The sequence below is a fragment of the Anser cygnoides genome, chromosome 1 (genome assembly GCF_040182565.1).
Source record: "Anser cygnoides isolate HZ-2024a breed goose chromosome 1, Taihu_goose_T2T_genome, whole genome shotgun sequence".
Classification (NCBI taxonomy): domain Eukaryota; kingdom Metazoa; phylum Chordata; class Aves; order Anseriformes; family Anatidae; genus Anser; species Anser cygnoides.
Window position 1 is genome coordinate 112936947 of NC_089873.1, and position 124837 is coordinate 113061783.

Genomic DNA, 124837 nt, shown 5'->3' on the forward strand with positions numbered 1-124837 from the left:
AAATGTTTTCATGCCCGTTTCCAGTGTTGCTTCTAGGGTCTCTTGCCCTTTAGCCTCCCATACCTTAACAGGAGCTGCAAATTACGTTTGAAGGTGGCTTAGCAGGTCGTAAAGAGAATTTGTTTGAACTTCCCGCTGGTTTACTTTCCAGTCTTACAAAACAAATTCCAGGGAACAACCTGAACCTTCTCAAAGTAACTTCAAGATGTTTTCTCCCTTTGCAATGAAAGCCTTAAGCAATACTACGCACTTCAAACTCACCTGCACTGAACTATGTGGGTCTTAAGGGCTTGGGTGAGGTGTTCACAGACAGAGCGGTGAGGAGAGGACACAGAGAAGGGGAAAGTTTATTTTACAACATGCAAGAGTCGGGGCCGTTTCTTAACACTGCTGTTTGCCCACTGAAATCCCTCGTCCAGGCAGTTTATCCTGCCAGCTGGGCTTCCCCCAGAGACCTGCGAGCCGACATAAGGCCAGCAGCCCAGCAGGGGCTGGCATGCGGGCCGAGGTGCTCTGAGGGAGGGACGGTCGTGCTGCGGGGATCAGGGAGCGGTGGGGAGCACCTCGCGGCCACCTGGGGAAGAAAGCTGGGAGTGTGGACAGCGGGGGGCTGTTGGCACGAGAGTCAGTCCTGCACCCGCTGCCAAGCAGAAACGAGGGGATAAAACCGAGTTAAAAGCGAAGCGCACGGGGCGTGAAGGCGGAACGCCGCCCGTCAGCCAAGAGGGTGGCGCCGGGCCCGAGAACTGCCCGGAGAGGGGTGGGGAGAGCCGGGGGAGGGCGGGCGAGGTGCCGCCGGCCCTGAGTCAGCCCGGCCCGCGCGATGCGCGCTGAGGGCAGTGCCGGGCGCGGCGCCGCCGAGGAGCCTTTCCCCTTCCCTCCCTTCCCTTCCCCGCCGCCCTCGGGGGCTCTCCCGCGGCGGGGGGGCGGCTGCGTGGCCGGGCAGGGCTGCTCCGCCCTCCTCCTCCTCCTCCTCCTGCTCCCGGGGGCAGCCCCAGGTGGTGGCCGCGCCGGCTCCACCATGTGAGGCGGCGGGGCTGCCGCCGCGCCGCCCGCTGCCATGAGGGGAGGGGACGCGGGGCTGCGCCCACGCCGCCCACAGGTACGGCCCGGCCGGCTGCTGCGCCTGCTCTGCTGCGCCGCCCTCCTGTGCGGCGCCGGGGTGGCGGCGCTCGGAGACTTCGCAGGTAACGGGGCGGGACCCGCCGGCACCGCGGCGGGAGGGAGGGAGGGAGGGAGGGAGGGAGGGAGAGGTGGGAAGGTGGGGCGGGAGCGCCCAACGGTCGCCCACACCCGGCTAACGGTCGCCCACCCCCGGCTAACGGTCCCCTACCCCCCGCTAACGGTCGCCAACCCCCCGCTAACGGTCCCCTGAGGGGGGATAAAAGGGGTTAAGGGATCCCCGAGGGGTCGCGCGGGAGGGTTTTCGCTGCTCGCCGCCGTCGGTGTCCTGGCTGCGCGGTGAGGAGGGCGTGAGGGAGTCGGCGAGGACCCGGCTGGCAGTGCGTGGAAGTCCCTGGAAGGCTTCCCACTTTCATCTGCTGGAGGCTTGGAGCCGGGCCCCGAGTGCCCGGTGGTTGGTGCTGGTTGTTGTGCATCTCTGCGCTGTGGCACAGAGGTGGTGGTCCTCGCTCCAAAAGCATCTATGTCAGATAACAGCAGGGTGCCGTGTCAGTGCAAAGCGAATAACTGTGGAAACTGGAAGGCAGAAAGTCTCCCTGGTCCGGCAGGAGGGAGAAACAACCTCTGTTCTGTGCTCCTGTCACTTTCCTTGTGTTCCATGACATCTCGCTGCTGGGGCACAGTTATTTACAGGAGCGGTTCCTTTCCTTTCTGTACCCCACAGTAAGCACGGCGTATTCCTGGCAAGCTTAAGGAACTGCCTCCAGGGCAAAAAGCTATCCTCGCCCTTAATGAACAGAGCAGAACTTTCCGAAAGCCAGCCGAGTGCACCGGAACAAAGTTAGTATGGGATTAATAATCCAAATGTGCTATTACACATGTTAATGGAGTTCATGTTCCTGCAGTTCAAAAGGCCAGTGATGGTTCTGCAGAAACTAGAGATATTTTCTCAGCAGTACGAAAATACAGCCTGTGATTTTGTTACTGTGTCAAGCTACGTAAGTCTGAACATTCCTAAGAAAGCAATCACCAAATGTAAAAACCAGAATTACATGCTGAGATAAACTACATCCTCCTGTTAGATTCCTTTCACAAATAAAAGCCTTTTAGGTCTTTTAAATGCTTGCTTTATTTTATTTTTGCCTACCTGCTGGGTTTTAGATGTTAGTTTTGGAGTTGCATATAGTTCTCAAAACAAAAGTTCAGATTTTCCCTTCCAGATAGCCACTGAGTTAAAAAATATCCCTCTAGTTTATCTAGGAAAGTTCCTCTCACAAAAGTCCATTCACATTGAAAATGAAGTTATTCAGATAAGGTTATCCAAGATACATTTCAGAAGTACATCTGTATTCAGTATTTCATTGTGCGCTGAACTTTCCCAGTAAGTAGAATGACCAAAGATAATTCTCCAACTCACCCTAGACATCAGCATTAAAAATGTCATGCAGACAATTCGGTAAATAAAATGTAGAAAAGATTAGATTCCAAAATGCTTGCCAATCCAGACTGGGGATGCTTCCAGGCCTGAACAAACGCCGCTCACATTTGCTTTTTACTTTTAACAGAGATGTAATCCAGAATGACAGAAAACACAGAAACGGTGCTGGACAGTTTTTTTTTAAAAAAAAGGCATCCAGAACACACGAGGAAGTTTCTAGCGACTTCAAAAGCAGGGAAACGCGCAGCAGGTGCTGCAGGCCGGGAGCTGTCAGATGTAAGATGACACCCTGCAATGCCATCCCGAGGCTGCTTAATACCTGTTAAAGGATTGCAACAGGCTCTGCAACGGCAGCTTCGAGCCAAGCCTCTGAAGTTGCTGAATTTCCTTATTTGTTCCCCCCCCCCCCGCAGCAGGAACAGCGACTTGATTTTCATAAGCTCTGCTGAACGTGCGTGAAAACAAATCTGCCCCGTTTAAAGGGACAGCACCTCCTCGGGGATTGTCCCGAGGGGTTAAAGAGGGACCTGGTCTCCCTAGCTTTGCCATAGTCCCACATGTTCACAGTGCTGGGAGGGGGCAGGTCTAACCCCCTGCTTTACCCTTTCTGAAGGTAAAGCTCCCAGGTGGCAGCCTGCACGTTTCCATGTCAGGATCGTGTCGTGGCAAAAGCAACAGAGATCAGGACCGTGAATGTGTTCGGCACCTTTTGATCTCTTACGGGGAATTTAGGAGTGTGCAGAGAACTGGAGGGAAAGTCACTTAAACTTTTCCTTCTCTTCGCAGATTTCAGTCTTTTATACTCAGTTTATCAGGTGCATACTTTCTTGGGTCATTGCCTTTTCTGCTCTGTGTGTTTCCAGCATCAGATCTCTACCTCTACAGCCCAAACTCTGTTTCTTTCTCCTTCTCTTTCTCTTCCCCTCGCTCTTTCTCCTCATTCTCTCACTCTGGCAGCTTTCTGTAATCCTTCCCAGCCTGCTGTCAGATTGCAGCAACTGTACATGTAATCCTTGTTGTTCTCCTTATGTATGCATTAAATTACACTGGCAATTCTAACCTGCCCGGAGTCCATCTGTTAATCGCAAGACCTACCTGCTGCTGGTAACAACTCAAAGATGACCCCTCTTTGGATTTGTCTGATATTTTGGAAAGCAAGAGCAGGGAACAGTGTATGTGGATAGTGAAGGGTTATTATGAGGTTGTGTTTTTTTTTTTTTTTCCAGTATGTGACTTGTATTTATTTCCCCATTTAGTAAACTGGCGACATTTTTTATGGATCACTTCACAGAACAGAAGCAGTGAAACTTTTACAGTATTTGTCCCTCTCTTTTCATAAGAGACAGGCTGGGAGTGCTGGCTGGGAGTAGAATCTCTTCATTTGGCTGTTGCAGGTCAGTTGCTGTGATGGTCTTGTTATTGCACTCGCTCTCCTAGGGCATGGAGCTGGGGGTTCTTGTATGTTTCTCAGTCTAGCTTTTAACTATGGAAAGGTGTTGTGTTTTGTTTTGTTTTGTTTTCTTGGCAACATTTCTCCCCTGTGTGGTAATGTTTTATGAATTGGTATGTGAATTGGTATTTCCTAGGGAGAAAAATGTTCTGAAACAGGACTCCAGCAACAGAGTTCTCAATCTAACTGCGTGAGGAGGACTCTGTCAGTAAGCAAAGTTAGTTTCTCCTTGGTAACAGGAGGTATGTGAGGTAAACTAATGTTGATAGACACAGAACTTAAAGAGCCACGTAATCCATTCTTCGCTAGCAACTTGGTGGCAACAAAGGATGTATGGATATTGTATTAGTTGTTGAAAGTGGAGGTTTGCCCTCAGGTGAGCAGTCCTCTAAACGATTCGTTTTTTAAAGCACGTATGCCAAAGTTTGTAACTGGTAGCTAAAGGTTTGGAGGGGGAGGAAAGGTTGAGGGGGTGGAGAGAGGGAGAAATCCCAGTTCTTTCCTCAGACCTTCATGCATACTGGTTTGAGCTGCAGAATTTTCTGCCTCTCATGACTCCTCTTCAAAGGACATCTAAAATCATTTTTCACCAAAATATTTAGTCATGTCCACAGTTTCGTTCCTCATTGACAAATCTCTGTCGTCTCGTTGCTTTTCTCAGCGATCACTCGCACCTTTCACAGCTCAGATCAGGTCCCAGACCAGGAGATGGCAGACTGCTGTGAATTTTGCTGATTCTCCAGTCTCAGTGAGATAAAATCCCGAGTAGTCTGGGCTCCAGGAGTCCGACAGAAGAGAATAGGGGCAAATACCTCTGCCGGCTCCACAGAAAGCCCAACTGCCCCCTCCAAGCGCTGCTGTGGGAGGGTGGGTATGCAGAGGTGGTGGCAGTGGTTGAGGGGTGCAGGACTCATCGCTCCCTCGCCTCCATCCCTGCCCTCGCTGCCGGCTGCAAGAAGGCACTGGGCTCTGCCCTGGGCTCTCTGCCCCTCCTCTGCTCCTTCTCCTACCTGCTCCCTGTCCGTGGCCAAAGCAAACCGGCCTCTTATCCTTCCAGGAACAAATTCCTTCTCTCCAGCAACACTGAGGAGCAAGTACATGTGGAAAAAAAGGTGAACAGCTGTTTTACCTCCTTGCCTTCTCCTCTGCCTCTTCTCTCCATGCTACCTTGGGCTTAGGCCTTCTGCTTGAACTGCCCTCCTTCGCTCGGTTCGCCACTCAGTCTCCCCTTCTGTACCTCAGTCCCGGCCAGGTTTTCTGGGCAGCTTTCAAGAAACGTGTCTGTAACCGAAGATCAGAAATGAAGTAACCGTGTGATTGCACGGCTGGGCTGAAGAATGACTTTTGGGAGGTGAACAGAAAAAGTGGCCCGCTGTTTAGGTAGAACCTTTTAACCTCTGTGCACCGGTGTCAACTTTTCTTTCATTTTCCAGAAAGTTCAGACAGAACTAGGCATTACTTTAACTTCATAGACTTGATCTTCTGACCCAATAATAGAGAACAAATGGATCTAATGAAAAAGCAAACCAGTTCACCCAAGAAACATAATCTGGTCTTGTGGCCTTTCTGCATTAAAAGTTTCCATTAAGTTCCGTGGCATTTACCCATCCCAGATTCCCCCAGGCAAAAGGAAAGCAAACAAATGCTTCGAGCAAATGCTTTGTTTGTAATAACGTGGCAGGATCAATCAAGACCAACCACAATGATGCAGAGAGGTTTTTTTGTTGGTTTTGTGTTGGTCAGATAAAGTCCTGTACAAATTTTCTGGAGTCAGTTCTGTTGAATCATTGTGGCAACTGGAACTTGTCTTTCCACCAGGATATTTAATGAGGTGCTAAAAGGAGCGATGTCGATGATGCATCTTCTTGATACTGGCTTGTAAGTGCCAAACGCAAATTTTGGTTGCTTTTTTTTAAAGTGAGCATCTCATTTTAGAAACACGTTTCGTAATGTGGGAGTTAAATCTCTAAGTCTGGTTTAAGGTTTCTCAGCGTGGAGTGGATTTGGATCTGTGAAACAGGTCTGTGTCAGAAATGAGAGCCAAGGTTTTGTTCTAGGCTCATCTCTGCAGTTCTAGATGCTTTCCTGAGGAAGTGTAGCTTATGAAATCCGATTTTATATGTGGCCTAGTGTTTAGTTTTTGCTGAATCCGCTGGTTTTGATCATCCTTGTTGAAGCTTTGGCCCTGTTAAATTCCTACACATTATGTGAGTGTAAGCAGCTGGGCCCTGCTGGCTTCCCCAAGAAAGGATGCTGCTCCAAAAGCTCTCTGATAGTGAGTTAAAGCTTAGCTTGATGCTCTCCGCCTCCCTCACCGCTGCTCCCAACAGACTTTGGGAAATCCAGGTATGAGACACAAACCTATAGGAAACCTGACTTCCTGAGCTCCTCTGCGCAGAGATGGACATGTTGGAGTCTGTCTTTCAGATTCTTTCAGCTCTGGGGCAGGAACTGTCTTCATTCATCACTGTGCAGATTTCTGGTGCTTGACACATCATATGTTATTTTTATTCAGAATAAATAGCAGGGATTAGCTCCTCCTGACTTCCTATTCTATCCGCTACTGATACCCTTCTCAGCAGGACAGAGCTTCCAGGCAATCTTGGCTTTATTAGAGAAAGTGGTTACAGACCTATTCCAAACAAATGCTCTTATTTTGATGGAAGTGTCCCCAGACAGAGAAGTCACTGTCTGACCAGTCACCAGTTATCAGAAGTCTGCTGTCTTCCAACTATAATCTGCAACTAAAACTGAAATATTTTGGTATATAACCAAACACAGAGAAAATAGTGTCTTAAAGGGAGCCGAAGAGCAGAAGGAAGTGTGGTTGTGCCTTATTTGTTCAGCATTGGTGAGTCATTTCGTCTGAATTTCTATGCATTTTAAGAGTTTTGTTTCAAAGGTCTATTGTGTGGCTTCTGGCAACAAATTAAATACCAGTACTGTTTGGGTCTTAATTTAGAATTAATTTAAAAACATCACTCATAATATAAGACCTGACTGAAAGCCTATGGAGGTCACTGGAAGGATTCCCAAGAATTTCACTGGGCTTTGGATGAGGGTCGTAACCCACAAATATCTGTTTATTTTTCCTCATTGTATTTATTCTTGCATGGGAAGACAAGCATTCATTTTTCAGATTAATGGTACAGTTTTGGACTTTTCATTTTTTCAGGCTAAAACTGGGTTGGGGAAAAAGAAATGTCGTAAAGAAAATCACTGAGCTATGAGGATAGAGGGTTGTAGGGTTTTGGTTTTTTTTTTGTTTTCATTTCTGTTTTTTGATTTTTCTGGCTTGGATCTGATAAACTATAAGCTTTCCTAACACTGAAGATGCAAGCTGCCAGAGGATGGACTTAGTGATTCAATACACAAATTTCCTGGTCTCTAATTTATCCTATCCCTTGTAATCTGATTTTTCGAGTGTCAAATATAAATGGGAATGCATTAAATGGGAGTTTGATTCAGGGTTCAGTTTGCAAAACGAAACTTTTTTTTTTTTTTTTTGAGGGGCTGGCAATGAACAAACTCCCCCACCTCCCAAGTTTGCATGGAAATTCACGTTCATAAATTCAAGTTTTCAAAGGCATATTTTCCCCTAGTCCCTAGGGTACTTTTACTTTTAGTCTTTGGGAAGGTCATAACTTTTCTGTCTCGTGAGCATGGTGATTGACTCATTCTGTCTCCATGATGAAGTTGCCACCTGCTGAGCCTTTCTCTTGTTACTTCTTGTTAATGGCACTAGAAGAAGCTACTCAGTCTCCAATGAAAAGGAGCTTTTTTTGTTGGTGGAGTTGGTGAGTTTTGTTGTTGTTCCTCCCTCCCTCCTTCCTTCCTTCCTTCCTTCCTTCCTTCTTCAGAAAAGAACCTCACGGTCTCCCTTAGAAGTCTTTTATCTCTTGTCAGCATCACTGGATAGGAGGGAGAAAATCTTCCTTTTCTACTGTAATAGTTCCATATTAAGTCACAGGACAAGTATTTGTCCCTGTGGCTTCGTGGAATAGCTGGGAGAAGTATAGCTGACTATAGCATGCAGTTTAATACAGACCCAAATCTTCAGAGCCTGGTAACAGTTTCCCCTTTCCTCCCTACCTTGCTTGCTAAGGAACTCCTGGAACTCCTGGACACTTTTACCCAGGCCTGCCAAGTGTTTTATGCTGCCCTTCCTATTCATTTGGCGTACAGCCATAGGAGTGTGTATGAATGTAAGGAGAAAGGAGGGAAAGAAACTAGGAAAAAAAAAAAGAGCTAGTGTGGGGGGGAAGGAAATGAGTAGGAATCTCTGATTTCCTCAGAGAGCCATTTGGATATAAAGAAAGTAAGCATCACTCCTAGATGACAACACAAGGGAATATGAAATTGTCCATCTGAAGGAAACAGAGAACAGCTGTGGGAGGACATGAGAGAGAGAACAGTCAGCTGGCTTGTGAGTGCGAGAGTCATGGGTTTTCCCACTCTGCAAAAATTTCTTACACATAATTGCAAGTCCAAGCTGAGTGGCCTGGATACAAAGAGGTTATGGGGTGCCTGCAGAAGCAATGCCCATTTGGCATAACCAAAATGTTGCAGGAGGTCTGTGCTTCCTTCATGATACCTTGGGTTTGGTTTTGTAAAAAGAGCTCATAGCTTAGATTTTTATGTGTACTGTTACTCACTGAATAAACCCTGTTCACATACGTGAGTTTAAATGAGTTCTTAGGCAGAATTGCCTTCTTGTTACCTGAATCCCTTCTTTGGCCTAAGTGGAACCAAACCCTTGCTTAATTTGACCCTCAGATTTAGCAGACAGAGGGAGTTATGATCAATAAGATGGTTATGATCCATGAGTTCTGATTACGAGGAGAAAAACAAAATAATTTCCTTAGTAAAGCGCACACATGTTTTTAAAACAGTTCATGGAAAACATGACCGAGCTCTCCATCACTAATGCCTGCTTTGATTGCCATGCTATCCCAAAAGCATTTTCACTTTTAACTTAAGGATTTTCTTACTGAAATCTTAATCCCCCATCTGTCATTAAGGCCAGTGAAAACAAGTTGCCCCATTAGCAGCAGGCTGATTAGCTCTCTAGTATGTGCGCGCTGTCTCTTCAGCAGCCAGTTTACTTTTAGCATGAGTAAGGGATTGAATTGAAAGTGAGAGCTCTTACTTTGGCCTGTTAGCTCAGGCTTCAATTTTCATGAAACTTGTGGCAACTTTATTTCTGTGATTCCTCTACCTCCCTAGGTTTGAATCTGGCCACTGAGCTCAACAGTTGTTAAGGGAATGGCAGATGGACAGAGTAAGATCTCCTAAGTTTTATCTCCTGGGGAATGGTTAATTGAAAACTCCCAGGGTCTGATTCTAAGAAAAGTAAGATCTTTGGAAGCTCTGAAACCAAACTAGACATTTGGAAATGGAAAGCTTTTTAATGGTCACTAGCTTATCACAGAAATGAGATTACCACTAGTTTTTCCAAGTGAGCATCTGTCCCCCACATCAAAAAGGTTTCAATAACATCAAAAATAAAATTATGGAAGAATGATTTTTCTAGCCTGGCAGACCAGTTTCTCATGTCATCGCCCACAGTGCAAGCAAAAGGATGAAGATTTTGGGATAGCAGTCACTGGCAAGGAATGTGAGTGTTGAGAGGAGGAGTGGAAAAAAGCTCACTGAAAAAAACAAGTGAGGGAAATTGAGTCAAATAGTGACTCTGCAAGAGAGCATGTATTAGGCAAGTGGGGATTTTTATGTGTATCTCTTGAGTGAAGCTGTTACGCTCATTTCAGAACAGTAAGTAGAATAATCGATACTTCTGCCTGAGGATATTTCTAATTGATAAAAGACTGAAAGACCACACCTTTCTGGAGTGACTCTGAACAGTATGCTTACATGGCACCTGATGTACAAAAAAGAATAAAGTGATGTGGCAAGAAACACAGTGGTTTAATTTTAGAAATAGTGTCTTTCCTGCATAACATTTTGCATTCTGTCATGACTGCTAGCTCCCAAGTAGAGCTACCACGGAAAGAACTTGCAGACAGCCAAGGTAAGAGATGAAAGGGAATTACAAGAAGCAGATCCCTGCCCTGCTTCTGTGAACAGAGCCAGCCAGGCACTGTCAGATCCACGCGCAGAGCAGGGCTCTGAAAGCAGTGATTATGCAGTAACCCTGAAGAGCATTGTCCGTGGTGTAGTTAGTTGCCTCTAAAGACCAACAGAGAAAGTGGCAGAGGGGAGGGGGCATTAGGGGGTTAATTTTCCTTCCACACTTCCTTCACAAACCAATGGAGAACATACTTCTGGAGAAATACTGCGGCTGGATCATAAATACCAATAAATGTCAGATTGATGCTTCTGATGGGGTTTGTAGCAGAGTTTATCAGCAATTCTGTTATCGCTGCATGAAATCTCTTCCCTCAAACTCGTTAGTCTTGCTTGTGTATTTTTAATGCCTGTTGGCACAATTCTTCAGAAAGCGGCGGGAGATGATGTAGATGTGCTGAATGGATTAGCCTTCTGGGACTCCCACAGCAATGTGTGTGCTGTTTCAATCTATTTTGATCCAAAGTGGACTTAAATGTCTTTGAAACAAGCTAGCAAATCATTGTGCTAATTAAGCTAGATAGCACTGTGCACAGTAACCAATATTTCTTACTCCGTATGTAAAGGCCTGATTCTGAGAATCCTTGTAGGCTGTGTGATACCCAGCTTCAGCCTCCAAAAATATTACAAAGCAAAGCTGCTCTCTTGCCAGAAAGACATTACATCAGTCAACGCTGAGATTGCATTTAATATACGCTAAGCAATAAGACTCATAGCTCAAAATGTTGTTCTTGATGCTTCACGTGGTGAGATTCATGCCGGTACAAGGGGGCTGGGCAGAACGAACGCATTGATATAGCTGAATGCTGAAAAAGGGCCTTAAGGACTTGTGTTAATGACCCCCACCATAAGGGATGAATTCCATATAACGTAGTACCCCATGCTGTCTGGTGCCACTCACTGGAGACATAAAGCATCTCTTGGCTGGCCATTTGCAGGCTTTTTGGTAGTCATAGTTCCTTCAACTGAGATTTTTTAAGTTTCCATTTTTACAATGGTCTGAAGTGGGGGAAAAAAATCTTTCTGGATTTTCTTACCTTCAGGTTCATGATAATTACTACCATTACTGTTATTATCCAAAGCAAGAAGAGCAGGAGCAAATGTTGAATATAAAACTACAACATTTTAAGAGCTGAGTTTTACACAAAGAGGTGTCTATTTACAACGTTAACTCTCCCAGGCCAGTTAATTTTGTCTGTCAGTGTCATTACAGTTTATCAGTTCTCCTTTGCAACCAGAAGTCATCAATAAGGCTTAAAGCTTTGTTCAGCTGCTCGGTCTCAGTGTTTTGTGTGTTTTCCTGGGGCTATGTTTTTTAGTTGAAGTTCTTTGTCAACACAGTTGATGCTGTGACTAATTTGGCTAATTCTGCAAGAAAGGATTACGCTTGGATCTTGCATTGGTATTTTGAGTCTCAGTAAGAAGTTACAATGAATGAGGAGTCTGGGTTAGGCAGACGGTTGAGTGGGATGATACCTTTTGGCCTTCAAATCAATAGGACGTATGATTCAGGCTTAACTTCTGAGCCAGTCTGTAATGTCTTTGAGATGATTTTGTATGCAGAGCACCCCGTACAACGCTTATGAATGTGTCTTGGGTAAATGGGAAAGCTCCTAGCGAGGCTTTCACACAGAGGCATAGAGATGCTATTGGGACACTGCTGCATTGCCAAGTTATTCTAATTTAGCCAAATCTCACAACAGCTGACATTTTCTCAGAAGTATCATATTGTTTTAAAGAAGTCACATTTATTATGTTTTGAAAAACAAAAACAAAACAAAGAAAAGAGGAAATCTGTAGTCTTCCTTGCTGCAGAATGAAGTTTGACAAAGCGATTCCAATAGCTACCTCCCAGCCCCCATATTACCCAGTAAGCAAAGAGAAAGGACCCAACAGTATGTTTAAAACCTTAAGTCGTGTAAGGATTTGATAAGGTCTCTTTAAGATTCTGTATGCTCAGGGTAAGAAACCCCGTAACTCTCAAGTCTTCTGCCTTCCCAGTCCCAGTGCACGCCCAGCGGTGACCTGACTGCACTGGGGCGAGTCGTGGTTGTGCTTCAGCCCCCTCTGTGCCCAGCTGCCCACAAGAAGGGGAAAAATGTTTTCCTTAGAATCCACAACTAACAGATTTTGATTAATTAAATACAACATGGGAGATTCTGAACAAGAAATAGTGCCCCGAAGTGTCTGCAGCTCAGACAATGTGCTGGGCTGGTGCCTGAAAGTGACACAGACCTGCTGTCGGGTTTGGACGGTGACAGAACCCTGCTGTCTATTTTGGATGACCTGATTTGATTGCGCCAGCTGAGAGAAATGCAGGGAAGGAAGCGTGCTTCAGAGTGACAGACCCATTCAATGGTTACAATGCCCTCTCTCCTGATAATCACAGCTGTTACTAATTGTAGAGATAAGAACATATTTTTCTGCTAACCGTACATTGTCGCTCAGCTAACTTCGCTGCCTTGAGGGAAGCGAGTTTCTGTCCAGCATTTGGTAAACAATATAGGGATACTTGTGGTCTCAAGGAGATGAAGCTTTGTGCTGGGGTGACTTCGAGGCCACGCTGCCCAGCAGAGTGTGGGAAGGCGACTGGGAACTCCTTTCAGCCCAGGCAGCCGCCTCCGAGAGAGCATCGTTCACTCGCCTAGCCCAGTCCTCCAGGTGCGCTCAGGGCAGGCAGGGCCCCGGGATGTGGGAGAGGGCCGGCCGGCATCAGGAGAGGAAAAAGGCTGGGGGTGTTCAGGGAAGAAGCAAGAGGAAGCTGTGATTTGGGTCAGAGCCCCTGCCCAGCGTGGGCTGCCTGGTCTGCACTACTCTTCACAGAGGGCTAACTGCTCAACCTGTGCCTGTGTAGTCTGTGTGTATAGTAATAAAAAATGCAGGTTTACACGGTCTGCCATGTGAGACGAGGAGTTCAGATACTAGTACGTCACCGCTTCTCTTATCAGAGGTTAGCAGCCAATTTCCATTACTATTTTTATCTTTTATTGTGTGCAAATACGTAAGGATTTTAGTATCAGCTTTAAATGCATCACTTTAAATGCCACTTGGAAGGCCAGGGAGCACGATGTCTTACTTTCACCAGTCCATCTAACACTACTTTTACAAGTGAGCTATATTGCTTATCCAGAATCAGAGCAAGTTTTTCAGGATGGCTTTTTTTTTTTTTTTTTTTTTTTTTTTAAGAATTGAATAGTTGCAATTGTTGGAGAAAGGTGCTTAGATACTGCATTAGGAATTTGCAGGATCAAAGTAGCAGTTAAGATGCCAGGGAACCCATCCAAATCACAACATAGCTGATATTCTTTAGGGAATACTGGGCTGTTTTGTATACAGCGCTCTTGGTTCCACGTAACTTAAAACCCGAAGAATTGAAATGATTACAACTATCAGGGTAAATCTTTCAAGGTGTTGAGTGCCCACAACTCACGTTGGGCTGAACACTCTTTTACACTGTGGCCCTTTATGCCATGAAGGTAATGCAAAAAGCACTCAGTGGCAGCAAATGCCACTGGAAGCCCCCTTTCAGCATCAAACCTAAGCGAAGGAGCTTGGGTGCAGTCGGGCATTTGGCCCATTCTCCCGGCAATAAGCAGCACCTCTCAGGAGCAGGCTGGCAGAGGAGTGGCTCTGGCAGGAAAGCTCAGTGAGTTGTGAGCTCAGTTACACAAAAAATGTAGGGGGCGGATTCTGCTTTTTTCTTTTTTCTTTCCTTTTTTTTTTTTATTATTATTTTTTTTAACCTGTGAGAAGCTGCAGGGATATCTGCAGGGCTTGAGATCTGAACTGCAAGTACAGGGTATGAAATTCTCTCCATCCTGCAGGCAGTGCCAGCGCTCAGGTCGAATTCAGTGAGGTGAGGAACTCACCCACGTCCTTGCTGCACTGGCAGATGCATCCAGTGACTCCTGTCCTCTCCTGGGCTAGAGGTGAGGAACGTCAGACTCAGTAGTGGAGCAGGCTTCTCCTTTCCCCAAACTCCACAACTGGTAGTGAGCTGAATTTTCCTATCCAGCTGCTGCAGTTGGAAAAAATACCAGAGAACTAGATTATTTTATTTTCAAATCATTTACTTGGAATGCTTAGATTTCTATTCAAAGCATTTTTTTAATTGTTCTTCTTTTCTGAAGGATTAAAAAGGGCAACAAATGTGAAAATGAAACGGCATGAACAAACTCCTATTTTCTCTGAGAAAACTAATTTTTTAGGTACCAAATAAATTATATTCTGTTCTATGTCATTCTATTTATGATTCAGCCACAAAAAAGGGGGTATTTTTTTCCTACTTAATAGTAATAATATTATCACAACAGTGGAGTATGCCAGACTTCTGAGGAGATGATACTTGTTTTGCCTTTAAGTAGACCAATTACATGTTTGGAAAAGAGGCGAAGATAGGGAAAACATGATTCATGATCTTGAAAATTTAGAAGATCCTTATGTAATCATTGTCTCAGTTTTAAAACTTCTACAAATCTTTTTTTTTTAATAACAAATCAACAGAAGCTTTTAGTACTTTTTCATTACTTAAGAGTTTGGGTTTGGGTGATGGTTGGTTGGTTTGGGGTAGGCTTTTTTGTTTGTTTTTCCTCTTTTTGTTGAATCTGGGTGAACTTGGTGTTATTGAAGTTGGCTATTGATTTTAGACAATTATACAGAATTTAAAGCATGTATAAGAATAAAGAAACCATTCTACTATAGTTATTATCTGCATGTTAATGAAAGGTTTGGCTAATAGTGAAAGAGTTACATAAAAGATTTGCTCTGATTGTAGTGTGTTGGGTTTGGGTCTAATTTCCATGTGTTTATGGATGAAGGATGGGGAAGGATAATTCTTCATTTGTAGGCTGGTATTTTGTGTCCTGTCCCTCACCGCTCCTCTTCCCCTTCAGCCACAAACATTCTCTGCTTAAAGACAGTTTTCAATCAAGTGTGACTGAGTGGTAAAAATATCAAAGCTTCAAAGTATAGGTGAGGAAAGTCTTTGAATTAAATTTCCCCTAGTAGTTTCACATCACAGTGGCTAATTTGTAATGGTCAGAGGTAGCAGCCTGCATGTTTCCCTGGAAGCTTTCTGTGGGAGAACAGAGAAAAGGGCAGCAGGACGTGAATTTTATAAATATTTCTGGTGATAACAGAAATCTTGGCTTAAGAGGCAGTACACGATGAAATACAAATCAGAAACCCAGCTTTCATTAGCTGTTTCATTAGCTGCTGATGATACTACTTATTAGAAGATGCAAACGGATGGTACAGGTGGACAGCTGCATACAGGCTCTCCTTCTCCTGTTAATACTGACAGACTCACTAGTAAATACAAAATTCTGCGTATGGTACTGTCGTGTGTCTGTCCAGCAGCTCCACATCCAGCATTTATGGACCACCTTTCCTCTCAGTTCTGGCACCTGATTCAGTAGCCCATGCAGTGTCACTTCCATTGCCACTTGTGCACAACACAACTGCTGGGGAGCCCAGAAATGTGCAATGTCAGTTTAAGCCAAGATGTAAGGAGAACCTTAGCTTGCTCGAATGAAGAATCTAGGCCGCAAAACCAAGCCATAGTCCTTCCTCCTTCTGCAAACATGCCCTGAGATTGTTAGTAACCACGACCGCCAAGGGTCTGAGCCCATTTCTTGTCTGTGAAGTGGCATCTCTGACACCGTGCAGCTCTGGGTCACTGCCACCCGACCTGCTGTACTCCAGACCAGAGCATTACTGGCACTTAAAGGCTGAACCATTCACAGCCCCGTGTGCTGTGGCAGTGGGCCATACATTTAACCTTGACTACAATGCCCTTTCCAGAGACTGATCGTGGTTTTCTTATTATCTAATGAGTTTGTCATTTCCTGTGCTAGTTGTAACACAGCTGAATATTTTCTAGGTTACCTAACCAAACTTCTGCAAAATCATACCGCCTATGCCTGCGACGGGGAACATTTGAGTCTGCACTGTCCTCGGCATTCAACAATAAGCATTCAGTCAGCATTTTACGGGCAAGACTACCAAATGTGTGGCACACAGCAGCCTGAAGCCAGGATGACAGAACCTATAAACTGTGTGGCACCCACCTCCCTGCAGGTATCTTGTAAAGGTTCTTCATGCGCAGCACGCTTGTAGGCTTCCATGCGGTGGGCTACGTGTATGAAAACTGCAAGTGTTCACCATGTTGAATGAAATGGCATCGCGTTTGTGGCAGCGTGTCGTGAAAAGTGTTGCAAGGATTCATCTGGTCAGCAGCATATCACCATGGGATTGTGACAGCTGTGTAGATTTCCTTCTAAGCCTTGGTTTGAAAGCCCCATTCTCAATGTTCCCTAAAATAACCAATTCCCTTCTAGTCAAGGACTTGTCGTGACTCAGCAGGCCAGCCTTAATCCATCACACAGGCCCTCCTTATCCCCAGCAGAGGATACAAACATTTCACACATCGGGGTTACAACCCCACTGAATGAGATAGGCATGGAACAAGCCAAACTCCTACCACGAGGCTACCTTCACTTACTGAAAAGGCCCCATGACAGTTAAGCAGCAGGTCCTAAGCACTTCTACGGCTATCTACATTTCCATAAATACATGATTTGTATCAGGAATACCCTGTAGCTTGTTTCCTGAGCCCACTTAAGTATAAATGTAAAAAGTATAATATGACTTAGGTTTCATAAATTATTACTTTCTGCCATGGAGACTTTTTAAACAATGCTTAGAAGGCCTGGCTTCCACTGCTGTCAAAGGCTTGTTTCATCATAGTGAAAATTACAGTGTTAGGCCCAATACAGTAAGTCATTGGAAAATGGGTTGTCAGTGGAATCTAAATATGTTCTGTCAGTGAAGCTGTTGTAAATGCTTTACAGAAGCTTCAGTGAAGCTGGCAACATTAGTGCTTGTAGCTGACACATGGCTTTTTGTCAACAGGGAATGTCTGTTTCCCCGACTAGTGAGCTGAAGAGTTTTACAGAGTGGTTTGGCAGTAATATCCTCTCTCTAGAAACAATATTAGGCCACAATTTTTAAATGTGGCTTGCCCATGCTGTACTGCAACTTCTAAAGGCATTCCAGCCATGACCTATAGGCCATGTGAAAGTACAGCTCTCCACTAAAATCAGTAGACTAGATGCATCCTTGAGGTCATTTTACTGACTATAGTGAAAAGATACCAAGGATTATTTGGGGTTTGTGAGTCTTGAGCGCCTTTGTGAGGTCTCCTTGGGCAGTTTTTTTTCCCTTGAGTATAATAAACAACATGGAATAACAGTTGTATAAACCATCATCATCATTCAAGCACTGTCACTGATCAAAGACACGAAAGCATTTTGACAAGACCACAAACGTGAGCGATATAAATGCTCTGCATCTCAGGGAGTTCCGGCTCTGTCAAGGAGAAGAGACACATCCTGTAAACTGATTTCTTAGAAAAGAGCACCAGTGATCTCATCCTTCCTCCCCTTCCCTCTGGAAACACATCTGCAGTCTGCATCATCAGGCATGATGCTGCCCTGCAGCCAAGAGGAAGCATAACAGGCATTTTATACAGTGACCTCCTATTAAAAGGATCACTGCAAAGTTTGATCTGTCCTAAGATATTAATAGCCCCAGGCTGTCTCGTTACAAGTATCATTGTTTGCTTTCGTGGTTGCGTGTTTTTGCACAGCAACGTGATAGAAAATATGACTGCTCTTTGCATTAAGAGAAAACACAAACAGATGCACAGGAGATGATTCAGCTCAGGTGCAAACAGAAGGTGACTCAGTAGGGGACATCCATCTCCACTTACTGAAGTTGTAACTCTATTTCATGGGCCTGTTCTAGAGCATTCCCAATTAAGGATGAGTTATTTGCATGACTTGCAACTTTTTAAAAGAATTAAGCAACAAAATTGTCCACTGTGCTTTTCCTTCCCTTTTAAACTTTTTAGTGTGCACTTAATGCTCAAAAAGTGTTGGATGAAAGTCGTCTTCTACCCAGGGGAACAAAAAGACAAGAGTGTTATGGGATCACTGCAATGTGCTGCCAATGTGTATCATTTCTGCTTGGGAAGGATGGCTTCCAGGGATGACAGGAGAGATTCAGCCACTGCCAACTATCTGAGCCTGGAAACAAGAGTGCAGCTTGTGCTAATCGCAGTGGTAAATTTGTGATTAGGCCTCTTGATATGACTCAGACCCCTTCCAATGAGAAACAAGACAAAAAATTCCATAGATTTTATGGAAGTACCTAAAACTATCAGAGAGTAATATATTGCAGTTACACCTGCTAAGAGCTGTGTGACCTAGAGATGATGCCCTCCTTATTGCAATCCGCTGGGATTTTAAACATCAAGAATCATGGGTACAACAACCCAGGCTGTACAAAAACAGTATATAGAGAGCCTGCTCTGAACGAGGCTCTGAAGGTGGATAAGAATTTCTTAAATACACTGATGAATTTAAAGTGTTTTTCTAGATGCTTTGCTGTGTGACTGGGTTAAAGCTGGGCACAGAGTCATTTGGGGCAATGTCTTCATATTTTCTAACTATCACAATCATAGCTACAGCTCCAAAAGCACTGGTGAAGTGGGAACATTAATGCAGGCGTTAGGAGTACTCTGTCCTTTAGCTGGACTTGGAGAAGGTCCACATGACCCTGTGTGTGTTATGCTGGTGACCTTCCTATTGTCCTTCGGCTGCTACTCCCAGTAAAGCAGAACAGTAAGAACCATGGTATATTTCTGGGAAAAAAATAAATAAATGTGGTGTAGATATGGCCTTAAAACAGCATTAAAAAAAAAAAACACACACACAAAACACACACACATACAAAAAAACCCCACCAACTAACAGGTTTAGGATAGACAGGCATATCTGTCCTATCCTTCCAAATCAATTCTGAAATTGAATCAAGAGGCGAGTCAGGTAAATAGGCAATCGTGTGTGTAACTGAAAGCAAGAGAAATCCTCTGGTAGGTGCCCCTTAAGCAGGAGGTCCTACATATGGCTTAAAGCTAGGGGCATGCCTGAGTATCACTAAGCCACTCGTTTGACCTCTTTCAAATAAAGGTACTGCAGAGCATGCTCAGGTAAACTTAAGGAGATTGAGATGAAATGGTTAAAAAGGCATCTTTCTGAGTTACTGTGCTTTGGTTGGACATCACATTCCCATAAATGCTATCGGGAAGATGTGTCAAAATGCTGGAGGCTGAGCACATGCTCAGGGCTCTGCGCGGGGTCCCAGGCATTGCTGAGGCCATGGTGGCATGCAGCGAGGTCTGGCTGACTGGCAGGGGGCAGAGGAAAAAGTAACAAGCGACAGTGAATCGGTAACATCCTAAATAGCCACAGACATCGCTGCTATGAGTGTGTTACCAAAAACTTGGCCGTGGCTCAAAGGCCAGCGGAGAGGCGGCCTAAATCCAGTGATCCAGATGTTTTATGTGTTTATGGCCAGAAAGTTGTGAAGGGATGGTTTGTCTCCTGTATAGAACAAAGTACAGCTAAGTGTTGTCGTTGCTTTGTAGCTTCATATCTTGTTTTCAAGACTATCCTTTTTGCCCGTTGTTCTAGAAAGTACTGGATGAATGCCAAAACCTGAGATCCTGCCAACTCCTTGTCAATAGTCGGGTTTTCGGACCTGATCTATGTCCAGGGACCACTAAATTCCTCCTTGTCTCCTTTAAATGCAAACCTAGTAAGTAATCCACACCAGGAAAACATGTTTTTGTGTGTTTCATTGTTTGTTTCGCTTAGAATGCCACTGCACAAGGCTTTGCATAAATCCATGTTAAGTTTTAAGTCTCTTAGATTAATAACAAGTTGTTTTTTCTACTTTACTTTAGCCTTCCATTGTGCTTACAACTTCACTGTGCTTGCTGCCAATGTAATGACCAGTATAATTTGTCAGAATCAGATGTCAGACACCAGACTCGAAAGGAAAAATGTCTTGGAAATTATTTTTAAAGCCATGTCTTATTAGAAATACAGAGCTGAAAAGCAAAAACAGATGTTTAGGTTAAGGATCCAAATGATGAAGAAGATATCATAACAAGTAGTATTAAAAATGCTTAAGAAGTAGGACCAAGGCTTTCAAAGATCCTCGGTTTACTACCTACCATTTATAAACTAATGACTGGAGGATACACTTGCATGGTTAATTTTATAGCAGAATTACCTGTGTCCTAAACAGGTAATTGACATTTGTATGGAAAAGAGACAAATCCTGCCTCAAAGAGAATGACCTTTGCAAACATGATAAGAGCATCAGAAAAATTAAGACAGTCACAATGAGGTTTCATTTATTTTATTTTTTTTTCAATTGTTTTTTCTTATTGCTATTATGTATGAGAAAAAGCCCCAGCTGCCCAGGGACTCAGCTTTTCCTGGCAGTTCATCTCCAGTCTGGCTGAAATGGGTCCCAAAGAAAATACTTGAAAGAATCTTAGTGTTTACATTTTTAGTATATTACAATCACTACATTATTCATAGTAGATAGATTTGAATATTGTGGCTGTACCTGTTCTCATTAGAAACTTCCTTTTACTAATTGAAAGTGGACTGGGTTCCTCTTTGCTACTTTTAAAATATTTTTTCCACTGGAAGTGAGTTAAAATGAATGCATAATATTCTCTGTGACCCAAATATTACAAAAGCTAGTCAAAAGTGTATTTAACAGTGAGTGCTGCCTTCAGAATTGAGGAAGAGTCCAGGTCCAGTGTAAATTGCATGATTTATTTGACAGGAAATTTATCTTTGTAGGTAAGATACCAATATTGTTACACTTGGCTATGGGAAGCAACCTCACTCAGGAGATGACTTGAGTATAATTTTAAGCTTATGATACAATCTGCTTGCCTTCAGATGTGCACCTAAGTAATTGCCCAAATCCCTCAGTTTTTCATCTATTTAAAAATGTTGCATTTCCCTCTGTTGCTGAGGTCTCTGTTGTGTTCCTACCCTTGCTGTGTCCTGTGCCACTCGCAGGTTTGTTCTGTAGCCTCCCCAGCAAGCCCGAAGCACAGCTGAACAGAGGCAGAGCCCAGCTTTAGGCTGTCAACCCTTGGGTCAGAGCTCTTGTATTCTTGGCCTGATCCCCATGGGTGTACACTGTGGCAGGTGTTTCTGCAGAACTAACAACCTGCAGCAGGTTTAATATTCTTAAAAAATACTCTTTTTTGACTTAAATTTGTGAGTGATGAAGAGTTCAAATGGAATAAACAGGATTATTACCAAGAAAATTAACCCCTTTTCAAAAATCTGTTCTGTTCTAAACAAAACAATGTTTCCTTTGTTGAATAGATAGGAGTTTTTCCCTGCCTGGTTCCCCTAGCACTGACACCCACACTGCTCCAGCAACACCTCTCAGTAACAATAAGATTTCCCTTTGCTCCTGCTTAGCTCAGGAACCTCCTTTCCTGTTTTCACATTTCTGAAAGACAACAAAATGGAGCAGAACCAACCCTTCTCCCCGGCCTCATCGGCACGAAAAGATGGTTGGCCATGAGCGTACCCAGGCCAGGGAGACCCGAGTGGTGAAATGCCACAAGCAGAGCGGCTGCTCGGGCCAGCAGGGGACCTCTTTGGCCAGACGGCAGACTCCAACCAGATCCCAAGGTGGGATCAGCTGCGCTGCCCGAAAGGCCATCTCACTGGCTTCCTTACTGTGGGAGCATGTGGGGAGCGCCACCAGCCTGCCTGTGCCCCCTGAGAAAGGGAGGGGGTTGTTTTTTTCAGGCTCCTGGTCCACGCTGCTTTGTCAGCCAGGTTTTCAAAGCAGCCCTTGCCAGGTTGGGGAAACCCACCGACTATGGTGGAGCGATGAAAATGCAGCTGAGGCCTGGCTTGGCACACACAGCCCGTGCCCCATTCTTCAGTGTTTGCCCAGGGGCTGTGCTGTGGCACCAGGTGATGCCAGCCATCCCCATGACTGGTGAGCGGCCTGAGGCCCTCAGCACTCCGGCAGGCATTGGGATAGGCACAGAAAGTGACATTGTCCTTCAGGGGCATGAAAGGAAGGGATGAGGTTTCTCCTACTGAATAGTAGTGGAAAGCAGGCCAGGAAATCAGGCAGGAATGGGGGTGGCTGTTCCACCGGGAGAGGAGGTTGGCAAAAGTTAATATTTTCATTCATTTTTAAAAGGAGCTGGAGGCTTTAGATACTCATAAGGGAACAATTTAGTTGGAGGAAACACTCTGCTTTGCTATTGGCTTTGCCTCTGGTTGTAATCGTGCCACATATCACTGAGAGCACAACTTGCAGAAAAGCTGTTTTCTGTCATGCTGCTATTTGCTACGAACAGTCCAGCTGAGAAAGTTGCCTCATGCTACCGTATTGTTATTTGCTTCTATTTTAGCTGAATACAAAACCAAATCAGCCTGTGAAAACCAGGAACTGAAGCTCCACTGTCAGGAGTCCAAGTTCCTCATGATCTACTCTGCTACCTATGGCAGGCGGGCACGCGAAGAGAGCGTCTGCTCGACCGAGGCGGAGCGCGTCCCCCCGTTCGGTATGTTATTATGCTCTTAACAGACCCTCCAAGAGGCTGCACAGGGAAGTGGGGGCACAGGCGGGGAGAAAACTGCAGGCACAAGAGCATTGGCTTCTTGGAAGTGCCGATGACTGAAACATGAGAGATTATTTCTGGAACTCAAACAAATTGCGTAGCACAAGGGAGAAATGAGTAAGAAATGTAAGCAAAGTAATAACCCTTGATGTAGTTAATCAGTTCTTAATATGATTAACATCAAAAATTATTTCTGTTGGCTCTCTTGAACTTAAGTGACTGTATTAAATACCAGCTGCTGGCCTCTCATCTTCCTCCAGCTTCTGATAATGATCAGGCAACCCGAGTGGCCCAACGCCTTATCTCACAGCTACCTTCCACTTTGGTCTCTGCTTCCACTGTCTTTACTTTCCCTTAAATGCAGCCGGTCAGGATGAGGTCCATAGATCAGGGACCATTGCTTTAGATGCTGTTGTTTGACCAGACTCCAGGACTGTAGTAGTGTGCTAATAAATCAGATGTGCCTGGGACTTCTCTCTGGCACCAAGTCCAGCAGGCAGGAAATGTCCTGTGTATGTAGCACTGAGCTCTTATCCCCCCAAGCAGGGCGAATGCATGCAGGCTGCCTCCTGGGGCTGCTCTCTGCCCAGAATTGTGATGTGGAGCTGGTGAGAGGATGCTGTTGAACAGGCCAGAAAAGTGCAGGTCTCATACATACCACCGCAGAGCACTGCGTCACAGTTTCAGAAATGTTCCCTGCCACTGCTGATTTGCTAGTACAAGTGCATCCCAAAGAAGAGAATATTAATGTTGCTCTATTAGTAATTAATGTATAGCCAATATAGTAATGTTGATATAATTTTAATATCACTTTGGTCATGGTCTATGAACACTGTCAGACTCACACTGTGCCCTTTGAAAAATGTAAAAGAACCCAAAACATCACAAGTAGTTTATGGTCATCATCAGTAACCAGTCATCGACTTCAATGTGTAGTCTCAACTGGTGTATGACTAATGACTCAATTTTTATCATTAAGTATCTAAATTTATAGTAACACATGGTTGTGAGGGTGCTTGAATAATGAATATATGAATAATGCATTCAGTGGTTGACACCAAAAGCGTGAAGGTAAATTTGCACGCTGTGGAGAAGGCCAGCACAAGATCTGTGTGTTTTTCACATCCCTTCATACCACACAAGGAAGGGCTTACATGACTGACACCAGCCCTGTCTGTGCAAAACCTGAACTTTACTTACTTAGGAGAACATGCTACAAGTGAAATCTATAAGAAGCATTTCTGAACATCAAGAAGAGATCAATAATTAGTCTTAAAAGCCATTTGTCTGCAAGCCAATGTTTCAATTTAGTTTTATAGGTATTAAAAATGTATTGGCTGAAAATTGTATTCTGTTCTTTTACAAGAATTTATTTAAAATTGCCAAATCTGTTTCACACTGGCTATCCTGTCTGATCCTTCACTGGGGCTTTAGCTCTGGGTATCTGTTCTACAAAGGAAACATTTTAGCAGGCTTCTGAAAGACCCATACATCCTCCATGATGATGGCCTTAGTGTATGACTCAAAGCAGAGAAGAGAGAGCTCAGTTGATTGAGAAGGGCTGCTACCATATTTATTTCTTGCACTTCATTCACCTCTGGGAATTGTTCCCTTGTGTATGGTGTCAGTCCTTACAGTTCACAGATCATAATACTACAAATCCTTTCTATATAAAGTTTCCCCGTGTAAGTAGATCAAGAATTTGCAACAATGACAAATTCTGTGCTGTGGCTGCCTGCATATAAGCAACTCCCGTTGCTGTTCTTGTGCTATGCAAAGAAACCTGTAACTGTGATAACATTAAAGAGCGTAAAAGCTGAGACAAACACAAGGTAGATCTGTAGAAGGTAGATCCTTATGTGGGTTTCCCATTACTGTATGAAAGTAGCTGGCCTCTTCCTCCATGCTGCCAGTAACCCCTTGCAGTGAGCATAATTTTCAAAAGCACTTATGTGGCTTGGGGAGATACATTCAGTTATCACAAGGGACTGAGCAATTAGGAGCCAAATCCAATTGACTCCAGTTCTCTCCATCTGGAGCTTAAATCTTATTTATGTGGTATTTGAAGCATGATACAGATGTCAGTGGGTGCATAATAAGACTTTTTAAGTGCCTGGATACCCTTCTCTCAGAGAAAGCAATAATAATATGAGTGTCAGCATGATTTTAATTACTTGAGACAATTTAGAAAACTTCGTTCTACTGCTCTTCATTCCAGAGTCAGTGCCCATGTACGTGTATATGTTTGCACCAAAAGCTAAATCTGCTCCATCTCACATCCATGTTGTTTCTGCCCATGTTCATCTTGGCCTAAAGGCTGTGCACAATCCTTTCCATTTCTTCTGTTGCACCACAGGGAAGCTGTGAGGCTCTTTTTTTTTTTTTTTTTTTTTTAATACTATGCAGAATAGAAGTTGTTTGTAGGTTCTAATGACATGTATAGGAAGTCTATACTGAGTTCAGTTTTGCATCTACACGTACTGGATGTGGTCCTGCTAGGAGGACTGGATATCAAATTAATTAGATACTCACATGCAATATAGCTGATAAACAATTACTGACAAGCAGCAGCTTTGAACTGAGACAGATGTATTTTGAATTATCACTTTTCTTTGAACAATATATCAAACCAGCTGACAGATCTCCAGAGCTATGCTTCAAAGGCAACACAGGAAGATGTAAAATGTCTTTAGCATAAAGGCATTTCTCCATGTAGTAAATAGAGTATATAAATCCGTCGCTGTTATTGATGACATCTGTGTAGCCTCAGAGCAGCTGTGGGATTGTGAGCCTCAGCTCAGCATTCAGCATGACTGCCTCCCCCTGGGACACGTTTTGTGAGCCAGTTCAATAATCTAACTTAGGTGCCAGTGTTGGTACAGAGGAGGAAGACAAGCAATGGGGACACAGTGCCTCCCCTGCTAGGTAAAGCCCTGGCAGTAGAGTTTTCCTCTGGTCTGTTTGGGTTTTGCTTACCCTAGGCAGTGGAACAGCTTTAGCATGAGACTATGCCAACAGAAAAACCTACACAGGATGGGATGTGGGAGACAGACACAAGTCTCTGTTCTCATTCAGACAAAGAAAGCACTTGAAACACTGAGTACAAGAAACTAACGTGCGCTGCAGCCAATACAACAGCACCACTTCAGACCCAGGACTGATACCTAATTATATGTGTAACTTCCACCTTTTGTTTCCAAATGTCTTTTACTTTTGTTAAAAATGTCCAGAAACAAAAAGCTGCACTTAGAATGACTCATCTTGCTCCATGCAGGTTTGTGGAGGGGGAGATTTGTCAAAAAACGTGGTATTTCCATGTAAGATCAGTAAAAAACATTTTTCCTGTTTTATCTTCTTCACCGTCAAACTGGAGGAGGACTTTTTTACATATTTTACATGTTCTCCAACTTGTCATCAGGACCATTCATTCCTATGAGTGGACACGGTTGCCCCCTTCAAAGGACAGCACATAAAGTCTGGTCTCCAAGCATTTTAGTTTTTTTTGCCTTCAGGAAAAGTTTCTTCTGCAAAGTAAGCTCTTGCCAAAAGCGGGAGATTTCATTGAAGCATGGGCGTTTATTTCCATTATAAGCTCTCTGGGTCTTTGCAGGAAAATCAAGAACTTCAAGCAGCGTCCTGCTTCTGCAGCTGTTCAGTGACTGGCACTGTTAGGACTCCACAGGATTTAGAGAAAGTAACTTCCGCATTATGCTAAGATTATCAAAAAGCTCACAAGAAAATTTAAGATTTGTTTTGGTTACAGTTCTGCTTAGCAGGATCTATTGTGCCCAGCAGGTCTCCAGCAAAGTAGGAGCCTGTAGCAGTTGGTTCCTCTTCTGATATGCTCTCTCTTTTACATTTGTGCTAACATGTGTATGAGGAAAGAGACAATTTATTGGCCAAATGAAGCTAAAGAGTTGTGCCAAAACAGGTTGCCATAGAGAATATGAAGAAGGTTCAGGCCAACAAACACTTCCCAAATCATAAATTACTCTTGTTAATACACGAAAGTACTTGAAAGGAGGCTTGGTAGTAGGTAACCTCCAGCTGCAACTTGCAAGCTAGAACACCAAAACGTAATTCCCAGAAATTTTACCTGGATCTGCATTGGCTGGTCAGACATGTGCTTCCACAAGTGGTAGTGACCAGCAGAGCCCAGGACTGCCCATCTGCATTGCTGGAAGGTAGGGTCCTTTCCAGCACAACCCTCTCTTTAGCTCGTTTCCATTCTAGGGAGATTGAAGAGGTGCGTGTGACTGCGTGTGTGTGTGTGTGAATTCAGGCACTCCCATCACAGCTGTCACCATGGCACGACTTACCCTGGGGCTGGATTTTGTCTAATCCCCTCTTCCCGCTGAAATGATATTCAGGTAATAAGAAAGAGAGACTTCCAAAATCCTGTAGATGCCTTCCAGCCCAGCATGGTATCACAAATTCATTATATAACAATGTTTTGTGATATTGTGATTCCTTTTTTTATTTTTATTTTATTTTTTGTATCAATGTTTTAGACAATTCAGTGGGACTGCATCTGTTATTCACCAACAGTGATTGAAAAGCTTTTGGCTCCATCTCATACCAGGAGATGTATATTCCTCCCAGTGTGAGCCAGTCCCTCGTGTAAGTCTCTTGAGAGCAGCTGTAAGTGAAGTAAGGGTACAAACAACTGTAGTCAGATCTGGAAGCACTTACGCACTGATGGTGTGGGCGGGGTAGATGCAGAGGCATGATTCTGTAGCAATGCCAGGGCTCAGGGACATGGAGAAGGTTTACATCTTCCCTTGCAGCTTCTGCCACTGCTGCCTCGTCACTTTGGGTGTGGGAGACAACAGCTGGCTGAACCTTATGGGTGCAAAAGTGGGGACAAAATTGCTCGATTTTGCTTCCACCACAAAATGCCTTCTGTCTATGTGCAGACGTCAGATATGAGAAGATCCTTGTCCGTGTCAACCTTAGTAAACTGGGCAACTTAGTAAACTGTCAACCTTAAACTGGTCAACCTTAGTAAACTGGGCAACTGGGCAGTGTTTTGGCCCCCAGGGGAGCCATTCCTCCCCTTGACCCCAAAAATCTTGTCAAGACAAAGCTCCCCTAGAAAGAAACCCTGTTCAAAGCAGAGGCAGGAGAAGAAACAATTGTTGGAGTGAAGAAAAAAAGCAGTCACCATTTTTAGACTCCAGGTAACTTTCTGCTGAGGTGAATGGGGAAGGTCACATTTTGCTGAGCAGCTGTTTGGAGGCGTTTAAAGCATGCTCAGACACACATCACTTCATCCATTAATGTTTTCCTTACTAGCAGTTGAGGGGTTTTCTTGTGTATAGGTTTTTCTAGCATAGAATTTTGAGCTGTTGGGAAAAGTGTACTTGGCATTCAAGTTCAGAATAAGGTAAGGAGGTGAATTGCACATAACCAGACCTATGAGCTTTTGAGCAATAGGAGTTTGGTTCCTGCTGCCACCCGAGGAGTGTGGAGCTCCACTTGTGCCTTCTCCTCAGTATTTGTGCTGGCAGATAGATCCCTCGCTCCGAGCCTACGCGTGTGCGATGAGGAGAGGATGACTGTGGGGGGTTTGCACCAAATGCTCACAGACTGAATTCCAAACTCCAAGCCACTCATAAGGAAATCCAAGAGCCTCACAGCAGGCACAGGAGCTGGTGCTGTGAAGTACAGGAGAGAGGGGGTGCAGCTGTGCAGAAAGCCCTGGAGTGGTACTCACTGGTAAGGAATGGCCTGTTCTGACAATAAGCGGTATTTTTAGCATATCGTACCGCCTTGTTTACTGGCAGAACCTGGACCTGGAATATAAAGGTATCAGCAACACTTTTCATAAGTGTTTTTGCTAGAATCGGCAGTGCAAATGGCCCTTTTCTGATGCGCAGGCAGGACCCTGTACGCCATGCTCTTGCATAAATTACCATGTTATTATGGTAACTTTCTTTAGGAGTTCGCAGCCCTAGCTTGCTCCGGAACTCCATAGTTTCCCCTTGTCAGTTCTTATCCCCGGAGCTGATACTTGGGCTCCACAAAGCACAAGCCATGCTGATGTAGTAGTGTGAAATCTTTGCTTTCAATCGATTTTAAAAGCAAGCTCCTTATTCTTTTGTGGGTAGGCGTAGCCCAGAAAACATAAAGCCCTGTAGGCCAGCAGTTTGGGACGAAAGCAACAAGCAGCTGCGCTCTAGTATCGAAGTGAAAAACTGTGGTGGGGCTCCCCTTTTGGGTTCCCCAGTCCTTCAGCAGCACATTACTTTGTATGTAATGTGGATCTACGTTTGAGACACATCCCTCACCCACAGGCTCTTGTGCTCCGGGAATGGTGATGTGGGAGAAGACGGCCGTCAGGAGTGTTTGGAGCGGGTGTGCCAGGATGCCGCTGCCAGCGCTTGGCGCAAAACGCTCGGGCCAGCCCTGGCTATTCCATCACCTGCAGCTCTTGTGTGGCAGGGTGCAAAGAAAGGGAGGGAAAGCTCTTACGGTCTGAATTGAGAGAAGCTTTAAGGAACCAGAAGACAAATTGCTACTCATTAAAGCCTGCGTGATTTATGGCATGTCATTTGCATGCCAAAACTTTCCTAAACAAAGCTAATTAGGGAGCTGAAAGAGCCTTTCCTCTAGAAACAAGGCTTTCTGCTCCAACTGTTAAATAGCTGCAGTCAGATTTGATAGTGTACTACTGTGTAAAGACCCTCTTCTTGATGCCCGCATCTCCATGCCATCCATATAAGCATGCATTTCAAAGGATCCACCAACAGTGGTGGTGTGTAACGGGCAACTCCAGCGGCAAGGCATGAAGAATTGAGTGTTTTCCCAGCCATCCATTGCTGCTTTTTCTATCACTGCTGGTGGATGTCACCAGCCTTCTAGCATGCTGGGAAAGTGCTTTTCAAGAGGCAGTTTATTTTAAACATATGGTACCAATTTAGCAAGGCCCATAAATGTAAGCTTAGTTCAAACATTTCTTAGATGTTCAGGAAGAAGACACAAGACATGTTTATGTTCATCTCCTGATTTGTGATTTCTTCAGGACTGCTGAGTAGGGCTGCTCACTCATGTAATCAAAATTAAGCATGGAGTGAATCTCCTCCTCTCTCAGATACTGCAGTAAGGTGTTTGACCAGAAGGAGGATAAATTATCCCCAGCATGAGCTCCGCGTTGCTGCAGCTGCATTGTTATTAGACTCCCAAGCAATTTTGGTTGAAACCAGCTCGTACATCTCTTCAACACACACGGGCTTCTCTGAGTTCACTGTAGATACACTTCTGTAGTGTCTGCTTGCGGGAGATTGTGCAGATGAAGCTACAGCCACTGAAGAAGTGGCCTTCAGTACTGAGTACACAGAATTCCTCCGAGCTGAACTCATGGCTCAGTTGGCACTAAAGCTGCCCAGACACCTACCAGGGAGGTAGCAAGGGCACACACAAACCAGACAGAAAGAAACTGAACAATTTTTGACCGCATCACGGAAGGCCCAGATCTTCCTGGACTACAGACAGCTGTTAAATAATGTTACAATTGTAAATTGTTGTTGTTGTTATGGTTCTTTCCAGTTAATATTTGTGCTGTTCTATAGAAGCAAGCCAGCCTTGGTCTCCATTCACACACCTGTGACACCAGCCAAGCCTTGGAAAGTTCTCCAAAAGCTGGCCTGCCAAGAGCCTGTAGGCACATGACGGCTGGCTCCTCAGGTGGAGGAGCCAAATCCAACATGAATATAGGTGATAAGGAGCTATTAACTCCCAGAGCAACAAGAGCAAACATCTTCCAAAGGCAAAATGAAACATGTACTCACTGTATCACTGAATTTGTAGAAAACCATCAGCATAACGGCTGGCTGGGAGTAGCTCGAAGGGCAGGGAAGCTTGTAGAAAACATAATTCAGCTTGCCAGACTGCTGTTGTGCTCCCAATCCATTCCACAGTTGGACTTGGTGATCCTGAGGCTCTTTTCTAACCTGGATGATTCTATGATTTATGAATCATCTGATAGTTCCTCCTGATATTCTTTGGTTGTTTTTGTACTTGCCAAAATACGCTACTTAGCTGTCTAAAATGTCCACCTGAATATATCCTTAGTTAGCTGAGATCTCCAGAGAGACTAAAACAGCAGTTATTTAAGCAGAGATATCCAGTGTTTTAAATCAGACTTCCCCACCTGCCCAGCAGCCTCCCAGGATACACAGGCCTTAGGTTTTTAGGTCTCCAGAAAGAGAAAGCTGCTCTCCCCAAAATCTGTCTTGAAAGGTAACCCCTGGGCCCTTCACCAAACATACAAATCAGTCCAGCATCTCCCAGAGGCTCCACTCAAGGACGTGCCACTCAGTGCTGGTGTCAGGGGATTAACTCTAAAAATCACAAATGTACCCTATTTTCACCTGTTGGAGGTGAATCTTCTTTGCCAAGATCTCCAGTCTCAGATCTCTTCTTTCTTTTCAAACAAGAGTGATTTGGGAAAGCTTTGTGAACACCATTTTCTTCTTCCTCTGCAGAGGCACAAATGAGATTAAGCTGTTGGAAGGAGAAGGTGCCATCCTTGTCTGAGGTTTATTATAGGAAAGACAGCTTTAATGAGCAGAGAAAGAGATGTTTTCACATCTCTAGGATGTCCCTGCCTAGGAAGACTTAGACGGAGAAATACCTACCGTCCATAGAGGTTGACCAGATGGGTGAGGTAACGCTGACTGGAAGCGGACAGCTTCAGAAAATTATTACTTACCCCAGGCCTGTGATTTCTGCACACTTTCTGTTTTGAAACTGAAACTAACAGGTATTTTTGCTTGGTGTATTGGGGTCTAACACATGTGGATACTGAGAATTCAGTCACATTTATAGACATTCTTTTTCTTTAAAGCAAATTTTTAAAACTTTGCCCCGTCCACAGCTCTCCATCCGCAGGGAGAAGCGGGGCAGCCGGGGCCCTCTGCGCGCACGCAACGTGTCATTAGGCACGAGTACCGTGCGGCGGAGGTGCCTTTGAAGTTGATTTAGGCATGCAGACTTGGCTTGTGGTAGCAGCCTGACTGGAACAGCGTGGCGTTTGGTACGGCAGGAAGAAGTCAGGTGTCTGCCCAGTTAGATGTTGAGCCTAGCTTGACTTCTTGGCCGTGGCGGAATGGCTCCCAGCAGCACCAGGCTGAGCAGACCGTAAGCTACCTTTAGTACACTGAACTTCGCTGTAGCCCTAGCTGCTGTGGTGCACAAAAACTGATCTCACTTAGCTTGAATAGAAACTGGGCATCTGGTCAAAGCATCGTGATAACCCAGGGGGACGGAGAGAGAGACCTGCAAACGGTATTGCATCTGCCTTTATTTGCAAGCTCTTCTTAAGATGAACAAGGTGGAGGTGCTTGGTTCTTCCAGGCCATCATGAAGGAAACCCAGGTGACGTCCAACGCAGCACCTCATTTGTAGGTTGGCATGGATCTTACTGCAACCTTAGCATGCACCTGGAAGTCAGCACGAGGGAGTTAGCTTGCTGCAAGTTCACACTTTCTTTGCATGCTGAATTCATTGCATTCACAAATCCTGATACCTAATTCTGAAATCCTGTTTAGGCAAACATAGCTGTCTGAAACTGAGAGCAGATTTGTGTGTCTTGTTGTGCACGTGGCAGCTATTATTTCTGATAACACTGCTGTTGTATATTTATTCCATGTATTTTTCTTTCAGACTGTTTGTCTTACACAGCGTTAGAAGTTTTATCGAAAAGGTGTTACGGGAAACAGAGATGCAAAATTATTGTCACCAGCCAGGATTTTGGAAGTCCGTGCCTACCTGGAGTGACAAAATACCTTAACGTCAGCTATGCATGTGGTAAGAGCACAATCATTTTGAAGCCCTTATTCTGCTTGCAAAGCAAAACAATGCGAAACAATGCACACATATGGAGACACACACACAGAGAGGCTTCTGAAATCTACCCCTCCTTAACATGGGAATTTTGTGACATGGCTATACCCAAAATATGTGAACAATCCCATGGATAGAGCTGCACCCAATGTATACCTTGACATTAAGTTGTTTGTTGTTCTTTTTTTTTTTCCCTTGTAAAAATGCATTTTATAATAAAATATTAAGTATGTATTATTATATCTCAAGAAATACTATCAAAATAAGATTCTGTTCTGCAGAATTCACCTGCAACAGAGCTAGGAAAAATAATCTGCTCTTGCCTGCCATGGGTCCAGGTACAGCAGTGCTGCATAACTGTGGCACTGTGTACAGAGCCCAGTCCTGAAACCTGAGTCACATGAGCACACCTACAGCCTCCAGCCTTGCAGAGGGATTTCCTTTCTCATGGGCAAGGTCTCTCTAAAATAGAGGTTTGAGGTTATAGACCCCTTGCAGGACTGAAGCCTACTTCAGCTCAGACAAGAAGGAAGAGTTTTTCATTTTCTTTATTGTAGGCTGATATATTTGCATCATGTAGAAGCAGAGTTCCTATAGTTCTTTTTTTTAAAAGCAAAGGCCATGGGACAGCGAAGTGTAATACCAATGAAAGTGAGAAAAAAAGACTGCAGGACTTCAGTGCAGTGCCTTATGTAGGTGTTGCATACTTTTAGGAATGTCTTTCTTTAAATGAGGACTGGAACAGATTTCCTCAGACTCTGCCTTCTGCTGCCAGCTAGTCGTGAGTCGAATTGTGACCCTCGGTGGTGGCTGTCTCTCACATGCCCCTGCTCTAACCGAGGGAAGTGCAATATCTTTTTCACTGAGTTATTGCTCTGCTTCTGGGACGTGCTTTTTGGAACAGCAGCACGGGACTGATTGCCAGATCGCTGTGTACCTGAGGATCAGAGGAAAGGGAGCCCCAGCCATTTCCTTGCTGGCATGAGAGAACTTCTTTTGTGGTCTCCTAATGTAGCTGTGAGGTGAGGGTCGTCACAGTGACTCTCCTCTTTATGTTGTTGAGGAGAGCTGGAGACCTGCCTTTGTGCTAGCACGTAACATTGTTGTGCAGTTGTCTTCGTGCTGTAGTAACTTTATGAATGAGTTAATGGGATCCTCTTTAATTAAAGATAGTTGTAACAGATTGTTCTCTCTTAACGCATTCATATGCTGGAAGACAAGTGTATGTTTGTTTGCAGTGAGGTTATGCGCTCTGGTTTTTAGTGAAGTGGTTTTGCAATAACACATGGATAACAAATAGCGCTCGTGTGTGTTGCTGGCACATGTCGAAGACTTTTTCTTCTGCCAGATCCTACGGAGCTGTGCAGTCTGAAGCATTAGCCAATGGTTTGCAGGTCTAATTGTTTATAGATCATCTAGGCAACATGGGAAGAGGCTGGCTGTAGTCCAGAATGACATTTTACACTTTCCCCTCACTAGAAGATCCCTGCTAACCTGGTGCTTCCCAAGCTGAGATAAATGGGCGTTCCTCTGAAGCGACAGGGACACAGCTGAGCAGAGCACATTTTCTGAGGGCTGTACCACACTTGAAAGTATCGCCAGCAAGGTCAGGAATGTGAAAAAATCTCACTCCCTACCTCAGAGGTCAGCAGCCGTTCAGGGCTAGCGTGTCTGCCTGCATTTCTGTTTTCACAGTTAACTCCCACTGGTAAAAGGAGAGGCTGGTCTCTCACAGTCCCGGTGCCTCAGTGACCCCCCCGGCATCACCTCCTGTCTGCACGGGGTAGCATCTGACAACAGCTCCTGCCGAGGCTGGCATTTGGGAGCCTGCCCCAGGAAATGCAGCTGCTGACTCCGGCACCATGCCCGTGTGTCCTGGATGCTGCTCTCACCCCTCATGGGCTGCCCTCGGCAGCTTGCTGGGCCTGCCCTGCCTGCTGGCACAGCACCGAGAGTGGCTGCGGTTATCCTGATAAAGAATTCCTTCGGCTGGTGTCACATAGTCTGTGCAGCGACCTGGTGCAGGTCTTAAAGCCCTTGTGTGCAGTGTGTGTCTGAAAAGAAACCCCAGCTAAAATTGGTGGTGCGAGAGCTGTTGTTGCCCATGACGTTTTGAATTAAACGCCCCCCCCCCCCCCAACAAATATTCGGATGCCATATCGAACATCCATCCAAACCCAGTGGGAGAGGGTTCAGCCCTGCCACAAACGATGTGTTGGGAAGGAGGGGAGCAGGAGGAACATCAGCTCAGGTGGAGGAGGCCCGGGCACCGGGCACCGGGCCACGCAGCAGGAGCAGCGGGGCGTGCTGCGGACAGCACGGCCTCCCGGGAGGGATGTGTGAGGACAGGGGAGGGAGGCACTCGCCCAGCGTCGGCCACGTGGAGGCTAAGAGAAAGAGGCTACAGCGTGGGGATGCCACAAAGTGTAGGCAGGGGATGCCTACATCTCGTTTACTGCCTTCCAGTTACTTCCAGGTCAAACTCTGCTCCTAACAGCCAGGCCTGCGAACGCAGCGCGCAGGCTGAAAGAAAGCAAACCAACCTCATCCACTGACAAAAATACTCTGCTGCTGGAAAACAGTTACGAATTACGATGGTATACAAGCCAAAATAGAAATTAGCTCATTTGCCCCTATCTCTGTTGGCTTTCTGTTGCAAACAGGAGCAAAGAGTCCCAGAAAATTCCCTCACCGGGAAAGGAAACAGATATGACTTGGAGCCCACACACAGAAGAGTACTGCTCAGAAAGAAGTGCTATTTTTAGTTGTTTTTGCAAATGAAAACTATGCTAAGCCCCAAGCCTCGCTCTCCTCTGTTCCATTTAACTCTCTTTAACACTGTTTATTGGCAAATCTTTGTGTATAGGATAGAGGTGAGCGTCATACTTGAAATTTCTTTCTATTTTTTTTCTCCTTCACATAAGTCTGCAAATCAATCATTCTGCCTTCATACAATACAGGGAGCAGGTGCCAAGATCTGGGTACCTGAAGGGCCCATTCATCTCACACACAATACATGAACTCTCAACGTCTCCACGGTGTGCCTTCTTTTAGCAGTTTTACTTAAAAAAAGAATGTGAAAACTTCTCAAGGGAAAAAAAATAAATGCCATGAGAAGTGCCATACCCAGAGCACTTCCAGCCCATCCTGAGCACCTTCCTTCTCTGGGACCGCTTTGCAGAGGACTTCACACGAGACTTTAAACAGGCAGAGCCTGAGGTGCCGCCAACAGAAAACAAATTAATGTACAAAATAAACACTCCTTCCTGAGCAGGTGACCGAGCGCTGGCACAGGCTGCCCAGAGAGGTGGTGGAGTCTTCATCCTTAGGGGTCTTCAAAAGCCACCTGGGCATGGTCCTGGGCATCCTGCTGTAGGAGGCCCTGCTTGAGCAGGGGTTGGACCAGGTGACCTCCAGAGGTCCCTTCCACTCCCAGCCATGCTGTGATGCTGTAATGGGGATTCGTAATTAACTGGAGATCTGTTTTCCAAAACTGACAGTGCACTGTTTGCCTTTCTTCTTTCCAGTTCCTAAAGTTATCCTGACAGCTGTCAACCCCCTGGTCACTGACAACAAGTCTTCTGTGAAGCTGAACGACGGTGAGCATGGTAATTAAAAAACAGTAATTGTTTACTCCTCTCCTTTGTCTTTGACTGCAGTAGGACGTTTCAGCACAGCAGAGGCGGGTGTGAGGGAGGGGACAGGGGGAGCGCTGCTGGGACAGCATCTGCCCTCCTGGCTGGGACAGGATGGGGCCAGCACGGCCACGGCTCTGTTGTCACAGCGATACAGAAGGAACGCTCTGCTGTCCCCTGTATGTTTCTTACACGATTTCCAAGGAACTGTGAAACTTCGCTTAAGTCAGCCTGTGTGTCACGCCAAACAGGGGCTGAGACATGCTGAATTTTGACTGACAGGGACGTGGATACCCGGCAGGCCATAACCAGTGCACTCTTCTCTAACTTTGACTGAAAGATGGGAAGAGTAAAAGTGAAAGTGTAGTTGGTCCATGGTGAAGGGTCTTTTAAAAATTACAGCCACACCTGCTTCTCGTAAATGCAAATGAAATGAACCATGTGGCTAGTGCATATTCGCTGCCATCGCTAACTGCAGTGGGCTAGGAAGTCCACTGGATAGGTGTGAAGCTTAATGAAGTAAATTGTTTCAGAAAGCTTAATGGGAACAGGCAAGGGGTTTCACTTGGTAATAGTTTTTTGGTTTGTTTTTTTTTTATAATTTTGCCATTTTCTGTATACTCAATATTTTCAATACCTTAATTATTTGCTGTTTATATTTGATTTCAATATTTATTTTATTAAATAATCTACTATCATTTGGTCTAACGTTCTGCAAGGCACAGTGCTGTTCTGTCTATGTTTTAGTCAGACTCATTGGTTCAAAAGCCATAAGAAGAATATCACCTTAGCAGCTTTGTCATCTACGATGTGACTGAGTTTGCTTTACTTCCTCTTGTTGCAGGTATCGACATTGACCCAAAGGAATCAAGACTTCCAAAGAAAGATGGCACTATTGTTAGCAACTCCTTGGCTACATTTGCATACATTAGAGGTAGGAAAATGAGAGATTGGTTCATTAGATTGTGGCATTTTGGAAGGAGTAGGGAAGGGGAGGATCACCTCAGAAGGTCGCAGCTGGAAATCCCATATTTATAGTAACAGTATTATTACAATATACTCGCAGTCTTGTGGATGGGACAATCACAGCGCAATTGACATTTATAGAATATTTTCCATCTTGAAGGATCCAAACTCTTAGGGACTGCAGCCAAGATTTTTTTTTAATGAACATTTTCAATGGGGGCTGTTGGTTGTTCAGTATTTTTGAAAACCTGGTCCCCGATCTGGGAGCAGCACTGGAGACATCCATTTTTGGAAATGTTGGTTTACATACATATAAGGATCATTGAGGAGCAACAAATAAATAAATAAATCGGCCCAGCCATCGCCGTTATGAGCCATGACAGGTTTTGTGACTTTGCAACACTAAGGCAAATTGTGTTGAGGCCAACAGATCTGTGATCACCAGATCTCTAACACCACAGCAAAAGTCTCATGAATTTTGGAAGTGAGCAAGGGGCTGGCATTAAGAAGCAACTTTAAGGCTTCGGCTAAGGTTTCGGCTCTTCTAGAAAACAGCAGGAGCCATGCAGTGGTCGAGTTGCTGCCTCCCTTGTTGCTATACTGGGACGTGATCTCAGCATGTACCGGGAATCACAATGCTCCCTACCAGCCCGGGCTGGAGATGCTGCTGTGGCTCCTCAGAGCAGGGAGGTGCTCTTCCCATGCCCCCTGTTAGTGAGAGTAAGACCCATTTTGGCAGGATAGCTGGAAAAAAATGGTATGCTTCTGGTAGGTGGTTAAGAATGCTAATAAAGCAATGGGATAATGTTGTTATTTTATGTTTTTAAGAGTCTGGGATTTTTGCATAGTAATCTGAAGAAGCAGAGACAGCACCATTCAGTTCCCAAGTGCAGGGCATTTCGGGTGCAGGGCACAGCAAGCCCTCTCCCACCCCCTGCCCACAAATACCCCCTAACACTGTGGCCACGTAATGCAGGACTCTGGAAATGACAGCTGGCTTTTTTGTAGATAGACTTTGGCAGAGTTTGTGAAGTGTTTAAGCACTGGATTTCTAATTTCAGATCATCTAGAAAGAGCTGCTCTACTGTTTGTATCCAGCGTTTGTGTGGGATTAATCCTCACGCTATGCGCCTTGGTGAGCCGCCGGTCCTGCTCTAAAGACTTCAAGAAATTGCAAGGAAAGAGGGAGCACCTAGTGCCAGAAAGTGATGGAGCAGATGAGAACAGTGAGAACGAGGAGGAGGAAGACTCCTCCGAGTCAGAGGTTCAGGATGAACTGGCAGAACTTTACAGACCTCCTTACTCAGGTTATAATTCAGCAGAAGCAGCAGACCTGGCTGAACGGATCGAGCGCAGGGAACAGATCATGCAGGAAATTTGGATGAACAGTGGTTTGGATATGACACCACCTAGGAATATGAATACATTTTATATTAATGAACAATAAATGGCTTATTTTGGATGACGCCCTAGCCTTTTTTTTTTTTTTTTGAAAAAGAAATGTACCTTCTGTGAAGGAACATTTGTATCAGTACATATAATTATTTGTAAAGTAAGAAGAAATATATGCAATAAAAGGAGAGCTTCAAACCTTTGACTGTCTATAAATCATTCTGTGGAAAAACACTTTTATAAAGTCTCATAGTTTTGAATTATACTATAGATTGCTTTTCACTGTATATTTGGGCTCAATTGCCATATGCAGGTTATGAAATATTAAAAAAGGAGAACAATATTTGAGAAGCATAACATGGAGGAAAGCCTTCTGCTTTAGGACATAGCACTTGTACCCAGTTAGTGTGTTGCAGCCCATAAATTACATGAGAATGTGTTCTGTTGTTGAGAAATGTATTATTAACAGAGGGAGCAGGACGGAGCAAAATTAAACACAGGTGCTTGAAGCTTGAACCAGCAGATTCATTATAACATATTGGGGGGGGGAATAAGCATACCCCCCCCCCCAACATCTGTTCAAGCACCCTAATGATCTCCCACACCCAACACATTTTCTTCTCAAGTAAAATTTTGGTGAAACCAAAACAGTACCACGAAATGCTGCAACTGTAGTAGGTGCATGTGCTTGAATGACCATCCACTGATGTTTTTTTTCTCACCTCATTGGTCCCTACAGGGTCCGAGAAATAGTTTAGTTAGTAGCAGTCCTCTAGATGGTAATGCAACAGTGCCTGCCTCAGGCACACTTCAGCATACCCAGAGATTTCACAACGCCTCTCAGTCTACAGCTGCTTTTTGTAAAGCATAGAGCCACCAGGTGAGCCCAACCCTATCAGTAAAAGAACTGCTGAAGAACAGGCGTAAGGGGAGCATCAATCTGCATTCCAGGCCCTCAGGACCCTGCTGCTAAGGAGAAGTTCACCATCCAACCATCAGAAGAGACTTGCCTGAGGTCTAATCTCTTCTCACTTCTGCTGTTACCAGTGCTGGCAAATTGGTGAAGCACAGGCAGTGAGTGCTTCATTGGAAAAAAAAAAAAAAGGTTGGCATATATTAAGGCCATACTTTGTAAGTGGAACACTGTGTTAACAGTGCTAATATTAAAGCATGTTTTATAACCTTGATTTAAGATTATATTCACAGGATTTTTTTTTTTAAGATCACTTGCAAGTCATTCAGACTGATCAGGTTTGGTTTAGTGCAGCCAGACAGAAAATAAAATCAGAAATTTATCTAAGTTGAAAACATAACCTTCCTGCCTTTAAATAAAATGTCTCCAATATTTTAACTGCACTCCATAGGGAATTTCGTGAACAATAGGAGGAAAAATGTCACTTCCTATTGGTAATACTTCATGAGTTCATTGTGCTTTCCCGCTCAGACACTGTGCTTCTGGGTAGCGCGAGGTAGCATGAAACGCTCGGAAAGAAAGAAGTGACAGGGCTCGTCATTTCCTACTGATACCAAGTCACATCTAAGCATGGGAAAACTTAAAAAGGAGGAAGGGACCTACTCAGATGACTAAGGCACAGTTGCGTGCTCAACTGGAAAAATCTCAACACCGACTGGCATCCTATTAGCGGAAGGAAGAGGGACTGAAGAGAGACACGAAGAGCTGAGCTCATCTGCGGGGCTGGGACACTTCCCCTCGTGCTTATGGGGCTGCACGAAAGGCTGCGCTCCTGTGGGGGCTTGGCTCTCCCCCTCACAGATAGAGAGGTGTTGCCGTCCACGTCCCTGCACAATGGTCCTGAATAGGTTTGGGTCTGAAAAGAATTGGCTTTTGTCCTATGGGTGGAGGAACCGGGGTTTTACTTCTGGCCGGCCCCGTGAGTAGGTGTGAGACAGCTCCACCAGGAGGTGACGCCGTCCTCCAGACCCATGAGGCAGGTTGGTTGCCTGTTCAGGTTGGTTGGTAGGAAAATTTCTTCACTGGAGGAGCTGTGAGGCATTGGAGCAGGCTGCCCAGGGAAGTGGCTGAGTCACCATCCCTGGAGGTCTTCAAAAGACGTGTAGATGTGGTGCTTACGGACATGGTCTGGTGGTAGACTTGGCAGCGCTAGGTTACTGGCTGGTCCCCACTGTCCCATTCTCGTCACCCAGACACATCCTCCAAGTGATGGTGCTGCTCTGGGGGTCCCTGCAGCCCAGCTGAAAGCAGAGGCGACCCTTCCTGGTGATGAACAGTTCAGGTGGCAGCAGGTCGGTAGAAGCCAGTCTCTAGCTTAGAGCCTGGTCCCTTACTTGGGGCAAAGCTGCAAAACGCCTTGCTTTTCCAAGCTCCCAGTTCTCTGACCTCCTTTCACAACCCTGGAGGAAATAGGCTCATTATATTAAACTAAGATAAGTCACTTATTTTTTCTGCTACCTTTGTGCATTTGCCTGTTAATGACAGTGAGCCATGCAGGAGCATCCCCCACCATCCTGGATGTGCCCTGACCAGGGTGAAGCCGAGCCAAGTGTCCTCACTGGCCGTGTCACACCCTGTCCTTCCCTGCCCACTGCCCCAGCCTCTACCAGGCACCCTCTGGTATCTCCCCTGGCTTCCAGACCACCTCCACCAAAGGCTCCCTGCTCCTGCCACCCTCCCACCAGCCGCCTGCATCCCGTGTGTGTCATGTCCCACACCTCCCACCATGGCACCTCAGGAGCCCCAAAACCCGGAGAGCATTCTCCATGCAAGGCCACGACTCAGAGGCCTAGGTTAGCTGGCTCTTCTCAAAGTGGCCATGGGGCAGCAAGGCAGGGCTGGGGCTGCACCCCTGCTCCCCACTGTGGAAATAAATAAGGAAAAGAGCCAGGGAAGAGGCTGCTTCCCAGTGTAGAGCCCATCACAGCTGCTGGAGATGTGCGGGGAGGAGAAAAACGTGCTTAGCAATGTGTGCCTGCTTGGATGTATTCCTGTCGTACCGCATCTTCAAGCCTGGTGACAAAGTCCTGTCGTGGGAGAGCACCAGGAGCATCTCGGCAGGGCCAGGGAAGCGGCTTTTGCTCCAGTGCAGTAGGGTGAGATTCACTCAGGGTTCGTTCCCTTGACAAGATTGTTTATACTCTGAGCCTGGGTTGCTGTTTCATTCTTTCTGTGGAAAACTTTCCAAGTCTAATTGGGGAAAGCTATCAATTAGTGCTTCATCTCGTTCCCAAATGTTCGCTGCTCACAGCGGTATGGAAGTAAGAGTGAAAACAAACACGAACAAAACTCAGGAACGGGCACTAATTATTTCAATCTCTCTGAAATGACACCTTCTGCAGAAAAAAACATCCAGCATGGAAAACAGAGAACTAAAGGGCAACCTATTTACCTGACCTGACCACACAAATTTTATTTTATGGGAAAGCACGGGGTATGCCAACTAAAGACAAGCAGTGCATACAGTGATCCATGTTGTTTTCAGTGCTGGGTCTGTTTTACTGCAGTGGCATCAGTGGTAAGAAGCAATTGGATTTTGCCAGCTATTAGTGGGATGCACAAATGGGAAGGAAAAAAAAAAAAAAAAAAAGCAGAAATACCATAGCCAGCATCTATTTCATTTCCAGGCTAAGGGTAGAAATATAACTGAACGAGGTGCCACAGGTCTGCAACAACACCTTGGGGAGGGCATTTCACAGCTAGCAAAAAGATGACCTCTCAGCCACAAAATCCTTGTGAGTGCCCAGAAAAGCAGCCTAGGGATATTACAGGGGAGATTTTGCAGGCTGTGTGGCTGGCTCGGCATGAAAGTAGCTATTAGGCTTAGGCTACAGACATGGCCGTGGGAATGACGTGCATTCGAAAATGATATGAGCCAGCATCAGCACCGAATAACCCAGGCAAGGGATCTCACATCGCTTCTGAAATCATCCACGGTGGGGTTCCTCGGGGTCACGGAGGAAACCCGTCCATCCAGACCTCGCTGAAGTAAGCAGAAGTCCTGCCAGTGAGTGCTGGAGACGGCCCTGCAGAGAGCCACTGGGGCAACAGCGGTGTTCTCCTCAGGGAGCTGAACTCCAGCTGGGAGCAGAAGAGCAACGTGAAGGCCCTGCCAAGGTGCGAGGCACGGTCCTGTTGTACTGCTCGGGTCTGTGCTCACAACATCCCCCGTGGTGCACATCAGCCTGCGGTCTCTGCGGTGCTGGGGATGGGTTTGTGAGCACCCCGGAGCAATTCCTCAGCAGGATCAGCCACACTCCTGTAAGGGGGAGCCCTGCCCCAGCCTTATAAAACTCCCCATCCATTTCTGCACCCGGCATTTCCCCTTGTTAAGGAGGCAGCGCTCCTAAGGAAGGGGCCCTGAAGATGTGAGGGTGATACCCGCTTGCTCTGTTCCAGGGGGAGCGAGAGGTCTGGAAGGCCTCCGTCAGAGCTCAGGCCCTCAATATGCAGACAGGTCAATCAGCCATGAGAACCTCTGTTAGGCTCAGAGACAACAGAGCTGCCTGGTTTGGGTTTGTTTTTTAATTCCTGAAACATCTGGACACAGCAACACGGTCGGGTTTTGGAGCTGGGCCTTGTTCAGAGCCAGGCCCTTCTCCAGGTATGTGGTGGGACCAGCAGGCCTCAGGAGGTCCTCCCAGCCTACGTTATTTTGTGAGCCACTGACCAGCTCTAACCCCAACATTTGGAGTCGCGATGGCAGCAGTGTCAAGTCTTTTGGTTGTCCGGCTTGTCCGCTACTGTTCCTGTCCACCCTAAGCAAAAATTTAAAATGGAATAGCTAAAAATATCCCTCGTCAGGAAAGAGGCGAAATGTCCTTTTCTGAACGAGCCCGCAGGGTGCTGTTGAGGGAGAGGCAGGAAGAAGCAGAGCTCCAAAACTGTGACCAGCCTCTGCACTGTGGAAAATTATGGGTTGGATCCTAAATCTGCACACACTGTTGCTTTGGTATGAAAAAAAGAGGTGGCGGTATGAAGCAGCACACCATGTGCACAGCCGTGCCCACAGCCCCCTGAGTGGCGATGTGAGTCGCAGCTGTGTGCTGGTTCCTGGAAAAAATATCCCTACACAACAGTTTTTAACCACAGCATTATAAATATTTAATCTTGCTTGGCTGCATTACTCAGCCTTTATTAAGAGCTGCTCTCACAGCCATAATCTTTGGAATAAAATAATAATTGCCTTTTCTTTTTCTTTTTCTTCCTTAAGGAAGTGCCAAATTTCCTATTTTTGCTATAAACTTCCTCGTTCAGAAGGCAGCCCCGCCACGGCTGCTGCACAGGACGTACTCCCCGAGGCACAATGCGGGACGGGCGCCGTCCTTGACACCGCAGGCAGGTGGCTTTGGCACGGGGCCTGCTGGCCTCATGGCCCAACGGGGCTGTCCCCGTCACCCGGCATGCCCAGAGCATGGTGAGGGGGGGCGAGGACGGAGGACAGGTTGTACTGAGTAGGAGCTGTGGGGTGCAGGAGGGGGAATATGGAGGGAAAACAGATCACCATTAAAATGCACCATGTGTGTTAGGCGCACCCTGCTCTAAGGCTTTCCAGTGCAGCAGCCAAACCCCTGCTCCCTGGTGATTTTCGTCCATGACCCTCCTGCAGTAAAACGAAGCAAGGAAAACGTGCTTGCAGGAGTCCCAGCATCCTGCTGGAGGAGTGAAAAATGGATGACTGTGAGGACCTGCCCCATCTTCCGAGGCAGAGAGGGCTCTGCAGAGCAGCACCCACCCCACGCCCAGGGGCTGGCCATGCATGGGGAAGCCGTGGAAGAGCAATGCCCCTGCCCTGAGGCAGATAAATGCTTTCACAAACCTGCAAACCTAAGTGCAACTTTCACATCTCGTAATTCTCAAATTCCTAAGAGCAGATATTTAAATATCTATAGTCCTGTGCTTTGTTCTAGCACGCTTTCAGCTTTTTCCAGTAACTTTATTCTATTTCAGTCACAACGAATGAGTCAAGCAGCTCTGTGGATGCTAGCACGAGTTCTCAGAAGAGCATTGATCCTATGGACTTTCTTCTCAGCTGAAGGAAGCAGTGCCAACTACAACAGCGTTGTGCAAGAGCACTAACAAGGCAGAACAGTCATCAAAGGTATTTAGAATAAAATGTAGTTTCTTCCACGTTAATTATTTCCTGTGCCTAGTTTTTCCTCTCCTAGGAAGGAAATGACAATATTGTAAGCGACATGATCAAAGGTCCTGTTCAAATGTCACCCCTCAGAGATGAGATCCTCCATCTAATGGCAGCTGAAAAGGGTCTTTTTCACTGAAACAATGACTCGCAACAAGTCTTGGAAATATAACAAGAGTCCTCAGGCTCCTTTGATACGTGTGCCAGTCGCACAGAGAGCTCTGCTGGGAGGAAGGCGCTGGCAACGTCCTGTAGCTTTGCCATGGACAACCACTTACTTGCAGTTGTGGATGTGCACCGTGGTTTAACAAGTGAAATCCAGGGAATATAGATACTTAAGTATGTTTCTTTCATGTTGCCTCCTCTGCTATTGAACACTTTCCTGGTATCAAGGGCATTGAAATGCCCTTGGTGGCCAACAGCCAGCAGTGACTTCAGTTATTTACAGGACTGGGAGCGCGCAGAACAAACTCCTCAGAATAATACTAATCTAAGATGAAAGCTCTGTTTGCAAGAGGGATTCGGTTGGGTATTTTCAACCGATTATAACTGATCCAAAACATCTGGGAAGCTTCCTGCCAAGGACACTAATCTCAGCACAGTTATGACAAAGTAACTAAAAAAGGCTGTTTTCTAACGAGGAGGAGCAGGAAAGTAAAGAGTGCTGGGGTGCGTAGACACCGATAAATAATTGCCGCCAGGTACGGTCACGTCACAAGCCCAGATCCCAGGCGGCCACCGCAGCAATCTGTCTGTCTTACGGAAATCTGCCCTTCAGGTCGTCACTGCAGCACCCTGCAGCAGGGCCTTGGCACGGCACCGCTGGCTCTGCTCAGCCTGCTTATTAAGCAGAAAAGATTAGATTTTGGGGAAGTGTTGTCACAAGCAGCGCAAGAAACAAAGTGATCCTCAGAGGAATGAAGACTGGGAGCCTCCAGACAGTAACTCTACTGGATGCAACGTGTGCCAGGCCACTAACCAACTTGCTTAAAAAAGTTATAAAAAGGGCTACTTTTCCTATTCGCAAGAACTCGGAGTCATTAGCCTATAAATAGCCGTTTGTTTATTTTAAGCATATATAAAAAACTGCCCAAACAAAATAGTCACTTTCAAGGCAAAACCTGCTTTCCTTGGACAACGTTCACACAGCTCTGCGTGAAACCCACGAAGGAGAGCATTGCAGGAGAGAGGGGAGAAGAGGGAGAGGGTTTGTGTCTGTGCAAGCTCCCTTAGAAGTCACAGGGGTCCCACTGGCCACCAGGACCTCCTGCAACCAGTAGGAGTTATCAGGAGTTGGAGCTAGGTGCCCAGCAACTTTTGTAATAAATCAATCATTTTCATAATTTTATAATGACTTCACTGAGTGCTGCCAATCCTAGTTACGGATCAAGAACACTCATCATACCACTGTGGGTTGCAATGCCTATGATATTAATAAATGAAGCATTTTCAGGTTTTCTTCACTCGACCCTTTGATAACAGCAAAAGAGCACATTAGGAAGAAAGCCTTGAGCTGTGTGAGTAGTTACTAAAGAATTGCACAGGACTCCGGTTTTCATCCGAGGAAGCGGTAGAAACACGGATTCTTTTAAAACCTGCTTTATTTCCTTGCTACATGGAAATAAATTCCAAGTAGTTTTACAATACAAAGATAAAATATTGACATACTTTTTTGTTGAAAACATATTACTGTAAAACTGATACTCAAGAAAAAACACAGGACAGCATTCTTAAAATGATCAGTGATTGAAGAAAAAAAATCAATAGTTTATTAAATTACATTATTTCTGTTTTCTATATTCATTCTTCCAGCTACAAGTTCAACCAAGCACTTCCGTTTAGCTTGATCAATCTCTCTTCAACCACACTAATATAATAATGGACTTTATTTCCATAATAAAGAAAATTATGACCGCTTTGCAGTAATGGAAAAACAGTTAGCAACACACCTTCTCTTTGTTGTTCTACAATGACTCAAACAAGCAGAGAGACTGAAGCCAGCAGCACTGAGATTTGGAAGTCTGGAGAGCGACATGCAGGTATTTTTATTGGACAGACAGCGACCACAGAATTTATTTCCATCTTGTTGCCCTGGCAGGTTTGGCACGGCTGGAAGTTTCTAGTTAATATCTCAGACATTTGTGTTTTGCAGTGTATCTACGACTAAACCCTTGTGACAAGAGGATTAGGGCATGAATAAGACTTAAAAAAATATATATATAAAAAAATCTACCAGTGAAAAATGTCAAACGCAGGTATAAGTTCAGACAGCAAATAACCAGGTTGTTAGAGCTGCTGAGTCACCCTAGCACCACACTACCAAAACGTGGCACCTGCATAAAGATGTTTTCCATTAAAATTTAACGTAAATTACGTGCCAATGAGCAGCTGCCTGTTCTTGAGACTGGGGTAGTTTGTGAACATGATCTCGTTTGGCTGAGGTGGAGAGCGATGTGCAGGGGCAACTTGTTACCTGGAGTGTGCTGCGAGCTACACTACCAACTTGCTTCCTTCATTGGCTTGCCTTTCTGCACTGCAGAAGGGAAAAGGAGAACTGCTTTGGGGTGTGAATGCAGACGTCGTTCTAGTTGCTGGCTGTGAGTGACCACAGCGAAGTGTGAGTTCACCTCCCTTTAAAAGACCAAGTTGATCCTCCTGCAGAATTTTCACAGCCCTGCTCTGCACTGTGCAACTGACCGGGAGACATACCCACCTCTGTAGAAAACCATCTCCTCTGAGCACACAGAAGCCTACACACACAAAACTTGAACGATGTTTTCTTAGAGACTTCTTATTCACCTGGATAATTCTAGAGATTTAATTTTCCATTAGTAGCACAGAATCCCAACTCAAAATCCTCCCTTCAAACACAAACACAACATTCAAGTCTACTGTATTTCTTCTGTTAGTCCTGAACCCAGAACTGAAACACTCTCCAATAAATTTCATTTTTCATTTTAAAAAGTTGATGTTATAAACAAAATCCTTCTAAAGTCATAATCTTAAAGTTATTTCTATGGTAAAGATCTTACCCTATCAAGCTTGTTTTTATTGTATCCAATCCATTTGCAAGTGATGCTTATTTCTGTAAATAATTTCTGTCAGTCTCTGTCTGAAAGCATGACAACTAAGAGCTTGTTACACCGAGTGAGCTCAGTAGAGTGCCTTCCAATGCCAAAGAAAAATAAAAGATTAAAATCTTTCTAGAATGCTTCATTTTCAATGTTATTGGTGTTTATACAAAAAAAAATAACTTCCTTAAATAATTTTTAAGAGGTCAATTCCGTTAAAAATAAGTTTAAGATCAGCTATGTCAAAATGCAAACAGGCATATAGAGATCACTGAACTTTTACTGGATTAGCCTGGGAAATTTTATTTATTTTTATAAAAAATTAACTTATACAGACTGTACTAGCTAAAAGAAGTGAAGGAATTAAGAATTATAAAGACCACTCAAAACAATATCCAACATCCTAGTGCGCATTTATTAGATATATTCTCTCTGAAATAGGTTAATATTTCAATATTCAAATTACAAGTTTCTAATAGAACAATCAACAGGAACAGGATTGATTCCAATCTTCACAGAGACAAGTGCTGCTACCGTTGCATAGAAATGTAAACATTTATTGAAAACCTAAGGCTGAAAGAGGCATCTGCTATGGAAGAGACAACTTCAGCTTTTCTCAGAAGAATCTAACACACAACACCCCTCTCAGCAAACAAGCGTATCAACCAAACAGCAGAAAGAGGCAAAAAGGTGTTTGTAGAGCTTCATCTCGGCCCCCACTTGATGTCTTTTACGCCATGGAATTGTCTTTTCAAAGCATGGCTGTCTGCCCACTCAGCATTTAGAAATGAGTCGTCGTCGTCCTCTTCTAGTTTCTGTGAAGAGAACGGAGAGGTGAAGGCCGCAGCAGTGAATGCAACCCGCGCTCGGTGTCTACTGCAGCGTAGCTCACACAGAGCTAAAAGACACCGCTACCTTAAGCTCCTCCTGCTTTTTGTAGTAATACAGCATCATCTGTTTTTGCTCTTCATGACTAATCAGAGGTTCACGCCCTGGAGCTCCTTGTCCTTTCTGAAAGGGAAACCATAAATTTTGTTCACAATGGCATTTGTGATACAAAAAAGAACAGGAGAAACGGCTATGCAAAGATAGCAGAATCTTTCTTCAGACAGTAAGGTTTCTCATGTTCAACAAGGTCCTCAGGGCAGGAAAATAAACATTAAGGAATCACTGCTGCGTTCAGGTGAGACTTACTCTTTCATCTTGGCATCTTAATCACACTGTCAATTTTATGAACATCAATGGAAGCTGCAAACAAGATTACTGAGTCTGTTTTACTTAAACTTCTGCCCTAAAAAACATGAGAAATCTCTCAGCTTTCAGGCCATTCCAAATGTCTCAGGAGGGGCCCATCCACCTTTAGTTTCCGTGCTAACACAGACTCAAGATGGCTTACGACTTGGTAAAGCAGGGAAGGAAGATAGTTACAAAACACTACAAATAAAATAGATGTTACTTGTTACTACAAATATTTTTTTCCAGGCAACTGTCCTCATGGAAGAAGTGATGCACGCAGCAGAAAATAGCTGATGACAGCTATCGTCAACAATAGCAAACAGAAGAGTTTAAATGGAGATGGCGAATCCTTTCTGGAACAAAAAGGGTCTGGCATGGTTTAAATTAGCTCTCCAACCCAAGAATGCAGGCATCCGCTGTCAGATAAGAAAACCACCGTACTGCTTTGCATTCTCTGAAGAGGTCCAGCAACTAATTAAACAGTAAGACAACTTTCCCAGGAGCCTGTCCTTCAATGGCTGTTGAGTTGTCGCACCATTTTTCAGCCACCCTGACAGAAAAGAGAAAGCAGTTCTGGGCTTCGACATTACAAACATGTAAGTCACTTATCTTCGAAGAGTTCCATTACAGACACTCGCAGACAATAAGATCTGCTGTAGCCATTTTGCTTTTCAAGGCAGAGAAGCTCTGACTGCCAGGGAAGTGAAAAGCAGCACCAGAATAATTCTGACCTATGGATTAGTACCCTCTCCGAGGCATTTGACATTCACAAATGCATCCTCTGAATGTGGTGCTATACACACACGAACAGGCTAAGCGTGCTCTGACAGAGTTCTGGAAGTGCACTGAAAGCACAAACGTTCTTCCCGTAAGCATGGCCTTCTCACCTGAGGCGAACACAACCGCACAGTTAGTTGGTCACTTTGTCCAGAAAATAGTGACCAGCCCCAGTAACTCGGTACTTAATTCTCACACTGTAAGAACAGCGCAACAGATGCCAGTACACACTTAACCACGGGCTTTTACTAAAGCATCAGGTCTATAAACTGAGGAGCAGCAGGAGACCTTTGCCTCTTCTTTGCTCACTGCTCCAGAGCAGAGCTGTGCTCACAAGCCTCATGTGCTTCGCCACACCTGACTGGAAAGTCTGATTTCTCTTAAGTTCAGCCGCGAGCTTTAGGTGAGCTGCAGCTGACAGCACAGCTGGGTGGTGCAGGCACAACAGCTTGTCTTTCCTTCTCGCACTCAGCAAGTTGAAATCATTGCAGACTTCAGGAGAGCTCAAATTTGGGCTCTTTCACAACCTGTGTCCTCAAAAGAGACACAAGTCCACATTCCCAAGGCAACTGAGGCAGTTTGAAGACCTGCCATCAAGAAACTGAGGGCCCCCAGAGTCAGGAAGTTACCGAGTTGCAGAAACCTTCTTTCAAAGAAAGCCTTAGAAGGCGATGAGGGGTATCCACACCACATACAACTGTGCGTACTGAATGAATGGGTCTGTCCAGTGCTCCACACAGAGATGGAACTGAGAGCGAGTTGGTTTTTTGTGTGTGATTTTCAGCTTTTCAGATTACGTTTAATCTAGTTTTAAGTAGCTCTTTGGTGTATTCTTATAAAGCAGGTAATAGCAACTACAGTAATTCCTTTGCCTATCAGCTAAATACTAAGAAGTACAAAAGAAGGACAAAATAAACTAAAAGCTCAAAATAGATTGAGTACAGTTTTAAGACACTTAAACTGGACCTAATCTAATCCATTTTATATGCCTAATACCATTTATCTTCGACAAAGAATTAGACTGCCAAGGATAAACAACATGTAAAAAATCTTCCCGTGATACTTACCTTCTGTATCTTTACAATGATGGTTGTTTTCTCATTTTTGCCTACATAGTCAGAAAGCAACTTTGATTCTTTCAACTCTTTTCCTGCCCACCATAATTGCGCTTCAGATTCTTCTATAACTTCAAGTCCGGCCTGTGACAAATAAACAAACAAGGTGAAGAGTGTGGGGGAGAATTTACTGGGGTGCTGTTTTTATTTTTTTTTTGCCTTTTTTTGGTCAAAAACTAATTATTCTTTTTCCCCTGGAAAATCTTTTTGGAATTAAGTGCAATTCAGCTGATTTTACACTACGCATCTGTTTCACTGCTCTCTTCACATTAATGTGCAGCATCTTGGTTTATATTCCATTCAGTTTTGATCTAACAGCAACACTTTGGGCATTAAATTCTCAATACTGACCACAAGCTATTTAAATTGGGTCTCACACTTACCTGAACTCAGCTTTGTACGTAACAATTTTAAATATACTTCGTTCATTTTATTTCTAGGTAAGCTATCGGTGTGCTTTTTGTAAAGTGTCAGACAAAAATATTAAACAAAATATCTCATGTACATGAAAACAAGCAACCTTCACTGATAAAGTGGAAACCAGCACAAATTTAGCCCAGACACTACATATAATACAAAAACATTACTGCATACGTGAGTCCCCGCCAAGTCTTCTTTATCTTCCAGCTCCATCCTCACTGGATCGTGTGGAGGCAACCCCATTGGATATACAATCATCACAGCCCCTCGGAGCTGGTCCAGTGCATCTTTCACCATCTCCATATTAACACACACGTTGGCCTGAACTTGTTTCTGAAATACAGGCAGGGATCATTAATAAGTTACATTCTATAGATAGATGTAAAATATCTACTATACATATATATGGAGATTTTACATATACATATGTGTGTGTGCATGAAGAAAGACTTCGTTTTGTAGTCACTTTTAAGGTTCATCGCTGGGATATTTGAGCAAAGCTAACCGTCTGCACAAAAATAAGAGGAGTGCAAATTTTCTCATTTGAGTATTGATTTCCAAATACATCACTAGCACCCCCCCCACTCAGCTTCCTTACACTGGCAAAAAATAAGAGAGATCTCAAACATCCACTGAATTCTGCAGGAGGCATTTAGTAAGAAACGTCTGTGGATATAGGCATTCAGATAAGAATGCATATCACTGCAGAAACTCAATGTGAAGTCTAAGTACTTGTCATTCACAAACAAGATTAAAACAGTAGAATTAAAGTGTGGGCTAGAGAAAGGGTCTAAAACCTGAGGCTTGAGTGAAAAATAGAGCACATGAGCAAAGGAGTAAAGTTTGGCATGGTTCTGGCAGAGATCTGTAAGATCAGATACCTGAGATCATTCCAAACCCAACTGCAACAGACAGAGGGAAAAACAAACAAACAGAAAACAAAATAAGATGCATCTGGAAGAGAAGAACTGAATTTTTTGCTTAAGGATTTAAATGTTCCAGGTTTATTAAAAAAACAGAGTAAGAGAATGCTGCCACCTTGTGGATATTATTAAACTAGTTAACTGGCAAGTACAATTGGTTTCTCAGCCTCAGATTATTAACTTTTTCTCCTTTTTTGTTTTTTGAATATACAAGCATATTTATTTTCATCACTACGAAGTGACGAACCTGCCAAAACACTTCACAAACTATCTTTTAACTTAATTCACCAGTGAATGACAGTAATTCCTGAAGTAAGAAAGTATTCAGTGCAGTAATTTTGCAATTTCTTATTGTAAATGATGACAAGGTAGATAGTTGGAAGTTCCACCCAGGAAGAACTGCAGAGTGGAGATGAGATCTGCAGGTTCTTTTTTCCTCTCAAGACATAAAGCCAAATATTATTAGTTTCCTAGACATTTAAAAATAGAGTTGATCAGTTGTTGTCTACCCAGAGGAAATCTTTAAAGTAAAGCAAAGGCTTTAACTTAAACATCTCTCATTTCATATGGATTTTGTTATGACTTGAAACAGTTTGGCTGAAACCCTCCCTAAACTCAGGACAGGTTTGCTGCAACTCAGCACACTAGAGGCACCGTCAAGCAACACGGTAGCTCCTCTGCTTGCCTCCAACAGATCCACCAGGCCGTTGGGAACACTGAGCTGCTCACTCCAGGTGACTGATACGACACCATTATCAGCAGCGGGACTGTCAAGAAGGCCAATTTAAGTGCACAGGCAACGTTAAAAAATTACTAACTTTATCTATATGTGTAACTGGTTTAAAGCTGTTTTCAAGTTCCACACCTGGTAATTCCCAGATTATAGGGGTAGGGAAAAGAAAACGGCTTGCAAACATTCACAAAAAAAAAATCTGATAACAAATATGATTTAATTAGTGTTTCAAAGTCATATGAAAGTTCAGACACTATGCAGAATATCTCAATATTTGGTAAAGGGAAGGTGAATAACTGAGTCTCTAGTCCCACTGGGGCATACCCTCTCGCTTATCTTTACGCACACAAACTCATTGAGACCAAGCTTGCATCCAAGTACTTGTAAAACCAGGGCCTAATCTAAGAGATTAAAACATATTTTTCAATTAATTATATGTAGAGCCAAATGACTACGTTAATGAGAAAAAGGTATTTTATTCCAGAAACATCACAGAATGAAGTTAATTTTTCACCAGAAAACATGACAAGCATCCACCTAAAGAATGCATCAATAGCAAATTAAGAGCATGTGGATAAAATTAAATGCAATTTAATCATTTATGTGGTCTAGGCTGCCAGCATTCACTTGGTGTTTAATATCTGATTCCTTAACTTGTTGAACCAGCTTGCCAAAAGCCATTAGGAAAATCATTAACAGAAATGTCCGTTTCTGTCAGATTATTCACATCACCGCAGGATATTATTCAAAAATCGTTAGCCCTTGCACTGAAAAAGGCCCATTTTTAATTAAGCCATGCAACAACACAGCACCTATTAAGACAGTTCACCCTACTTCAGAAAACTTACCTTAGAGATTAATGCCTTGGCTTCCTCTATTGTCTTTTTTATTACTTGCTGCATTTTTTCATTTGGAGCTAGAAATAAGAGATACGTACTTAATAATTTATATTTACCATATAAAACCAAACTAAACAAGAGCAAAACAAGAAACACAACCAACCACCACCACCACCAGCAACAACCCAAAACAAGCAAATGACCTGCCCTAGTTATTCTCTACTGTAAGCAAATGAGACATTGTTAAAGCACAAAGCAAGATATATATATATATACACTACTAAATTGTAGTCTATTTACCACTTAGATAGTTCATCATCACACTTGTTAGTAACTTGAGAAACAAGCCAGCATTTCTCATGGAAGAGTCAAACTTACATTTCCATAAAGACATTTGGCTGGTACAGGAAACTTCACTTGAGACAAAAATACTGAGTAAAAAGCAACAGCCATAATCTCATACTCACCCCAACCTAAAGCATGACTCTTTCCCATGCTGTACTTATAACTGTTGTGGGCTCTACAAGCAGATATGCTTTAATTGGGAACAACAGCTGGGAGTTTTCTGACTTTTTTTTTCTAATTAAAACTTCATCCTAATAGTAAATGCAGTTTTGCAAATACAATATATGTTTCATACCATAATTATGTATTTTAACTGTTATAAAAACCCTCTCCTCAAAGCAAAACACAATTAAATCATACTCATTTCCAGCTGAGTATTTAAATGCATCATTTAGTTGTATCTAATTTGGCCCACATTTGCACACTGTTCAGTATTATAGCTTTGTTGATATTAAAAAGCTGTCTACCCGCTAACACATAAATGCCCAACTATGACTACAAGTAAGAGCGGTACTACCCTTATGCTAAATTTGCTTGTAAATTTTTAGTATAAGGCTTGACACTGCTCACAACCATGCCAAACTCTGAAGCAAAATGCCCCAAGGTGTGCAAGAGAGGCTTGACCACTTGTGAGAACACAGGCAGGAGGGAAAACATTTAGGTATATTGTAAGCTCTTAATGAAGCTCAGCACGAGCTTAAGCTTGATTGGACAATGTGTTGCATTAGAAGAATTATTTTCCCCAAAACAAAACATTTGGAATAAGCTGCTTGTGCATGCCACATTAAGGCTAAATTATTCCAAGAGTCCTCCGTAATTGAACTGCCTGTAATCAGCATCTAAAGGGCTGCCGGCCTGGCAGGGGCTGTTGTGGTGTCGGGGTAGCAATAACGCAGCCAGCTCGAAGATGGTCACAGCCAGCCCTCGTGCCCCTGGCCCTGAGGTGGCAGGGGAGCAGTGCTCGATGCTTGTACCAGGTGCGAAGGCAACAGCACAATTTGCAGAAAGAAAAAGAGGCTTACTGAACTCACTCATCTAAGTCGCAGTCAATACGAGAACTGAGAGATACTAGAAGAACAACCTAACCTATTAACTCAAAGCACCTTGGAGACTCTGGAGAAAAACAATACACAAGTATGCATTTACAAACAGGGAGAATAAATTGAAGCAAAATAGTTACTCTCCCTTCTGGCAACTGCTTGCTTATTTTTGGAGTTTACTTCCAAGCATTACAGTTGCAAAGTTAAATAGCACCTGTGCCAAAGAGATACAACACCATCTAGGCTTTTACATCAATGTTACACTAGGTCCTAATCCAGGATTTATGTAAGTAACTGATCGTTTAGCTGATTTATTGTGAAAAAAGGCTCTTAAATAGCTACTTACATAACAAATCTACAACTGCCTTTAATATAGTGTGTCTATACAACGATCATTGTAATTAGCAAAGAAACATTAGATGGCTAACAGGCTGCCTGATATCAAACGCGTACTAAGTATTGACTTAGTTTTCTTCCAGGACAGTGAGGTGAAAATTAAGCTCAGAATCATGGTTTTCATGTTCCTCATGATATCACAGATTATTTATGCTTACAGGAAAAAAGCAAACATCTGGGCTCTATTTACCATGTCCATTTCTTCGTCCAATTTCATCCTTCTTGAAGACACTCCCACCACTCGGTACGCACTTTTCTGCCCACTCATCCTTTAACTTCAGTTCTTCAATTTGCTCTTCCGTCAGTCCTTGCATATTAAGCGGCAAGTAAACACCATGCTCTGCCAGCTCCTCCATCTCTTTAAAGCGTTTAGAGCACAAGGTTAGAAATGTCTGTCACTGAGAATACAGCATTTAGAAACACCCTTTTGGATGATGTACATGCAGAAAACCTTACTGCTAGGCTTCAGTTTTTAAAGAACTAAGTATATGAAAATAATAATAAGTATATATCTATATAAATACAGTGTATATATATAAATACATGTTAAATAGAGATATATATTATAAATATGTATATACGCACAGTAATTACATTAAAATTCATGTTCTTCACATATACATGAAACAGTAACAAGTGAAACAAGGCTAGGTATGCAAACCTAGATGATACCAGATGATCTTGAAGGTCTTTTCCAACCTTAGTGATTCTGTGATTCTCTCCTTGCTGGCCATGAACTTTTTCTTACAGGTATTTCACGAGTCAGCGTTAGCTGACTGCATGTTCCTTTTTCCAAATACTTTTGGGAAAGCAACTTCTTTCAGAAGGGGAAAACGTTTTACTGTTACACAGCAGTACACCTCTTCACACTTGGGAAAATAAGCATCCTCTGTCTTTGGTTCTGGACCAGAACCATGGGGTCTGACTGTCTCCCGGTGCGAACCAAGAAACAAACCCAAGTCTCTGCAATCATTTCTGCCCGATCAAGAGACGCCGGATGGGAGCAGGCCAAGGTGTTTACCCGGCGGGGTAGCCACTGGTTACCGCCGCCTCCCAGCTGCAGCTCCCTCACCCTCCGCCCTGCCCTGAGGCCCCCGACCCGCAGCCGGCAGCCGCCGCTGCCCCTCACGGCGGCAGGAGGGCGGGATAGCGGCCGGTACCTGAGCACAGCCGCTGCACCTTCAGCCTCCCGTTGTAGATGCGGGCGACGAGGGGCGCCAGCTCGGCCAGGCGGGCGCCGCAGGCCGCCTCCAGCAGGAACTGGCTCTCGTCGCCGCGCTTAACGTGCAGCCGCACCATGGCGGCACCCGGCGGCCCCTCACGGCCGCGGCCCCTCACGGCCGGACCCGCGGCGGCCCCTCACGGAGACGGCCCCGGCGCCGCTCTGCGCATGGCCGCCGCCGGTGGCTGTGGCCGTTATGGCGGTCGGGGCGGGGGGAGACAAAATGGCGCCGCCCCCGAGGCGCCTCCTCAGCCGCGTTTCCCCTCAGCCTGGTCCCCGCCGCCCGCCCAAGGAGGGCGAGGGCGATCCCGGCTTCAGGGCAGGGGCTGCACCTGTAAGTGGCTATGTTACAAAGAGAGAGAAGGGAAAGTTGGTACGGGCAGGTATGTTTATTTCGTTAATGCAACACCGCCTTCCACAGGGTATATACGGCATGGTGTACGCCACTGAGTTTCAATACTGCGGTTCTGTAAAGTATACAGCCATAAATATCGTGTGTCACAAGCAAGAAAACTGTTACATTTAACAGAGCAATTTACCACAGGGAACACAGGAGTCATGAGAAGGTGTTGAGCATCTCTATGCTGAATCCTTAGTTGTCTCACATCTTCTGCTAGTAATTCGTTTCGTTAATACACGTTACGGTGGTTAGCTATATTTACACACACGCTCTAGTTTTGGAGCAGTTCTTGTGATCTCTGCAGTATGTTGCTGTCAGTCTCCGTAATCCTGTATAGTGCAGAGGTGCTGTATACCAGGTACGTTTTAGTTTTTAATCACTGTAATTGAATATTCAACAAAGAACATATTTATCACGTAACTCCCACTAGGAAAAAGTTTCCCCCCAAAGTTGTTTTGCTAATGTAAGAATATACCAAAACACCGATCACACAGATGTTTATAGCAACAGTGTAAAACAAGGTAATCCACATACTGAAGCACAAAGATTAGAGTACCACGGCTGTTTAAAATGTGCAAGTACTGTTTAATGAGCCGAACAGAAAAAAGCACAATATAAAACTCACGATAGTCACTTCTCTACCCAGCTGCAGCTCATGGCCAACCAGTGTGAAAGGAAGAGTGGATTATTTTATAAATAATGTTTTGATAGCGTTTGAGAATTTTGAAAAAGTACTGTCGTTCTGAATTTTACTACTATAACGCCAGTATGTTGAGTTTCAGTCAGTGGTTCTGCAGAACCAGTACAGTTTGTTTGCAAGTAAGCCAATGAGCATAGGCAGGCAGTTGCAGTCCCCCAAGAGATGACAACATCGTGACACGTTCAGCTTTTGGTGAAAGCACACATCTGCATGTGGAAGTTATGTCCCAGGACACTGCAAATTGTAAGGAAATCAGTAGTTTTAAATTTCCTCAAGATAATAAAATACTACATTTTATGTAATTTCGTGTGAGCTTTAGAAAACATAAAAGCACAGAGTTGTATTTTTATAGAATAATATGTAAAACTGCAACTTAGCCTTTGCTAGCCTCAAAGCAGCACCACACACAGGATGGTCACCGTCTCTGGGGAACAAAGGGTCACGTATTTAGTATAACTGCAAAAGCAACTGAATGATAACATTCATCTCAGAGAACTGCTGTTCTCTTTTCTTTGAAGGCGAGATTTTTGACAAATGCAGCAGTAAGTACAGTAGACAGGAAGGATGGTGGGAGGACAGCCCAAACATGTAAGGTGACTTTCTCCTCTCATGTTGTACTATGACCGCTGATTCTTTCACCCGGGGCCTTCTATAGGACAAGAAAGCCCTTCCAACATGTGAAAGAAGACGGTGGGACAAGCTAATGGTAATATGTTGTCTGTAACTGGTAAAAGACTGCTTTATATATATATATCAAGATTCAAGGGGATTTTTTTCCAGAGGTTGAGGGAAAACTTATGTCAATTGTTTCCAATTTGTGGGGGGTAAAAAAGTATATTTAAAATAGTACGAATAAGTGGATGATATGGAACGATTACTCTGAACTAATGCTAGTCAATATATGTGACAATAATATTTAACAGCTGAAATGTACTGACACAGAAAATTGAAGTAGTGAATATATTAATACACAAAACATTGTTTGTATTTTGAAATTAAACTATTTCTGTTGTGCCTCAAATTCAAATATAAGCCTTACAAATCTCCATAGCCTCTGTTATAAATTAAACAACTTCTAAACAATACTTGTCAACATTCAAATCTCAATAAACTTTGGCAGCTCTTTGGTAAATACTTATAAATATCAATTAACAAAACAGTAAAAAGGGAGTGGGAAGGCTACCAGCAGGGAGCCTCTTTTGAAATTCCACAAAGGGGAACAGAAATGAGAGCTCCCTAAGCAAAAACTATTTCCAAGGTTGGTATATTTTATTGAGATTAGTAGCTCATCCTTCTTTTTCTGTCTATTCAAATACTATTACATTGGGATTTTAATAAGTTTCAGACAATTTTTTGTGCTCTACCATATATACATATTCAAAATTTATACACAAATAATAGTGGCTGCTTATGAGTAAAGTTTCAGTGCATTTGACAATTAATTATTGCACACAGAATAATCTCAAATGCCCAATTATTCTACTGGATAAATCTAGCAACAAATATATCCTCTTATATTTTTGAACACCTATCTTTCTGTAAAATCTTGCGTTGGTGACACCTTAGGTGCCGAAGAAGAAGTGAAAGGATCTGCAGGGGATCTGTTGCTGGTTATTCTTGATGGTATAGGAGGTGCAGGTGGTCTTCTTGCTGGCATTGTATAGAAGCAATCAGTAGAACTTTTATTCCAGTCAATATCAAAGTTAAAGTCTGAACCAATAAAAGTATTTTGTTCAGTGCCCAGCAAATCTGGAGATCCAGCTGACTTCCTGGAACCGATTCGCTTAAAATCTGGAACACTTTTAGATGGCTTTAGCTTTACACTGAAATTCTCCTCCTCCTCAAACGTTACCCATCCTTTTGGCTGTACATTTTTTACCATGAGAGAGTTACTTCGCAAGCAAAAACTGTTTTCAGATGCATCAACAGAAAATACAGGCTTGCTCGTATTACGACTGGGGGGATTTAGGGAAGGGAAAGGATTGAAAGCAGCACGTCCTTCCAGTAAATGTGAAGTTAATTCAGATTCTTGGGTTTCTGTTCTAAATGGGTTTCCAGCATTAACGGTTCTTTCAGTGAATGGATTTGTGCAGTTCAGTCCAGTAACAAATGGATTTGGAGAGCTGCGCATATGTTCCTGGGATGCGTTAAAGGTTGGAGTAGGAGGCATTGCTGGCATGCAATTTACAGTATTCAAAATATCATAATTTCTTTGTGTTGCAGAAGGTAACTGCATCAACTCCTTTTGGTTTGAAGTTGGAACGGTTGATGTTCGAACAGATGTCTGCATCTTTGATACAAGCAGCTTAAATGACAGATCTTCAAAAGGGTCACTATTTAACTGTGTTTCGAGTTGAGTGCCATAGGTTCCATTTGTTTTAATCTGGAAAGAAAACAAAGTGCTTAGTAAGTCACGTGGCTGTCTGTTTTTAATATTACTAACTCCCCATTTCTCAGTTCTATGAGAACAAAAGAAGCTCTCGGTATTAAATGAAAACTTCAATACAATTTGGTTACAGTTATTTTTACAAGTCCATCATGCAAGTTGCTTCTTTTCTGGAAGCCACTAACTCTCAGCCCCTTCTCTGAAGTAAAGCTTACTGGCTGTTAAACACAAGTCCCCTCTCGTCCCCCCAGCCCATGCCATCAGTTCATGCAGCTCAGAATCCTGGCCAAAAGCACGAAAACACAAAAGGCATTGTATCAGAAAATCTTTGAGAAGCTTGGGCAATTACGCTATATTCTAAACAAGTGATAACGCAGCACAGACGTGAAATGAAAAGCTCTAGGTCTCACTGTTGGAAAGGTTCTAACACTGATGTTACAAGCAATATTTGCGCATCACAATGAAAGGGAAAATTAGTGTTATTAGTATATGCACATTAGGCATTTCTGTAGGCTTCTCTGGTGTTTCTTGATGTGTGAAGCTAAAATCAACAGCTTTGTAGGGAGGAGGAAGGACTTTCTTTTAAAACACATTACTATTTTAGAAAGGCAAGTTACCATCATTTAGAATAAGACTAAATGGAAAAGCCAGTTTTGTCCATGCAACTTCTTAAAACCAAAATATTCCTGGTTTTATAAATTTCTTCAAACAACAATGTAACTTTTATACCTTGTTACAACTGTCCAGAAAAGGTAGAATATTATCTACAGTTTGTTCAAGTCATGACACTGACAGAACAAAGTTTGGAGTTCCACCTTACTAAGCAAAAGCAAAGCAATTAAGTTTCTGAGAATTCAAATTTCACAAACAACTTTGTCATTTTAACGCATTGTTTTAAAATACCCAAACATTTATACCTTTAGCATGAAAATTGCTAACAAATGTTTTGTTGAAGTAGGATGCTAGCTAAAATTATCAACTAAAGTACAATATTATAATAGCCTAACCTCAGTCTTGTTGTTTTTATTGCATTTATTCTCCATAGTCTGAAGCATGTCTCCACACATCCACTTACCAAGGAGCTATTCGAAAATAGCATACTTTAGAGACTCTCAGGACGAATAAAAATATTATAAGTTTTTTCCAATATATCCACCACAGCATTTTTATTTTATTGTTTAAATTGCAGTTGCATCTTTAATTGGTTGACAGGAGAAACAAAGTACTCTGACGACACTGCATTTGCTCTGGTGTTTTTATCAGAACAATGCTAGTTACAGGCACCCTGATACTCCTAAGTCAGGGTTTCTAAAATAGATGAAGCCTATCATTACCAAACCATAAATAGAATAGTTCATCTTCTAAGTATATAGTAAGTGTTTCAGAAACACTTCAGAAATACTATTAAAACAAAGATATCAAGGAACTGAGGGGAGAAATGTAAATATTTGAACTGTAGACTGAACGTAAAACAAATGCAGCTTGGCACAAGTTGATTAAGTCCTATGCTTATTAACCAAGTAATCAAAAAGTACAAAATCCCAAAGAAACTATGAATCCCAATTGCTCTTTATTGTAAGCAAAATTTGGTCTGAATAATTCTGGAAACAAGTGCTTTTAAATTGTCCAAAATATGATGACTTTTTAATTGTAACAAACAGTGTATATTACTTTGGGTAATGGTTCTCTGCTCTTTGAGAAATGTAAAATGTGTTTTATTTTGAAAAAAACATCAAGACTGCAATTGCATCAGGATTCATTTGTATTAAAGAGAAATGCTAAGTCCAACACCTACTTGTTTTTTCCAAGCAGATTGAGACCAGCAGACTCTGTGGTGACTAAACAACATACATAAGGTTTCTTATTGTTCCATAAACGATGGTAAAGCAAAATATTTGCTATGGCACTAGTAAATACAGTTAACGCTATCAATTTTTATTGCATTATGAAAGGGAATAGCAAACTATGGTATGACAATCAATCCATTAACATGGGCAGGTGATTTTAATGTGGATGAGACTGTAGATGTATGAAAACAAGATTCATACATCTTTTCTGCTTGAATAGATGGAGACCACATACAAGATCGGTAAATAGATACCTGTTACCCTGATGGTTGCTCCTGCTTGTGAAAGAGAAACAGACATCAAAGGAAAGAAAATTAGGAAGAAAATCCAAGTAACAAACCAACCTTACGTTAAAAATACTTTGTTTTTAACAAAAAAAAGCATTTTAGGAGATACAAACATGAAATAAAAATATTTATTACACAGCACTATAATAAGTTTTAAATTCCTGTTGTATTTTGTTGTAAAATTTATAAACTTTATCGTTAAGAGTCAAAAAAAACAGCTCAAGCCAGTTCTAGTGTTATATTCATTGTGCATCCAACTTGTGCTTGTTTGTGAAAACTGTTTGTAAGTATTTGCCTATGGGTGGTCTAACTATCCCTTAATATTCCTTCTGGGAACTGTGTTGATACGATCTCACCCATCTATAATAATAGTTTAACCTGAAAAATTATAACGACTTTCCATTCTATCAAAAGCCAAAAATTCTTTAATTTGCAATAAATAAATTCTATTTATAACAACTACTTTGCCTTTTTAATATGTTGTGTGGTAATCTATGAAGTCCCAAATATTCACTCTGTATACAAGCAATTATTTTTATAAAGAGAAACTTATGTTCTTAAATATCACAGTCAAGCTTTGAATCAAAGGATGGGATTGGAATCGCACTACCTCTCAAAAGCCTTTGTGTTTAAATTACCATTTGTAAATATGAAGTTTTCTGAGAAAAGGAATCAAGAAATGAAAGAAACATCATTTAACTAAACTCTTAAAAAATGGGAAAGAGAAAATTTTTAAAAATAAGCTGGAGACAGTAAATGAAACGCAAGGTGGGCCCTCCTTATGATTGCACAGCCAGTGTTAATCAAAGAAACGTGATTGCAGAGAAAATTACAGCTACTTGAACTAGTTTTAAACTATCTGCTTTCACTGTAACAAAACAGTATAGCCACAGCATTAGCCAGCTCAAAAACCCGTTTATAGTGTTTCTGAGCATACTTTTGCTTGCTGTGTATACACACAGATAAATATAATTTTCATAATAATTTTGAAAGAACAGCTTGCTTTCACAAAGCCATCAGTGGTAGAACTACATTTAGAAGGTGTGAGGGCTTTCAAAAGCAACAAAATGCAATCCATTTCTATTCAGAAAATTGGCACGTTCTTAAGTACCTTCTGCCTAGATATATATTTTCTATTGGCAAAACTTTATACTTTCTAACAAACTCTAAAGTCTTGATTTTCTAACTGTATATTCAACAATATCCTCCTTTTTTTTTTTTTTGGTTGAAGTTTCCAAAATGAAAAAAGTTAACAGGCAAAGAGAGAGGTTTAGCAGAAAAAAAAAAGAGTATTAAAAAATTTCCCATTAGACTTCAAAATCATCAACTCACTGAGGCTGCTTCACTGTTGTACAAAAGAGATATTACCTACCAGCTTTTTGAAAGTGGACTTCAGATATAGAGATAAGGTAAAATCTAAGATACTGGTGTAAATAAAGCTTACATAGTCATCAATGTCCACAGCTGAGTATGTTAAAAAACAAACAACAATAACAACAACACACCACCAGAGAAAACAACAAGTTCACTCTTGGAATTAAGAAAGCACAAATCTATCCACTTCAAGGAATATGCATCTTTATTCACGTAGTGAATAATATGGGCTAGCACCTGGGACTGTAGAGATTAACACCACTGGCCTCTAGTGAAGAAGTTTAGCCTTATGCGTATGTAATCAGCACTGGAAAACCTACTTCTGCATTTTTTAATTTTATTTTTAAAGCGGTAAGAAACCATGACTTTTCTTAGAAAAAGGGTTTGGTTTTTGAAAGTAACACTCTCAATGGTCCTACAGAACACAATACCAAAGTTACTGTACTGAAATTTCAAATTATTTTGGTATTTTAATTGAGAACGGGGAACGGGGAAGATAAGTGTATTTCTATTATCTATCAATATCCTCATCCTGCAATGAATTATCATCTACATAACGCACCATATCATGAGATCAATAAAGCTCACACTTTAATAAACAGGAAACAGCATTATGCATGTGTCCTTATAAACTTACATTTTAGATTGTGTATTTTTCCATATACAACTGCTAAATGACAACATAATTGTAAGAAAACGTTGTTCATATGTCTGTCATAAGAAATCTTAAGTTAAATGTTTAGTATGCAAGATATTAGTTATTCACAGACAATACAAAATCAGTTAAGAATATCCAATCAGAACTTGATGATCTTTGGATCCGATCTTTTGACCTTTATTTTTGTTTGCTTGTTTGCTTTGGGAGTTTCTCACAAATTTACAACATGCAGCACAAGCTGTGTTAATATACATAATGAAAGACATATATACTAGGTTGTTTTTTTTTTTTTTTTTTTGGCTATGTTTTGTTTCAAACTTACTTGCTGCTGTGAAGGAGCAGATTCAGAAGGCAAACTGTGAGATGATCGGCTACGAGGAGGCGGTTGTGGGGGTGGTTCCAGACTTTGTGGGGCACTTGTCTGAGACGGGTGTGATGCCACTGGTATCAGCGGCTCCTGCATCCTTAGCACAGGCGGTGGCTGAGGGACGGGCTGGGCAGGAGCAGCCTGAGGCTTGAGTGGTTCAGGAAGCAACGGTGAGCCTGCAAGTAGATTTGCAGCATTGTTCACTGTTAAGAATTATTTTAGAAATCTTAAGAATGGCATGAATGAGAATGCAGGGATGTGGAAGCACCAGGGAGAACTGCAGAAGAGCTGCAAGAGCAAGCGTTCATGGCAAATAGACTGGAAGTCATCAAGAGCCCAGCATATCTCCAGTAAAAAAAATATTACAATATTACTATAGATAGAAAACAGAGCCAGAAACCACACCATTCTTAAACATACTTCAGTTGAATTTAAATATACTTTTGGATATCATCATTATAAAATTAATATTTTGATGTTAATACATAGGGAAAAAAATTTTATATTTCAATTTAGGAAGTGGCTTTTTAGAGTCAAATATAAATCCTATTCCAAATAATACGATTATGGAGCAATCACTGCAGAGAATGATCCAGTGATCAACACATCTAATGGAAGAGACTGATAAGCCTAGACCAGAACACAGCAATCTGATAAAAGAGTTTCTCTTAATGGAATGAAATCTGTGGGCCTACATTTCCTCTGACTGCTGCCTATTATCTGCAAGGGTTTACAGTAGTGGTTGACCATCAGCACTAACAGAAGCTGTCGGATGTTATTATGCCTGAGAATCTTCATTTGTAGTGAAAAATGAAGACATATGCTGTTAATAGCAATGCATTTGAACCAGAGACAGTACCACAATAGTGACACTTAGATTTAGCTTTTTAAACATATATATGTGTGTGTGTATAAATGTATATATATATATATATAAATACATATATAAACGTACTACAGAAGAAATAAAACTTACCCCTTGGTGGTTCAGCTGGTTTGGTTTGAGGTTCAGGTGCTGGTCTTCCACCAGCGGGACGGACATGGCTTTGTGGTACACTAATAACTCCAGCTCGAGGTGGAACAGTCTGACATGATAATGGGTAGAAAGAAATTATTTTAAATTCTATTTCAGATTTGTAGTCATTTACTGCTAATTGACTCAGGATAATATAATGACTCTGTGAAAATTAACTTCTGTGATAATAGTTGTAGAGCAAATTTTTTATGCATATATACAAGCAAAGAATATATTCTCAAAATACTATGAGTGCTCAAGTCAAAGCAAAGGATTTTTACAACAATCTTCCTCTTTACACAACATTTACCAGTGCAACAACATTTACAATATTTACTATTTTGCCAGAATTAGTAACTCAACTTTATTTAAGTCTGTAAAATGTTTTTAGCAACAAAACAAAAGCATTTTATTTTGGGACCTAATAAGTATATACTGATAACCCACTGTCAACGCAGACCATAGATACTGTCTACTTTCTAGGCTATAATTGGCAGCCTGCCATTTGCAAACAGAAGCTACAGCCAATTTTATATACCAAAAGTATGTAAAGGTGCATAAGAGACTATGGTTAGATCTTTAATCCGAAACTGTTTGCTAATTGTAAAGAAGGTACTTCTGCTCCCCAGCAAACAGGATTACTGAAACGTACATTCTGCATCAACTCAAGGCTGGAGTCTTCCCAAACTTTTTGGAATATGGGCTTATATGCTGGGAATTGAATTGCTCTCTTAAAACAAAAGGACCTTCATCAGTATTTAAAGAGAAATCAGAAACTAATGCAGATTATAATTGACACTGAATGAATTACGAACACTTGAAATCTGAATGTAAAGTGTTACAATAAAACCCACTAGATATCAGAAAAAAAATTATCATGAGACAAAATAACTTAAGATTTGTTTCCTCTAGAATTGTGCACATGGTATATTCCCACAAAAAGTGGATAACAATGCGTGTTCTTGAAATGGTTTTCAGAGCAAATCTCATCAGACAATTCTCTATGTAAATATGATTTTAAAATTTGCAAACATCATCCTTGTTGGTACTTTCATTAGATGTACGCACAGTACTTGAAAGGCTTTGTATAATATCTGATTCATTATGCTTGGCTGAATCCATTTAACAACTATCTCATGTTTTAAACCACATAACCTCTGAAATATCTGACTTCCCTTTCATTGCCAAGATGCATGTCACTGGGCTTTCTATGTATACTTAGAAAGTAGGCAGAAGGACTGTCGGATTACATTCCAAAATGCAAACTGAAGATTATACATCAAAACCAAACCAACCAACAGAAACAAAGCCTAAAATATTCCCCAGGACCACTTTGGGGGAAGCAGAGCACATGGTGGTTACTGTCCCTGGTCCTGAAAGCTGTGAAAGGAAATGCTACCCAAAAAACAACCTGAGAGAAAGAAACAATGTCGCGTCAGCTTGAAAATCCAAAAGAGGGTCAAGCTAAGGCTTGAAAGCATATCTTACGAGATCTTCCTCAGACCTTACATCTGTTATAACTTAAAAAAACACACCAGCATAATAAACTGTAGAAATTTAGAAGGAAAATTATTTTAAGATAGAATGCCTACCGGTCGAGTAGCAGCATATCCAGCAGCTCCTGCACTTGAAAATCCAGTTGAAGGTGGAGGCTGGCTACGAACTGAAACAGATATTAGAGATTGCTTACTTAGAATATGTTTCAAATTCAACTTATTTCTGTATTATAATTAGTACAAAGCATGTGACTGTATTACCTAAGTTATCTTTTCTTTGTGTTCCAGGACTTTTTTGTGCTTTGAAGCATGGAAAAAAAATAGATTATCTTTGTTAGATAAGTTATAAACAGGTATTATACAGTAATGGTACATTATCACTAATGGAAATGGGAGTAAGAGACATTAGTGAATTTTTTATTTTTCAAGTTGTTACAGATTAGAGTCTATTCATCAGCTAAACTGTTACACTAGTACTCTTACCCCACAGCACATGAGAAGTAATTCAACCCTTCTAATTATAATTTAAGTCAAATCACCTCCTATTTGTTGCAAGCTAAAGATGCCCACTTGCACAGGTACCCTGTGTTCTGAACCTTGCTAGAGAAAGTTGTTTCCTTTGTCGTATATTCTGTAGATGTTTTAACAGCAGTCTTTAAAACAAAGAGAACTTATGTAACATGCTGATTCAACAAATCATGCGATCAGAAGAGTACATCCATAATTATACATGACTCAGCAATCTACAGGTTCTACACCAAGTTCCTGAACTTATTCTCTTTGTTTATGGGATAAATATATTACAGCACCAACCTCAACATTTACATGCTGATGCTCATGACAACTTTGTATGCGACATTCAAGTTGTGAAGTGCAAGATATGAAAAAGTTACCTTTACCTCAGGCAAATGCACAATTTCTAACAGGCAAAGAGGTTTAGGATTCTGGCTTGTGTTTCTGTTGCCTATTTCCCAGGAAGGTAAAATCACCATGTCAGTTACAGTAACTGGAAGGAATACTCTGTGGTACATAAGACACTTAGTTTATCAAATCAGCTTCCAGTTGGGAGACAATGCTGCTTTCTTAGAACCAGTTAGAATGGATTTCTGGGTCCAGTTCTCAGTAGATGCAACTGGCACCCAGAAGAACCTGGCTCTAGTTTACCCTACCTACTTTGAGCAGGGAATTGGACTAGATGACCACTAGAGGTCCCCTCCAACCTGAACTATGCTATACACAGAGATTTTGCCAATACAGCAAAAGGAACCAGCAACATAGCCAAAATGAATTATAGCATACAGGACTGCATTCTGATTGTGACTAGATTTGGACTTTCATTGCCATAGCTATTTTTGCTGCAAAGGGAAGAAAAACAAAACTCTCCTGGCAAAGCTAAAACAGGACCCATTCAGAACCAATACATACGTAGTCCAACTAGAATAATGCAAGAAAGATGCTTCCCATAAATATATGTCACATGCATTTAGGCATTAGAATCAAAATACATACTTTATGCTCTTTAAAAAGAGATAAAATATTAAATTATAGGGTAAATTATTTGAATATAAATTTATCCCCTCAGAACATATGAGTATGTAGCTCTTTATGAAAAATTAGGCTATCTAGATTCCTGATTTAGCTACAGGTATAGCATTTACTCTAGCAATCAGTTACATCTTCCTCTGAGAGTCAGCCTTGAAAGTATTCTTCTTGATTACTCCAGTCTATGTCTCCACATCATTTTTTGTAAATGAAGAATGCCTTCTATAATAATTCACACCATCAGAAAGCACCTTGCCTTTCTGAAAACTATGTTAAATAATAAAAAAAGATCCTATACAATAAATTCCTTAATGAAACTGCCTTCAGTGTCACAAGGACAATATCACTCAGGTATTAACATAGAAATCTATTTCTAGAATACAAGAATTGTTATGTTACCTTCTACTTCTCTCTTAGCTACCCCAGGACTGGGAGGAGCTCCAAGACCTTTTCAGAGAAAGAAGAGAAGCTGTACATTGCATAAGAAAAGCAGTAGATTGAGAAAGCAAAAACAGAAAGGACACTGCCACAAGACAGGTCTACGTAACTTAAAAATGGCCTAGCTAGATTGTAGGTACGTGTAGGAGATAACTGTTTGGAGCAGCATGGGGAAAACAGACCGACAGGAATTATAGATCAACAAGATCATGATTGGAAACATTTTGCATTACATCTGAAAGATCATTTAATTTCTTAAGTATACACTCTCCACAAACTTTTGTAAATTCAGAATGATATTAAACGTCAGTCTTGAAACTCTTCTAAGTCAGAGCATGTACCTATACTCCAGCACTTGAAAATATATGTACATCATTTATACCCTACAACATTACGTCTGCTTCCTGTAATTCAGGAGAATACTATATAGTATGTTTCTGACAAGAGTGTATTTGAATAAGCAAGTTTATGGAGTAAGTTTCTAATTTTACATAATGCATTGTATCCTACAGAATTGTATCAAGTTATCTAAAAGCAGCACTCTACTTGGGAAACCTGTGTCGACTGGTGCAGAGAATATCTGCAATAGATGTTACAGTTCAGACTGAGAGAAAGATTTTCAATCATGCATAATCATGCTGAATAATTTTGATTCTGTAATACGATCAAGCATATATAGGGTCAATAAACTTGTATGGTAAAAACATGGCAGTACATAGATAACACCAGATGGTATGCAAGGAGGAATCCTTAAGGCGTGCGTATAGGAGTAAGTAACAGTAACATCTGGCAACTCTGGAATGGCTTTAGTATAGGTGACGGGAAGGAGCTAGTGTTTAAGAAGCCTACCTTAAAAGCAACTTTTGCCTTAGCAATGACACAGCCCCATGCTTTCTCATCATGTGCCAACGTGGGGTATCTGCTCAGGAGCTCTCTATGATCTGGAAAGAGTGCTGTGAGTTTTGGCAGTTACGGGTGGAGGTGTTAGAGTGGGAAGAGTAGAGCCTGGTATGTGACATGTCGAATCTCTGGTTTTGCTGAACATCTGGTTTCAAGATGTTCGACAGTGGTATATGTTATGTATTCTGGGTGAGTTCCAGGCTCTGCCAATTAACCTTAGATTTCCACTGACAGTGAAGTTCTGAGAGAAACAGCACTGAGGAGGGATGAACAGAGAACATAAGCAGGGGACACAGAAGGAGAGCACTCTCAGAACATGTCATTTTCAGGTATTAGCTCTGCCCTCCTCCCATGCAACCCAGAGGAGCACTGGGGAAGAAGAAAAAGTAGTAACCCACAGGCTGTTAGAAGCCTACCTGCTAACTGGAGAAATAAAAAGGAGGTAGAGAGCATTCTCAGAGGATGCCCTTCTGAACCTAACTGTTCATCTCATTACATGGAAATGGACACAGTAAAACCTCTCTAGGAGCAGGGAACTAGCCTGTTCATTTCACAGACCTTCTGCACTTTCCCCTCCCAAAGCTCGCCTCAGCCCGTACTTTGAATACATATTTTCAGGGTGATTTTTTTAAGCAAATCCTGTTTTCTGCAAGATGATTAATCAAGTCAACTCCTTTCAAGGAAGGGAATGGAGAGAGTATCTTTGACCATAAGCACATAGACATGTTCTCATGTTGATGCACCATACAAAAGAAGACTTCTGTGCATGAGGATTTTAAAAGGGTTAGCAAAATTTTAAAATATTCGTTATATGGGTGAGAAAGGGTATATAGGTCAAATACCCCAAATTTCACTCACTAATAACGCTCTTCAATGGTGACAAAGCAAAGTTATCATGTTGTGATAATGCTATCACAACTGGCATTGTAAGAAGCTTTTCATGTTAAGGACAGGGAAAAAATGTACACCTCAACTTGAAACAAATTTTTGGATATAATTTTTTACTGTCACCATAGTCTGTATATAGCTTAAAATTTCTAACTGCAGTTTGAAACAGTTTTGCAGGCACAGACACCACATACTTGTTTTACAATAATGTTTTAAGGAAAGGGGTTGGATTTACATGGAAACAAATCTGTAACTTACGCCCTGACATCTTTTAGACAGAACTGCATGTTTTGCAAAGGTTACATTTACACATTAGCTTAATGGAAGGTAAACTCCAGCCTCTCTTGAATTTAAGTGTCTGTGTGTGTGCACGTGTATATACATACATAATATGCACACAAGCCCTGTGCCTGGATCAGGGCAGTCCCAAGCACAAATACAGGCTGGGCAGAGAACGGATTCAGAGCAGCCCAGAGGAGAAAGACTTCAGGGTGCTGGTTGATGAAAAACATTGTGAGCTGGAAACTTGTGTTTGCAGCCCAGAAAGCCAATCGTACCCTGGCCTGCATCAGAAGCAGCGTGGCCAGCAGGGTGAGGGAGGTGATTGTCCCCTCTGCTCTGCTCTTGTGAGACCCCACCTGAAGCTCTGCATTCAGTTCCAGGACCCCAGCACAAGAAGGACACTGACATATTAGAACGAGTCCAGAGGAGGGCCCCAAGGATGGATCAAGGGGCTGGAGCACCTCTCCTGTGAAGACAGGCTGAGGGAGTTGGGGTTGTTCAGCCTGGAGAAGAGAAGGCTCCAGGGCCTGCCAGTACCCGAAGGGGGCCTATAGGAAAGCTGGGGAGGGACTCTTTGTCAGGGAGCGCACTGACAGGACAAGGAGTAATGGCTTTAAACTAAAAAGGGAAGATTTAGATTAGATATAAAGAAGAAGTTCCTCATGGTGAGGGTGGTGAGACACTGGCCCAGGCTGCCCAGAGGTGTGGATGCCCCATCCCTGGAGGTGCTCAAGGCCAGGCTGGATGGGGCTTTGGGCAGCCTGGTCTGGTGGGAGGTGTCTCTGCCCATGGCAGGGGGTTGGAACTGGATCGTCTTTAAGGTCCCTTCCAACCCAAACCACTCTATGATTCTATATGTATATGTGTGCATATGTATATATGAGAGAAATCTAGGCCATTTCCTAATGTTTGAACAATGCATTAACTGTTTTAGCATTAAGGCCTTTTGTTTCCTTCGTTACTGAATATTCATTCTTCAGCACAAGAGGAAGAATTGTTTCACCATATTTTTCTTTTTAAACAATAAAAATTAGCTTTTTCAAAATGACTGCCATGTTCTAATGTACTCAACTTTAATTCTGATCTAAGTTTCAATGTAACTATCAACGTACACTAACAAGTACTTGCTGCTTGGGTGCATTTATTTTCGTAGCTTGGCAACCTTGCATTTCTTTTAGTATCAGTTTTACTACTGCATTTTCTAGGTTTAAAATATTTATCTAGAGGATAATCACAGTGAAAATTAACACTTTACCCAAATTGTTGCATATACTGAAAATACTGTGCATTCTCTCAGTCTTAACCTCATTTTCAGAATTTAAACCAATGATAAAAACAACTATCAGCCTTTCCTACATGAAACAGGAAAAATGTGAATACTATTGTTAAAGGGAAAAAAGCAAAACAAATTTTTTTTTAAAAAAAGAAAACTTTGGGTAATTGACAATAGCCTTTATCATTTCTTAATATTCTGTAAGAATTTACTCTATGATGCAGTATAACATCTTAATTTTGAACTATAATCAACTGAGTGTATAAAATCCTCAAAGGAAATCTTATACATTAGCAGGCAAAATATTTTGCACACCACTAAAATTAGCACATAGCCTTGTTTCCATTATTCCTTGAATTCTGAATTGATTAAATGTAAAATACGACCAATCTCTAAAAAAAAAAAAAACCACTTAGATGCCCAAATCTTACTCACTTATTGAAATAATATTGAGCCATGAGAAGAAATACTATGGGCACTGAAGGGAGTGAAGCTCTCAGAATAAAACATTAGAACACATGGTTGGGGGAGAGGGAATAACATTTAAAATGTAGTACATTTCAAAGATACGATCATTGTCATTTTGCTTGTACTACAGAAGTCTAAAACCAATGTTTCATGCACAGTACACAGGGTTATTTTTCATAGTACTTTCATAGTACAAGAGCTGGCATTCTACATAAGAGAAACGATGTCATTTACCCAGACATTATGACATTTACACTGCTTCGAGTCTTGTGCTAATTTGCTCAGAGCTGAGCTCAGGTACTGCTGAAAAGCAAAGCATTATGCCTTATAAATATACTCCATAAGTGGAAAATGAAGCAAAAGCAAATGAAGTATGATGAGCTTTGGGTCAGAATTATGGAAAAATATACTACACTTAAAAAATTGCATAAAAACCAAGTTTTATGCAAGTTATCTCTCTTTATTCAAAGCTATGTTGGGAAAGAGCAAAAAAGAAAGGCTAGTGTTTATACAATTGAGACTGAAACTAGGCAAACAGGATTGTGTCAATGTGCAGAAAACTATACAGGACTGAAGTAGTATAATAAATCTCACGTCATGCATTATCTATACACTGACTATATTCTAAAGCTTAAGCATTTTAACTAATTTGAAGTATCACACCTTTGGCATAATGACCTCCTCCACTCAATTGTACCTAAGAGCTATGCACATCTCTGGCCCCACATCAGAGTAAGCTACATTTATATACTCTGTAAAATAGATTACATATTTTTCTGGGATTGCTGAAAAGTTTAGAATTGTTTTCTCAAATAAATGTTTCTACTGAGTGCCAATGTCTGACAAGCCATTAAGAAAGTATTCGAGACTCACTCCATCTTATGTATTAATGGGCTGATATAAGTCCAAGCAGGACAGCTCAACTGTGAATCATGTGACAAAAAGGGACAAAATTAGTTTCAAGAAGCACTTCTGAGAATGGGTGAATTGTTATAACATGCAAAACCAGATCAAGTTAGAAAAAAATAAAGCTAGCCCAAAGAGTTTAAGGCCCTCAGCATTATCAAATAAATAATAAAAAAAGAATTAGGGGAGAATTATTTAAGGATTTTGTTATTTTGTAAAGCCTTGTAGCTCTCAAGTGCCTTTAAAGTAACTGCATAAATTCCTTTACTAAATTTGTGTTGCTAAATTACATTCTAGTTCCAAGAACTATAAAGCATATTTCATATCTCTAGGACGGGCTTCGGAGCACATTTCAGAGACTTGGAAATAGAAAATAAACCATCTAGATGTCAGCGCACAGCTCAGTGATTTGCAGCTTTTTGCTAACTGGTGATCATCCAGGGGAAATTAGGCCAGACTTCAGCAGTAGTATCAACGTGAAGAATAAATGGATAATCACTCCAAGTAGCTAAAATCACAATCCATTTCACAGTGCTCCATATCATGGACAGTTAGGAAAAAAGTCTATGCTTTTCGCAACTGAAAACAAGATAGCTTTCATGGAAAAGTTAGTTACAATATAGGGCATATCGTGACCAGGACAAAGTAATAAAAACCTGGAACAATCTTAATGTATAGCGTATCAACTTCTGGAGAAATATTTATTCATAAATATCAACATAATTTCTGTATTTGGACATCATTATATTAAGTATCATCACAAGAGACCACCACAGAATTTTTGCTACATAGTCATATCCGAAAACAATTAAAATCATTACCTCCAACTTCTTTTCTAGCAGGCGCAGGACTCCTACCGCCTTACAGTATTTAAGAAATGAATGCAGCAATAATGAAAAATATCAGTACAGTAAGAGGGAAGAAAAAGAATGAGAAAGTTAAAAATGACAAGGGTCAGTTTGTTAGTTGCTATGCTGCCCATATGCTTCTGAACATCCAGTTTCTCTTAACACTCAATTGTTTATATTTTCAGATGATCCAGATGAACTCTACATTAAAAACTCAGACATGATAACATGCGCATATACTAATGTCAAAACTAAAGGAATAGAAATCAATGAATGCACAAGATTATTTATCTTTTATATAAAAAATGAAGATGCTATACAAAAGCAAAAGTGTTGATAAACACTGCTGTGGGAAGCCCACATTTTTAAGCTGTGAAAATAAGTTTATAAACATTATAAAACTTATTCATTAGGCAAAGAAAATAATATTTAAATGGTGCTGAAAAATGATGTTATTTCAACATCATAATTTTGCTACTAAATGGTTTCAACTAAACATTTTAGTGAAAAACTGTGGTAGATTGCATTGAACCCCAAATCAACAATATGCAGTTTGGGTCTGGGACTTCAAAGCTTATCTCACAGAGCTGAAACAAAATGTTCCTGACCTCCTGATACGTGTCACCGCATTACCTGATGGTGGAGGTGGCCTCTGTGGCGGAGCAGGACGTGCGGGAGGAGCAACAGGGCGAGGTGGTGGAGGACGCTTAGGCTCCAAGGTCTGAGAAGACTCTTTCTGCTGGGTACCAAGCTGACTTTCACCTGGAGAACATGACAAAAAACAAAGCAAAAATTAACCACTTGCACAGTCTAATCACAGTAAAGCTTTTCTAATAGCAAATTATTTTCACAGACAGGCTCGGCTGGTCAGTCCCCAACGCTGGAAACATGATGATGCAGAAGTAGAATCGAGATTTTTCAGAGAAGGAGAATGAGGATTAAACCAATGGTGAAAACAAGCTGATTTTCTAAACCACGATTTTTGTCTCATATGCTTAAAAAGCATATGCTGATGAAAGAATGAGAGTTGATTTACCCAAGGCAGCCTTGGTAAAGTTCTGTGTAAAACGCATAATGACAAAAATACTTATTCCTTCTTTTATTAATCTAAAAGCACTATTAAAAATACTCTATAAGCTAGTATTCTGCCAGTGGGCCATTCCACTGCCAGGCCATACAGTAATAGAGGAAGTCAAGCAAGGTAATACGCACTGTGTGTGGAAATGGGTGGTCCTGGAGTTTTTGTAGGTGCTCGGCTTGGTCTCACTGGCAGTGCAGGTCCATCTGACAGTGTAGGGGACTGACAGGGACTGGAACGTGGTGAAGAGCTTGGGGAGGTTCCAAGACCAGAGCTTGACGTTGGCTGTAGATGCTGAGGAAGGATTTCTTCTACTTCAGCACTATAGTCATCGATGTCACCTAGATAACAACCACGCCCGAAAAAGAAAAAGCATGTAAAATAAAGGGAGCTATAGTTATTTTAAAAAGTGGGAAAATTACAAACTGATTCTGGGTATGGGATTTTCTGCAAAAAGTCCTTAAATTCAAGGAATTTTCACAATAACCCAAGTATGATTCTTACATAATAAATTTACATACAAGGAATGTAGATGTATTCAAATCAGCTGAAACACTCCAAATGCACAAGATTTCAGACCCTTGTAGGATTTGAGGTCATATTTTAAGGGAATCATACTGTTTCCCACGGGATTGTTAATAAAAATTTAACCAATAATACAGGCCTCTGAACCTTCAAAGTTCTACTTTCTACAGGAATTAGAAAGAGATGAAGTGTCATGTGACAATGAAAAGCAAATGTAACATTTCATATAGGTTTCCCATACCTGTACCCTTATCAAAACATACCTTCCTTTATGAAATACCCATTCAAAAAAACTTAGTCTACTCTTTCCAGTTATCCTAGAAAAAAGAAGAGCTGCCACCTCTTTTCTTGAAACTTTTGCAGTATGTTTGCTACTAAGAAGCTTGGATAGAAATCCAGAGCAAATGAGCTACTCAATCTTAAGACAACAATAGAAATCAACATGGACATAATGACTACATCTAGCAAGTACATCTGTTCAAGAAAATAATAACAGAAGAAAAACCCAGCACCCTATAAAATACAAAAGAAAACGGAATACACAGAAGAAGTGTCATCGGTTAAGGTGTGGAAGATTTGTTGTTGTTTTGGTTTATATTTGTTTTTAAGCTATTGTTAGAAAAATAGATGTTTTACTTGCTAAGGATGTAAGAAGAATACATTGTAACATAGCAAATAGAATGAATCAGACCTCTCGGAGAAATTTATTTTCTGAACACAGAGGCCAAGCCACAGGACTTGAGCAATACTAAGAAGATTAAAAAAAAAACTACCCACAAATAAACAACAAAACACAAAAAGACAACGAAAATATATGCACGACTTAAGCTTTGCAGGTCTGCCTACAAACCCTCCTGCTTTCTTCCCCCAGATATTCTTGAAATGAGACACTAATGAACAAATAAAACAAGCTGCATATAAATCCAATTCCATTACTCAAAATTCATATTCAACTGCTGTGATAAAACACATAGGCTTACTCCCACACAGTGATTTAAAAATTCTTTGGTAAACTACAGTCAGTACAATACATCAGGAGATGTCTATTGATGTTATCGATTCATGATATTTCTTCAGATCCCATGAAACGAAGGCATAACACTATCTAGAAACCTTGCGTACATTAAAAAATTTCCCTTGACCTTATGTCTAGAACAGTATCTCAGTCTATCAGGGTTTTTGAAGACATCCTCTTTAGCAGACTTTTAGCTATGGCAAAACATTTCTTGAAATACAAGTGTGGCATACAGCCACATGATGAATATCCAGAGAGGCTGTTCCATCAGAAGATGTTGCTGTATTTTTTCCTTAACTGTTCCACTCAAATGAAAAAAAAAATTATACTCCCAGGATGTTTGCAGATCCCTGTGATAACAAATAATTACATATCAAGGAAATAAATTCATTTTAGGACTACCTTGAGAGGCTTAGCATTTTCTTTATCTTCACTCAAGTTGAAAACTGTCTTTACTACACAACTTGATCCACTTTTCAAAATATCTGACAAGAAGCTTAAGGGCCTTCTAAGAATTAGAATTGTGTTTTCAATTGTGTTTACCAATTGTGTCTTCAATAGATGCTGGGAGTCTGCTTTCATTAAATAGCTCTTACTTCTATCCTCTAGAACTACCTTTGAGCAATATTGAACAAAGTCCCTCAACCTAGGGGGTTGACTTTCTGTGATCAAGGGCCTAGTTTTGACGTAGCACAGCTGTGTCCTTGGCATACATTTACTGCAAGAACTGTGACAAAGTACATAGATTAGAAACATGAAGAAAAGCAGAGGTGCAATTGCTGCAATGGTGACACTTAGCAGCTCAAGGATTCAATTAAAAAAGCAGTGACAAACAAAACAGGAAAATGGAAAAAAAAAAGCAACTGAATGCTGAAGATCACCCTGTTGCAAGGAGCTACAGAGGATGAAGCCTTCTTCATCCAACTGATATTTTCCTGCCCCTCAAAGGTTCATCAGGTGTTTTTTTGGGGATAGGACTAATAAGCTTCCATGGTATTACATGTATTGGCCAAAAAAGTAACTGTTTTGTACTCTGAAACTTGTATATAGAATCACACAATGGTTTGGGTTGGAAAAGACCTTAAAGATCACCGAATTCCACCCCCGCTGCCATGGGCAGGGACACCTCCCACCAGACCAGGTTGCCCAAGGCCCCATCCAGCCTGGCTGTGAACACCTCCAGGGATGGGGCACCCACAGCTTCTCTGGGCAACCTGTGCCAGTGCCTCGTCATCCTCTGAGCGAAGAATTTCCTCTTAATATCTAATCTTACTCTACCTTTTTTAGTTTAAAACCATTACTCCTTGTCCTATCCCTGCACTCCCTGACAAAGAGTCCCTCCCCAGCATTCCTGCAGGCCCCCTTTAGGTACTGGAAGGCTGCTGTAAGGTCTCCCTGGAGCCTCCTCTTCTGAACAACCCCAGCTCCCTCCGCCTGTCTTCACAGGAGAGGTGCTCCAGCCCTTTGGTCATCCCCATGGCCCTCCTATGGATTCGTTCTAACAGGTCCATGTCCTTCTTGTGCTGGGGGTCCCAGAGCAGAACATGGTGCTCCAGGCGTGGTCTCATAAGAGCAGAGCAGAGGGGGAGAATCACCTCCCCCAGTGCTTCTTTTGATGCAGCCCAGGATACTGTTGGCTTTCTGGGCTGCAGATATCCTGCTTATAGTGTCTCCATAAATAGTAAAAGCTGCCTGAACGAAGTGACCTTTGAGACATCACAGAACAAGACGAAAATGATGAGCAAATTGGTAAAACGTGCAATTAGCAAAATGTGAGCAAATTAGTAAAGCCTAGGCATACAGTGCAAACTGACAACAAAGCTGACACAGCTCAAAAAGTTGTCAAGATATTGTTGCAAATTACCAGATTTTCAATTTACCTGTTTCAGCAAGGCACATGCTTTTTAAATTGTACTATCAGTATATATATTAACCAGATTAATTAGAACTATAAGCATTTCAAAAATATCACTTTAACATTTTTTTTCAACAAACCTTCCATATCATAGTCTGCAGTAACCTCAGCATCTTCACAAAGCAAAGTGGAGCTTGTTGATGAAGGCAGCCCAACATTCATCTTCTCTAGATTCATTTCATCTTCCAAACTTCTGATCCAGTCTGGATTTTTCAAGCTTATGTTTATAGTCCTTCCTAGTAGCTGAATAGTCAAAAAGGGATGCACAAAACAAGTTGTTAAAAATAGCAAAATTGTAATTCAGCATTCTAGATTAATAAAGCAAAAAATTAAAATTACTGAAAACATCACAAGTAAGGTTATTAGAATTTATGGAACCAAACAATGACAGTGACTCGTCATAGAAAATAATTATGGTCACTTCATTTTGGTAATCAGGTATATTTATGTAGTTTAAACCATTAACTGCAACTACTTTATAACTTTCTAAAGAAAAACAGACAACTTGTCTAACAAGATTTTTCTTTCCAGTTAATAAAGTTTCTGGTTTCTTTGTTCTGACACAGATGCTACTCTTTGTAAAGGAAAACAGACTTGCCTATGAACTACATTAATAAGTTATTATTAGAGACTGATAAAACAGCAGGCCTTCATTCTGCAGGCTGACACATGACACTGAGCCCCTATCATGCATGGACTGCCAGTGAAACTCTCAACAGGTACGAGGATCCATCTGCAAATATCACCTTACAGAATCTAAGTCTTAACAGGTCTATAGCTCAAGTAAAAAGTTGAGTATGAAAACTGATTTTTTTTTTTTTTTTTTTTTTTTTTACAGATGAAATACTGGCCCTACAGAAATCAATGGCAGAGTTGCAAGCGCTTAGAAACGTGAAAATTTCAATACAGGAATCATGAACTCTTAATAGTATCAGGCTACAAAAGTGATGAACTAGTTAGTTCATACTACAAACTCAAGTTAAAAACTATGCCATATAATTAAAATAATCCTTTATTTGATGAAGATCCCCCTCAACTTGGAATCTTCATTTCTCTTACCAGTCTCTCTCCTAAAAATAAATTTATTTTGGTACTTCCTTCAGCTGGTTTTTGAAAGAGAACATAAAGGCTATGAGGCTATCAAAAGCAGGAAAAAAAGACTAAATGCAACAGTCTAGTACGGAACACAAAAACCTTGTAAAAATCAAAACAAAGTATGGTTTAAAAAATTGGATCTTCCCTTGCTATTCAGAAGTTCAGTAATTTTTACATTACCTCAGTACCATTCAAATTCAGGACATTCAAAGCAGAGCTTCCTTCCAAAAAGGTTACCCACATCTTGTCTGCCACAAACCTGCAAAGTCCATTGATAAGTAGTTTGCAAATGATAATTAAAATACTTTATCCTACCTCCTATCCTTTGAATCTTCTTATCTTAAAATATTTTCAATGATTCGCTTGATGGAAAGGTTTTTTAAGTTCATTAGTATACATAAAAAATAGCTAATAAGCTTTAACTGAATGCATCCTTGGGAAAAAAAAAAGGCAAAAGAACTAGGCAAACAGCACACAGAAATCACTGTCCTCTCAAAAATTTTGCAGCTACAGTTACACATTCAATATTAATTGAGTAGCTACAAGTTATATATCAGTATTAGGTGTTCCACATTAGATCTAACTATGTGCTTTGGACTATGCTCTTAGCTTTCTGAAAACAACAACAAAAAGCACACACCACGTTTTATTCCATTAACAGCTTTGTGAAAACACAACATTCACAGGGATCCTCTTGACTTCAGATCATTTAAAACTACTGAACTAACTTTAGAATACAAATCTGTACAAAAATCATACAACTAATAGATTTAAGTCTGATTTCTGACAAAGTATAATAATCTCTCAAAAATAAAGAAAACGTGGGAAAAGCCTGAAAACTGAAACACATGTAGGTACATAAAATGCATCTTCAACTGTAATTGTTCAACATTAAAATTAGACTTGAAAACAATGTTAAAAATGAAGCAGAGCAGAACTGAAACACCCACTAAGAAAGTCACTTCAATTAAGAAATAGATGGGAGGGAACAATGAAGAGGAACAGAGATTAATAATAAAAAGTCTTTTTTAACCTTATGAGTATAACTTCACCGTAGCTTGCAAATTTTTGAAGAAGATCATCAATCAAGTTATCATCAAAATAGCTTTCTTCTCCTGAAGAACTTCTGATGGAGACCATTACTGTGCCATCAGGTGGTCCTTGCATTGCGATCACCGCCTTATAAACTTTCTGTCTCTCTTCTGCTTCGATTTCAAATATGTCAATGTCAATCAATGCCACCACAGGCCTTGAAAAACAAATTAAGAAAAACCTGTAAGCAAGAATATCTGAGGAACAAAATATAAAAAGCATTAATGTTAAATCCTCAATGATGAGGAAGGACTGTATAAAAAAATTGAAACCTATGATCAGACGTTTTCAGCTCCGCTCTTCCGTAGTGCAACAATGTACCAGGATTCCACGTATAAGGGACCTTACTGTCATCGTGAAAACTAGCATTCAGAAGATCCAGGTCTTCAGCTACATTCAGTATTAGAGAAAACAAAATGGGAAAGACACAATGATTGTAGGAACATGTTAAAAGAAAAAAATCATTTGTAAAAAGAGTAAAAAAAAGAAAGTAAGCCAAAACCAAGCATTGTATAGAAAAAAAGGTTTCTTTTGAACTAGTGAAACGTCAGTAATTGCTGTCTGATTCTTGAACCTCCTGTTCAGTGTTGCTTCTATTTATCAAAGACTGTTATAAGCTTTCTGTCTGGGACAGAAGCTCAAAATCACTGGCACTGTGAATGTCACTAAATAGATCCCATAAGCCAGTTAAAAGAATCTTTAAAACAGCTTAAGGAAGCACTCAAACCTGATCGGTCAAAAGGCCATTTCCTTCTTCTCCAAAGAATACGATCTGTCCATGCTGGTGTGCGACATTTTTCACTGGTGTCATAATCATCCGAAAACAGATCATATTTGTACGTAGGAGCAAAATTAATTTTCCCCTCTAAAAATCCCCTAAAAATCTGTAAGAAATAAAGCAATTATATGTCATGCCAGAAGACAGAAACAGATGGGAAACAGCTTGAAACTAATCAGAACTCTCTCTTTTAACTGTGATAATTGTATACACATCTCCAAAAAAGAGTCATTTGATAGTATGAATCCTTTTCCAAATTTTATCTGCTGGAAGCATTCTACATTTGTCACTATGACTAAACAACAACCCAGACAGATCATCATTAAATAGAAATATGTCAACATTCATGTCTTTAAACCCAGACTCCCAAGCAACCTATTGTTCTTCCAACGTTATGCAGAACTTGAGGCCATCAAGAAGACAGATGCTGTCCACAACACTTCAATTAGTTGATTAGCTGCTCATTTGTCAGCAAAAGCTGGGAACTGAGGTTTATATTTTATGTACCTGTCTGAACACACATAGCATTCCCAGAAAGGCAAGGTGCCCCACAAGTAAATTAATAGGAGTTAAGAGGAAGAAAAATTAAAAAAAAAAACTCCTTAAAATCAATACATTTGACATGATCTTCAAGATTAAAGAAATACTATCACTCTTTCTTCTCAAGAGGAAAGGAAAACAGAATAAAAAACGGATGTGAAATTATCTGTCAAGAGTACACAGGGAATTTAAAGCAACAGAATCAACTGCAAGTAATCAAAAACTCTGAAGCCCTGTTCGGTATTTCCCAGTGTAACGGATACAGCTGGCTGACACAACACCCTAGAAGGCCAGGAGATTTGCTCGCTCCTGACGTGTTTAAATTAAACATAAGCTAAAATCCTTTAGCTAGCTGAATCAGCTTAATCTTGCACAGGCAGTTTTACTTGGTCAGAAATCTGTAAAGTACCAGTCTAACTTAGATCTTATAGCCAAGTCCATATCAAACACCAGGTTAGAGTTCTTTTCCAGTTGAAAATATAAATCAAAATCCAGTCAATTTAAACATCACTGTCAAATCGTCCACAACTTCTGAGACAATTTATGAATTCTCTTTGCCTTGGGTAATTATTTCATTACCTACAGTTATTAAGAGAGGTGCTGTGTATATGCCTTTCCTGAACAACAGATACGTGGTTGGGTGTGGACGTGGGTCTCTGGGGGTGTTAAGAGTCACACGCAGCAGCAGCACTCCTCTTGCCAGCCAGCTGCATCGCCCTGCTGCCCAGCTAGCCACCTCCCAGTAATGAGGTATCAGCCTGAGAGTGCAGTAAAAACCCTCCTTTTTCTCCCCAACCAGGAGATGATTTTGAGTCTTTTTCATATCCTGTTATTTTCCATAGATCTTTCCAGCTTTATATATGTCTTAAGTGCCCCTGCAACCTCTCCCATTTGGATCAAATGAACAGGCAATCATGCTGTCTGTCTGAACCTACATGTTTTTTTCTCTAGGAACTAGGCTATAAAAACAATTTTATCAATGTTTTCTCTCCTCTTCTGTTGCACAGGACATGAACATGAATCGAAGAGAATTCTACTTCAGAATAACACTGCTTATGATCAAAGTGCTGGCAAGCAGACAAAACAAGCACGGGACTGCCTCTCATTTTACCATCTACAGCATTCCCACATAAAGCTGGAAAAATAGATTATATACTTTCGCACAAAAATTGACTCATTACAAATATTCCTTTAACTGCTACATACTGCCTCCCCAAGAAGCCCTAAAAATCCAAATCTGAAGCTTTCTTCAGACTTCATTATTCCACAGTCTTTTTCTTTGTAAGTAAAAAGCTATCATTTGGACTACATGTTGTAGTCAAACTACTAGTTGTCATTCCTACAACTAGTCATTGTACTGGTAATCACTACCTCTTTCAGGGCGGTTACAAGTACGTTACGAAATGTTGCTGTGACCCACCCACCCTTCCACACTACTGCCCTGACAGAAGTGATAAAACGTTCTGAGGATCATAGATTTACAGAAGCACCACAGAAACTTGTTTCTCTAAAGCCAAAAAGAAAAAGCAAGTATTCTTAAATGCAGTAGCACTTTTAAGATACCTGTCCAGAATTTTTCTGATTGATAAGCTGGTCTCCTGCTATAAGGGAATCCCAGTTTTGTTGTCGTATTAGTTCCTTAACCTCTTCATTAGGAATGTCTATTCGATAATTAAAGTCACCACACCAAAAGATATAGTCATGGGAAAAAAGCATCCTTCCCTGTAAAAGACAAGCACACACTGAAGTTAAAAACAATCAAGCGACAGAAATTTACTAGTTACAGGTGCAGTTCAGTTTAGGTTTTTTGTTTTTTTTTTTTTGTTTGTTTGTTTTTTTGTTTTGTTTTTGTTTTTTTTTGTTTGTTTTGTATTTTAATTATAAAATATTCATCATTTCTAGCTGATGAGGACGACTGAAGTATGTGTTAGTATTTAGCATTCATATGATTAGAACCACATAGCCAAGGGTATGGTATTCACACATCCACGATATGAAAGAAGAAATAACATTTATGTTGTTTGCATTTCTAAAGAAACATGAATCATCTGAACTGGATTCCAAAAATTCCTCTTCCTTCTGCACCAGTTTTAGAAGTTTGCTCAAAGATGATGACTGCTACCTGTATCACAAATAAGTTACAAAGGAGAACAACAAAACACTATCCTGCGTTTCTCTAGCACAATAGCCTGACAAACTGCAAATTAAAGGTTTTATTATTCAGATTTAATTGAAGACTACAGCTACGTAAAATTTTCAGTTCATTCAGTTACATAAAATTTTCAAGGCTGGGAAGAGACGGAAGGGCTCTTTTAGTTCAAAGAAAACCTAGGGTTTAAAGTGAGAACTTTTACTTTGTTTTGATTTTTCCATTGTCCTTAAGTAGATCTGCCCAGAGCAGATACACTGACAGATTAAAACAACAGCACTTAGGAAACAGTTTCTGGAAACCCTAAAAATAAAACACTTTCAAGAAAAGCTGAAACAGGACCATGGTGAAAAATTTAGAAAAAAGAAACCTTGTAAAATCAGATATCCTGTACAGCGCCACAGGGCTAACAAAGTACATTTTTACTGTGCAATTTAAGACAGCTTCAAGTCTCAAGCAAGCATTTTGTTGCTGTGTTAAGATCACCAAATATTTATTTGGTTTTTGATAACCCCTTATGAGAATAAACTACAGAACTGTATGATCTAATTCAACAAAAATGAATTAATGAGAACTTAAGATGAGTTAACAAAAAAAAAAAAATCATTCTTATGTACTGAAAACAGTGCTGTTTCCTATGGTTATTTTTTCCCCCTCATATTTGATTAGTATCTACAGAAGTTCTACCATTTGTCAGGAACCTAGAAAGTCTCTTTCCTATGCTAAATCCTTGATGCAAGTGAATTTGTGTTTCATCTCTTCTATCAGTCACTGCAATGGAAAGGTCAGTTCTTTTTCCAGTCATCTACTTTAATAAAAATTATGGGAACTTAATTATCTCTGAGACCTCTAACCCAAGGAAATTTAATTTCTGCAGGCATCTGGAGAGGGGAGAAAAATAAATAAAACTTTTGGATGACACTGCTGGAGCTGAAAGGATTTAATCTCTCATTTTTAAAGGAATTTGAACACTGTTGCTTACCATTGGAAAACTAAGCTTGCGAGCTATTTCTGCAAAGTCTTCATTTCTCTCTTTAACTTGTGATTGTCCTGCAGCAAAATGGCTGCAGACAAAGCAAAGACTGGATGTATGAAACAACATCCGAATTGCTACTGCACCTTTATTACCAGTGGCTCCTCCCATGCCAGTCTTTACAGTATCAACAGCGACGTCCCTAGAAGAGTTAAACAACTATTAAACCTTCAAATACAACGGCACAGAAGTCAACAGCTTTAAGCCTGCCTGAGAAGTGCTGTATCACTGAGTGCTTTGTAAAGCAACCAGAGGATAACAATATGGCATTATCTTGGGGATATGACATTTTCACATTGTTCTTTCAGCAGGAAAGCCACTGAACCATTTTAAAAAGATGCTAACATTTATCAAGCAGGTAACGATATAACACCTCAGCTTTTCAAGCCTTCTAGGCAACTGATACAGCATTTAAAAACTATGATAAAAGAATTCAAGCAACTAGTTCCCCAGAAGACAGAACAGCTGTTTTGGACCCAACCTCCTTCTTAGTACACTTGGATATTATTTTGCAATACCCAGTAATCTGCAGGTGACCCAGCCTGGGCACAGCTGTGCATTCACTGACCTGATAAAAGGAGCGTGCTGGGGTCTGATGAACACAAACAGGCAGACGCCCACTAACTGCTCGGAAGCCAGCAGCACGTACTTGTAATCCCTTGATATAGTCTTCTGCAGTTCAGCAGCCCAGAGCTTCTGATTCGTTGTGCTAGCCGTGGGATTAAAAATGCCAGTTTTAAAACGTAAGAAATTAAGTAGGTATCGAAAAAGTGTTGATCTAGTTGAATAATCTTCATACAATAACCTTAACCAAACACTGGGGATGTAAGTCAAAGCCAAGCTACAAATGACGTACTTCCAAGGCTAAAACAGAGGAGCAAAACCGAAGAATTTTTCTCAGGAGTTACCTCCTGGCCTAGAGCTCAGATAATTTTGGAAACAGATGTTTGTGGTCTTAGATCAAGAAGAAACTTCCCTGAAGACATAACAGAGTATGGTTTTCAGAACTAGCATTGGATATACATGAAAAATAACAGATCTAGAAGCAGTGCTAACTAGACAGTGTGAAATTAGGGGATGACACAAACTGCCACTTTATCCTCAGGACAAAAGCCTGTGCAAAGGCTAAGAGTACAATAGGCTTTAGATGCTTTTTCCAGTGAGTTAAAGGTTGACAAATGCTACAAAACATGCAGAACAGGCAGATAAAACAACCGACAAAGTGAATACAATCCCAGAATTACACAGAGACTTCATCATTGGTATTACCCAGCACTAGTAAAAGTGTATTTTCATACCCCACAGAGGGGAAAAAAATAATATATTACCACTCCGTGGTAATATATACATGTAATGTATGGAATGACAGAGCTAAATACAAACTAGAAATAGATCAAATTATGATAAAATTTTACTTCTGCTCTTAATGACAGTGAAAACTGATGGTATGGAAGGATATACTTGTTTTATAAAGATCAGAATCTGATGGAAGACGTTACATAAAGGCACACTGACAATACATGCTGTTGGAAGGAATTTCACAGGACTCGCTGTTCTCAGCAGTAGGAAGGCACAGAGACTGCAGAACACTGCCATCAGAGAGAAATTCCTTCAAAGTGTTAAGTGAGTGAAAAAGTTGAGGAGCTACTGAAGGTGCAATCCAAAACATAGCCAAGTACTGACTGTTTGGATGCTGGAGATTACATTATAAGTAATGTAAGTGGTCACAGCTTTGCTATGGAAAGCTGAGAAAATGTCTGCAGTCCTGGCAGAGAAACTGGCAGAGAGAACTGGAATACAGTCAAAAAATAATATAGAATAATCCCAACAATTACAATTAAAGAGAGAACAAATAAATAACATTTTACTCAAAAAATGTGGTTATCAATGGAACTAATTTTGTAGCGATTTTATCACCTACCTTGCATTCACAATGTTTCCTGCATTTAACTCCACCATTTCTTCAAATCCAATGGCAAATATGTCTACAGGCTTGCTTCTTCGATCTGCATTTAAATATTGAAAAAGCTATTTGTTGTTTACAATTAACTTCAGAACCAAGACCTCATATATATTTTAACGTTCATGACCTAATTAAGAAAATCAAAGTTTTCAAGAAAAAGAATGACAGAATACAAATCCTACCTTGGAATTCATGAATACCAGCTATGTTTGGTGCATCTAGAAGCCAGTCAGTGAGGGTCTGATTTTTAAAGGCAATACTTCGAAACTGCTTCCCCCCGTTGACGTTCCATGTCCCAACGCAGACTCTAACTTTTTTCGGTTTTGCATACTTATAAAAGTTTTCACACATACTCTTTAGCACTTTTACAGATGCTGCAAAAACATTTGAAGATATGTTATTTTTTTTTATAGGATTTTTTTTTTTTTCTAGAAAATTTGGCAATGATATCTTCCCTTAAAAAAAAAAGAGGCAATAAATCCATGCATAGACATACAGAAAGTTAAACTGTGAAAGCAAGATGGATGCAGCATTTTGCCAGGGAAAGTACGGTTGCAGATGTATTATTTGCCTAAGTAGGATATTGACTGAATGAAAGATGGTAGTAATTTGTTCAAAATATATATATATTTACATATAGTAATATAAATACAGTATACATATTTTATATATAGTAATATATATATACACACATATAAAATTAAAACAAACAGTTTCTGTTTTATAAATATCTACCATTCTCTCACCTATCTGTGATTCTCTATGGAGACTTATTTTTAATATACACCAGCACAGATTTCTATCTCATTTTCACAGATTGCATTTATGAAATTCAATCTCCATTAAAAAAGCACAACAATTTACAGATATTTTAATTTTTAGAAATGTAAAAAAGACTGTAGTAAATACAGTAAATGTAGTAAATACATTTACTAAAATAGATAAGGTAAATTACCATATCAGAGTATGTTCTTTTTAAACCACAAATCTGAATTATTTTTTTTTTAACTAAGTTGAATTCCTGAAGCTCTACACTAATGAAGGAAGTAAGCTAGGATTCAAACCGATTAAACTAATTTCTGTTACAGCGGCCTTTCTGTGCCTTGTTTTATCTGCCAGATGGGAAAAGGGATAATGACCTATTTGTAAATATCTGGGCATTGTGAGAAGGAGGAAAAAAAAAAAGATTATTCAATGCTCAGACACTAGAGTTACAAAGATTTTTAAAGACCCTTCACAGATCAGCTGCATAATATTGATATTGGATATTGATATTTCCTCTAGCAAAGAGATCTGAATTTTTTAAAATTATGCTTTTTTCTTTCATCTCAGTGGGAAAAAAAATCAATCAGGTGTAAACACTATCATTTGCATCGTCCTTTATCCAGGTAATACCAATTTACCTACTTTTAAGTCTCCCATGGTTATAATTCTATTAGAATCAGGGAAATTCTATTAGATGTAATTCTTCCCTCCACTGCATGGTGCCTTGCAAATGATTGCAAAATGATTTTCATTCAAATCCCCAAAATAGGATAATTATGAACCTGGGTTTTCATCATCATCTTAGTTATTCTTTTTATATTTACCACCTTTAAACTTGCTCCAGAATCTTAGCTACGCAATTAAAACAAAAATCAGGTATTCTCTAGCCCTAATGGTTTTAAAACAAACTGGAACCAATAGAAGAAAATCCAGTGTATTTGTTGTTTGTGAACGATTTCTCTGGTGAACTAATCATACACCTGTATAACTATATGGGGCAACTGCATACAAAAGCCAATGAATTGACTGGTGTCTTCTTGGGGGTACTGCAAGCAGATCATGCTTGGATCACTCCATTAATTTTGTTATCATAATCCAGGCAAATGAAGTCAACAGAGCAGTAAGGATCCAACAGAATACCTTATGCCTGAAGAAGAGGGCCCCATACTGAGTATACTACTGGACGTACCTACACACTAAGCAACAGTCAAGTCAACAAGGCTATAAAATGCCAGAAAACCCTCTGAGATTCAAAGATAGAAACCACCCCAGCACCTGACCACTGAAGAGAAACCAATCCAAGAAATGTAGCCAGGATGCGTGCAAGTACCCAAATCATTCAAAGGATGAGCTGAACTTGAGGAATCCACAATACTATCACAGGCAAATTTTAAAGACCTGCACAGATTAGTCTTTGCAGTACTCTCAGGAAATTTAAAAGCAGAGTTTTGTACTTTTGTTCTGTTCACTTCAGCCCCTCCTCCTTTTGGTAGTAACCTTCAGCTTAAATAGTTGCTCCAAATAATTTGTATTTCCTTTCAAGAACGAATGAATTATTGCTTACTTAACTTCTGTCACTGTAATGAGCCCCTAATGTGAAAAATCTTACCAGAATGGAATCTAACTTTATAAGTGACTGGACAACATGCTAATTACAAACATTAAGTTGATACCTTGAAACTACAAAGATTTTCCGAAAACACTCATTTTCCAAAATACCGATTGAGCCAATAGTTTTTAAGAGCTCCTGAACTTCCCACATACGTTATTTTACTACACACTTCTACCAATTCATCTATTTGACAAAAAATTGTCTCACTCTACAACATTACAACCCCAATCAATTGAATTTTATGTTATTTTGAAACAAATATATTTTAACTGCTGTTCATACTAGGCAGGCAGATATTTGAAAATCATTTCTACAAAGGGAGGTTTAATTTAAAATTCTTGGTGGGAAATTCTATATAACTGAACTTGACTGAACTCTGGCTACAACAGCCAAAATACTGTAGGTATTTTTCAGCATATACAATCTGTATCTGGATGAAGTCCAATGTGAAACGTTACCTCAGTAAGTTAAAAAAAAAAAAAAAAAAAGACGTTTGTGACTTAATGAGCTATAAACGAGGTTGATACAGTCTAGATGGTAACACCAAAAATGACAATGTCACTATGTATTTCAATGATCAGCTTTTAATACTGACAAAATGCAAATGAATCAGTTAATTTCAGGTTTTACCTGTGACTCTGATTTCATTATTTAATTACTCAATAAAAGTAGATATTAAAAAAAAGAGAGAAAGAGCAAAGCTGATATAAATCTAAAGGGAATAAACATTTAATGCTCAAAAATACAGATTGCAGCTGAGTTGATTCTACAAGAAAAAAAGCTTCAAACACTTCAGATGTATCTGAACAAAAATCTAGTCAACAACAAACCTTAAGAGTTTCTTCCAAGGACCCTCCCCAATCAATCTGCATACAAGTACAGGGGATATTGTGCAGAACCCCACAATTCCCTTAAAATGGGAGAACAGTCTGAACAACTATTAATAGCTTCCTTTTTTCTTCCTCTCCTCCTCCTCCCTTTACATTCCCAGATATTAAGTATGTAGTTTTTTCCCTCACCTAGAAACTAAGTATCTGATCTGGTTTCACTAAAACTACTTCTAAAATGCAGTAAAAATGAACCCTATTAAGACAATAGCTCAGAAACCGCTGTTTAAATTTTCTCAGTACATAGTAAAATCTGAACATACAAGCATCAGGAATATTTCGTTTTAACTAATAGTTTCTGCGAGCAAGGAGATGAAGTGCTGAACAGCTGACAAGTACTCACAGTCTTCCCTAAAAATGTGTAATATGTATAAATCTCCTCAAATGGGGCAACTTAATGTAAACAGCTTAAGTTGCAACAAAAAGGAGAACTTCCATTAAGAATCAGAAACTTTTGAAAACAAAGTTCAAAGGCATGGCATGAGCTAGGAGTCTTCAAACGCTTTTTAAAATGAATAGATCTTTCATGTCATTTTCCTCTATCTAGCTCATCCCTGTGCATTCTTACCATCACTTCTTCATGGTTATGGTATTGCTGAATACCAACGCCTCATTTTAAGCCCAACGGCTGTCTCATTTTGAGCCCATCAAACAGCAGTCAAGACATAACCACCATGTCTCAAAAGATTATAGTTCCCTTCTCCAGGCCCCCTCTTCAGTGAGAATTTTACCTAAACGGATGCTCTAGTACTTCCACGTTGCATGCAGAAGTAACTGTATCTTTGTAGTTTTGACTGTACTTTTGCTCCACAAGAAAACAAGTGTCAGCATATTATTTTAGATCATTCCTGTAAAATTATTACAAAATCAGCCAGTCTCATGCAAGAACAAACGTAAAGCCTTCTAATGGCCAAGTCAATGAAGTTACAAATTGTACTAAAGAAATTTCACCTGATAACCTAAATTAAACATTTTGACGGAACAAAAATACAGAAGCTCCCAAACCAGATTAAAAAAGCAAATTCCTCTACAGCGAGAATAAAGCATTTGCAAAAATAAAAACAAAAACTACAAGGAAAAAAAAACACAAAGTATTGGCTGTCTCTTTTCATATTTCACCAGGCATAATTGCAATCTTTTTCACTTCTTGTATTTTCACTTCTCTTGTATTAAAGAACCTGTCTCAGATTAAGGAATTTTGTGGCAGATGAATGCAAGGCCCAAACAGTACCAGGAAAACATGAGCCCGCAACCAAATATTATGCAAATAGGCACAAGAAAAAAGACAGAGAGGAAGAGCTGCTCAGATATTTACAGCTTAATTTTCTATACTATACCTGATTGTAACGATTGCTCTGAAACTACGGATGCAGTAAGAAGGAAACAAGAAAAAGATTAGTCAAATAAGCAATTAAAAAAAAAATCAGAGAGAACACGCTAGAATATACAATTTACTACACGTAACTGTTCAGATCAGTTAAAACACATCATCTATGCTGCAAAATCTAAAGAGTTTCACAACAGTGTTAACAAAGTCCCCTTTCCTGCTCAACTAGTAGATTTAGGTGTGTTGAAGTATTTCTCTGGTTAGTTCCCACCTAGTAGACAACACAAAGACACTACATTCAGTGAAGAGAAACTCATGGTCCTCAGCTGACAGGTGTTGCAAATATGGAAAGGATAGCTTGCGTTCACAGAGAAAGTGAGAATAAACAAGAATGACTTTCGACTAGTTTTGAGGCAAGGTGGATTTAGCAGGTTTCAGATACATGAATAGTTACAATAACACGAAACCTTGTGGTAAAGTGAGAGGAAAACAATCTTTCTGACTCCATGTAGTAATACATTCATTCCCGCAAGATGAATGCTACAATTGGGCAAGATCTTTTTTTCCTTATGCCACAGATTTGCACTGAAGCTCTAACACATTTTTACCACTCCGGGTTAGAAAGTGTCTAGGAAAAAGGTTAAAAAACTGGAAAAGTCAAGAATGTTATTCATCCCTAAAAACTGCAGTAACCCAGCGCTTTGGACATTCTTACCTGGGATCCTAGGAAGAAGATTCAAGCTTAAGCTTCTTCCTTGCTCAAGAACTAGCTCTTTTCTCTCTTACATCCCAGGAGAGTACTCTAAACACAGCCCTACACCTGGATTAGTTGCTGCTTTCCTGCCTGTCACAGCTCCAGAAGGATGAGACACAACTAGGCACTCCTGGGGACTGTGTAGGCTATGTCTCTGTTTGGAAACACAGGTTTCTGTGGCTCACTGCCCCATTCTGATCAGGTGCGCTAGATCGAGGTAGTCAGACCCTCCAAATCCCACAAGACTGTGCCTAAGCAGAACTCCATATTGAAATCTCTCTCTGATTTAGATGCAGAATTTCACCCACAGCCTGACAAACTTTGGTGGTGCACACATTCCTGGGAAAGGGCTTCTTACACAAAAAATAATGTTGTGATGGAAACTCATTTACCAGGAATTTTCTCATAGCTCCTGTTATCTGAAATTTTCTTCCATTAGCTCCTTGGTAGAAGAAACCAGAATGATGACAAACACTAGCCCTCTTGAGCTTGTGAAAAGAATAAATGTTTTGCATTTAGTTTAACACCACAATGAGAAGTTCTTCACTGACATAACAGATCAAGTCAAGGAAAACCTTTATTAAAAAATGACATTTTTAAAATAAACCAGGATATTTTTCCCCCCAAAATTCAGCAAGTAATTGTTGTGGTTAACACTTGCCATAAACAGACTTGAAGAACTGAACAAACCATAGCTCACATGCATCTAACGTAAAGTTCAGACAAATACGCTCCACAAATATTTACCTATTACACCACCAGGTATGAACAAAATACAAACAGTAAAGAAATGACTGCAGCATGTTAGTTTGGTAGTATTAGTAAAGCAGAAGTATCTTTTTATCTTTTAATAAGCCAACAGAATATAAAATAGCATTTACACTTTCCAATACTGCTTTGAAAACAGACTCCATACAGCTTTCTTATATTAAATAGTTATGAGACAGATTAAAATCCTGAAAGACACATACCGCGTAAACTGCTGGTGGTTAAGAGAGCCCGTGCTTTATCTGCTAAATCACTATTTAGGGTATTTCCCAATAACAAAACATCAATGGCCTCCTGCTTGGAGCTATCAAAAAAGTTATTTTGAATCGTTCTGGTCACAGAACGAGCACCATCCTTCAGCTTTCCAGCCTGTTAGGGAGGAATACGTATAAAATATTTTATGTTGGACATTGCTCACAAAAACATTGGCAATATTCATTAACATTTTTGTAAACTGCAATAATGATTTTAATATCTAAGGCAATTTCCTTCCTTTGGTGTTAAATAAAAGTCTCCTGAGCTTACTGTACTACATCTGCTTTTTTTCTCAAATGCTAAACAACATGCTAATACCTTCAAGACATATCTAAGAACCAGATTGTTCCAGTTTAAATTATTTAAATTAAGCAAAATACTGTAGGAAGGGGAATAACAGTTTTTCCTAAACCCTTAGTCTTCAAAAATTAAATTGATATAATGCCATGTTTAGACCATGATACAGGATTTTGGGCGTTTCCCCAAATAGTGAGATGAAGAAGCACTTGAGTCCAAATGTCATGATACATGAATATGTATGCATATATGCACATACGAGCATATTAGTTCAGAATTCACGTTCTGAAATACCCGTGTTACAAAAGGGATAGCTTCAATTTATTAAGACCCCTTAACTTTTTAAAATAACATGCAAGTCTCATGCAGTATCCCAGAAGGAACATATTCACTAATCTATAGCTACATATGTACCAAGGCGCTGTCACTGCACACACTGCACACCAGCAGCACAACAGAACAGTGCTCTGAAAGAGCAGTGTCTTACAACAGTAGCTCAGCAAGAATCTCCAAGAGATGCACTGGTACTACAGATAGTCTTGTGGGTCAGACAGCTAGAGGATAACGTAATCAACATGCCATGCAGTCTCCTAATTGATTCAAAACCCTGCAGTGTTAACCTGTGTACAGAGCACTGACAATGACTTCCCAGGCACAAAGACATTTTCTTAATTACATGGCTTAGTGTGTCTTATGCACACAAGTTTTTTTTTTGCCTGCAAAGCATACATAAACACATGCTATGGCATGTGCATGAAATGCAGACCATAACCTATCAGGGATGCTGCATGGTATTATATTATTATAAAAAATGCTCTAAGTTTACAGCTTGCATCGTTCATGAAGGTCTCTTAAATGCACATAGGAAAAAAGACAAGCTTAAAAAAACTACAAACCCAAGCCATCGTTTAGTTCAATTAATTGTACTACATAACATGAAGAGAAACTACTCTTTTGTCAAGGATAAGTAGTAGCAAATTTGCAGCATGATTTTGTAAGATAATGTGAATGAAGCGTTGAGGAGCATACTATTGCAATAGACTTTTAATAGGATGCTGCTCGCTTTCTGTCAGACAATGTATAACTTAAGACATGATCCAAAAACACACTCACCATTCACATATCAGGCAATTAATTGAAAGGAACCCAGAGAAAGCAAAAGAAAGAGTAGGTAAGGAGTTAGATGTAATTAGTATAATTCTCAAAGGACTGTTTTTCAGTATAGAAACGTACATTAACACATTTAAGGTTAAAATATTTTTTCTCCTCTCCTAAATTTCCATATTTTTACTTCTAAGTAATCTTGGACTTTGAAGAATCAAACTGACAAGCAAGAAATGGAAGAACTTCAAACATCAAACTTTGCATTTGAGAAATGAGAATAACAACTTAAAAACCACGTTTTTAAATATAGCAGAATGCTCTTGAAGATACGAACTAGTGACCCGGTCAAGTTGCACTGGAAGAATACAAGTAATGTATGGCTTTGCAAGTATTGAAGATCCTTTTTGGACACAAAGACTTCTATCAGGGACACTGTATTTGCGTTATGAGACTTGGTACTCATTAACAGTTGTACCAGGGCAAGGATCCCTAGCACAGCAATTGACTATTCTGCATTATTACAAAAACAGCAGAGTAAATATACTCTGCATTTTACACATTAAAAATTTAAGTGTAAATACAATAAATGCATTTTATAAAGTAACAATTTAAAGTAGTCTAATGAATGTCAGGAACATATTAATTCAGGAGAAGAAACAAGTGAGGCTGAATGAGAAAGTCAGGAGAAGAGGAAACACCCCAAAAAATACTTACTGTAGTTTTCTTGAGGGTCTGGGTGACATTTTGGTAAGAAAATAAAACTAAACACTTTTAACTAAATTCCACTCTATACTAAAATAGATGCAATTACCAAGTGAGAAGGTCTTGTATGCACCAAGTAAGGGCAGAATCAGCAACAAGATTATTTACTTGTTTTCTTTTTAATGTAGCTTACTGTGATGCCTCGTACTTGGGCAGAGAAGGACCCTGATATGGTTTGAATGAACAAGTGATGGGAAAAAAAGTAGTCAACTATGAGTACATAGTATATATACAAATGAAACAGAGACCATGGAATGAGAAGCATTGTATTCTTGAATACAAACAACTGTATGAAAAAAATTCTTGAAGGAACTAAGGGCAAAAATTACTATGGCTCAACATTTGTTTGTCTTGACAGGTATCACCTGACGAGAGAGAGTTATGGAAACAAGAAAAGTGACACTGTTAAAAAGGAAAGTAAGAGGCAGCATTAGGAAATCTGAACCACTCAAGCATCAACATAGACAAAACAAATTGATGAGAAACAGAGCATTACATTTGCAGTATAGTACAGAATTGTTATTGTAATATTAAAAAGGAAGGTAGAAACAGAATTTGGTTGTTTTTCTTCAGCAATTGCAGAACTAAAAAGAAATAGCTGAATGAGCATGCAAAGGAAAAATACCCATCTATAAGTTGTTAAATTTTAGCACTATTAATAAACACTAGAAGCATGATCAACAATGTCCAGGGGAATACATTTTAAAAGAAAGATGATATACTGAATGAAACCAAAACAACAGAAGGCAGAAAAATGAAACTTTTCAAAGAAACTAAAGCTGATTTGAATATACTTTTTTTTTTTTTTTTTTAAATATATATAGCTATGATCTAAAGAAATAAAAGCTTCGAGCCTCATCATTTCCTACAGAATAGTATTATCTGGGAAGCATTAGTCTGACTAATAAAGGATGTACTGAAGCAAGATCTGGTTATCAACATAATCAAACTTTTCTCATTAAACGTTTGTTTTTTTTTTCCCATTAGTTTGTTTTTTATTACAACAAAAACACACAAAAAAAGAAAATCTCATCCCTCTTAAATTCATGGCAGAATTAAAAAATAACATGCACACATTGAATATTGCTCAAGCTCTAAAATAAAATGTACTCTACCTTAGCTTTTCCTTCAAGGGCTCCAGTTCCAGCATAAATTTTACTGACAGAATCACCATTGACAGACCACATGGATCGGAAAACTTCCTGAAAGCGAGTAACCAGTTGAGGCTTCTCTGCTAATCCTAATACCTCCAGCTGTTTTGTTAGCATCTGCAATAATTGAAAGCAACATTTGCAAGAAGATCTTTGAAATCTTTAAATACTTATTCAAAGGTATATCATATCTCTTCAGCATATAATCACCCCCCCAAAAAATCTTTGTTTTATATACATAATGCTGAACAAACTGATACCTTGTCATGTTTACGGAGCTGACTTGTACCTGTAACCTTAGCTTCAGCATTTCATTTTCTTTTAAAGATAAGTAGCAGTATAGGAGAAGAATTACGTAGTTGAGTTGTAAATATTTTCTTCTAAAAAATCACTAGTTATAAAATGAGCTGGTTTTGGTTCTCAAGTCTTTCGACTTAAATAATTTAGGACTAGAACACTTCTTGTTTCCCCCCAAAAAAAGAGTAATACAGGTCAACGTGTTTGTTATTATCAAAACGCATCAGGAATGGAGCTCAGTGATGAGTGAAATCACAACGGCTGCTGTCATTCATTCTGTTTTCATGCATAAGTTTTTCTCACAGACCGTAGTCTTCACACTTGCAGTCAATATACCTGAATTAATTTTTCCACTATCTGTTCTACATTAAATACATTTATATATAGAAACACATTATTCTACATTTAGGTTGCATTATTTAAATACAGTATTACTTTCAGGGACGTAGAAATGGGATATTGTACCTTTCTTGAAATCCTGGTTTATGGAATCAAGTTTACTTGCCAAAAAAAAATCAGGTCAGCCTATTGTTTATGGCTACCACCGTTAATACTGAAAATAAGTACCAAAGATTAAAGCTAATAAAAGAAGCTATTTTCAAGAGCTTTTAAAAATCTTTAAAACCTTGAGGTATTCTCTGGCAAGGAGGAGGAGTCTAAAATGATGAAGGGTAAGATTTTGCATAGATAGTTTTCTGAAGGCTGGGGAGAAATTAACAAAAGTTACAAAAGGAATCTTGTAGAGAAAATTAAGTAGAAATAAATGAGAAAAACTTCAGAAATTGCGTACTTCATCTTGTAATTTTAGCTGGTGATCCATAGCTCAGTAATTTATAAACGAAGAGAATACTGTTTAAAAAAAAATAAATTTAGGTTGTAGAATTTTAAAATTAAGTAAGCAGCTGGTAAGGACTTACAGTTTTCCTTCTTATTAATTAGATTTTACAATTTTAGCTCATATATTTTAGCTGAAATTATTATTTAGCTCTAAAAAAGGAAAAGTTTGACACATCTGGCCTAAAAAGAAAAATCGCTCTCAATCCTTAAAAGGCATGACAAAGCAAAATTTAGAGATGTGAATCTATGTTTGCCATGCACACATTATACTATACTTTCTTTTATGCCATAAAAACTACTGTAATATCATTAAAATACAAGAGGCAATGTTTCACAATGTTTCGAGAGCAAGCCAACTTGCTGAAGCACAGCCCTGCAAGAGGACTGAATCCCACGGTTCATGTCCAACTCCACATTGACCTGCGTGTGGCCAAAGCCTCAACCACAACTTTCTCCCATGAAAAATCCACTGCACAGTGCTGTGAAAATAAGATGACACAGCACTGGCAGATGCTAACCGTAATCTTACATGCTGAACAACTTCACCTAACAGAGTAATTGGGAATGTTTTTGTGTACGACACTACCACCAATTCTGGAATTGCATACCTGAAGCTTAAAAGCCAAACAGATACCTAAAAAAAAGAGTGAAACGTTTTTCTTAATGCTGCATGACTGCTGTGTAATTACCACTACTACACAACCACGGCTTCTGCAAACTACTAAGAGCTGGCTGCCCACAGAATAAGAGTATCATTCTATAAATTGAACGGCAACCTATGTTACATTTTAATTCAGCTATCATACAGAACACACAGCTACTTTTACCATCTGACTCCTACAGAAGCACCAGGAGCAACTTTATCTCGAAATCCATGTTATTTTTTCCTACCTCTAAGCCAAAGAAAGCCTGCACGCTGTTTGTTCTATCCAGACAGTCCAAGCAGTTTGTTCTGACAGTGCCACTTTGAGATCTGTGCCAAGGACAACGAGAGACAGAGAGAAAACAACTGAAATAACTCATTTAACACACATATCGTCAGCAAAAGACGGGGACATCAAGATCTGAACCAGAATAGTAAATCTGGGTATTGTCACTGCATTGTTACTGTCATCTCAAGTACGTTTATAAATGCATCAGCAATAGAGGGTTAGCTACAATAACAACAGGGAATTTTGCAACGGTGTTCATTACGCAAAAGTAATTTATTTTCTGCAAATAAAATAAGACTATTTTTTCTGCCTTTCTCCTTGCTTCTTGGTTAAGGTATCATGCAAGATGAAGTTTTATTTTCAAAGAATCTAACTAACATATTTCGCAAGAATTTCAGAGGAAAAAGATAATAAAAATGAAAACAAAACTAAGAACATATTAGGACAATTGTTTGATTTCCTTAATTAAACTGAGAGTAACAGGAATTTCAACCTCTCTTTACTTGCTCTTTCCTCCCCAAATAAAAATGAAAAAATAAACCTCTTCCCTTTAGCTCAACAGATGCTTGAGGCCTTCAGGGTCCCTGAAGTGCTGTCTTTCTTTGAAAGAAGCCCATCAATCCATGCTAAAAAGCTCTCAGAAGGATCACAATAGGCAATGTCCATGTTCTTCTCGGCTGGCTATGAGAACGAACTTCTGACGGTTCTCCCAGTGATTTACACTTTTTGTCTTTCAACATTCCCACTACACGCTTTGTCCAATTAAGTGAGTAAAGCTTCATCACACTTTACTTGACATCTATTTTTTTTTTTAACTCTACTTGAACATCTAATCAGAAAAGTGTTGAAAATTTTGAAAAACCTTCTACAAGATTATTTCATTTCATTACTATCTGTTTGATTTTAAATAGAAATCAGCTTAAGACCAGTATTAGAAGAAAAACTTACATTCTCCAAAGGAGATAGTCCATGAACTCCATGCAATTCTTAAAGTTATCGTAACTCACAGCCTATTTTGCTTTCATTTTGTTATCGGATGATATCAGTTGACACTCCAGCAAGACCAAGCAGTACACTCCACAAAGGGATGGGAGTATACCATTTTTATGGTATAAAAAAAAGTTTATAATGCTTTTGGAGAAGCGTTTTGAGGTGGCTATGGGACAGAACAGAGTGGCATTGTAACCCTCTTCTCCCCTCCCACGGCACTAGAAGATGGAAGCCAGGACATTGCAGCATCCCCTTGCTCAACAATTCTGCTCTCATGGAAAACCCCACACAGCAGCTCTGCTCTGGTGTTGATTAAAAGGAGGAAGGGTGTGAAGGGGAGAAGAACAGGAATGTTGCCTATTTCTAACCCTGCCTCTCTTTTCCTGCTGAGATAAGCACAGCCTTTGCTCGAGGAAAAGGGATAGGGAAATAAGGACAGAAGTACACGTACAGCAGGACTGGGCAGCACAGAGCAGGGGATAAAATCCCTGCTACCACAGAGGTACAGACCCCCAGAGCTCTGCTAACAACTATAATTACGGTTACTGCCATGGTAACAGTTTACTGCCCATTGCAATCCCCAACACTTCCACAACTACTAGAAAGAATTTCTCTCTTTATCAGAAGTTAGAGCTAAAAAGAATTTGGTAAAATTGGAAATGCGTGACTTAAAGCAAACATCAGCTGCTAAAAATGTCTCTCTAGACTACCTTTGTCTCCTCTTCCTCAACTACCTGTACTAGAATAAGTTGTTACTTTGATGATGTATCATCATATTAACTGCAAAAAGCACAGACTGCTGATCAAAATTAAGTAATACATCTAGTCTTCAAGGTTACTGAACAGCTGCTTGTACATTTTTACACAAGGACATTTCAATGTATATTTTTTGCACACACCTTGATAAGATGCTTTTGTAATTGTAATTCTCCCAAGTGGCAAAAACTTTATTTTAAAGCCTCTATAAAGATCTTACAATAAGAAGGTATTATGACTCATTACATTTTAAACTTCTATGGCTATTGTGAGTTACTCATTTTGTGGAGAATTGAATCTGTCAATAGGGAAAATCCAGACAAACAAATTTTGAGGAAGATTGTACTGAACATCAACATTCACAACAAACAGAAAGTGGTACGCTCTATTGCTGAAGAAATTATGAATAACGTTATACAGGGAAAAACATTCATTCTTTAATCCTATATGGGTACACCCAAGAAAAAGGACAATTCCCCATTCTCACCAAAATGATGAAAATTAAGTCATACACCACCAATGTCTCATTTTCCATCAAGACTTTCAGAGCATATTCAGAACGAGACAAAATTTGAATAAAATAAGCAATTCATACTTTAGCTGTTGAACATCATCTTGTATACAATAAAAATACAACAACATAAATAACTAGAAATATTTTTCCTCTTACCCTCTTGCTACAGGGTAACGAGTACCCTAAAAACATAATTTAATTTGAGTAAAGTTACAGAAAACACAAACCTTTTAACTTCTTTTCCATCAAAATAAAAAAATCCACACTCTAAGAATTTCTGGACTTGAGGTTTAAGCACACTGTGTAGTTTTTCTGCTTTTCCACCTTTAACCATTTGATGATAGTCAAAGTTCACCATTTTGATATCAGCTGAATGTTCAGATGCTTTCAAGTGGCTCTGATATTTTAAATAGAAGAAAAACATAAATATACCAATAAATGAACATAGAACAGCTTAGGCTAAATACGAGGTTAACTAATAGATCAACATTTTTAAAGCAGTTCTATTACATGCTTTCTGTAATGAAAAGAAGAAAACATTATTATTATTATAGTTCAATAAGTCACTCAGAATTGATTAATATTTTGCCTGTGTTTTTTCTTGCCACAATCAAAGTCAGCTTTTTTGCTTACAATACTAGGGGTCACCAAGACAGTATGCATATGAAAGCTGCTTCTTCTGCTAAAATGCTTCAGCTTGCAAAGAGCTGTTTCAGTGGAAGCCCTTTTAGACATGGCTGCCAGCAATGAGGACTGACTAAATACTCCATAAACTACAGGAATTAAAAAAAAAAAAAAAAAAAAAAGAAATTCAGATCGCTGTGGAGGGTGGTTTGAGCAAAACTTCCCCAATTATTCCCTGAAAAATCCTAAAAGTGCTCACAAAATCTTTGTTGGTAGAGCTATAAGCAGTTTTAGGCATTGATACACATATGGGAGCAATGATGTCTCCTGCCAGGATAGCTTGGATACATAAAAAGTGCTAGTAAATTACCTAAAATATTCAACCATTGTAATACAAAGAGAAAAGGAAAAAGGGGAAGGGAAACAACACACGGCTGCTGACATGTTCTCTGGCTTCAAACAGAGCTTCTCAAATTGTCAGCATTTGCAGACTACAGCGTGACAGTTATTTTTAACCTACCTAGCAGGAATTCATAGAAGTAGCCAGTTACAGTCAATACCTTCTGAACAAATACTCCTATTTAATCAAAAAGCAGCTTTTAAGTTTAAATTGCAAAACTAATTTGTGATTTTTTTTTTAAATATTTAAGTAATATACCCAGAAATGCCGACATTTTAAGAAGAAATGCCACAGTATGAAATGCCATGTAGTATCAATTGCCAGCATTACTGTGCAAAAAAGATTTCCTTTATAAATAGGCCACTTATAAGCATAAAATATGAAAATAACTGAACATCTTTCAATGTTGTCTATGTTTCTGTTAAAATTTTTCAGTAACAAATCTGAAGAGAATCAAAAAATAACTGTAAATCTAGTTTTTAAAAAAAATCATTTCATTTTACTTATATTAAGCGGTACTTATGATAAATGCAATTTTAACTCCAAGCAGTAGATGCTGCAGGGGATAGCACACCTATTTCATTTTTTCAAAGGTTATATAAAAGCTTCATAACAAGCACGCAAATTTTAAGGATATGCACAGTGCAAGAATGGTAGTACTTACCTGAAAAGCTTTGCTGAGCATGTGCTCCCCTTCTTTTGCCCCAAGTAAATTTACAATAATTTGCTTGCCATATAAATTTTTAAGAGTTCGGAAATGCCTGTTAACAGAAGAAAAATTCCACACATTTTCTGGCATGCTGAAAATTAACATGAACAGGTGGAACCCTGACTGAGACACTACACAAATGTACTGGCTACTCTAATAATTCCTGCAGGCCTTTTATTACATCATGGCCAAACAAGCCAATATCACTGAATGATAGCATCTATCAACTGACTGATGTTTAATTAGGATAATAGCACCAAAAATGTGTTTAACAAAATACGTTTAGTTAAAACCATAAGGCTATGAAACTGAACTATCATGACAGGAATAAAATTGAAATACAGATTTCACTCTTATAAAGCAGCTGACAAATATAGATTATTCAATGTAAACCTATTACAATTTTTGTTCTCAATTTAATAAAGTATTCACACACTTAAATTTTCTTCAAACTTTTCAACAAAGCACTCAGAGGTACAAACAAACCTGTAGCAGTTTGAAAAAGCTGCCCAGGCAGTTCACTGCTTTGCTGAATCACAGTATTGCACAAGCAAAGCCTCCTGTTTGAAATAACATATCCATCACACTGATGCATCACTCATTAGTAGCTTGTAGAGCATTAACAAAAAGCCAAGACATCACTTCACCTGTCAAAAGCTGGTGCATTTGCCTCAAAACCCCTTGACATTCTGACACGATGGGATCCCACCTATGACATGAAGATTACGTTAAATTATTTGTCTTTACACATTTGACTAACTCTTCAAAGACCTCTTAATCCTAAATGTGACCTAAAAATTCATTTCACTACCTAAATTAAATCCCCCAAATTTATTCTACGTGCTACACTGTGCATTCTTTTATTGATTTTTCTTAAGTTCCTCTTATTTTTCTAAAAATAACTTTTTTGATTGAATATATTTAGTCACATCATCTAATTACTTCTTGTTCTGAATGAAAGGTATGTATATATTTTAGTGGCTCTACTTATTATATGTCTAGCTTAAGGAACCTAGAGTAACTATGAAGAATGAACTTTTTAGAATTTTCCCTATAAAAATATATCACAACAGTAGTTGCTGATACAATCCCTTTTTCAAGAAAACTGGGATGTAATTATATTGCAGTTACTCTTGACCCATACGACTTCTTGAAAAGGCTCATACTCGAGAACAATTCAAAAAAAACGAGTCTCTTTGTATGCCCTTAGATAACCTATTTTGAAACAGCAATTTAAATTAAAATAGAAAAACTCAATTTCAGAAACAAAACATCTCAAAGCACTGGATGTTAGTTACATCTAACGGATGCAAAACAGCATTCAAAGACCCGAGAGTAGCAGGCTTCGTGTATTAAACAATAGCACCTACTTGCTCCCAAAGGACAACCTCATCCTAATCGGTAATTGTGCAGAAGAGCCTAAACACTACTCTAAGATGCCTAAAAAGACATGAATAATAATTAGAGCCATCTCCTGCTTACCTGCAGGCCTGGCTGTTCCCAAAATAATGGAACAGATCCTCGAATCTGTATGAAAGACGACACAGAATCATCTAAAAATATCACCTGTTGAGAAAAAAAATCATAGTATTAATAGGCATTAGGGAGTATAAGAAAGTTTTAGTTTTCTTAGCCTTAGCTACACACAGAAAATATATTTACACATGGCCTATTCCACTGTGTAAGCTAAAATACCAGTTGTCTTCCCCACGCTTTTTCCTCTCCCCACTCTGAACAATTCATATAGGAAGTTCTGGCACTTCTATACTTCCTGCCAAACCATGATTCAGAAAGTCTAAGCAAATACATCAAGATTTTATTAATATCGCCTGAATGACTTTAAAAAATTGGTAAGAATTTCCTGTATGTTTTCTGCTTCTTACATCACAAGACCCATAACAGTTGGGATGTAAACCTATGCACAGAAAATAACAATGCAGCCTACTCAGAACACCTGCACAGATTTTGTGCATTAGAATCCAAAATACAGCGGTGTGCTGTGTGTAAAGGAAAGAAAACTAAGTAGGATGATATGCCACAGTCATCTAGTGACATTATCTGCCAGGAAACTTGGACAGAGAAACTCTAACGACAGCGTTCTGACTAAGCTCCTAAAATTGGATGTGTATGGACAGAGCCCTATCTAGATAAAATCCTGCTGAAGTCACCTAGGCTTTGCAGGAGTCAGTCAGTCAAAGATACCTACTGACATGAATACAGTTGCAGGAACAACACCTTGATAACTAGGTTATCATAAGAAATAAGCAAAGAAAGTCCAGCAAAGAACGATTCAATAGCTTTGTACATTTCTCTATAATAAGGGCAATCAAATGCAGTGGAATTACAGTAGCTTTAAAGACTACCTTTAGCTGAGCCACATTAAGTAACCATAGGAATGCTTTTATCTTTGCCCAACCACCAGATAACACAAATTTGCCAAAATCTCTTTTGCTGATGTTTACAATTAGCTCAAGCTAAAAGTAGTACATGCTCACTCACAGCTCAGGTTAAGAGCAATTATGGCCACCTACAGCAGTTCAGCTGACGCGTAGCAACTTCTTAGGCTACTAAAACTCAGACCCATGCATGCCCTGACCTCAAGCTACACTAAAAACCAAGATCATCGAATTATGTAAGCTACTTAGTTTCCTTATTCAGCAGCAAAGGAACTATTCCTGTATCTTTGGTTATAGACGACTCACAATCTGTTGAGTTAGGGCAAAAAACTATCCACATGCTTGTTTATATTGAGCTCATCAGGCAAGTGAATGTGCACTGTAACTAACATACCTGCTCTGTTTCAACAAAATTTGCAACGTGACCATCATCATTAGTTCCCCGAACATTAAACCTGGTGCCAGCTCGTTCACAGCTTAGTCGTGAAATGAGACAAGCCTTTGCCTGCTTGTGAGCTGCATAAATTGTCCTTATCTCCACTCCTCCACACATGAGCCGTAACAACCAGTCATCACAATTCACACCATAGTGCTTCAGATGTAGATGCAGTGATTGGTTCCTATCAGGAAAAAAAAATGGGAAGGAAATAAAGCACAGCTCAATTTGTTAAGCCGGCTGCTAACTTCTTAGATCTTATGCCCACTACTACAGATAAGAGAAGAACATCATGTATGACAATTTCATGATATAATTATTATTTAAATATACTTGAAATAGCAAAGGTCCCAAGAGAATTGCTTTGATCACGGCACTATAAGAGTATGGGGTGTAGCCATGAATTGTAATGATCTCAAAAAAAAATAAATAACCAACACTTACAGCCTCTGCTCTTCACCTAGCAAAAAAAACACAACAGTTCAAGGTTTTTTTTGTTTGTTTGTTTGTTTTTTATATTCCCTAGAATACATTCATAACCAATTGATTCTCAAATTTCTGAAAATACCAGTTTCAGGGTTAAGTGCTGGTACATTATGTATTACATATACCCAACTCCAATACCAATTACTGCTCAAATGAAAGAAAGATCCACAATCTGGATATACTTGCACATTAAGTACTAACACTGAAGAAAATAAATAAGACTGAAGGTTGGGTTTTGTGAGGGTTTTTGTTTGTTTGTTTTACCTCACTGTACTGGGACTTGGCTTTTGATCTTCTTCAATTGTATAAAAAGGAAGTAAAGTTTTCTGTATAGCAAAGAAAAGCAAACTCTAGTAAGGGAATTGTTTCATCACTGCCCAGAAAATTCTATCATAATTTCAAACAACGTTTGGCTTAATAGTTGAAGCTATTTACTTTAATTTTAGCCTTTTCGTTCTAAGTTTCTAATTAAAAAATATATATACCTGCAATTCATCAAACACCTTGGCTGCTTTAAAAAGACTCATTAATGAAGATTCAAATCAGATGAATGCATTCATTTCACAGAACAGTACGCAAATGCATTACAATAGAAGACTGAGAAAGTAAACGACATTCTTCCCTGGAAAATCCGAGACTGGAACATTTGAATAGAAGCAACCTAAGAGAGCTTACTGAAATGCATAAGCAGAATACTGTCTATTATTCACTTTTAGTGTTTACATTTCTAGATCTTGGAATCTGGGACACTACAACTTCCTCCTGTTGAGGCCAATTCTTACTGAAAAAAAAGCCAAGTAACTTAAGAAGTTTTGCAACAGGGGACAAAATGCAAGGCCAATCTGATTTGGATAGGATCAGCAGGTATCATCACTTCAAGCCTTGAAATACTTACCTATTAAGATGGAGCTCAGTCTTCTCCCAGACATACCTAACTAGGTTCCCATAATTCCTGTATATCTACATTAAGATATAAGTCTCTGAAAACTACAGCTTATTTTCTGTCCTAATAAACATATTTGGTCTTACGTAGTAATCAGATCACACTCCTCTATCTGACCAAAACAGTGGCAATGGTGTGCCAGAGGTGTTTTGGTGTCCTGCATAATGAACAGAAGAGGGGGAAGAGGTAGCTTTTCACCTGTTCGAACAACCTACTGCTCAACCTTCAGACCTTTCCAATGGTTATGGAAACATATTCCATTTTTAACAAAGGCTGAAAATAAGGGATTAGAATTTGTTCACCTTCCTAAATGTCAGAATACATCTCCGGTGTTATTTAAGATACTTATTGGCAGAAACAGGAGTATTCTTTCCCGCAAGAATTTTGTGTCAAAAACTTGGCTTTATTGAAAGATATTCTGGAAAAAGATAGTAAGTTCAGCAGCCGAGCAATGTGCACTGTAGTGTAATGTACCTACTCTGTTTCATCAAAATTAGCGACAATGCTTTTATCCATGTAATAAAATTTTTAAACCCTTTCGATTTGTGGAAACCCATTTGGAAACTACATATAAACTGCCCACCATTTTAGAAGCCAGAATGCTCAAAAGATGAAAAATTTCGTTAAAGTTCCATGCCCACACTCACTTAAAGGAACTGACACATTTGATGAAGAATTAAGGGACACCAAAGCTGAAACATAACATCACGACCAACTGTTCAGATCAAAGTATAGTATCACAAGCAGTAGAAAGTCTGTCTCTTCCAATTAAGAAATTCCAGGTGGCCATGGAAACATTGCATCATTAAGATAAAAGTTATGTCCTTACAATTAAAATAATGCTGTTCTAGCTCATCAACATTTGTGAGACAAGGGCATACATTTAAGAGCTGATAAAGACAAGGTTAAAAAACTTGCCACAGGTTAGTCTGAACAGGCATGTGTTATTTTACATAATGTCTGATAAAACACACTATGAACTCACCAGAAAAACCTGTTGTCAGTGGTGTGCTCTTGCATGCTGCGGTGAGCATTAAGACTAAGATCTAAACTGACACCAGTTGCAGACCACGCAAAATAAAAGTTTCCTGAATTCAAAACTTTGCGCACTTCTGAAATACGATCTTCATCTGATGAATCAATTCGTAATGATACAAATTCAGTGGAAGTAACTCGAAAGACTTCAGAATCTTGAATCTTTCCCACAGACATGCATCCTGTTACTAGAACCAAATAATGTAGCAACGTGTCTCCTGTGAAACCAGAAAAGGCAAAGGTAAGAGAATGAATCTTAGTAGACTGTGAGGCTGACGTATTTATATTCTTAAATGTGTATAATCTTAACCTGATTTGGCTGAAAAAAATGAAAACATAACCAACATCAAGAAGCCATTTTCAAGTTCAACAGAATAAAAGGAAACACAAACAGGAGAAACGATGCTGAAAATAACAGGGATTGCAAAAACGGAAGTTATTTTTGTCTACTCCCTCATTTCTGGGAATGCTCCAAACTTGCAAGTTACTCTACAAAGTCAAAAAATAAAAGAGCACAGTTCCTGTTCTGGAGATCCTGTGCTGTGCAGTTTTACAGAAGCAGCACAATTTTCTTTCCCAAGCGAAAAATTAAGGTTTTAGATAGTTTACTCACCAAGGTTTAATCTTAAAACACCTAGAAGCCCATATGCATCCATTACTTTGGAGTAGGTATTCTTGATTGTATCTTTTTCTGCAGATGCTGAGGAGAGAAAACACAAGATGTTATGATGGTAAAGACTGTATACGATGGTAGGGAGAATGAGTCCACTCTAAACTGAAAATCCAAGAGTACAGCTATAGTGCTTACATGAACTTGCCAGAAAGAAATCAGAATGTATAAGCATATGGCTTTTTATAATGGAAAATGAGTATTTGATTTTATTACAGCGTATGGTCACGCTATGTTTTTAGGCAACAAAAAAAGGAAAATCTTGCAAAATCTCCAAGTGATAATAAAGGAGAATGCTTACACTTTTAATATCACCTCCTAATATGAAAAGCATCTAAAACACATGTGAATTATTTCCATGAGAGTGCTGTTCTGTAATTAGTTAAAATTAGAGTAGTGCTAAATGATTTCTAAATAAATAAATTTGTCTCCAAGAATAAAACCATGAAGTGACAGTATTATTTTCAGATAACTAAACTACAGTATCACAAGTGCAGTTTATCTAGTTATAGCTATATTCCAGGGCAATCTAAATTCTTGCAGGGCCACATAACAGTATTTAAAATTCACGTCATACATTAGGAAAACAATTTTTAATAGAAATTTGTGAAAGAAAATCAATTTGCATTATTTTTAGAAGAAATTAAAGTATATCTACCACTGTTTACCAGGGAGTTAATTTTAGTGTACACTTTAGAACTCTGATTTGGTCTTGAAAAACCAGGCAAACAAACTTGATGGCAGATCCAGGTGACAGCAATGCCACAGAGCAGAAAGAGGATCCGGCCAGTCCTGAGCTTCTGCTCTTGACTGAGATTGTACCTGAAGCACAGGGACCAACAATTCCAGCTGTGCCACTGGTCCATGAAGATAGAGATTTCTGGGTCAACAATGATTAGTGCTTTTTCCCTCCTCAGAAATAGTTAATTTTCACTTTGATGCTGGACTAACAGTTTGACATAAATTGTAAATCAAAACACCTACTGCTTTGGCACTCTGCAGCGTTCTGCATCACATTAGCTATATTTCCTTCAGAATGGCTATTGTAAGTCTTTCTAGTGAGAATTCCCTAAGCTTAGCCCAGCGCTGTCCATGTACAAGTCTATCCCTTCTGTTCAAACGTCTGCCAGGTCTATTCTTAAAGTGGATCAGAATCTCCAATATAGATGAAACCATTCCTTAACACCAGCCTGAAATCTAAGCTCACTCAAGATGTTATTAAATGCACTTAAAAAAAACAACAGACTTTAAAAAATATATATTTATCTGATACGCTGTATTCCTGTAATCTAGAACCTAAGAAAGAGAGAATTATAACAGCATGATTCTTTCCAAAGTCATCATTCATAACAAGCGTTAAAACTCCCCGCTAATCTAAACACATTGCTTACATATAGCGATTTTGTCAGCCTCACCAAAATGTATTTTGCTTAACTAGATAATCAACAGGCTGGAAAGAACACCTTCTAAACCTCAAAGTGTGGTTCTTCCAATCTGTTTTTCCAATACACATTTAATGATATTAATACACTCATCTAAACTCAACTTTTGGAAAGCAGAAAACTGCCATGTTGTTCTTCCACATTTCGAATTATTAATGAAAGATGAGGTTTTGTTTCCAACTAATAGCTTTTTGCAGGTTTTTTCTTGAGGGTGCCTGGCAACATTTAATGACATCTTAAAACAACGGCTTTTCTGTCTTCTGTGGATTTATTCTGCTTTTCCCATTGCACACAACGCCTTTATCCTTCCTAAGCCTTAGTAAATAAATGCCTGAAGTGAATTAAGTAATGTGGGCTTTGCAAATTCAGGTCTACAAAGAAAAAAAAAAAAAAAAGGCCACTAATAAAGCAGAATAACATGGCAAAACCAAACAGAAAACAGAAATAGAAAAACTTACTGTAGCCAGTCAATTATTACTCTTTCAACCAAGCTCCCAAGCACCAACCAAAAGCATCTAGGTTTCATTTCATGGTTTTCAGATACAGTATGTACAACACAGTGTGAACCCTCCCACAGTCTGAGCATCCATGAAATCTGAAATAATTTTGAATTAGGGATGACTGATACTAGCCAACAGAGCAAACCAACAAATGGCTTTTAAGTCTCCTTTCCTGAAGAAATTGAGCTAAAAAGAAGGCAGCCATAAGAAGTACTGACAGCAGAAAAGGGAACAATTAACACTCGTTCAGGGTTAGCTCCACAGCACTGCATCACTTCCCCACCACAGAAGCACCAGGCCCAGGCTACGCAGGGATGTTTTGGATTAGCACTTGCATTTTGCAAAAGCCAAGATGAAATCAGGAAGAAGACACAGCTAAGCCGTGCTCCCTCCTGTTTTCTTCCACTCGAGCTGCAGGGACCAGCAGCATCCTGGTGGCCAGAAGCCAGCCCCAGGCTCCTGGTGGGACAGGCCATGATGTCAGGCTGCTGCAAGGAGTCAGGATCGGGCCTGGTGACAGCAACTGTGGTCAGACACAGCTCTGGGATGTCCAGGGACATGGGGACAGGGATTTGGCAAGGTTGGACTCGGACATCAGTCTGTCTTGGTGGGCCCAGGGCCTGCAGGGCTGTGGGGAGCTGGAGCCTGGCCCTGCTGGGGCTGATGTGAGGGCCTGGGCCAGTGGGCAGGCCCCGGGGGTGGGCAGGGACAGGCAGGGCTGGTGGGGGCACGAACAAGCTGCAATGTTGTTAGAAAAGTGTTTGTACTGGCGGTTTAGACCAGAAATCCACTCAGCCTCCAAACATTTACAGGAAATGTATTTCCCAAACCAGCCTCTCCATCAGTACTAGCCACAGGGATGCCTTTCATTCACGGACAGAAGTAGAAACTCCCAGGCCAGAGCAGATCCAGACAGGAATTATTATTGACTGCCACTGCACGTGGCATTTCCCATTTCTGATAATACCAAAGAAATTTGTGGATTTTCCTATCACTCAGCACCAACAGGGTGAGGAACAACGTAAGTGCTCTGGAACCATTTGGATTCTCCCCGTATCTATTATATTTAATTGATCTTTCTTTGCCAGAGCAGGAAGTTTCATCAAGATCTGCCACCTCTCACTTCATTCAGGATGCACACGGCATCTTCAGATAAAGGTGGATATGCAAAAACAGCTGAAATTACAAAAATATGTGGCTAAGACCTCATCTCTGTAACACCTTATACCTAGCACACGCAAAACCAACTTTCAGTTTCCTCCGTGAACAGCTGAAATTACCAGCTGGGTGAACTGCAGCTTAGAAGTTAAACCACAGCAAGGCTAAGGTAATCCTGACAGGAGGAAAGGGCATTTCCAAGAGCATTTCCTCATTTCCTCTGTAACATTCTTAACGAATGTGAACATCTCTTCATGGAATGGTGGGCTGGCCTGCAGCCAAGGGAGCCCTTTTGATTTTTGATTTATGAGCTCTATACCTTGATTTATGAGCTCTATACCTTGAAAAAAGCACAGCTATTATAAATATCCATTCAAAAAAGCATAAACTCCTACAAATTAATGAACCTACTTCTCCTTCAAAATTTGACTTTTCTATCTATTTATTTTTAAATAATTGGAGGTAAGCAAATACAATTGAGGCTATTTGAAAAAAAAAAGCTAAACATTTGCTATGAAGTAGGAGTTAAAACACAAAACTTGTAAAGACAGAAATTAGCAACTAGAACGACAACTTTCATCCATAAAACTGGAGTTAACAGATTTAAATTACAATGTATGGGGCACTAAACAGGAAACTTTATACATAGACACGTGTATGCTTGCATTAAGATGGACAGAAAATATTATGAGGCCACAATCCTCCATTACTTTGCATGAGTTCAGACAGTAAGTAGAAAAGAAATGAAAAGCACCTTCAACTTAATCCATTACATTAATTAGATTCAAGTTGATTCATTTCTAAAACAAAGATAACGATTTGCTATTTGGCAGTCCAAATAATAAAAATAAATAAATAAAACACCAACACATTTTTAATGTGGTTTTCAGGTCAAGTTGTAATGCGTTCTGGTTGAAAGCCAGCAAGCCTCATTTGCAGTGTCCAGCAAAAAAGAATAAAATAATTTTAAGTCAACATTGATTAAAAATTAAAAGGCCATAGTATTTTTAAATGGTAATGCCGCACTTGTTCCAAGTTAAATCACAAGCGTGTATCTGTAATATCACACCTTATCAGTCACTGACTCACTTAAGAAAGGTGACTGATTAAATTATTTTAGAGGGATTATGTCAGCCCTCTTACTGTTATACAAAGGGAAACCCATCAAAAATCCTGTCTTCACAACAGCTTGGTTCAAAATGTAATCTGTTTAAATTCCCATCTAAAAATGAGTGTTACAATTTTTACATGAATTATAAAGCTATAATCACATTAGAAGTTATCATTTTGGCTTTCTACAGTTGTTCTCTTCTTGGTGGGTTCACAAGGTGGCATCATGACTCAGTACGAGCTGGTAGCAATTCCCAGGTAGAACATGGGACACATCCCAAAATTATGTATAGCTCCTTCAGAGACAAGACTACTCTCATCTAAGTTAGAAGAAAGAAAAAATCATGCTATTGCCACTTCCAAATGTTTAAAATCTGAAAAGTTTTTTGTTTTGTTTTGTTGTGTTTTACAATTTGTTGAGCTTTTAAGATTGAGGTTTTGAACCTTTTTCTCAAATTAGAACAGTTAAAATTTCGGTATTTAAATGAAAGCTAACACTTGAATATCGCCACATAGGAAAGACAGTAAAGTCAGAGCAAACACTTTCATTTATAAGTCAAACAACTCAAGAACCATTTTGTTACTTTCGATATTTCATTGACATAAAATAGATGCAAAGAAAACTGGAAAAACTCTGATATTTAAAGCTGCCATACTTCATACAATTATTGTTTGGAATTAGTAGGATTTTTTTTTCATTTTATTGGCTAGTACAAATCATTAAGTATATTTATTCACCTCAAATACACATTTAAATGTTACTGTAATCTACCGATATCTTAAGACTGAGGGGAGGAACCACCAAATAACAATTCACCTCTACTCAGCAATAAGAAAAAAAAAAAAAGACATTTCTAGATGTTAGCAACCGTATTTTAAATACAACACACCAAATTAAACACTGTTTGGAACAAAACAAAAAAGTAAAAGATGAGCAGGTAAAATGAATGGTTGCTTTAAAAATCTGTCTCAACACTATGCAAACATACTATTGGTTACTTCAGAAAACGTATCTTTTTAACTAACAATACTGATGAGGGGAAAAAACAAAAACAAATTAAAGCTGCCCTACGTAACAGCCTACAAGCACTTTTTTATTGCTTTCTGACCCAAGTACACGTTTTTCACTGAAAACAAAAATCTATAGTATTAATAATATACAAAGTTTTTTTCCTGATACTGTTTTGATTAAATTATTTTACCATATGAAAATATGAGTACCAACTTTTTGCCTGTACAAGTTCTATGCACATTAATTTGTAATATAATTTACAATCACAAAAATTTCAATTTAAATACATGCTAGCATACAGAAAGGCTACCAAATTATCTCAAATATAGAGATGTTAATTAGTTTTTCTAAACAATGTCTGAGTAATTCCAGTATGCAAACTAACCTTCTTAACAGACATTTAATTAGCAAGAGCTATGATTCAATGGGTGCCTAGTAGGGAAAAAGCCAAGCCTTTTACTATCACTCCTGTGCTAACATAAAAATGAAAACCTACTCAACTGAGAAAGGAATATTCAGACAGATAGTTATTTGTTCACAGTAAAATCCCTTCTTAAAACCATGCACAGGGCTGTGGTACAGCTACAGAATGGTCTTCACAATTGCTGTAAAGCTAGCCTACCTGAAAAGCAAAGAGCTTTCAGACTCTGTTGCAAGCAACCTTCTTCATAATATTTCCAGGGCTGTGGACCAAATTTTCGTAGCTCCATTATGCCATTCAAACAGGTCATAGTCCTCTCAGGCAAAAGTTACTGCCTCCAAAAATCTCCCAGGAAAATTCTTACGGTAAGGGCTTCTTGAACTTTTCATAGGGTGCTAGGCTAACACATGTTGTCTTCGTTAAATGACGTGATTTTGCTGGAAATGCCTGGAAAGCAATGAGCTGAGCACCTTCCCAGCGGATTTGAAAGGACAGTAAATTCAGGAGGAATTCCGTAAATGGCAGCTGAGGACAGGAGGTCAGATGACAACCTCCTCCACCAGCATAGTTACACTCGGCATCCACCGTAGCTGGTGCTTCCCTGAGGCTTCCAGAATGTTTTAAGATACTGTTTAATGGGTAGGTGTAGCCCAGAAGATGACACTTAGTCAAAATAGTAATGACCACGGTAGGGTGAATTCACTATTTGCTCTATCCATCCTAGTCCCTTTACATTGGTATATAAGACTGGCTTCAGACGAATACAATATTGTATCACAGCACATTCAAAAACTGTTCCTACCACAGCCTGTATTTAACCTTTTTCTGTAACGCAGACACTCCTTTCAGAGGATAAATTACTGCTTGAAGAACTTTAATTCTTATTATTACTATATATATATATATATACACACACACATACATTTATGTGTACATAAATATAAAACGGGGAAATATCTATATTTTGCTTATTTCGTAGGATCCCGTTATGAAAAACAGCATGTAGAAATTTCTTTTGAAATATTCTCCTTCCCTAATTAAAGGGATGCGAGTCCACTCAAAATGCTGCATACACATTATTTTGGGAAAAAAATAAAAAGAGAAAAATAGCACAGTAGCAGGTTGTGAGTATACAGCATGTTACCCTCCTTCAAGATTATGCACATACATGTGGTGCTCATATGCTTGTTTTCTGGGTGTCTAAGTTTGCTAAAGCACCGTATCAGCTCCAAGCCTCTTGCAAAATGATTATATGCTATATCTGTCCGCAGTAGCAGATGGGGTATCTGTTATTTCCTCCGCCCCAGCGATGCAGTATCAAGATTTTCTTTTTAAAAGAATGTATTTACTTAGAAATGGAGCGTGAATGGGTGATGGCGTTGCTAAACAAGACTACGAATACTGGGATGTCTGCTGCACACGTAGGTTATTACAGCTCTTAATTTATCCAGCTCTACAGAAAGCTCAGGGTGGGCACAGTGCCTCTTCCTGTTCACACCTGCTCTCTTGTCAGCTTTGCACAAGGCTGAAGCCCAAGGATGCGCACGAAGCTCCAGCTCTGTCTCCACTCGGGGCGCAGTATTTTCCCAAATGACAGAACATTCTCCTTTACTCATCGCAGGCGACAGGAGTAAAAACAGCTTCCCACTCGTTTCGTTATGACTCACCAGAGAGGCACAGGGAGAGAGAACATCTTCCCGCTCGGTCAATGAAATCTTTGAAGGTAAGATAGCTCAGTAAAGGCCCCTATTTCAGAGAATAAATATACCGCCTATGTCAAATAATAATAATAAAAAAAGATCCATGACATCCTCCAACTAAATTCTAAACAAAGAAGCAGTCAAGCTGCTGACATTTAAAACCAAATGTCTTACGAGGCCTTGAGAAGCAAGTTGGCAGGATCCCTTCAGACTTCAACACCCTGGGCTAACCCAATACTCGGAACGAGCTGATAAAAGAGGTATTTCATATTTTTATGTAAGGCAAGTGAAGCATTTCTCAGATGTTTTGGTCACAGTAACACTAACTAATCCATGTCACAAGCAGTGCACTGAACACTTCCAGCAGAAGCACGGCTTGGACTGCTTCCACGTTCAGACTGAATGATTACGCAACAACAACCCTCTGCGAGCCGCCCTTTCCACACTCTTCTTTCTTCCGTCCTACTCTGTTGACTTGAATAACACATTCAGCACAAATAAAACACGCACTGAAAGAACACACAACATACGAATTGTACAGCATTTCATACAGGGGCCTAATGAAACCCTCTGAGTTATCTTGCAGTGCTTCACTGAATGTAGAGAGGATGAAGGTTAATACCATTATCCTTCCCTCAGCAAAATGACAGATGGACTTCCTTTAAGATGACATTTAAAGGATCAGTAAGCTTTTGTTCCTTTCTCTCAGTCCAGTTCAAACACAGATCTCTCTGTGCGTGCATACAGCACAAGATGTGGTTCACCAAGCCTCTCAGAACCGAGCTGCGTGATTCACCTCCAGTTCTAATGTATTTCACTAGGTTGTACGTACGCCACATGTTCTACATACAGACAGGAACTATGATCAGGCATAAGGCTAAACAACTTATCTTTAATATTTATTAAAATCTTTTGAAAAATGTCTAACAGCTTAAGATTGGTCTCATTAGCTTTTAGACCCTAAGAACTTACCACCACCAACAAAAAGTTTTTAACAGTTTGCAGTGATGCTGTTCTGAATTTACACATACTTGATCTGGCCATTTTTCTACCTATTTATGCAGAATGCAAAAAACATCTTGGGGAACTTCCCAAAGGACCAGTCTTTCATTAACTTTGGCTTTGAAATTAGGTTTCACAGAATCATTAGAAACATTAAGGGTAGAAAAGACCTCCAAGATCATCTGGCCAACCATACCCCTACCACCATGTTTGTACCAACACCCAGAAGTTTGTGGGGCGACAGACTAGGTTCTTCTGACTAGATTCTGTGGCACGACTAAAGCAATGGAGTAGTACTTTACAAACCATAACCAAGCACCAATAATTGTATTCCTTTAAATATGTACTAAAAAGAATACGTACCAAAAAGAATGCGTACCATAAGCAAACAGCAAGCAAAATAAAAGGGGAAAAAAAATCTGAAAAAGGAAATTCTAGCCCCTTTCTGCTATCTAGCACACAATTGTGACCTTTCAACCATTAAAAAAAATCATTATTCAGTAAAGAGTTTAAGTGAAAAAGAAAAAAAAAAGGAACTAAAACTACCGCAGTATTGGAAAAATAAGCCCATTTACCAGATAGAAAGAGTAAGCAGTTTACATGCTGAGGTTTCTGAAAACAGTATTCAGAGCAACTACTTATAGCTAGGCATAAATAATTACCATGTTGCAACCTACCAATCAGAATACCAAGGACAAACCAGAACCCAAGAGGAGAGAGGCTTTTGAAATTCCTTTGGGTTTTAATTTCTCCATCCGATAACAATGCAAGGCACAGGAGAGGGCAGGAACTTCAGTACGGTTATAGATTTTGAAATTTTAGAGAGCAAAGTCTACCCAGCTACCTGCATATTATCACAGCACAAGAAATGATTAACTCTCTATACTTTCTGAGCATAACTTTCATGAATAAATTTTTAATACGTTCCTCCTTAGGTAGCTTAAACATGTGCAGTAATTACTAAATACGTGCTAAAATAAATGTTTTCCACAAATCTTCAAAAACATTTTTCCCTTGTTTTACTGACTTCACTAAACCTGTTCACTAGCTTTGTGATTGGACACTTACTTCCAACCCAATCCACACCACAAAATGCCATTCAAATACTGCTGCCAAAGCCAACTTCAATACTAAGAAGGAACCGTATCAGATAAAAACAGTTCTCAAAAGATGGGAGAAAAGCATGTACTGTTTTTCACCTGGATAATACAAGTTAATTTGAGCTGTAATGTCCACCACCCTAGCACGTCCCATTGCTAGGGCTCTAACAGTTAGTGGCAGCTTGTTCAAATCACACAGTAACTAAGATGCTGATGAAGACATACGCCTGAGAGCACTTGCTCAATCGGCCTGTCCAGCACAGATGACTATGGCCCGACTTCTAAGCACCTAACAGGACACAGGGACAGTCAGGTGCCTCAGAGAGAGACAATGCCACAGACAAGGGGCACACACAGTTACAGGAGAACCAATTGCAGAAACCAAAGGAAGGAAACACATCTCAAACCCCACTCATCTTTGGGGCTCTCACTTCTAACCTTGAGTCTTGTTGCAGTAGGGAACGTGCCCCTCAGCCCACTCCATCCTCTCGGAGCCAGAGCACCCTCCTGAGCAGCACCGCTCTTTGAGCCCTCTCATGCTGCAGGCAACAAATCAAGGCTCCCATTTTCTGCTGAGCAGCTGCTCAGAATAGCTAGGCTACAAAACCATAAGCAGGCATCAGGATTAACTCATCAAAAACTTATTGATTCAAAAGAAGTACATCCACAGTATGCAAGCTTTCTGTAAAAATCAAAAACAAGCCTAGAAACCCTCTGCAACCAGGTGCTCAGATTTACGTACTGAAGAATACAAACCAAACGACATTTTTAAGCCATATCTATAGACTTCAAGGATCTCTCCTGCACTTCTTGTTTTAGTGTCCTTGCTCAACTATGACTTTAAAACAAAAAGGACTTAATAGAATCATTCTATATATCACTGAAAATATGTAAAAATGACTTTGCAAGACACCTTGCTCCAAATATTTACTTGTTTTATTACAAGATGAACTAACACACACAGTATGGCGATAGGTTGAAAATACAAGGAGAAAATAAAGCTAAAAATCAAAAAGCCATCAAAAAGTCATGACACAAATTGAGATAAACAAATTAAGATGATGTATCACTTAAGAATATAGAACTTTTCATTATGAAATACAACATATAGATTTAGCTTCTTACTGAGTCATCATGTATTCAAAAGCAGAAGATTGCTCAGAACCAAAGGTACGCAGATGTTGTTGAATGTTATTAGAAAAAAATTTAGAATATGTGAGAGTATATATTCACAATGAAACCTTTTTAAACTTGTAAAATTCCCTCTCAGCAGTTAAAGGTATGAAGCATTTTTTTCATTTAAATCAGAAGATTCTCCATCAGCAAATAAAAACAGAATAACTGTTTCTTCTGTATATTTCATAAACAAAAGCAAAGAGCTTACACAAGGTCAAGCCTGCCAACTTTTTACATTGTAGTTATCAAAACATATCGACTTACAGAGGACAGCCACAGCTCCAGATTCAAACATGAGACATTCTTCTCTGTTTCTGGCTTCCACTATCACACTGAATGGAAGGGGATCCAGCTTGTGATAGACACGATATCCTTTACTGAAAGCCATTTTGCCTTTATCGGTGGCGGTCCTGTCCAACACAAGATGATGTTAGTGAAAGCTTCTTGTGCTTCCAGATACCTTCTGCAAAGCAGGTCTGACTTCCATGCTTTCCTAAGACTTCTACAGGTTTAACAAAAGGGGGGGGGGGGGGGGGGGGGAAGAGAGAGAAAAAAAAGACATGCTCACTCTTTCTATGTCATGAGACTTATTTTATCTCATGTTTCAAAACAAATATAGGGACTATCTAAAGATAACATATAGATGCTTCAAAAATGTAATTACCAAGAGCAGCACATAGGATTTATTTAAGATCTATTCCATGACAACCAGAATTTGTTTCACAGTACTTAAACAAATGAGATTTCTTCTTAGGAAAACTGAAAATAAGGTTCACTTTTAGTAACCACAAACATGTAAGAGCAGCAGCTACCTTAATCAGAAACCAATGCCAAATGCAGAGGATGAGAAGCCTGGGCCAGCTTCAATTTATGGATGTATTTTAGTAATTTTGACATTATATTAAAAGATAGGATGTTTTAAACGGCAGAAGTGTTAAGAGGTTTTAGCATGTCATAGAAAAACGTTAACCTACTAGGGGAGAGGGCTGCTTTTATAAACGAAAGCAGGGTTTTGTCTAGACTGAAACCCTCCCCTGCAGCAGCTGACGACTGAAACCTTGCAGCCCTGTCCTAGCGAAACCACCGACAGGCCACAAAAGGTAAGGTCCTCCTTTAGAGCAACGCGAAATCAAGCACCGAGAGACCAGCGAGGGCTTCAGCTCGGGAAACACACACGGCGGCGGGAGAAGCTGCTGGGAAGCCTGCCCCATCCCTTCCCTCCAGCTCCCCGCCGGTAACCTCCCGGGCTGAGGGCGACACGGACCCCTCCTGCCTCCCATCCCACCCCCTCCTGGGACCCCCTCCGGGGCAGGGGCAGGGGCAGGAGCCGCAGCCCGGCACCCGCGGCGCCCACAGCGCCTCCATCTTGTGTGTGCCGCCCGCCGCCCTCAGCAGCCCCGCACCGCCCGGCGCGGGCTCCCCGCTTCCGCCGCCGCCCGCCCGCCCAGCCCGGCCCGGCCCGGCCCCGAGCCGCCGCCGGCGCCCCCCTCACCGGCCCTGCCGCCGCCTCCGGCCGCCCTTCCCGGCTCGGCTCGGCTCCCCGGCAGCCGCCGGGACCTCCCTTCCGCCACGGCCCCGCCGTCCCTTCCGCACTGCGCCTCCCGCCGCCGGAAACCGGCGCGTGTGTGTGTGGGGGTGCGTGTGTGTGAGTGCGAGTGCGAATAGCGAGGCGCCCGGGCAGAGCTCGCGGCACGGCGTGGGGCACGGGTGGGTGGCCGCAGCCTGCCTCGTCCTCACGGGCCGCCAAAGTTTTAGCCGCAGCCCCCAGGCTTCTCCGTGGAAATTTCCACGCAGCCCGTGCGGGCTGCGAGCGGAGGAGGAGCAGCGCTGCTCGGCAGGGGCTTTGCTGTGCCGTGCTGCTGGTGCGTGGCAAGCTGCGGGGACTACAGACGGCTCGGGAACTGCGTGATAAAATCAAGAGAGACGTGGCATTCACCAAGTCCTTAATTCCCTTTTATGACAAGGTCACCCATCGAGCTGACCAAGGGAAGCCAGTATATGTGATCTCTTCAGATTCCTGCAGAGCTTTCCATGCTGCTTCTCACAGTATCCTCCTGGACAAAATGTCCAGCCTGCAGCTAGATAAATACATATTACAGTGGGTGAGCAGTTGGCAGACTGTTTGGGCTCAAAGTGTTACATTAAATAGCGTTCAGGCTGGTGGCCAGTCGCTAGTGAGGTTCCCCAGGGCTCCATTTTAGGGCCAGTTCTTTTCAATGTTTTCATGAACGACCTGGATGTGCACAGGTCACCTTGAAGGTGTACTGAGTAAGCCTGCAGATGACACTGAATTGGGAGGAGCTGTTGACTCCCTCGAGGGCAGAGTCCTTGCAGAGAGATCTCGACAAATCGGGGGTTCTGGTCGATGGCAATTTGAGCATGAGTCAGCAGCGTGCCCTGGCAGCCAGGAGGGCCGCCTGTACCCTGGGGGGCATCAGGCACGGCGCTGCCAGCTGGGCGAGGGGAGGGATTGTCCTGCTCTGTGCTGGTGTGGCCTCACCTGGAACACTCTGTGCAGTTTGGGGCACCACAGTATATGAAGGACATAAAACTATCAGTGTGTCCAAAGGAGGGCTACAAAGATGGTGAAGGGTCTGGAGGGCAAGATGTCTGAGGAGCGGCTGAGGTCCCTCGGTTTGCTCAGCCCAGAGCAGAGCAGGCCGAGGGGAGGCCTCATGGCGGCCTGCAGCTCCCTCACGAGGGGAGCGGAGGGGCAGGCGCTGAGCTCTGCTCTCTGGGGACAGCGACAGGACCCGAGGGAACGGCATGGGGCTGGGACAGGGGAGGGTCAGGCTGGGGGTTAGGGAAAAGTTCTGCACCTGGAGGGTGGTCGGGCACTGGGACAGGCTGCCCAGGGCAGTGGTCACAGCACCGAGCCTGACAGAGTTCAAGAAGCATTTGGGCAATGCTCTCAGGCATACGGTCTGATTTTGAGGTGGTCCTGCAGGCAGCCAGGAGTCAGACCTGACAATCCTTGTGGGTGCCTTACAAATTAGGATATTGTATGATTACATCTTTTACAAGAGATAAAAGAAATTCAAATAAAGTGTTTTTGTTTTCCTTCCCTCCTTCCCTCCTTCCTTCCCTCCTTCTTCTGGACACGTTTTTTTTCAGGGTAATATATATATATATATTTTTTTTTTCTGATAGCTGAACAGTAAGGCACAGTTGAAAATGTAATACTCCACTATTTGCTGAAAGACTTCAAAACATCAAAGAGCATCAGTTGAAAATGCAATCCAGCTGAGAATGTAAAAAAAAAAAAAAAAAAGTATTATTATTATCCACTAGTGGGAGTTTTGATAAAGCTATCAATTCCCAAAACTACCACTTACAATGTATGGAAAATGAGAATGAATATTTGATTCTAATTGCCAATATATTGTGTAACATAGCAAAGCATCTTACAAACAAAGTTTAATTTATTCCTAACTTTTGAATAATAAAAGGTTTTGGTAGGTTTTTTTCACCTGCCAACTGAATTTCAGAATCTCACAAACCTTAAATACATGGAAATAGAGAGGCATGCCTCTGTGATTTGGTATTAAATGTGCTCTAAAAATTTCCTCATCTCACATCCTTCTTTCTCCCAATTGCAATGTCTTCGTGCCAGATCTCCTCAACAATTAAGCTTAACAGGTGTAATAGAAAAAGTTTTCAAAGAGACCATGGGACCAGGGTGTAAAGAGAATTTCACAGATATGGAATGTATTGAATGTGCTCCTTGTTACTTTAGCGTGCTTTGTTTTGTAGCTTTCTCGCAACTTTTAGCTGTTTCACGCTGTAGGCAAGAGAGAATATGTCTTTCCTTTGCGTCATTTACAGTTAACCTGATAGACTAATTTCTTTTACTGTAAGGGCTAGTAAATGTTATAAATTATATGTAACTGGATTATTATCTATACTTTAAGCAAAGAAGGAAACAAATCAAACTGAGATAAGGAAATAGAGAGACATGAAAATGCCCTTGTGCTGGTCTTTCACTTTATGCACACAGAACAGCAAGGAGACTGTATAAGAATACCACATCAAATCTTGGAGATACATCAGTGCTTTACTCCAGGTCTCTGTGCTACGAAAACATTTAAACATTTAAATAAACATTTAAATATACATAAAGCACAAAAGTAATGTAAGTGGAGTCAATGGGACCATTCACATATACGAACAAAAGCATATGCTTAAGTCATTGTCTGGAGAAGAGCCATAAATTGTAGGCCCTTGTATTATTAAGTCAGTTCGTCTCCATTTAATATTTTTTTTATCCCTCTTCATTTATTTCTGAATATTTAGGTCAAGAGCTTTAGTTACATACAAAAATTAAGTATTCTTGGGCAAAAAATTTGTACATTATTTCATGGTTCAGACAGACTAACCCAACTAGTAATTGCATTGCAAGCCTATCAAAAATTGTGTCTGGAGCACCACGTACAGGGTAAAATCACTCGACTCTGCTCCATTCTAATGGCTGAGTACGAGTTTCCCAGAAAACCACATCCATCCTCCTTTCAGCAATCATTTCTGAAGCCTCTCTCTCTCAGAGCTCTGTTTTCTGTACG

The 124837-nt window shown here is 40.6% G+C and overlaps 3 protein-coding genes and 1 long non-coding RNA gene across 18 annotated transcripts; 2 read left to right on the plus strand and 2 right to left on the minus strand.

The window, feature by feature from the left end:
- Positions 1–349: 349 nt before the first annotated feature.
- Positions 350–38665, plus strand: EVA1C (eva-1 homolog C). Of its 4 annotated transcripts, none has more exons than XM_066978109.1 (8): positions 350–1187; positions 15976–16172; positions 19631–19754; positions 22414–22566; positions 32290–32433; positions 35997–36068; positions 36949–37038; positions 38132–38665. In XM_066978109.1, the coding sequence occupies exons 1-8, from the start codon at positions 1061–1063 to the stop codon at positions 38515–38517; spliced, it is 1293 nt and encodes a 430-aa protein (XP_066834210.1). In that variant the 5' UTR covers positions 350–1060; the 3' UTR covers positions 38518–38665. The 4 variants fall into 4 exon arrangements, with proteins under 4 accessions (XP_066834210.1, XP_047927329.2, XP_047927326.2 ...); XM_048071372.2 differs by having other exon boundaries at positions 361–1102; positions 35997–36077; XM_048071369.2 differs by having other exon boundaries at positions 362–1187; positions 35997–36077.
- Positions 38666–48040: 9375 nt separating this feature from the next.
- CFAP298 (cilia and flagella associated protein 298) lies at positions 48041–56892 on the minus strand. Its single transcript, XM_048071373.2, has 7 exons — positions 56631–56892; positions 55661–55828; positions 53699–53766; positions 51369–51527; positions 50727–50858; positions 48562–48657; positions 48041–48461 (listed from the first exon to the last, which is right to left on the minus strand). The coding sequence occupies exons 1-7, from the start codon at positions 56767–56769 to the stop codon at positions 48351–48353; spliced, it is 873 nt and encodes a 290-aa protein (XP_047927330.1). The 5' UTR covers positions 56770–56892; the 3' UTR covers positions 48041–48350.
- Positions 56893–56933: 41 nt separating this feature from the next.
- LOC136786476 (uncharacterized) lies at positions 56934–62602 on the plus strand. The gene is made up of 3 exons (XR_010825232.1): positions 56934–57075; positions 60016–60198; positions 62246–62602. It is a non-coding gene; the product is annotated as an uncharacterized lncRNA (long non-coding RNA).
- Positions 57067–121440, minus strand: SYNJ1 (synaptojanin 1). 12 transcript variants are annotated; one of them, XM_066978152.1, is made up of 32 exons: positions 121416–121439; positions 120543–120688; positions 109601–109687; positions 108938–109205; positions 106482–106707; positions 105174–105257; positions 104339–104400; positions 103647–103743; positions 102186–102355; positions 99658–99739; positions 97597–97749; positions 94267–94432; positions 88133–88324; positions 87909–87993; positions 86556–86696; positions 85937–86129; positions 84369–84527; positions 82215–82371; positions 81760–81877; positions 81429–81644; positions 80576–80654; positions 79381–79543; positions 75980–76186; positions 75401–75529; positions 74741–74779; positions 69164–69211; positions 67484–67522; positions 67319–67389; positions 65688–65796; positions 64667–64887; positions 62280–62300; positions 59954–60175 (listed from the first exon to the last, which is right to left on the minus strand). In XM_066978152.1, the coding sequence occupies exons 2-31, from the start codon at positions 120664–120666 to the stop codon at positions 62283–62285; spliced, it is 3903 nt and encodes a 1300-aa protein (XP_066834253.1). In that variant the 5' UTR covers positions 120667–120688; positions 121416–121439; the 3' UTR covers positions 59954–60175; positions 62280–62282. The 12 variants fall into 12 exon arrangements, with proteins under 12 accessions (XP_066834254.1, XP_066834222.1, XP_066834227.1 ...); XM_066978157.1 differs by having other exon boundaries at positions 59990–60175; positions 62280–62303; positions 94267–94423; positions 121416–121440; XM_066978151.1 differs by having other exon boundaries at positions 59990–60175; positions 62280–62303.
- Positions 121441–124837: the final 3397 nt, after the last annotated feature.

Coding starts and splice junctions, on each gene's coding strand:
- CFAP298 (XM_048071373.2), bottom strand. CDS start 56,769: ATGGTGCGGCTGCACGTTAAGCGCGGCGACGAGAGCCAGTTCCTGCTG. Junction 55,829..56,630: donor GGTGCAGCGGCTGTGCTCAG/GTACCGGCCGCT, acceptor AACGCTTTAAAG/AGATGGAGGAGCTGGCAGAG. Junction 53,767..55,660: donor TGGACGAAGAAATGGACATG/GTAAATAGAGCC, acceptor TCTTATTTCTAG/CTCCAAATGAAAAAATGCAG.
- EVA1C (XM_048071369.2), top strand. CDS start 1,061: ATGAGGGGAGGGGACGCGGGGCTGCGCCCACGCCGCCCACAGGTACGG. Junction 1,188..15,975: donor GGCGCTCGGAGACTTCGCAG/GTAACGGGGCGG, acceptor AATATTTTCTAG/GTTACCTAACCAAACTTCTG. Junction 32,434..35,996: donor TAACGTCAGCTATGCATGTG/GTAAGAGCACAA, acceptor TCTTCTTTCCAG/TTCCTAAAGTTATCCTGACA.
- SYNJ1 (XM_066978121.1), bottom strand. CDS start 120,666: ATGGCTTTCAGTAAAGGATATCGTGTCTATCACAAGCTGGATCCCCTT. Junction 106,708..108,937: donor ACTGACAACAGGTTTTTCTG/GTGAGTTCATAG, acceptor TTTTCCTGATAG/GAACCAATCACTGCATCTAC. Junction 69,212..74,740: donor TGCTAGAAAAGAAGTTGGAG/GTAATGATTTTA, acceptor TTCTCTGAAAAG/GTCTTGGAGCTCCTCCCAGT.